This window comes from Babylonia areolata, chromosome 25 (assembly GCF_041734735.1).
Source record: "Babylonia areolata isolate BAREFJ2019XMU chromosome 25, ASM4173473v1, whole genome shotgun sequence".
NCBI lineage: Eukaryota > Metazoa > Mollusca > Gastropoda > Neogastropoda > Buccinidae > Babylonia > Babylonia areolata.
The window spans coordinates 6,925,295-7,069,473 of record NC_134900.1 but is presented as its reverse complement, the minus strand read 5'-3'; the positions used below and the strand labels follow the sequence as shown (position 1 = coordinate 7,069,473).

Sequence of the window (144,179 nt, the reverse complement as noted above, 5' to 3'; positions counted from 1 at the left end):
TGAAACATTAAAAAGGTATGTGAATCAGCAGCTCAGTTCAGCTTTTTGGTATCATGGCAAGTAAATACGTATATTTGTGGGGGAGGGGGGAAATTGTATGGTGTTTGCACAAAAATAGTTGAGGTCAGCTGTCAGTGTTCTGTGATTTAGTAAGCAGTGCATAAGTAAACAGGCCCTCTTTTTTTCCTTTTGTGATGTTCCCAGTTTTAAAGCTGAATCAGCTCAGCACATGTGAACTGCATTTCTCACACACAGTATATAACCATGTTGAAAGAATTCACATAGTTGGTGAAGTTGTAAGATAGACTGTCCGCACTGCTGTTTTGATTATTGTTGTGGTTTTTTTGAAGGCATTGAAGAGGGAGGGGAGGTAGAGCAGGTGGGCATGATACTTCTGTTGCTGGTTTTTAAGTCAGTTGATAAGACTGCTGTTTCATGTGTTTCTTTACAACCTGACTCTTGAACATTCCCATTTTTGTGTCTGTGAACAGTCTATTGATTTTCAAAAATATACAAATATAAGAAATAGAAAAAAGAAAAAAAAAGAGTACACAAAACTCATACAACACAAACAAATTCAATTTACAAAAACAAAAACAAAACAACAACAACAAAAACAACTACATTTGACTGACATGTCTTGTGTCCTCTGAAATAAGCAAACTGTGATCACCATCAGCAAAACACAGTTTGATGTGTAGAAATCAGATTTTCATTGCTGTTTGATTTTTGGGTTAAATTTCTGTTTGGAGTATTACTGCTCCTGTTTCTTAAACGAATTGATATTTTGTTCATAACTTTGATTTTCTTGGTTGAGCACTTAATGTATGCTGTTAGCATTAAGGCACCCCATTCCATATCTGTATTGTGTGGATCAGTGTCTTATTTCTTTCATGTGTGTGTGTGTGTGTGTGTGTGTCTGTCTGTCTGTCTGTGTCTGTCTGTGTGTGTGTGTCTGACTGAATGTGTTATTGTAAAGCAATTTGAGAGGTTTGAAAGCACAAAGGAAATGCACTATTGTTGTTATTATCATTGTTATCGTTTTGGTCTTGTTATTATTATTATTATTATTATTGTTGTTGTTGTTATTGTTGTTGTATTCTTATAATGTACCCCGCATCATTTAGAAATGTCTTCCGCTTTGGACAGCACACGGGAAAGTGAAACACGGCTGCTCCAGGAAGCCAAGGAGTTCACGCAGGAGCTTGAGCGGCAGAGGGTGGAGCTGGAAAGGGCAGACAACTTCCCTGAGGCCTACAACACAGAGACGGCCAAACTGCGGGAACAGCTGCTGAAGTACACCAACGAACTGGCCGAGACCCAGGAGCGGGAGTACCAACTGGAGTACAAGAAGGAGAGGTCAGTGTTCACACTGCCGGATTGGTACCAGCTGGGTTCTGGGACATGCAAGTCCAAATGTGCATGTGTGTGCGTGTGTGTGTGTGTGGAAGTGTGTGTGTGTGTGTGTGAATGCGTGTGTGTGTGTGTGTGTGTGTGGAAGTGTGTGTGTGTGTGTGTGAATGCGTGTGTGTGTGTGTGCATTTGTGAGTGTGTGCGCACCATTGTTGTGAGTGTGTGCATGTGTGTGTGTGTGTGTGTGTGTGTGTGTGTGTGTGTGTGTGTGTGTCTGTTTGTGTTGGATGGTGTGTGAATGTGTGCCATGATGTGGGTGTTTTGGTCGTGTTTTTTTCGTATGTTGAAATGTGTAAGTGCCTATAGGCTCGTGTTTTTTGTTTTTTGTTTTTGTTTTTTGGCCATATTGAAGAAGCATTTAGGCTTGTGTTGGTTGTGATCTAAACTGATCTGTGAATGAAGAAAAGAAGCCAGCAAACAACCACACAAAAGAAAAGGACATTTTGAATGACAATGATGTGCATTGTGTGGTCAGTGTTTATCAGTTGAACACATGTTTTCTGTGTTTTCATGTTTCAGTCTGACTGAGGAGAGGGATATTCTGCAGCGAGAATATGAGCGTCTTCCAAAACAAGGGGTAATCTGTTTCTCTGTTTGTTTATTCATTTCTTCTTTTTGTCTCTGAACTCAGTGTGATATGAAAGGAGGCTGGAATGTTGTGTAACTTGTTAAATGGAGAATGAATTGATAAATATTCGATACAGATAGATGATAAAATACTAAAATAGATAAATGGAGTGAATGAAAGAAGAACAATTTGTAAAGATTTCAGTTTCTGTTTCTCTCCAAAGAAATGATTATCATTATGTGGTATTGGATCACAGAAATTAAAGCTGGTATACACACAAGATATTTCAGAGAACTGTTAAATTTGCTAGCAAAATGTTTTTATTCATAATTATGTTGTTGATAAGCGTGAAAAACCAGGCTCATATCAGCATAAAATATAATTCATGACAATGTTATATTCCAAAACAAGTACATTTTAAAGATTTGTCAAAAGACTACAAAGCATCTTTAGATCTTAAAGGAAGATAAAATTATAAAGAGAACAACAATAAAACGAAGCAAACAAAAAGAAGAAGAAATAAAGAAGCAAAAACAGAATTGTGTGCCTCCTAATAATGCCTAATATTCACATCCTAAAAATGAAACTGCATATGATGATGTATTGCCTTTAACGGCTTTAATGAGGATGAGCAGAGAAAGAGGCCAGTGTCCTAATTGAAGCTTCAGTCCATTCCCCCTCTTGTCTGTCCACCCACAGCAAATCGAGAAGAAGATCAAGGAGCTGCAGGCAGCCACGGAAGAGATGCGCAAGGAGATCATCAACCGTCAGATGGAAGCCAAGAACCTGCGGGAAGACCTGGAGGCGGCCAGTCGCCAGTACGCCACTGACAGGAAGGAGTATGAAGACCTGGAGGACCAGCTGGACAGACTGAAGGTGTGTGTGTGTGTGTGTGTGTGTGTGTCTGTGTCTGTGTCTGTGTGTGTGTGTGTCTGTGTGCGTGTCTGTGTGTGTGTGGGTGTGTGTGTGTGTGTGTGACAGGCATGTGGAGTTCTGGCCTCCTGGTATGGTACCTGACTAGGAAACCGGTGTGCATAGGTTCCAGTCTCCATATAAGTATTGGACTTTTCATTCCCCGCTGCCCACACCCCCTTCCACTACACAAGTCACAGTCTTGAGTGCAAGTCATTCAGATGAGATGATAAACCAAGGTCCCATGTGCAGTATGCACATGTCAGCAATTGGGCTGTTCCTCGCAGAATGCTGTGGAAATATCCGCTTTGATAGTAAAACAAATGCAGTTGCATTCAGTAAAGAAGAGAAAATAAAAGGACGTCTCTGCACTGTGATGACACACTCTCCCGAGAGGAGAGCAGCCTGAATTTCACACAAGGCAATCTGTTGAGGTGACCAAAAGTTATGTAATTTACAATGATTTGATGTATAGTGAACCAAATGCGAGCCTTTCTTGGTGACAGAATTGGAAGTATGGCAGGTAAGTGGAGTCCAGCCACCTTTCATATTCCTTCATTTCAGGGTATAGTTCTTCATACTACACCTACTGAAGAAACCAAGGCAAGGGGATGGGTGCCATTGGTGTTAGTGCCTCACACATCTTGTTCATATCAGTTGCAGACGAATGTCTTTTTTTGTGTGTGTGATGGGTACCATTTGTGGTACTGTGGAGTGATGGCCTAGAGGTAACGTGTCCACCTAGGAAGCGAGAGAATCTGAGCGCGCTGGTTTGAATCACGGCTCAGCCGCTGATATTTTCTCCCCCTCCACTAGATCTTGAGTGGTGGTCTGGACACTAGTCATTCGGATGAGACGATAAACCGAGGTCGTGCAGCTTGCACTTAGCACACGTAAAAGAACCCACAGCAACAAAAGGATTGTTCCTGGCAAAATTCTGTAGAAAAATCTGCTTCGATAGGAAAAACAAATAAAACTGCACGCAGGAAAAAATACAAAAAAAAAAAAGGGGTGGCACTGTAGTATAGCGACACGCTCTCCCTGGGGAGTGCAGCCTGAATTTCACACAGAGAAATCTGTTGTGATAAAAAGAAATACAAATACAAATACAAATGTTGTTCATATCATTTGCAGACAAATGTCTTTTTTTGTGTGTGACAGTCATCATTGCAAAATCGTCCTATTAAACTTTTGAGGAGAATTTTGAAAACAAATGTGCACATTGATGCCAACAACCTTTTTGTATTTGACGCTGGATGGAGGGCATTGTGCATGTTGCAGGCGGACCTGGCGACACAGAATTCTCAGCCAGGTCAAATTGCTAAAGAGGCGGACAAGATTGCACGGAAGAAAAAGTGAGTGATGAAAATGATGTTCTTTCAGGAGCATTTTTGTCATAATGATAATATTTATTGCTGTAACCCTTTATTTTGTTTTTTTATGTGAATAAGGAGATCGGCTGATGTCAAACAAAGATGCCTTAAAGTAAAGCAAATTTTATCAGTGTGTGTGTGTGTGGTCATTGTAAATACATAGTCTGAATGGAATGTGCCTCAGAATAAGATGACTGTTTTGTCCCAAAATCACTATAAATGGCAGTATTCCCTTGAAGTAGTGTCAGAGGCCTATACCTTTATTGCATCAGTATTCTTAAACAGTAGACAGTCCCCAGAAGCAGCATTTAATTCCTCACTTCATTACTACTGTGCAGGCAGTAACATATTGACATACAGAAATTATTGAGGTTTTCCATGATTGGTTAGCTGTGCCAGAGAATGATACAGCTTGGATCTGTAATACCATTCCTGCACATGACAGATAAAGATTTTCACTCAAACAAGAAAGATGACTGTTATCCCCTAATGTCATGGATTCACAATCAAGTTAGAAGAAACATAGACTAAAACATGGCTAGTCAGATCATGTACATGTAAAGGTTAAATAGGTTAAAGGCCTCATAGCCTGTTACGGCCAGAGAGACAGTGAATTTACATCCACAGTGTCTAAGGCTCGCTGCAGGACTACAGGCTCCAAGGGCCTCCTGCCATTTTAATCTTCGCTGACCAACGTCAGGTATCCATTAACAGCTGTGTTAATGGAAAATGGGAGTGAAGTTCCTTTCCCCAAGACAGCACACCATACTGAAACTGGGCCTCCATCCCTCATCACTGGTGAACACTGGATCACAGTTCAAATACCTGACCCGTTCTGTGTGGCGCCTCCTAACACATGCTTTCTCATTCCTTTCTTTGCACAGTGAGGTGGACAACAAACTGACGCAGCAGGACACAGAGTACAAAGAACTGGCGGACGCCGCCAAACAGGTGGAGACTCGGCGCCGCACTCTGGAGGAGGAGAAGATGGAGGCTGACGGGGAGCTGGACAAGCAGCGCTCCCTGCTGGACCAGAGGACACGGGAACTGGACATGCTGACCAAGGACTACGAGCTGGCCAAAGAGAGAGAGGCTGTGCTGCTGGGAGACAGGTGGGTCTGTGGAGACATGTGCGTCAGTGTTGTGGCCTTCAAACATAAGTATGTGGGTGGCAAAGTTTGGCAGTTGTAGACTTTCCTGGCATCCCTGAAAAGAAGGTTATCACAGAAAAGAGCTCCAGATGCAAGCAGGCTTCCTCCCTCTTTCCGTGTTTCAGAGCTCTGACCAGTATTCTCTGTTTGATGTTGCCTCCGTAGAATATGATATCATGTGAACTAATTCTACAGGAGTTGAGTGTATATCAGTTTGAATGTGAACATACAGACATGACAGTGAGCGTGACTTGGGTGGAGTGTTGGTGAGATAGAGGGAGAGAGAGGGAGGTTCACTGGTTTTTGCACTGGAGAGGAATAGGGAGGTGTGAGTGAATTGATGTAATAGATGATGGGTGTGTGTGTGCTTGCTGTATAGTGTATGTAAATTACAGACCAATTTTGAGAAACTTCTATCAGAGTTTGAAAATGTTGATTTATAATTTTTACATCATGCCCTGTTTATCCCTTTGCCTGCCAAATGTTTTAACAATGCTGCATTCTTGTGTGCCAAAGAAAAACTTGGAGTTTCCACCTGAGTGCAAAAAAAAAAAGTCTGCTACTTCCTCAAATACAAAGATATGTCCTCGAAATATCGCGTGATTGCTCATACATTGTACGTTAAGTAGGTGATAAAGTTATTATTATTCTTTTATATTGAACGTTGTTATTGTTGCTTTAAATCTGAGTCGATTAAGTGGAAATTGAAATTAATTAAAAGGAGATTAAGTGGATAAAAATCATCTGCCTCACAATTAATTCCAGGATTACCAGTCAAATTTGTTTTTGTTGAAGCCTGAGGCCCAGTATTACAGCGGTGTTTGAAATAGCAGCCACCCAGCTGTGTGTTGGCACCCAGCCAACAGATAGCACCCGCCCTCCCTCCCTCCACTGCCTTCTCTCCCTCCACCCCCCGGTGGCCAGCTTGCCTCACCACCACTGTCCTCACACCCCTTCCCTTTCAAGCTACACGTGTAGAGTGACTGGCAACTGGTTCACGTTCACTGTTACTTTACTCCAGGCATGCTATACAGACTTTGACTGATCAGTCTGGGCACCAAACTGACGTCACTGTTACTTTCACTCAGTGTCACGGAGTGGATTGTGACTGTTGTCATCATACACCCGATGTGTACCTGAAACACCACCCTCACTGCTTTACGGGTTTTCTTCCCCAGTGTCCATGTCTTTTAGTATTTGCTGAGGCACTTTTAAGGCTGTAAACCTTCGAAAAATGAGCCATGATTGATCCTTTGTTAGACAGCACAATTTTGACCAACTGTGTCTGCAAGTGACTTTGGAATTTCCCGCTGCCTACGAGTCATACAGTACTTGCCACACAAGTCCAAGGGATATAAACAACCTTCTGGAAGACAGGGAGAAACAGAGTAGGTTGTTTCCCTTTAACTTTCAAGCGTGAATTGCTGATGCAACTTGGATGCGAGAGTTACGTCCTGTAGGCATACAACAGTACAACAAAAGGGACGTAAGTCTCATGACCCAAGGCAGGCAAGAGGTCAAGTGTTGATGTTGAAGACATCCATCAATACTTTTCCTTTTGTTTTGTTTGCCTATAACCATGGTGTAATGTGACATTTCCCACATATAGAAAACATTCTGTTCAAACCAATAATCAGCACTTTTTTTTTGTGCATGATGTGTTTACAGAGCCACTCTGGACATGAACCTGAGACACATCTACCTGGAGAAGAAAAACCAGCATGACTCGCACTCGAGAAAGAGCAGAGAGAAAGAGCGGGATACTCGCAACCTGAAGAAAGCTGAACTGCAGCTCAAAGTGGCTGAAGAGGGACTGAACCACACCAGGACTGTCTTTGAAAAACTGAAGGCTCAGGTAATGTAAAACTGGCCAGTGATTGGTTTGCTGTTGCTTGTGTTTCGCATATGCTCTCTGTATCTCATGAAGCAACAGCAACAGTATAAAACATATGCTTTCCATATCTCATGAAGCAACAGCAACAGTATAAAACATATGCTTTCCATATCTCATGAAGCAACAGTATAAAACACATGCTTTCCATATCTCATGAAGCAACAGCAACAGTATAAAACATATGCTTTCCATATCTCATGAAGCAACAGTATAAAACATATGCTTTCCATATCTCATGAAGCAACAGCAACAGTATAAAACATATGCTTTCCATATCTCATGAAGCAACAGTATAAAACACATGCTTTCCATATCTCATGAAGCAACAGCAACAGTATAAAACATATGCTTTCCATATCTCATGAAGCAACAGTATAAAACATATGCTTTCCATATCTCATGAAGCAACAGCAACAGTATAAAACATATGCTTTCCATATCTCATGAAGCAACAGTATAAAACATATGCTTTCCATATCTCATGAAGCAACAGCAACAGTATAAAACATATGCTTTCCATATCTCATGAAGCAACAGTATAAAACATATGCTTTCCATATCTCATGAAGCAACAGCAGCAGTATAAAACATATGCTTTCCATATTTCATGAAGCAACAGCAACAGTATAAAACATATGCTTTCCATATCTCATGAAGCAATAGCAACAGTATAAAACATATGCTTTCCATATTTCATGAAGCAACAGCAACAGTATAAAACATAATAGAAATTGAGTAACATAGCTTTGAACATACTGAGCATATAGTGATGATGTGTTAATCTGTTTGGAAATTATTTGACACTGTCAAGTCCTGAGGAGGATTGCAGGAAATAATGCAAATTATCAGACAAATACTGTTAATAATATTATTGACACAATGCTTCAGTATTAGTATATGAATTACAACATATGAACAAGCCCTAACACAAACACCAATGATGTCATTCCCACTTTCCCATGCAACGGAGATGAACTGACTCAGCACAGTACATAGAGAACACATTGCGCCATGATCAGCTTTGTCACACAAAAAGAACCACCACACTGCGTGATTCCAGGTGAACGCCTTACCACGGGATGACGAGTCTCAGCAGAAGAAGCGCGAGGAACTCCAGAAAGAGGTGGAGCAGACGAAGAGGGCTCTGGCTCAACAGGTTGGTTGTCACACCGGGTGTGGGTGTGGGGTGTGTGTGCGTGTGCATACCTGTGTCGTAAGGTTAGTTCATTGCATCCCAGAGAGAACACTGGCAGCACATCTGAAACAATTGATTCTGTTCTGCTGTAGGCTGCAGTACAGAGAGGTCTTTGTGTGAAGAGAGTCCAGGTGGAGGGGCCAGGAGAGGTCAGTGTGTGCAAGGAGGGGGCCAGGGAAGTAGAGACAGTGTGTGGAGCCTGTCAGCCTGGGAAGGGACAGGAGGGGTCAGTGTGTGCAAGGAGAGAGCCAGGGAAGTAGAGACAGTGTGTGGAGCCTGTCAGCCTGGGAAGGGACAGGAGGGGTCAGTGTGTGCAAGGAGAGAGCCAGGGAAGTAGAGACAGTGTGGAGCCTGTCAGCCTGGGAAGGGACAGGAGGGGTCAGTGTGTGCAAGGAGGGGGCCAGGGAAGTAGAGACAGAGTGTGGAGCCTGTCAGCCTGGGAAGGGACAGGAGGGGTCAGTGTGTGCAAGGAGAGAGCCAGGGAAGTAGAGACAGTGTGTGGAGCCTGTCAGCCTGGGAAGGGACAGGAGGGGTCAGTGTGTGCAAGGAGAGAGCCAGGGAAGTAGAGACAGAGTGTGGAGCCTGTCAGCATGGGAAGGGACAGGAGGGGTCAGTGTGTGCAAGGAGGGGGCCAGGGAAGTAGAGACAGTGTGGAGCCTGTCAGCCTGGGAAGGGACAGGAGGGGTCAGTGTGTGCAAGGAGAGAGCCAGGGAAGTAGAGACAGAGTGTGGAGCCTGTCAGCATGGGAAGGGATGGTTGTTTATATTCCTTGTCTGCAATGCCAGAGTTATTTTTTTTAGGGTTGCTGCGATCCCTTCTATTGGCCAAACTCCACAGTTAATTATAAGACACGTATGTCTTTGTGTCTGGGTCTCTGTGTGTCAGAGGCCTGTACCTTTATTGCAGCTTATTGCAGCCGTATTCCTGAAAGGTACATAGCCCTCTTAAGCAACTTCTAATTTCTCACTGTCTAATCTCTCACATGAGTGCCTGTATGTGTGTGTATGTGTGCATGTGTGTTCATGCACATGCATGCACATATCATGTCTGCATGTGAGTGCACTTGCATGAGTGTGTTTGCACTTTTCTGAGACTCTGTATTTATAAAACTCCGAAGCAGAGATAGTGTCGACTCAATGTATATATCCCATACAGTTGCTGCAGCCCAGGTGAAGTGTCTTTGGAATCACTGAACATATCCCATTCAGTTGAAACAAGCTCATGTGGTGTGTTTGATGGAATCACTGAACATATCCCATTCAGTTGAAACAAGCTCATGTGGTGTGTTTGATGGAATCACTGAACATATCCCATTCAGTTGAAACAAGCTCATGTGGTGTGTTTGATGGAATCACTGAACTTATCCCATTCAGTTGAAACAAGCTCATGTGGTGTGTTTGATGGAATCACTGAACATATCCCATTCAGTTGAAACAAGCTCATGTGGTGTGTTTGATGGAATCACTGAACATATCCCATTCAGTTGAAACAAGCTCATGTGGTGTGTTTGATGGAATCACTGAACATATCCCATTCAGTTGAAACAAGCTCATGTGGTGTGTTTGATGGAATCACTGAACATATCCCATTCAGTTGAAACAAGCTCATGTGGTGTGTTTGATGGAATCACTAAACACATCCCATACAGATGAAGCAAGCTCATGTGGTGTGTTTGATGGAATCACTGAACATATCCCATTCAGTTGAAACAAGCTCATGTGGTGTGTTTTATGGAATCACTAAACATATCCCATACAGATGAAGCAAGCTCATGTGTGTTTGATAGAATCACTGAACATATCCCATTCAGTTGAAACAAGCTCATGTGGTGTGTTTTATGGAATCACTAAACATATCCCATACAGATGAAGCAAGCTCATGTGGTGTGTTTGATGGAATCACTAAACATATCCCATACAGATGAAGCAAGCTCGGATGGTGTGTCTTGTCATGTTTTTGTGGCATCATTTACACAAAACCATACACAGACACAGTTCTGTTGCTTTTAGTTATATTTCCTAATTTCCATCCTAAAATCTGAGAGAGGTGTTGCTCGCATGAAAGGTGATGCCTAGATTGCCATGTTATGGGAAAACAGTGGCTAATAAAAGAAGGGGTTCATCCCTAAAGGATCAGAATGCTTCCTGTAGACTTGGCAGGCAGTTAGTTCTGGAACTACTTAGGCACATGAAAAAATTACATTGTTAAACTAGCAAAATTAGTAGCTAGTGATGACATGTCAGAAGGACGGCAAGTTGTAGAGTGTTGCTGAAAAAGAAAGGGTTTATCCATAAAGGGTCAGAACGCTTCCTGTAGACTTGGCAGGCAGTAAGTTATGGAACTCCATAGGCACATGAAAAAAACAGAGGGCGCTAGTCAGGGGTGCAAAGGGGATGTAACCTACTTTGGGAGGTTATCGGCCGTAGCTACTTTCGTTTTCTCTGCATAGGCAGGTAGTAGTTTGCACAGGACAGGAATCGGACCCCTGCCGGAGTCTGCACTAGTGAGTCACGGTAAGTATGTCACTTAAACGTAATTTTAGGAAGAAAATGTCCTTTTGGTGGCAAGTTGTGAAGTGTTGGTGTGTGGTGTGCTGACAGAACTCCCTGACAGCAGTGGAGCATGTCAAGCTGGAGGCCAGCGCCGCAGAGGAGCAGAACCTGCTGTACGAACAAAGCGACCTGCGGATTGAGGTCGTGGAGCTCACACGACTGGCCGCCATCAAGGTCAGACCACTCACTTTTTGGGGGGGTTTGTTTTGTTTTTGACTTTGTGTGTGTGTGTGTGATTTGGATGTAAGAGAGAAAAAGTTCTGTAAAAATGATGATATAGTGAAGGTCCTGACAAAATTGTGGTGAATGAAGCAAAGCATGAATACTGTTCATATTTGACTGTTTCCCTGTAGTAATGTAGACCTAATTATGATGATGACAATGATCCTAAAACAAAGGTGACTGGAGTACAGCAACAAGCACAAGCTCACAGACACAATCAGCTGTCTAACATTTCCAGCTGAACTGGCTGTAGTGACACAAAACAACGCTTGAAATGGAAGGGGAAGATAACAGGTGAAACAAATAGGGGGCAAAATGTAACGTACTCCAATTAGAAACAGAGATCATTACTGAACAGAGAGATTAATCCAGGCAGCAATACCTTAGTCACACAAAATAATGCTTGCAGTGGAACACAGACCGATAGAAAGCGAAACAAACAGGGGGCAAAATGAAACATGCACTGCATAAAGTAACTGATACGGAACAGAAGGAGAAAGCCCAGTTATAAATGATGACAATGACAATGCAGCACATCTATGGCATTGAGTCGTGTGGTTGAGAGCTGTGTGTGTTTCACAGAAACACTTATGTCAAGTGTTTCTTACATCGGACACTAAGCAGTGCTCTGAGGATGTGTTACCTACTGTCTCCAGTTGAAGCACTGCTTTGAGGATGTGGATTGTACGCCCTGGTACCAGCTATCTTCCTGCCATCAAACATTCAGGAAGACACTAAGTGCTTTCCCGTTAGCGTGAAGTATTGCCGCACAAGTGATTTTCGAAAATCTTTGTGTTGTGTTGGTAAATTGCCATCAACATTGTAGGCCAGGGTTGATGTGGAAGGTTTTAGCATTGTTCTTCTAAACTTACACACACATGCACACATGTATACACACACACACACTCACACATTTACACACACACACACATGTATATAAACACACATGTGCATGCATGCACATACGCACACTCACATACTTACACACACACACACACACACACACACACACACACACATGCACAACAGCACACACACATAAATACACACACACACACATATGCACACACACACACATGCACAACAGCACACACACACACACACACACACACACACACACACACACACACATGCACAACAGCACACACACACATGCACAACAGCACACACATGCACAACAGCACACACACATAAATACACACACACACACACACACACACACACACACACACACACACACACACACACACACATGCACAACAGCACACACACATGCACAATATCACACACACACACAGAGTAACACACACACACACACACACACACACACACACGCACACACTGAAACAAGAGTCATATCACACAGAGAACTGTCTTTCCTATCCATCAGCTTCTGTTGTGCAGGCTGACGAGCGTGAACAGAAAGCACGTGACTTCATGCGAGCGGAGATGCGCTATCACCGTGCAGTGGAAGACCTGAAGACTAAACAGCTGCAGATTCAGGATCACCAGAAGAAATTCCAGGAGATGCAGATCAAGTGAGGCCCGCTCTTGTCTGCTGCTACTTGTGTCAGTGGGTAGGGCCGCAGGGCCAGTGAACTGATGTCCACTGTGTCCAGGGCTCAGCATTGTCAGGTGGAGCTCACTCCTCCCCATCCCCCTCTTTGAACCTTTCCTGCTGAAGTCAGGTTCCTGTCCACACCCGGCTGGAGCGAGGAGAATCGGAGTAAAGTGGCGACGGGCGCAATAGCCGAGTGGTTAAAGCGTTGGACTGTCAATCTGAGGGTCCCGGGTTCGAATCACGGTGACGGCGCCTGGTGGGTAAAGGGTGGAGATTTTTACGATCTCCCAGGTCAACATATGTGCAGACCTGCTAGTGCCTGAACCCCCTTCAAATACGTACGTTAAAGATCCTGTAATCCATGTCAGCGTTCAGTGGGTTATGGAAACAAGAACATTCCCAGCATGCACACCCCCGAAAATGGAGTATGGCTGCCTGCATGGCGGGGTAAAAACGGTCATACACGTAAAAGCCCACTCATGTGCATACAAGTGAACGTGGGAGCCGCAGAAGAAGAAGAAGAAGGAGTAAAGTGGCTTTCCCCAGGACAAATCACCATGCTGAGATGGGGTCTTGAACTGGGATCACAGAGTTTATGAATGGCAACACAGTTGGTATCTGCACTTGCTGTAGTCCAAAATCATGATTATCGTGTTGTTCAGTATCAAAACAAGTGAACAGTATGAACAAGTAGAAGAATGAAATACTCAAAATTGTCTCAGTGACACAGGTTGAGTATCCATGGGTGGGGAAGTGTGTGATGAGACAAGGCCTTTCCTGCGTCATCAGGCTGTCAGGAGAGAGAGAGAGAGAGAGAGAGAGAGAGACATACAGCTTTTATTTGAAAATATACGTTTATTTCTCGTGTTTAATCAAATAATGTTTAATGTTTCCGTGCGGGCGCGTGTGAATGTATATGTGTACTGAGTGTCTGGTTGTGTTTTGCCAATTTATCTTTGTGAGATAATTAATTATTCTTATCTTGATCATAGTCAGTGTGCAATTCAGTATGCTATACTCACAATCATAATTATTCAAAATAATTTTTTTTTATTTTTTTATTTTTTTTTTTACATTTTGAAATATTGCTTGCAATGTGTGGAATGAATGTATGAAACAGTGCATGTGATATTTTTTTTATCTGTGTCTTCGTTATAATCTTAATAACTGTTGTTGTTGTTGTTGTTTTTACAGTGATGGATTCCATGTTGTTTACTTGTCTTTGTTGTGACAATGCACCTGACCAAATTTCTCTAATTGGAGATGATAAAGTTAATCTGATCTTATCTTATCTTTATTGTAACTTTATTTTAGAAATGAACTCATAAGACAGAGTTTGGGTCCTGTAATACTTTCAGCCACTTAAAAAAACAACAAAAAGAGCAATGTTTGTATATGCATGCAAACAAGCTTATGAGGATAGACATGGTTGTATTAACCTGTTTGTGTGTGTGTGTGTGTGTGTGTGTGTGTGTGTGTGATAGACTGAAGGATTTCGCCAAGCTGTACGACGTGATCAAGAACGAGCGTAACAAGTGTGTCAACCTGATTCAGACCAGCACCCAGAAGGCGGCAGAGATGAAGGAAAAGATCAAAATCCTGCAGAATGAAATTGAAATTCTACGCACTGCTGTCATGCAGAAAGACAGGTGGGTTTCATTTTCAGTGACGCTTCTGATAGCGTTAAGAAATCGATGAGAGACAGGGAAAAGAAATCAGACCAAAAAACCTGCCAGAATAAGAGGTTTTCAGCATGTAGACTGCTTATGTCAAACACACTGAATAAACTGTACATGTGTGTGTGTGTGTGTGTGTGTGTGTGTGTGTGTGTGTGTGTACTGTGTGTGTGTGTGTGTGAGAGAGAGAGAGATTCAGAAAAGAAAAATGCATAACAATATCCTAATATCAACTTTGTTCTTTTTTTATGATATTTAAACTCTTCCTCAGTTTTATAGTTTTGAAACTGCAAAACATGACCAGATATGACAATCTCAAGCAATCTCAGTACAAGTGATTACAGAACAAAAAGCAGAATGGTCAAGATCATGAACAGCTCTTTGTTTGCTGCTGTGGTTCTTGGTTTGCTGGCAACACTGACTGTCCCAAAGCCCTGTGGGTGGAGAGAGTGGGGAGGTAGTGGGCAAGACACATTCCACTCTCCAGCCCAGGTAGTTAGGACAGCAGGTGCCTCCTGTGCTGTTTGTCATGATCTTAGGACTGACCGTCATACACATACCTTTTAACACCTGGTATGTTCAGGTTAACATTTTGCCTTTTATTTCTGTGTTTTTTACGTAACTCTCAAGGCCGGACCAAGCACATTGGGTTATGCTGCTAGTCAAGCATCTGCTCAGCAGATGTGGTGTAGCTTGTATGGATTTGCCCCGAACGCAGTGACACCTCCTTGAGTAACTGAAGTGAACTGAACAAGTTACTCATACCATACATTGACACACTTGACACGGACACGAACGACAGTGATCAACACGGCAGACTTGGTTCACCTGGTTTGCAGACTGCTGCAGAAGCAGCGCCTGAAGCACATGAACAGCATCGTGATCCGCGACGGGCTGCGCAACGAGATGGCCAAGCAGCAGCGACTGGAGGAGGAGATGCGGGAGAAGCGGGAGCAGCAGAAGATGGACATGGCCAAGCTGAACCTCATGATCAACCAGGGCGAGGAGCAGATGGTCAAGCTGCGCAAGCGCTACGAGAAGAACGTGCAGCACCGCAACGACAGGTGGGTGGGTGGGACGGGCCGCCGCCGCTGCACAGCTGGGCGGATGTTTTGCATTCTGGAAACACATGTACATGCACAGGCATTGACACACGCATGCGCTCGTACACACACACACACACACACACACACATTACTCAAAGTGGAAAGATGTTAAATTTCACACACACACACACACACACACACACTCACATTCACACGCATATGCACACACACATGCATATGCACTTGCACACACACACTAATATCTCTCAGTGGAAAAGATAAGAAATTGAACACACACATACACATGCACACACACTCACACAGAACGCACACATGCATGCACACATGCATACACAGAACACACATGCTTGCTCACACGCATTCTGAAATACACACATACACACACACATAATCATTATCAATGCTATTGTTGTTGTTTGTGCTAGTGGTCCTTTTAAAAAAAAAAATTGATGTGTTTGCTGAAACAGCTTTTAAAGCAGAATGGCAAAGCAAGCTCAAATAATATTTCAGTCAATAGATCTTTTCCCCCCACCTTTCCTTCACTATTTGTGTGTGTGTGTCTGTGTGTGCATGCGTGCGCACATGTTTTATATATTTTATTCCTCTTCCTTATTCAGTTTAGAGCTGCTGGGTAACTGCTATATAAATGATGATGATGATGATGATGATTATGTTTTTTTCATGCATGAGCATTGAAACTCAGTAAGCCGCTTGAGATCTGATATGCTTAGTTAAGGTATGATGGGCACCATTTTAATAGCTGTTTACAACTGACTATAATTTATGAATACTTTAGTAGATGATGTTAATGCTTGTAAAGCACTTTTCTTAACTGACATGTCTGTAAACATTCAGCGTTTTACTTGCAGGGGCATTAAGCTGATTGAACGCAATGAGGAGGTGTGCGTCTTTTATGAAAAAGTGAACATCCAAGGTAATTTTGGGGGAAGCCTGTTTTCATGTTTTGTATGGTAACTTGGCAGATGTAGTGCTTATTATTTATAGGACTGCTGTATTTAGATGCTTTACCACATCATGTTTTCTGGGAATATAAAAAGAATTTATCACTATGTATTACAATAACGGTTGCTGACAATTGTTTTTGTCTTTTAACAAATTGAGGAGTAATTTTTTATTTTAAAATGACTCTTTCAAAGATATGTTCAGATATAAGTACACACACACACACACATTCACACACACACACTCACACACACACACACACACACACACACACACACACACACACACACACAAGCACACGTACATGCAGACACAAACACATGTGCAAATACTAACATATGTGCGAGCTGTCACATGAAAAATAAAAACTGAAACCAAGCTAAATAGACTTCTTTTTTTTTTTAAATCAAGAAGTCAAAGAAACAAACAGACCATCCCCGTCCCCCCCGCACCCCCACACCCCACCCTAAAAAAAAAGCAACATAATGAAGGATTATTGTAGACGGAGCAGACGGGCACAATAGCCGAGTGGTTAAAGCGTTGAACTTTCAATCTGAGGGTCCCGGGTTTGAATCACGGTGATGGCGCCTGGTGGGTAAAGGGTGGAGATTTTTCCGATCTCCCAGGTCAACATATGTGCAGACCTGCTAGTGCCTGAACCCCCTTCGTGTGTAAATGCATGCAGAAGATCAAATACGCACGTTAAAGATCCTGTAATCCATGTCAGCGTTCAGTGGGTTATGGAAACAAGAACATACCCAGCATGCACACCCCCGAAAGCGGAGTATGACTGCCTACATGGCGGGGTAAAAACGGTCATACACGTAAAAACCCACTTGTGTACATACGAGTGAACGTGGGAGTTGCAGCCCACGAACGCAGAAGAAGAAGAAGTAGACAGAGTTCAGAAAGTTATAAAACTAACATGACCATTGATAATCAGAAACAAATGGAGGAAACTTGATTACATATGGAACACAGAAAGTGACAAGGCCAACCCAGGGCCTCTGTTGCATAATGCATGAATAAGCATCCCTGATGTTTTGATGATGGAAATGCATGCTGATCAAGTGTGTCCCTGGGGCGTTGTAACCATGTCTGGAATGAACACAGTAAAAGAGTGAAAATTGTCTGTTGGAGCTTCAGTATGATGCCAGGATCATCAGCTGCAAAACAGAGTTGTATTCCTTTACCCGCTTCTTTCGCCAGAAACCTGGACGATTATGACGAAAAAGGCATTAGAATGTGAAGCATTAGAGTGAAATGTGAGTTCAGTCATGGATCCCCCACTGCCCCTTAAAAAACAAAACACAAAAACAACAGCGCTAGAACGGACGCCCCCAGAACCCAACAGAATTTCTAATAACTTACCATGCGGAAGCCCAGCATCCAGTCAGCAGATGACTGAACTCCATGCCCCCACCCCTCCCTACTCTCCATCTCTTCCTGTCGACAGACCAGATGATTCGCAATGGAGAGGTGGAGCTGAAGGCGCGCGAGGAGGAGATCCGCTTCTTGCAGATGCAGCTGCAGGAGGAGAAGCGCTCGCGAGAGCTGCTGCAGCGCTCCATGCCCAGCAAGCGCCACCTGGAGTCGGAGCTGGTGACGCTGCAGATCCAGCTGCAGCAGTGCCAGGACCGCATGCTGGAGCTGGAGAAGGAGCTGGAGAACCCCTACGACGAGAAGCGCGTCCGCTTCCTGGGGGGCGTCGACCCCAGCCCCGCCGAGATACAGACCAAAGTGGAGGATGTGAGTTTGTATGTGGGGGTGGGTGGTGAGGGGTGGGGGGGTGATAGTATGTGTGTGTTTGTGTGAGTAGGGTGGATGTGTGTGTGTGTGTGTGTGTGTGTGTGTGTGTGTGTGTGTGTGTGTGTGTGCACATCTGCTTCCTTCAGTGCATAGATCTCAGCCCTGCCAAAATCCAGACCAAAGAGGAAGATGTCAGTCTCTGTGTTGTGTGTGTGTGCAGGGGTGTGGGGTGGGGGTGAGTTTGGGTGGGGCATGGGTGTTTGTGTGTGTGTGTGGGGGGGGGGGGGGGGGGGGGTGGGGGGGGGGGTTGGGGGGGGGAGTGAGTTTGTGTGTGTGTGTGTGTGAGCACAATGGTTTGGTTGGTGTACTTATGGATTAGGTGTTGATAACAGAGTATGTGCACATTGTCACATTGCATATTTTGCATACATGTTTTGTGTTGTTGGGCTGTTCATTATATTTGTTTCTACTTTTACCTTTTTTTATTATCAGTTGCTGAGTTCGATTGATATCAGCTGTTACAATATTGCCTGTTTGTGTGTGTGATTGTTGGAAGCTTTGTATCGTTTGTGGATTCAAAATCTGGCTGTTGAAATGTTTGCTAATGGTTGGAAGTGTACTGTCGCAGCTTGCTGGCTCTAAAACATTCTGTCTTTGTGCTCCATGTTGGAGAACCAGTCAGGTCATCATCTCATCCAAAAGACTAGCACCCAGAGCACCACTCAGGGTCTGACTGAAGAGGGAACGAAAAAAGCAGTTCCTCTTGCAGGAATCGAACTCGGGACTGTCTTAACTGTTTGGGCTGCTTTATTCATTCGGCCATTGCTCAGTCATTGTTCACAAAGGCATGCTAGGAAGTGGTTGTAAGATTTTGATTTTAAGTATATATATATATATATATATTTTTTTACTTTTTCTGTTTTAGCTGGAAACCCGGCTGGCTGAAAAGGAGGAGCAGCTCCTGGAGAAGGATTTGATCTTTGAACAAGTGCAGCGTCTGGTGGAACGCATCCGGAACAAGGCCCAAGTGGGGAAGGACGACACCCTCACCTTGGCCAAGAAGGTAACGGGACAGAGAGCATACTGTCTACACTGAGACCTGATCAGTGTGTTGAAGTCATGCCAACATCAGGCATACTGTCTACACTGAGGCCTGATCAGTGTGTTGAGGTCATGCCAACACCAGGCATACTGTCTACACTGAGGCCTGATCAGTGTGTTGAGGTCATGCCAACATCAGGCATACTGTCTACACTAAGGCCTGATCAGTGTGTTGAGGTCATGCCAACATCAGGCATACTGTCTACACTGAGGCCTGATCAGTGTGTTGAGGTCATGCCAACATCAGGCATACTGTCTACACTGAGGCCTGATCAGTGTGTTGAGGTCATGCCAACATCAGGCATACTGTCTACACTGAGGCCTGATCAGTGTGTTGAGGTCATGCCAACATCAGGCATACTGTCTACACTGAGGCCTGATCAGTGTGTTGAGGTCATGCCAACATCAGGCATACTGTCTACACTGAGACCTGATCAGTGTGTTGAGGTCATGCCAACATCAGGCATACTGTCTACACTGAGACCTGATCAGTGTGTTGAGGTCATGCCAACATCAGGCATACTGTCTACACTGAGACCTGATCAGTGTGTTGAGGTCATGCCAACATCAGGCATTTGTCTCATTTTATTTGTTCTATTTATTCACTTATTTTCTTTTGGTGTTGTTGTTTTTGTTTTTTTACAGCAGATTTGGTGTAGCATGTGCCTATGTATGAGTCTGTATACTTCGACACCTTCAAAGTGTGAAAGGGGAAAACAGGTGGCTTCTAATCTGATGTTAAACATAGATGTGATAGATCTATTTTACATTCACGATTGATAGATTCTGATGCAAAATGATTTTTAGAAGTAAAGATGATAATTTCTTTTATTTCTTTCATTAAAAAGTTACACTGCTTGTATCTTGATCATATTAAATGGATTAAAAAAAAAATCTGGATAGGAATTTATCATTTTCATTTTTTGTTTCTTTTTTCATTCAGTTCTGCCATTTCAAGTATCTAGTTCTAGTCTCCTATTTTTCCATTCAGCCATTGTTGTGTTTACATATTTATGAATGGATTGACTGACTAGTTTTCAGTGTTGCAGTTTTGTGTCTTTCATGTCTCTCTCTGTGCCATCGTTCTGTTGAGACGTTGTAGAGCTTCATCACTAAGTGGCTTACACCCTTCAGTCATATTATTCAGTTCTGGAGTCTTGGGAGCATTTTCCTAACAAGGATGTCTTTGTAGAAAATGTACAGTGTTGAGATGTGGCATCCTGTCCATCTTTACAGGGATGTCTTGTAGAAAATGTACAGTGTTGAGATGTGGCGTCCTGTCCATCTTTACAGGGATGTCTTGTAGAAAGAGGTACAGTGTTGAGATGTGGCGTCCTGTCCATCTTTACAGGGATGTCTTGTAGAAAGAGGTACAGTGTTGAGATGTGGCGTCCTGTCCATCTTTACAGGGACGTCTTGTAGAAAGATACACAGTGTTGAGATGTGGCGTCCTGTCCATCTTTACAGGGATGTCTTGTAGAAAGAGGTACAGTGTTGAGATGTGGCGTCCTGTCCATCTTTACAGGGATGTCTTGTAGAAAGATACACAGTGTTGAGATGTGGCGTCCTGTCCATCTTTACAGGGATGTCTTATAGAAAGATACACAGTGTTGAGATGGGGCGTCCTGTCCATCTTTACAGGGATGTCTTTGTAGAAAATGTACAGTGTTGAGATGTGGCGTCCTGTCCATCTTTACAGGGATGTCTTGTAGAAAGAGGTACAGTGTTGAGATGTGGCGTCCTGTCCATCTTTACAGGGATGTCTTGTAGAAAGATACACAGTGTTGAGATGTGGCGTCCTGTCCATCTTTACAGGGATGTCTTGTAGAAAGATATGCAGTATTGAGATGTAGAAAATGTACAGTGTTGAGATGTGGTGTCCTGTCCATCTTTACAGGGATGTCTTTGTAGAAAATGTACAGTGTTGAGATGTGGCATCCTGCCCATGTCTGACTCCCAGTATCCTCATCTGCATCCTCCTTTGGGCAGGTGAATGAAACGCAGGGGAAGATCAAAGACGCGACACGTAAAATGATGGCGCTGGTGTCGGAGGTGTCCATGACTCAGGCTCAAGCCATGCAGCTGCAGCAACAGGTGAGGCACTCACAGGGCACCCGGAAAGACAGCAGAGAGGGAACACACTGACAGATACAGAGACAGGGAGAGAAAGACTGGGGGATGGAGGGGGAGAGAGAGAGGGGGATGGAGGGGGAGAGAGAGAGGGGGATGGAGGGGGAGAGAGAGAGGGTGAGAGAGAGAGGGGGATGGAGGGGGAGAGAGAGAGGGGGAGAGAGAGAGGGGGATGGAGAGGGAGAGAGAGAGGGTGAGAGAGAGAGGGGGATGGAGAGGGAGAGAGAGAGGGTGAGAGAGAGAGGGGGATGGAGAGGGAGAGAGAGAGGGTGAGAGAGAGAGGGGGATGGAGGGGGAGAGAGAGAGGGGGGGATGGAGGGGGAGAGAGAGAGGGGATGGAGGGGGAGAGAGAGGGGGGGATGGAGGGGGGATGGAGGGTGAGATAGAGGGGGGATGGAGGGGGAGAGAGAGAGGGTGAGATAGAGGGGGGATGGAGGGGGGGGAGAGAGGGGGATGGAGGGGGAGAGAGAGGGGGGGATGGAGGGGGAGAGAGAGAGGGGGATGGAGGGGGGGGAGAGAGGGGGATGGAGGGGGGGATGGAGGGGGAGAGAGAGGGGGGGATGGAGGGGGAGAGAGAGGGGATGGAGGGGGAGAGAGAGAGAGGGGGGAGAGAGAGGGGGATGGAGGGGGGGAGAGAGAGAGGGGGAGAGAGAGGGGGATGGAGGGGGAGAGAGAGAGAGGGTGAGAGAGAGAGAGAGAGATGAAGACAGATTTTTTTTTTTCACAGACAGATACCCTGGCTAAAATCTACAGAGAAGTTGTTTTTTTTTTTTCATTATACCTGTCTACAGGTGAAAGAGCAGGCATGGAGATCTGTCAGACATGCTGGTTAAATTCTACAGGGAAGATTTTTTTAAGTTTTAATTTTTTGGTACAGGTTAGTGAGAGGGTGAGGAGATCTGCCAGGCATGCTGGCTAAATTGTACAGAAAAGCTGGGTTTTTTTTTGTGCAGGTGAGAGAGAGAGGGAGATTTGCCAGACAGGCTGGTTGAATTCTGCAGAGAAGCTCTGTTTGTTTTTTTTTGTGCAGGTGAGAGAGAGAGAGGGAGATATGCCAGGCATGCTGGCTAAATTCTACAGAGAAGCTCTGGGGTTTTTTTGTGTGCAGGTGAGAGAGGGAGAGGGTGACCTGGAGCAGTGCTACCTGCGCATGGAGAAGGGAGAGCCGCCGTCCCTGACGATGGAGAAGGAGTGGGAGCGAATGTTGCGCGACGAGCGGCGCCGCCTGGAGGACAAGGAGGAGAAGAGACTGGTGGGTGGTGGTGGGGGAGGGGAGTTGGAAGGGTGGGGGTGGGGGGAGGGGTGTGCGTGTTTGTGGGCCAGGTGCATGGGTGACACAGGAGGTGCGGAACAGAAATAGAACAGAACAGGTCTTTTGTTCCCCAGTGTGCTGGGGTCACACACACAGTGTTGGTGGAGGGGGATAGTACTTTAATGTACAGTACAGACACGAATCAGAGATCTTACACAAACATGCATGTAGTAGGATTTTTGACACATGTACATAAACATGTAAGTGCAAGTACATGCCCACGCTCGCACACACACACACACACACACACACACACACACACACACCACACATTGTTTGTAGGTACTTTGCTCCATTGCAATACGGCTCACACTATATGTGAGACACTTATCTGTAATAGCATTTAGATGAAAGGTTCCATAGCCTATTCAGGCCATGGGAATAGTGAAATCATGACCACAGTGTCTAGGGATCAGCATAGGAAGGCGGGGCCCAATCCTGTCCTTCCGCTGTTTTAACCTTCCCCAGCTGACAGTCAGGTGCCCATTCACAACCTGAGTAGAGTGAGGACAGTCCGAGTAAAGTGCCTTTCCCAAGGACCTGACACCAAGCCAGAACAGGGTCTGGAACTCTGATTACTGGTGAGCACTGGATCTGAAGTCCAACACTTTTCCCAGTCTGCCATGGTGGCTCCTGATACACGCTATATCTTGTTACCAGCATGAGTGGAGTGATGGCCTAGAGGTAACGCGTCTGCCTAGGAAGCGAGAGAATCTGAGTGCGCTGGTTCGAATCACGGCTCAGCCGCCGAATTTTTCTCCCCCTCCACTAGACCTTGAGTGGTGGTCTGGGCGCTAGTCATTCGGATGAGACTGTAAACCGAGGTCCCATGTGCAGCATGCACTTAGCGCACGTAAAAGAACCCACGGCAACAAAAGGGTTGTTCCTGGCAAAATTCTGAAGGAAAATCCACCTCGATAGGAAAAACAAATAAAACTGCACGCGGGAAAAAATACAAAAAAAGGGTGGCGCTGTGGTATAGCGATGCGCTCTCCCTGGGGAGAGCATCCCGAATTTCACACAGAGAAATCTGTTGTGACAAAAAGAAATGCAAAAAAATCATGTTTTCAGGAGGAGGAAGAAGAGGAGCAGTACAAACTGGCTGGAGGTGTTTACACTTCGGCAGACCCGCGGCCCAACGCTTACATCCCTGACGATGACAGTGAACTGCCCATCCCACGGCCCTACGGGTCACATGCTCCTTTCAAGCCCACAGAGGCCGGGTCCACCATGAGACACATCCGCAAACCTGTGCCTAAACCCATTGAAATCTAATGTCAAGTGGACGTCTTTAACAACCGCTTTTAGATATAAAGTTTTGTATGTATTTCTTACCTCAGTTTCTTTTCTTTTTGTTGTTGTTGTTGAAAAAAAAAAAAAAAATTGCACAGTCTTATATGTTTACAACAGAAAACAGCAACAACCTCCTTTGCATCACTGTTTTTCATGCAGCAAACTTCTCACCACTTTTGCCTTTTTTCATTTTTGTGCTCACTGCTGTCATATTTGTTGACAAAAGTAAAGAGGAGTTTGCTCTATAGCCACTGTTTCATGGGGTATGGAAAAAGGTGGGGTAGGGGGTGAGGTGGGGGGGGGGATTGTGAGATTTGCACTGACAGCAAACTGGTGATTTTCTCCTTGGAGATGATAAAGTTGACATGACTTGAAACACTAGCCATCTAGTTCTATCCGCTCTCTCAGTAAATCTCATGTCTTACATGTCTTGCAGTGTTGTCCAGTTTTGTGGGAGTTGTCATGCATTTTTAATCTCTGTGGTTATGTGGTATTCAGCATTTAGTCTTTAACCCCTTCACTGCTGAACCTTGGTGAAAGGAGATCAGTGTGGCGTGAGTCTGAAGTGTGGTTACTACCTTTTATGTAGTTATCAGTGGTGTCATTGATTTGGTGATCAAAACTTATGCAGTCCCAAGAGGGAGAAATCCAAAAACAGCCCTTCACTGACATCCTGACCTGTAAGCTCTGTCTTTTCTCAGTGAGGCGACAGCCCTTCACTGACGTCCTGACCTGTAAGCTCTGTCTTTTCTCAGTGAGGCGACAGCCCTTCACTGACGTCCTGACCTGTAAGCTCTGTCTTTTCTCAGTGAGGCGACAGCCCTTCACTGATGATCTTATTGTCAGCAGCAGTTTGGGGGTTAAATCCTGAACAGATCAAGAATTATTCTCCTAATTTCACACACCCATGATTATAAAATTTCAAGTCAATAATAGACGGCAGAGAATCATACCACTGTCATTTGATGACTGCACACACACTTATATATGATATGCATGGACTGGAGTGGGAAGGGTTTATGGCTCCTCACCCAAAATCAGTCCTGGGGTCATTCATGAAATAGCAACATAACTAGTGTTTATAAAACGTAAAGTGAAATATAGGTATAAAGAAAATTGCTTCCATAAAAAACCAGCATTCATGGAGGACAGCATTTCAATTGTTTGGGGATCCATCTGCAGAATTTGTTGGATGCTTTCCAAATCATGTTTGGTATGTCAGAAATTCCAGATGACATGAAAACAGCTGAGTTTTGTTATCAACTTGGAACACTGGATTGTTCCTGTCTTATTTGGTGTCGCTTTTTGTGTCTACATGAATGTATGCTTAGTATCCTGTATGCGCTGCTACAGAATGCATGCCTGCATACCATATTATTGTTATTATGTGCAAGTGTTAAAATGCTGTGATAACTGACACTCAGTCATCTTTCTTCACCTTTGGCCGTGGACAACACTTGTTCATGGGAGTTGGCTGAGGGTGGGTGGGGGATGGAATGGGAAACTCTGTGTGTGTGTGCGTGTGTGTGTGTGTGTGTGTGTGTGCGTGTGCGTGTGTGTGTGTGTGTGCATGCATATGTGAATAATCTGTTCAGTTTCCATGTTTAGCTCTTCCTTTGATGTGTGATGGCGAGAGTCATGCTTTTATTCACATATAATAAGCACAAAAATATAACCTGCCCCTCACTCCTCCACTCCATAAACACCCACTGATTCAAAGCCAAAACCAATGGTATATAGAAGTTGAAGAGACAGTATTTTTGTTTTTGTTGTTTCTGTGCTGTGCATTGCTGTGTCTTGAGGTGATTGTGTCTGTGTGAGTTGGAAAGGAGCCTGTTGGTGTAAATGAAACTCTCACATCAGTCAGGTTATGTTTCATCCTGCTACAAAGTCACATACAGTTGCTTATTGTTGTAACAACTCAGAACTTTGTTATGAACATCGAAGGTAACAAGTAAACAAACATCTCACATGCATGGTAGTTTTGTTTATAATGGACAGAAGAACAATAATGTGAAAGTTTATTTATGGACTAAAACAAAATTATTTGTGGAATAATTGGTGCTAAGAAACTTTCAAAGGTTTTTGAAAAGAGCAGTAAGAACAGCCAGAGAACAAAAGAAAGAGTTTGTTCAGAAGTGGGCAATTGAAGATGAATAGAAGAAACATAGGAACTGATGCTTAACATGCTGTGTCTCATCTGTCTTTCTTGCAAAAGATCTGTCTTTCTTGTGCTCTTTTGTTTCCTGCAATGTTTGTATTGACTGCTAGAAGTGCAGGTTTGCTTTCACATAGAGGTCATGTCTGGTTAACAGATATTTATGGAACGTGCTTAAGAAAGAAAATCCATGCAGTTCGTATTTTGTGCATTTATGCTGGCTGTATCTTTTTTTTCTTTTTTGTTTTTCACTGAAGTGCTGATTTTAGTGGGTAAAAGGTGACTCTTCAGCAGACTGATTTGAAGAGGTGGAAGACAAACCATGTGTACAACCACTCCCCACATTGTTGCCACATGGCTGTCAGTGTGTGAAAAGAGCATTTCCCAACTTGTGTTTACAGTATGGTTATGGCAGAATGGATTATTAGTTTCCTTGAAAGGCATATTGTTAATGGGTCAGTTAGTCATGATGTCATGCATGTTTGTGAAAATAAATGTTTTCCCAACTTGACTCCTTTATTTATTTTTATCTTTATAGGAGAAATCAGAAGATACGTAGTAGTTCTGCACATGAGCAGGATAGTCTCAGCAAACTTGGAAGGCTCTTTCCCGCTTTTTTGCTTTTTTCTCCCCTCTTTTTTTTCGCTTTGTTTTTTGTTTTTCTTTTTTTGTTCCTTCCATCATCATTTTTCTCCTTTCTGTCGTCTTTTCTTACATCTTTTTTTTTTTTTGTCTCTATCCTTGTAATCTGTCTTCTTCCCATTGTATGCTCAAACATTTTCAAGGCCATGCAACATATAAACACATACATGGTGGTTTCATGCCCAATTGTTATGTGTGAAAGAGGTGAGGTAGACACAATCTCTCTCTCTCTCTGGACGCATTTGATTTATGCAAGTTTGGTAAGTATGTGTACATTTGATTTTGCCACTTGAGTTATACATGAATTTGGATCAGTGTTCAGGTATCTTGATATACATGGATCACAGTTTACGTATTTTGAGCTCAGTTTCAAAGATAAGATACAGATTCTTACACTTACCATATTTGAATTTAGAAATGGACAGTATTACATTTTGCTATCAACAGAATGGTATTGATTTTTGTCTTTTTTCCGTGATCCAGGATGTCCATATTCCTAGTACCAAACAGCGTCACTTTTCATTCATGGGAATCAGCATATTGTAACGGGAGAGAAAGAACTGTTTCGCATGTTTCCAAAAGTTGGAGAGTTTGGGGCAGGAGTAAAAGGCGTGTTCAATGGAATCAGTTTCTTGACATCAGTTGCATGTATTTGTGTTTTTTGCAAGCAGAATATTTGTTAGGTAAATATGAATAAATTTGAAATGGAGCGTTTTTAGACGATATTCTTTCATGAATTCATAAGCTTAGTTGATTTAATCTTTGACATTGATGTCTAGTTTTTGTTTCCAGAACTGTGCTGCACATATTTCATGATTTTGCTTGAGGGCAAAGTTTTTTTCGGATTTGTTTGTTTGATAACTCAGTTTATCTTGTTGCAATGTCTTTTGGGCTTTCCTCTTTGTGGGTGTCATTGGATAGATGCTGTTTCCATGGTTGTGTTTTTGAGTTTATTATGGCATTGTATTCAAAAAGAAAACCCGGTTCAGTGCCCAGTTTGTATTCTACTTCTTTTTATGTCTTCATATTTCCATGCTGCCAAAGATCCTGCACAAGATGCTTTGCTTTTTTTTTTTGTTTTTTTTTTTTTGCTCCATTCGGGAAAGTCTAACGCATTTTCTTTGTATTTTATATTTTTGTTGTTCCATAACAGTTTTGTTTTTATATTTTCCATCAGTCTGTCTTTGTTAAGGACAGCTACTGCTTTTATTTCCTCTCTCCAGAAATATGACTGAACTTTTTCCAGCTTTTTAACGTCTTTAGGTAAAATATTACAACTAGAACTGCAGTGACTGCCCTTGAAAGGTGACACGTTATGTCTTGCCAGAATGCTCCAATGCGCTTCTGTCTCTCTTAATAGTCTTGGTGCCCATTTGACCAGGAACATTTGCTGCTGGTGTTTGATGTTGATCATATTCAAGCCACCATCTTCTTTGTCTACTCCTTTAACATTTATGTTGTTGGTGGGGGTTACAGGTGGTACACAGTCAACAGCAGTAGCAGTCTGGATTACTTGTTTTCTCCTGTTTTTAGAGTTTATTACATGAGTAATTGGAATGATTACCCCATGTGACTCCTTGGTCTTCCTGACCCCCTCACAGTACCCCATGTGACTCCTTGGTCTTCCTGACCCCCTCACAGTACCCCATGTGACTCCTTGGTCTTCCTGACCCCCTCACAGTACCTCATGTGACTCCTTGGTCTTCCTGACCCCCTCACAGTACCCCATGTGACTCCTTGGTCTTCCTGACCCCTTCACAGTACCCCATGTGACTCCTTGGTCTTCCTGACCCCCTCACAGTACCCCATGTGACTCCTTGGTCTTCCTGACCCCCTCACAGTACCTCATGTGACTCCTTGGTCTTCCTGACCCCTTCACAGTACCCCATGTGACTCCTTGGTCTTCCTGACCCCTTCACAGTACCCCATGTGACTCCTTGGTCTTCCTGACCCCCTCACAGTACCTCATGTGACTCCTTGGTCTTCCTGACCCCCTCACAGTACCTCATGTGACTCCTTGGTCTTCCTGACCCCCTCACAGTACCCCATGTGACTCCTTGGTCTTCCTGACCCCTTCACAGTACCCCATGTGACTTCTTGGTCTTCCTGACCCTTCAGCGAACATTATGACCCAGGCTTTTAAGCCATATATGGTCACAACATACCCAAACACTATCCCTTGTGTACAACAAACCAGGCAAACACAACCGTAAGTGAAACAAGTGTTTACACAAGTGAGTCAACAAGAACAACATCTACGATGTCCACACGATCATGGCAATTTAATGGTGATTAAACAAATGTTACCATGTCCGCATGATCATGGTAAACCAATAGAAAAACAAGAACATCCACCATGTCCAAATGATCATGGCAAGTTAATGGTAATAATATTTGTTTAATGCTTTCAGGACAAAATTCACTAAACATAATCAAACACTGCATGTGTTGAAAGAAAGTACAAACATTCATCAATATTATCTTTTTCAATGTAAGAATGTAAAACAGTGTGAATATTTCCCCACATTATTCATAGACATCCATAGAAAATATTTCTACTTATGCCTTGCTATTGTTTGAAATAGCATTGTTTTGATGGAAACTGGTCCCTCAGTTGTTCCTTACAATAGACAAGGAAGTCTAGTTTCCTTGTTCATATTGTTTTTCATTGTTGCAGTGTTTATTTTTAATCCAATTGTTACACTTTTTAGTTTTATAATTATTGGTTTATGGTATAGTATATCATCCAATGTGGATAGATATTAAATTGAAGAACATGCGTGTGTGCGCGCGCGCGCGCACACACACACATACACGCTCACACACAAACGCACTCAAACATACATTCACACACACAACCACGCACATACACACATACACTCAAACACACACACACACGCACACGCACACACACACAAACACCTTGAGTCACGCATGCACGCGCGCACACATGCACGCATGCAGTGCTGGCTGGACAAACACACACACACACACACACAGATCCATACACACAACACAACACAATACACACGCAACGCCATGTGAAAAAATGGGGGATACAGCTACATGCTTTTATAGCTGCAGTTCTGTCATATTTCGCCTCTTTTGTCAAATTTTTTAACTCCGAGATATTCAGTAACAGTGCGCGTTCCCCAGAACTATGGGAGGCAACCACTATTCCCTTTTTAATCGAATGTATGAGTTATCTCCCGAAATTGTCGTCTGCTAAACAGACACACATAAAGAGAACGAATGCATGGGGGCACAAGAATCGCAAATACTTGGAAAGGAATGCGACATGGAATGTAGAAAGATGATGGTCTTCTTGCAGTTTTCAAGCCCTTTTGGAATCAACTGTTAGCTAAAAACGAATGAGTGACGGAGGCGGGTAAGAGTTTTTGCAGATCTAACAGGGCAGGCCGACGTTACAGGTCGCTATTGATGTTGGCATCTGCTGATTTTATTTGACGAAGAGAAGCTTTCTTTCTGTTCTTTTGGAACGTATCATGATATACTTTTTATTCATGAATAAGTAAATGTTAAAATTGACTCCATATTCGCAGATCTGGATAAACTGAAAGAGCAAAAGCCGGGTCTCACGAAGTGGTTCGCTATGGTGAGCTGTTGCTATCCCTTGATTCAAACAAGATACACTTTACCTGTCAGTGGTAGGCAAAACAATTGGTGCTTATTTGAGTTGAGTTCCTTATTATTTTTGCAAATGTAATACAACCGAAAGGCGGCGAACTGTGACTACTGTAAAATCGCTACCTGCCACGCTCTACGAAGAACACTGGAGAGTTCCGTGCTCACATGACTAAAAGAAGTGCGTCACGTGATCTGCACTCTCGAAGTTGATTGGTTCTTCGAAATTGCAAGCAACAAAGGCGATCGAGAGGGGCAGAACGTGCGAAACAGCAGGCTTCTTTTTTTCGACTTAAAAAACAAAACAACACTTATTATTATTTCGCACTTTACTGTTGTACAGAGTTTGTTTGAAGCAATGGAAGCTATCAACTGAAGAAAGGGAGGAAAGCGTATGGTTGCTGCTTTTGCCTACGTCTGTCTTTGGCATTGCTCGCGATTTCGAGTAAAAGTTCGATGTGCATGCTCAAGATCCAAGATGGTCGCGGAACTCGCTATCGGTCTGATCTTCTCTCTCTCTCTCTCTCTCTCTCTCTATCTCTCTCTCTAATGCACACACGCACACACACACACACACACACACACACACAGTTTAAGCGGAAGGCCACTATGTTCCGTAATTTCCATAGTGGTGCAGTAATCATAGGATCGATACTGCCGGGCAAATGTAAAATATACCCAACTTCAATTTCAGTAGTACAATCCACTATTGCGGGTCAGCACAGGCCTTGGAGAAATAGCAGCTACATATTGTTAACGCTGTTGCTGCTATTTTCCCCTGACAAAGCGGCATGTGATAAAAACTCAGAGCCAAAATGCACGACAATATATTTTCGGTCACGACAGGAAAACGACTTTGAAGTTAAATATTACCCAGTGCAACAAGTAGGTCCGTTTGCCGCAACTCTCAGTTCCTCATGTCAGATTTGCAAACTGACTGAATTTGTGTGTGTGTGTGTGTGTGTGTGTGACAGTATTTTATTATTTTTAACTCGTCAAGCTTTTGTTCTGTGACTCCCGAGTCCGTGGAGACACCGATCGAGTTCAATGGAAAGCAGTCCATGAGCACCAGTCCTCATCCGTGGGGAATTTAAAATGCAAGTCTTCCTTCTGGGGAAACCAAGAACAAAAACGCTGATGCTTGTTTGCGGTTATGACCAGCAAGACCGGTAGAGTATTTCTCTGTCTGTCTGTTTGCATCTCGCTTTTTAGATAACCCCCATTCAGTCAGTGCGTTTAACTTTGTGCTGAAAAAGTGTGGATGTCCGTCTCTTGAGCGTACACATGCGTTTTTCTATGAAAAAACATGCATGAAAGACTTCCGATATTGTAATGGGTCAGAAGGCCTTCCAAAATAAAACATTTCTGGGTTCTGTTTGTCTTTCGCACTGAAACTGACCCCCAACCCCGCTGCCATTCAGCGCGTCAGTTCTATTTATGCTAATTGTGCTGGGGAAAAAAGCGGGTGTCTATATGCGAACTGTAAGTGTAACTTCATTATTTTATTTACGGCAAAGTAGGCAGATCTATTACTGGCTCAGTGAAGTTAGTAGGCATGGAAGAAGAGAAAAACTATTCATAGCATATGAAACGTCGAATTTGGTTGATAGAAGGAAAATAAACTGTGATAGAAGGAAAATAAACTGGGCTTCTAACATCCGTGATTTATTCATTCTTTTCGTTTTCTTTTCTTTTTTTTCTTTTTTTGCGTGTGTCTTCCAACCTCCACTTTTCCCCAAAAGGTCCTCAATCCTACGGTTTCTTCCCATTTCCAATCCCCCACCCCTACAAAAAAAACAAACAAACAAATCTCCGTAGAATACCAAATATAGCACAGAATGATAAGATTAATATCCGTACACAATATTTTTTTTCCATAAATAAAAATACAACCATCTTTTTACCCTCACGAAGTAGAAACCTAACCACTGCTGACACCGTTGGTGCAATTGAAGGAGAGGGGATCACGCTGTTAATCTGAGGATTCACCGCGGAAATAGTGTTAAAAAGAATTGTAATCATTATTTGTTTGTTTGTTTTTATAATAGTTTTAATATGTCTCTTTTACTTACTCCCACTCTTAAACATTGTAAAATTGGTGATATGATCAGTATGTCTGATGTTTAGTATATTGCGATAATACCTCATATCCATGGCTTGGATTCTTCTTTCTGAATTCGTTGTGGTGGTCCACGTCTCGCAACCATACAGGAAGATGGAATATACCAGCACACACGGGAGCCTGATCTCGTTTTTTTGGGGGGATGTTGTTCTTCCATGCATATTTTAGTCGGAGATTTCTGATACTGCCTTTGCTTCCCTTGAGAGGATTTCTAGTTTGGATCCTTCATTGCTAAAGATGGATCCCAGGTGAGTGAACTCTTGAACAGTTCCATCAGTCCGTGGACAATTGATCTATAATAGCAGTAATGGTGGCGTTGTGGCTGGCCATCATAGTCTTTTCGGTGCTGATTTCCGTGCCATATCTTATCGATGCTTCATCCAGTCTTTTAATAAGCTTGTCGAGTTCTTGCTCACTGCTTGCAGACCATCCATGTCATCCACGGAGGGATGGTTTGTGATGGTTCTTCCTCCATTGCTAACTATGCTTACATGATCTTAGCGTGCGCCAGTCATGATGCATTCCAGAAATATGTTGAATAGTGTGGGAGACAAAAGGCAGCCTCGACAAAATCTGACCAAAGTATGGAACTACTCTCCAATAGCACCTTGCGTGCGTACCGTAGTGGCCGCTTTGGTGTGCAGTTTCTGGATGGTGTTGATAAGCTTTTGCTTGATATATATATATATATATATTTATATATATATATATAATTTTTTTTTTTTTTTTTTTTTTTTTGCATTGTGGCCCACAGTGCCTTTTTCAATTCAAACACCTTCAAGTCTGTGAAGCCTCCCTGTTGTGATTGAGGTATTTTTTCGCAAAGGGTACACAGGTTGAAGACTGTGTCAGGTCAGAAGATCACTTCTGCTACTGGTAACCATGTAACCCAGTACTACCTGCCTCATGTGTAAACCGCGCAACAAGCAAAATCACATCTGGAAATGGATGGGCTCCGCCAGATTTGACTTGCCAAAGACACACCACGTGAAAGAAAGATATTGTACAATAGAAAATTTTTAATGACTTGTGACGGGGTGGTAAGGTGGTGTTGGAGAAGGTGAAGACAGGTAGAAGGTGTTAGCAGAAGAGAGCCGCAGCCAGGCAAGGTAGACTCGGGAAGGCAGTGCGCTGGTTTTCTTCTTTTATTCTTTCATTCTTCCAGACCAGGAGAGTTCTCTCCATGTCTGGCACTCGCTCACTCCTTATATTCTGTTCCGCCGAACCGCAAAGCCAGCGCCGCGAAGCGACTCACGAAACCGGCCCTCCGCGAGCCTTGAGGGGCCAAGCTTGTGTTTGTTTGACCAAATTTAGCGGCTTCTGACTTTCGGCTCGGGGAACTAACATAGACATATTATATATCACACAAAACTACAAGAGACGAGCATTTTCTTAAGCTAAACCATTTTCTACAAAAATAATGTAGTTAAAAACTGTAAATAAAAAGAGTCACTGAATGAACGAGCTTTTAACGAGTTCATGTATCATTTTTGTACATTACAACAATTAATACGTCGCGATATGTAATATAATTGTAACAATTAAGTAACTGAACATCCTGAATTTCCAACTATATAAAAATCATCTATAAAATCTGCTTCTAGAGTAAAGATTTTTTATGTAAAAATTCAAGAGAAAACTCAGCGGATAGCTCCCGTGTCGGCACCGCTTGGCGGTGCTTTTGGCACTTGTGATCGACGATGAAATACTTCGTTTAAACCAACTACAACACAATTATACATGCACGATACTAATCAGATTGATAACAGAAATGCAAACATCTGCAAGACACGATATAAAAATGTGTAGGTATTGTAAAAACGTATTTTGCTCAAATCGGCACTGACGAATTCCAATGGCTTGAAGAAGAGATAGTTTTGTGGCGCCGAAATGCCGTCAGACATTTCGTACCATCGCATGCCTATAACTTAGGTGTACACGGAAAGCAGTACACGAGAAGAAGGCTTAATCATTTACATTTTAATGCACATTCTAAATTCCACGGTAACTATATCGATTTATAGAAAACGAAGGTATTTTGTATGTTTCAACTGAGTGGATTTCGAAGATCGCGCCAAAACTCATTCACATAAATATTAGTTTTAAAAAGTTATAGGCTTTCTGGCCAAATGATATCATTACAGTTGAGAAGTATGATCGTTCTGAAGTTCCATAACACAAAACTATAATCTCATCTATAAGGAAGTGTTTATAATTTAACAAATTGATGAAAATCATCATACGGTTCCCTGTAAAGGGAGATAACTTGTGACCGATTTACAACTTCCTTGGTAACCTTCGGCGAGTCACAAAAATCGTCTGCTAAGCTGGCCCAACGAAGATCGTAGCCAACCCGGCTACATCCCCCCCTACTCTGTTACAACCAGCGTCCTCGCTGGCACTTTTCATGACTACATAAAAGGGGGCCTAAATCATGCACTAATACATCCATTCAAACCAACGAACACACAAAACATTATCTTAAGTGCAAATCCCAAGACACTGAGTTCCAAAAATCGGAAAAATGCAAAATCCATTAAAATCTCAAACAATAATCAGTAACCCTCGAGGAACGTTATCTTGAGCGTGAACCCTCAGAGTCAGATTTTCACAAAATGTATAACCCACGTCAGGGCAAAACGGTTTGCCCACACTGAATTCTTAAAGGGGCATCATTTTAAATGTAGCCCTTAAAGTTCAGTATGTGTTTAAAATGCACACGGCAATCCAGTGGGTAGACTCTAGTCAAATGCTCTTGAGGGGCGTTATTTAAAATGCAAACCCCCAAAGCCAAAACCAGTACAGGTTATAAGGGGAGCTGTTGTATTAACAGTGTTCCCAATATAACAAAATAAGCCCCAACAATGTTAATTGTCTGAAATGTATATCGGCATGTTATACACTGACTGTGGGAAAATAGTTGTATAAACATATAATTCCTTTTCATCAGCTTCACATCCGTATTGACTAGAGAGAACCTGAAACAAAATTCCTCAGGATGAAGTACCTGAAGCGCGGGCCCAACGAAGACTAGAAAGGAGTTGTCATTTTTTAACAAACGTTTCCTTTGAGTCATTTTTTCTCTGTCTGTCTCTTCTTTTTGACCAACTCATTAGCACCAATAAAACATATTTGCAATTCAGTGGACAATTTCAACAATACAATTTGATGCAATTATCAACCAAAAATGAGTGAGCATTCAACAGCTTTGCTTGGGGGAAAAATCAATCTTTGATCAAACAAAATGAGTGAGCATTCAACAGCTTTGCTTGGGGGAAAAAGTCAATCTTTGAAAAATTTCAACTGCTCAATGACAAAAAACAAACAAACAAAAAAACAAGAGAACAATCAGTCCCACACATTGTCCATCATTAACCTATCTTGTCTCCTCAAATTTCAAGTGAGACAGCAACTAAGCAAAGTCACTGACCAACGTAAGGAACACCAGATGTGTACCATGTTACTGGCTTCGTCGTCAGGCGTAGAGATCGCCTAGGGGTGGGAGCTGGTGGTAGTGGAGGCGGCTCTGGTGCTGCCTGCAGGGCTGATGTCCTGGGCCCTGGCATGGGACTGAACAGGCACACCCCACTGTCAGTGTCAGTGTCAGTATCAGAGTCTGACACTTTGTTGACATGGCAGGACCGTTGGGACAGGTCAGTCGGCGTGACAGCAGGTGGTGGTCGTTGGCTGCCTCTCAGCTGTGTGAGGTTGAGTACAGGTGAAGGTGACACCTGTGGGATCACAGCATCAGGTGTGGTGCTGTGGCGCTTCCGTCTGCGTCGGCGTCTCCTGCGTCGCTGGTTTGGAGCTGGAGCAGCTGGCAATGACCCAGATTGCCCAGTGTGTTTGGTGACAACACACTGGTTGTTGACTGCCATTGGAGTCTGGTGGTCAGCTTTCTGTCGCCTGGCATTCTTCATATAGCGCTGCTTGTGCCGACACTGGTCTTCAGTGTGGCCAGACCGCTGACACCAGACACAGTGTGGAGGGTCTGGGGCCCGGTCAGCAGCACAGCGGCGAGGATGATGTGCTGGTCCTGGAGGATGTGGGCGGTGTGCTGGCATGGGGAACTGCTGCTGCTGTTGTCGCAAACTGTTGACTTCAGCCGTCAATGTAGCCAGCTGGGCCTGTAGGCAGGCAACAGTGGCGTTGTGACTGTCGTCAGCGTCGCTGTCCTCCCTCAGCCATCGCTGGGCCTCCTTCTTCGCCGCCTCGAAGGTGGTGTCAGGGTGGTCTCTGATGAAGCGCCTGACATCGCGCCTGAGTGCAGCTGGCTGAAGACCTCTGGCGAAGGCGTCGCGGAGAATGGTCGCTGGCACCTGCATCATCCCATCTTCAGCCTTGTTGACCTTGGTCCAGAGGTACCGAAGATGGGACGCGTACACTGCAATCGTCTCCTTGGACTGCTGCTGCCTAGTGAAGAAGGCAGTGGCAAGGTCTGTGGTGTCACGCTGCTCTCCCCAGTTCTCCTCGAGTAGTGTTAGGATTTTGGCTGGCGTGTCCACTTCTGTCGCCGGCAGCCTGACAATCTGCTGGCGAGCTCTGCCTGCAAGGGCTGAGATCAGCCAGAGAGAGGCTGTCGCGTCATCCAGGGGCTGCAGATGGAGGATCATACGGGCCTCCCAGATGAAGTCATCAACTTCCCTGCCGGTTTCCTCACCGGAGAATGTCGGGAGTTTGGGCAGGAAGTCGGATTGGGCCATGTTGATGGGCGACGTTACTCAGTCTGCGTGGACTTGAAGTACCTGCTGCACTCTCTTCTCTCTGTCTTCTCCTAATCCTGCTCGCAAGCGCCAGTTGTGACGGGGTGGTAAGGTGGTGTTGGAGAAGGTGAAGACAGGTAGAAGGTGTTAGCAGAAGAGAGCCGCAGCCAGGCAAGGTAGACTCGGGAAGGCAGTGCGCTGGTTTTCTTCTTTTATTCTTTCATTCTTCCAGACCAGGAGAGTTCTCTCTTTGTCTGGCACTCGCTCACTCCTTATATTCTGTTCCGCCGAACCGCAAAGCCAGCGCCGCGAAGCAACTCACGAAACCGGCCCTCCGCGAGCCTTGAGGGGCCAAGCTTGTGTTTGTTTGACCAAATTTAGCGGCTTCTGACTTTCGGCTCGGGGAACTAACATAGACATATTATATATCACACAAAACTACAAGAGACGAGCATTTTCTTAAGCTAAACCATTTTCTACAAAAATAATGTAGTTAAAAACTGTAAATAAAAAGAGTCACTGAATGAACGAGCTTTTAACGAGTTCATGTATCATTTTTGTACATTACAACAATTAATACGTCGCGATATGTAATATAATTGTAACAATTAAGTAACTGAACATCCTGAATTTCCAACTATATAAAAATCATCTATAAAATCTGCTTCTAGAGTAAAGATTTTTTATGTAAAAATTCAAGAGAAAACTCAGCGGATAGCTCCCGTGTCGGCACCGCTTGGCGGTGCTTTTGGCACTTGTGATCGACGATGAAATACTTCGTTTAAACCAACTACAACACAATTATACATGCACGATACTAATCAGATTGATAACAGAAATGCAAACATCTGCAAGACACGATATAAAAATGTGTAGGTATTGTAAAAACGTATTTTGCTCAAATCGGCACTGACGAATTCCAATGGCTTGAAGAAGAGATAGTTTTGTGGCGCCGAAATGCCGTCAGACATTTCGTACCATCGCATGCCTATAACTTAGGTGTACACGGAAAGCAGTACACGAGAAGAAGGCTTAATCATTTACATTTTAATGCACATTCTAAATTCCACGGTAACTATATCGATTTATAGAAAACGAAGGTATTTTGTATGTTTCAACTGAGTGGATTTCGAAGATCGCGCCAAAACTCATTCACATAAATATTAGTTTTAAAAAGTTATAGGCTTTCTGGCCAAATGATATCATTACAGTTGAGAAGTATGATCGTTCTGAAGTTCCATAACACAAAACTATAATCTCATCTATAAGGAAGTGTTTATAATTTAACAAATTGATGAAAATCATCATACGGTTCCCTGTAAAGGGAGATAACTTGTGACCGATTTACAACTTCCTTGGTAACCTTCGGCGAGTCACAAAAATCGTCTGCTAAGCTGGCCCAACGAAGATCGTAGCCAACCCGGCTACATCCCCCCCTACTCTGTTACAACCAGCGTCCTCGCTGGCACTTTTCATGACTACATAAAAGGGGGCCTAAATCATGCACTAATACATCCATTCAAACCAACGAACACACAAAACATTATCTTAAGTGCAAATCCCAAGACACTGAGTTCCAAAAATCGGAAAAATGCAAAATCCATTAAAATCTCAAACAATAATCAGTAACCCTCGAGGAACGTTATCTTGAGCGTGAACCCTCAGAGTCAGATTTTCACAAAATGTATAACCCACGTCAGGGCAAAACGGTTTGCCCACACTGAATTCTTAAAGGGGCATCATTTTAAATGTAGCCCTTAAAGTTCAGTATGTGTTTAAAATGCACACGGCAATCCAGTGGGTAGACTCTAGTCAAATGCTCTTGAGGGGCGTTATTTAAAATGCAAACCCCCAAAGCCAAAACCAGTACAGGTTATAAGGGGAGCTGTTGTATTAACAGTGTTCCCAATATAACAAAATAAGCCCCAACAATGTTAATTGTCTGAAATGTATATCGGCATGTTATACACTGACTGTGGGAAAATAGTTGTATAAACATATAATTCCTTTTCATCAGCTTCACATCCGTATTGACTAGAGAGAACCTGAAACAAAATTCCTCAGGATGAAGTACCTGAAGCGCGGGCCCAACGAAGACTAGAAAGGAGTTGTCATTTTTTAACAAACGTTTCCTTTGAGTCATTTTTTCTCTGTCTCTCTCTTCTTTTTGACCAACTCATTAGCACCAATAAAACATATTTGCAATTCAGTGGACAATTTCAACAATACAATTTGATGCAATTATCAACCAAAAATGAGTGAGCATTCAACAGCTTTGCTTGGGGGAAAAATCAATCTTTGATCAAACAAAATGAGTGAGCATTCAACAGCTTTGCTTGGGGGAAAAAGTCAATCTTTGAAAAATTTCAACTGCTCAATGACAAAAAACAAACAAACAAAAAAACAAGAGAACAATCAGTCCCACACATTGTCCATCATTAACCTATCTTGTCTCTTCAAATTTCAAGTGAGACAGCAACTAAGCAAAGTCACTGACCAACGTAAGGAACACCAGATGTGTACCATGTTACTGGCTTCGTCGTCAGGCGTAGAGATCGCCTAGGGGTGGGAGCTGGTGGTAGTGGAGGCGGCTCTGGTGCTGCCTGCAGGGCTGATGTCCTGGGCCCTGGCATGGGACTGAACAGGCACACCCCACTGTCAGTGTCAGTGTCAGTATCAGAGTCTGACACTTTGTTGACATGGCAGGACCGTTGGGACAGGTCAGTCGGCGTGACAGCAGGTGGTGGTCGTTGGCTGCCTCTCAGCTGTGTGAGGTTGAGTACAGGTGAAGGTGACACCTGTGGGATCACAGCATCAGGTGTGGTGCTGTGGCGCTTCCGTCTGCGTCGGCGTCTCCTGCGTCGCTGGTTTGGAGCTGGAGCAGCTGGCAATGACCCAGATTGCCCAGTGTGTTTGGTGACAACACACTGGTTGTTGACTGCCATTGGAGTCTGGTGGTCAGCTTTCTGTCGCCTGGCATTCTTCATATAGCGCTGCTTGTGCCGACACTGGTCTTCAGTGTGGCCAGACCGCTGACACCAGACACAGTGTGGAGGGTCTGGGGCCCGGTCAGCAGCACAGCGGCGAGGATGATGTGCTGGTCCTGGAGGATGTGGGCGGTGTGCTGGCATGGGGAACTGCTGCTGCTGTTGTCGCAAACTGTTGACTTCAGCCGTCAATGTAGCCAGCTGGGCCTGTAGGCAGGCAACAGTGGCGTTGTGACTGTCGTCAGCGTCGCTGTCCTCCCTCAGCCATCGCTGGGCCTCCTTCTTCGCCGCCTCGAAGGTGGTGTCAGGGTGGTCTCTGATGAAGCGCCTGACATCGCGCCTGAGTGCAGCAGGCTGAAGACCTCTGGCGAAGGCGTCGCGGAGAATGGTCGCTGGCACCTGCATCATCCCATCTTCAGCCTTGTTGACCTTGGTCCAGAGGTACCGAAGATGGGACGCGTACACTGCAATCGTCTCCTTGGACTGCTGCTGCCTAGTGAAGAAGGCAGTGGCAAGGTCTGTGGTGTCACGCTGCTCTCCCCAGTTCTCCTCGAGTAGTGTTAGGATTTTGGCTGGCGTGTCCACTTCTGTCGCCGGCAGCCTGACAATCTGCTGGCGAGCTCTGCCTGCAAGGGCTGAGATCAGCCAGAGAGAGGCTGTCGCGTCATCCAGGGGCTGCAGATGGAGGATCATACGGGCCTCCCAGATGAAGTCATCAACTTCCCTGCCGGTTTCCTCACCGGAGAATGTCGGGAGTTTGGGCAGGAAGTCGGATTGGGCCATGTTGATGGGCGACGTTACTCAGTCTGCGTGGACTTGAAGTACCTGCTGCACTCTCTTCTCTCTGTCTTCTCCTAATCCTGCTCGCAAGCGCCAGTTGTGACGGGGTGGTAAGGTGGTGTTGGAGAAGGTGAAGACAGGTAGAAGGTGTTAGCAGAAGAGAGCCGCAGCCAGGCAAGGTAGACTCGGGAAGGCAGTGCGCTGGTTTTCTTCTTTTATTCTTTCATTCTTCCAGACCAGGAGAGTTCTCTCCATGTCTGGCACTCGCTCACTCCTTATATTCTGTTCCGCCGAACCGCAAAGCCAGCGCCGCGAAGCGACTCACGAAACCGGCCCTCCGCGAGCCTTGAGGGGCCAAGCTTGTGTTTGTTTGACCAAATTTAGCGGCTTCTGACTTTCGGCTCGGGGAACTAACATAGACATATTATATATCACACAAAACTACAAGAGACGAGCATTTTCTTAAGCTAAACCATTTTCTACAAAAATAATGTAGTTAAAAACTGTAAATAAAAAGAGTCACTGAATGAACGAGCTTTTAACGAGTTCATGTATCATTTTTGTACATTACAACAATTAATACGTCGCGATATGTAATATAATTGTAACAATTAAGTAACTGAACATCCTGAATTTCCAACTATATAAAAATCATCTATAAAATCTGCTTCTAGAGTAAAGATTTTTTATGTAAAAATTCAAGAGAAAACTCAGCGGATAGCTCCCGTGTCGGCACCGCTTGGCGGTGCTTTTGGCACTTGTGATCGACGATGAAATACTTCGTTTAAACCAACTACAACACAATTATACATGCACGATACTAATCAGATTGATAACAGAAATGCAAACATCTGCAAGACACGATATAAAAATGTGTAGGTATTGTAAAAACGTATTTTGCTCAAATCGGCACTGACGAATTCCAATGGCTTGAAGAAGAGATAGTTTTGTGGCGCCGAAATGCCGTCAGACATTTCGTACCATCGCATGCCTATAACTTAGGTGTACACGGAAAGCAGTACACGAGAAGAAGGCTTAATCATTTACATTTTATTGCACATTCTAAATTCCACGGTAACTATATCGATTTATAGAAAACGAAGGTATTTTGTATGTTTCAACTGAGTGGATTTCGAAGATCGCGCCAAAACTCATTCACATAAATATTAGTTTTAAAAAGTTATAGGCTTTCTGGCCAAATGATATCATTACAGTTGAGAAGTATGATCGTTCTGAAGTTCCATAACACAAAACTATAATCTCATCTATAAGGAAGTGTTTATAATTTAACAAATTGATGAAAATCATCATACGGTTCCCTGTAAAGGGAGATAACTTGTGACCGATTTACAACTTCCTTGGTAACCTTCGGCGAGTCACAAAAATCGTCTGCTAAGCTGGCCCAACGAAGATCGTAGCCAACCCGGCTACAGACTTATGACATGGGGTCACATGGGAATGTTTGATTTAAACAGGTATGTTACACCCTATTCACTAACACTATTTCGATTTGGTTTGCTATGAAGTTTCAAACATGTTGTCAATAATCGTGATAAAGTTGATACTACAGATATCCATTTTGATTTGAAGCTTAATTGCAAAGCTATGTACACAACACATTTCCTTTCATTATAATTATACAGGCCCAGGCATCAGCCGGATCTGGTAAATACTTCAGTACAGCATAATCAGCAAGTTTGAACTACACCCACAAAGACATAGGTATACCTGTGAAGTGAGAGATGCATACAACTGAGCGCTACACTGTTTCAAGTCTGGGTATATAGGAGCCATTTATGACCCATAATCCCACAATGATAGATACAGGTTTCTGACTGGTTCAAATGTACAAACTGAGCTATCGGTCATAATGTGTTGCACAAACCACTGTGTTGTGGCTTGTTCGGTTTTTTTGGCATGGTAACTTACCAGCACAATATATACAGTACTGTTCGCTACAGTACTCCGCCCCGAGCTGTTTTACCCGAACCTCCCGCTAGTAATTGGAGAAGTATAAACAGTATTCAAGTTACGTCGTTTCATAGATAATTTTACACATAGCACCTGAGATTTTAGTACGCCGTAATTAATTATTCAGCTGAACACAATCTGATTAAAAGACACTTTGTTTTGGGTGTTGTTAATTGTGGCAAATGCAGTCACAACCTTGATTGCTTCAGTTCCCCTCCCACAACCCCCCCCCCCTCCCCCCCCCCGCAGATATACCATTTGTTTCAGACAATCCACACCCTGTTTCTTTGAGTCAGTGTTTCAGTCAGTCTACGCACCACGTGTCCTTGCCAACTATTTGAATCTGGATGTGAGACAACCAATTCGTGTTCTCGGCAGTCTGTAATCTTTTCTCACTGTAAGGTCTGTCTCCTACTTTCCTTCCACCCATTCTCTCTCTCTCATGACATGTCCATGTGTCGTCCCCAATCCTCTCTCTCTCTCTCTCTCTCTCTCTCTCTCTGTGTGTGTGTGTGTGTGTGTGTGCGCGCGCGCGTGCGATTCCTATCAACCTGAACCATCCCATTTGTTGCAGAAGTGCTGAAGGAAAGAAAGAAAGGATGCTCAACATCGCATGTGTACGCATCAGACTACATGCCTACACACTAACTGCGTCTCATATCAAAGTCTCGATCTGGGCTCAGCCACCACAAGCATCAGGTCCAGAGCGCGCGAGATGCTTGACGTCACCTCCGCCGGAGTTTGTTACGGAAACTTCCCAAGTGGGTTTGCGACCAAGCCTGTGAGAGTTGATGATTATAGACCCTGTAATGCCTTTGTGTGGCGTCTGTACTCCTGTGAAAACATGGAGATGATATTGGGTTTCGTTCATTTGATATAGGAAACCTGTTTTAATTTCATGCCGGCTTGTATCGTAACGTAATTAAATCGTCATTTCCCTTTTTTTTCCCCATTCAGTTCTTCCCTTTTCGTTTTTCACCTTTCTTTAGTCTTAGCATCACGATATCAGAATGAGAAACATTTTTTTTTTAGTGTTCTTATGTTAGACAGCTTTCAGAGTTGTTAGAAATAACAAACAGCAAAAATATAACCCGTAACCGGTGTGATTTTCTGCATTCAAATAAATAAGAAAAATGAGTGGTTTAAAGCGCTCGGAAAGCAGTTGATAAAGTTAAAACAGACAAGTATTCATGTAAAATAATCTTTGTTTAGTCCATATATGTTTGCCCGAGAAAGTTTTGCCGAAATATTTGCGCTTGTCTTTGTTTTAGCTAACGTAATTTAACGTTCGGAACCATCCTCTGTTGTTTCCAGTCGTACGGTATTTTCAGGAACACCGCAGATCCTGTCTCGAGATTACCGAAAGTAGTGGAAGTAAGTTAATCATAGCTTGAACACCTTTTAAAATGCATGTAAATAGGAGAATGTAAACAGATAAATAATTAAGATAAATATCGACAGGCAGGCATATATATATATATTTTTTTTTCTTTCTTTCACAAAACATAGTGATGGCGTTTTCTGATTTTTCTGTGACCATCAATTTCTTGTAACTGTCTCAGATATTCTGACTTCGTGTCAGACATATTCTACCCTTCTGCAGCCTCCCCTTCACCCCCGCCCACCCCTTCCCCTCTCTCTTATTCATTTCATGCTGATGCATTTTTTCTTTTTGTTGTTGTTGTCATTCTTGAGAACCCGGTTTCATGTTTCTCTCGACCATTTCTGATGCTTTGATTTTCACACATGCACATGCGGGCGTGGCAGGCTCGTGCACTCACACACGCAACATGCGCACACTTACGCATACATACAGCACATACACTCACACACAACACACACACACACACACACACACACTCTCTCTCTCTCTCTCTCTCTCTCATGCATATGCGGGTGCGCGGGCTCTTACACTCACACACGCAACATACACGCACTTACGCACAATATAGCACACACACTCACGCACAATACACACACACACACACACACACACACACACAATACACACACTCACACACAATACACACACTCACATACACGCGCGCGCACACACACACACGCACACGCACACACACACACACTGTCAGATAGTCTTTGTGTGTCCTGACTCTTTCTTCCCAGTCTCCCACTCTATCTGTGTGTCTGTTGTCTCTGTGTCTGTCGTGTGCCGCTGTGTCTCTTTGTCTCGCTCTCCCTGTCTCTGTCTGTCTGTCTGTCTGTCTGTCTCACTGTCCGCCCCATTTCTCTCCCTCACCGAGTGTTCGAACTCAACAATACACATTAATGTATAAAGAGCCATAATGGCTTCCTGGTTAGGACATGTAAGTGGCATTTTCGTGTTCTTGCAATGATACGGTTCCACGTGAACTGCTGGAACTTTAACAGAAAAGCACTTGATGCGGCTGATTGAAGGAAATCCGGAATGTTAGATGACGAATGATAACGACATTGGAATGTGAGGAATGGGGCGGGAGCGAGAGCATTAGGAAGAGGTAAGAGAGTGGATATGGGGAAGGACCAAGGAAAAAATACAGAAAGGATTGATTTGTTTTCTTCATTAAACACACACAGCCACACACACACACAAGAAAAAAAGGAAAAGCAAAATCGATACGGACACTATAGACAGTAACAAAAAATAAACAAACAAAAAAACACAACAAAAAACAAAACAAAAACAAAAGCAAGCAAACAAACAAAAAACAACCGAAAGTTAAACGCAAAACATCAAAAATAACATGGCATATAACTCAGTCACACACACACACACACACACACGCACGCGTGCGCGCGCGCGTGCACACACATACGCACCAGCTTTACGCACGCATGCATGCACGCGCTAATATACACTAATACTTCCGAGATCTTTTCCGAGAGAGAGAGAGAGAGACAGACCGACTGACTGACTGAATGAATAACTTGCTGGCTGATCGACTGATTGACAAAGAAACACAGATGCACTACTCTTGTCGTCTGCACTGTCGCACATGTTTCTCAGTGCAGAAAACGAACCGTGTCAGAATCTCAGTGGGTGCGGAGAGAGAGAGAGAGAGAGAGAGAGAATGACAGTGAAACAAAGTTGCCTCCTACATGCTGCTCTGTTGTCAGTGCAGAAAAAAAGAGCTGTATCAGAATTTCATTGGGTAACAGACCGATGTGTGTTGAAGTCCCAGTACAAGCACGCGCCAGCAACTTCCAATTGAAAGCTCGGACAATGATTGCATTGTTTGTTAGTAAGAGTTTCTGTCATGTCGGTGATCTGTCTAACAAAGTGACTCTGCCATCTAAGTGTGATACCGAGTCCAAGTGAACAATTTTCTGAGCAACATGAATGTGGCGTGGCATAAAGGTAGATGGTGACTGCTCAGAAAGCGAATGCGTTTATCTTTAACGAATACCTCTGAAGATTAGATGTGCACACTGTGGACCTAACCATCTGATCCATTCTTTGATCCTCGCCAAAAGGATGTGGTATGCGAAGTTTTGTTTGTTTGTTAGAGTGTCCGTGTGTTAACGTGTCAGTATATATCAGTTGGGTTGGTTATGAATCACTCATCGCACACATATTTTTACAGGGATGTATAACGGAGTTCAGTGAGGGCATTCGTGTATAAAATGTTTAGGGTAAATCAATAAAGTTATTATTTTTGACTCGGTTGTGTGTGTGTGTGTGTGTGTGTGTGTGTGTGTGTGTGTGGTAAACTTTAACATTGACATTTTCTCTGCAAATACTTTGTCAGTTGACACCAAATTAGGCATAAAAATAGGAAAAATTCAGTTCTTTCCAGTCATCTTGTTTAAAACAATATTGCACCTCTGGGGTGGGCACAAAAAAAGAAAAGAAAAAAAAGAAGCCTAATTATATGCAAACTGCATTTACTGTTATATTTATATTTTTTGTATTCTCTAAACTTGGCACTTTGGTCTGATATTCTGACCCAACAACAAGAGCAGTCATTATTATCATTTTTTGTTCAAACAGGAACTTCTTTTGCTAAGCATGGAAGTTTTATTTATTTTGCAAACGTTTTGGTGCTGATAGTAAAAAAGGGAAATTACTCTGTAATTAATGCTAGGGGACTTAATTCGAATCTGGTTAGGACTTCTTTTTTTTTTTTTTTTAACGCGAAGCTTTATGATAACAAATACAGAACACATTTTAACGATTAGATGGGGTTTTTTCAGTGTATCACAAGTGAGTCTTGAAGGTCTTGCCTCTCTTGTTAATGCTTGTCGTGATGGTGAGGGGTGGGTGTCAGAGAAAGGAGGTATCTGTCAAACTTTCGTGCATTCGTCTCACGAATACAGTTTGCTGATGGAGTGATTGGCAGACTTTTGAATCCGTCGGGCAATAATGTGCGTTTTTCAGGATTACAGTGTCACTCCCACAACTGATGCAAGAAGTGGGTTTTCCACCATCATAATGTTTTCATTCCCATTCCTTCTTTCCGTTGTTTTGTTTTCTTTTTACCTTGTTTTTTGTCACTGCAAATAATACAACGATGTAGACAGATAAAAGTGACGACAAACACGAAGAGGTGAAAATGGTGCAACATAGGAAATGAAACGAAAATAATTTATTCAGATGTTCATGAAGGGATCTGGGCGTGAGACAAACAGACAGGCGGAGAATCTCTCTCTCTCTCTCTCTCTCTCTCTATATATATATATATATATATATATCTGGACCCAATCTTCTGATTCAAAACAAATTGTTTAGAAACAATGGTAAATTTAATGTTCACATTTGTCACAGGGCCCTCGGTATGCATGTCATGGAAGATGTCGACACTTGGTTTCCTTGGTTAGACGGAGAGAATCCTTTGTATTATAGCATTGGGAGGAAAGGTTTCTTTATATTATTGCTTTAGGAGATGTTTCTGGTAGAAAGAGGGGGTGTCTTTATATTACTGCATTAAAAGAAGAAGTTTTCAAATATTGCTTTAATAGACGTTTATTTATATTATTGCATTAAAATGAAATATTTCCTGATACTAGTTATGGTATTGCTTTAGAAGGAGATGTTTCTTTTTATTATTGCCTTGTTAGGAAAGGTTTCCACATTATTATTGTATGAGAAAGAGAAGTTTCCTCATATAATTGCATTTGCGTGTAAAATACAGATGTAATAGAGAGATCAGTTAAAAGTTTCAGATTCAATCAGAATGAAACAGCACCAAGCTGCTGTGGACTTGATGAAGTGCTGTTTTGTCTTTTGTCCGGCGAGTGCAGAGAAACGGTTCATGTATTTTATTTCCTGGTTTGTTTGTTTGTTTTGTATTAGGTTGTCATTTTGCGCTGAAGACCAGTTTGATCAAGGTCAGAGTGACTTCAGTTCAAGAAAATATACTGAACTATAATATTGGTGGATAAAATGTTTGTCGTGCATAGAATTAGAAGGGGGAAGAGAAGAGGGAAAATTTGAGGAGCCGAAGAGGGAGTGGAGTAGGAGTGGTGTGACATTGCTAGTGGACGTTGAGACCAGCTGGAGTTGTGGTTCCCAGCTTGGAAATTAGAAGAGATTCCGTCTCTTTTTTCTTTTTTTTCCTGGTCACGGAAGTAACTGCAATTTCTTCACGAGAGAAATATTGAACAGCCTACATATCTGAGATTTGTTGTGAATAGTTCGATGAAGCATATTTAAAGAAACGTTAACTTAATGTTCTGTTTACTTCGCCTGAGCACAACTAGTGATAATGTCGTTTTCGATCAAGTAATGATACAAATGACACTTTTACGGCTAGCAGTTCAGTGATTTTACCCCTTTTTTGTGACTGATTCTGTTTTCGCATTATATCATGTACTGTGATGTAGTCAGATGGGTCGTACCGAATATGTAAGTCGTTCAAGTGGCACACTACCTGCTTCTTATGAAGGTCAGAACTGATCGAAACCGGCACACATTGTGACTTTCCTTCAATTGTTAGTATATTGTGCAGTGCTTCTGAAGTGTAGTCCTGTGATTTGTTGTTCTCTGTTGTGTTGTGTTGTGTTGTGTTGTGTTGTGTTCTTTCGAGCAGTTTAGCCACAGAAGGTTTTGGCACAAGAAATTTAGGTTGTTCAGTCCGGAAAGAGCACGTTGTATTGATGCTGCTTTTAGCACTTCACCTCTTGTTGGTGTCACTTTATTTTCCTCTTATGTTACCTTGTTTTCAGTCTGTGTGCCTGTATTATTTTTGTTTCACTTCTTGTCGGTGTTACTTTGTTTTCCTCCTGTGTTACGCAGTGTCCATTCTGCCTGTTTTCTTTCACTTCTTGTTGGTGTTATTATGTTTTCCTCCTGTGTTACTTTGTTTCCATTCTGCCTTTTTTGTTTCACTTCATGTTACTTTATTTCCTCATGTTTTACTTTGTTTCCACCCTATCCTGCTGTTACTTGTTTCCCTGCTGTCTCTTTGTACTTTGTTTCCCCCCTGTCTCTTCTGTGTTGATTATTTTGCTTCTGTCTGCACGTGTCTTGCTTTCCAGCCATTGTGAGTGTTTCAACTTTTTGCTTTCCTGTCAAAGTTGATTGCCATATGTGTAGTTTGTTTTCCCATCACAACGGAAATTATAGACATGTTATGATGTATACGTGTTTTTTTTTTCCTCTGTGACGTTGGTATTCTACATGTTGATACTTGTTTTTATCAGATGTTCTGTATATATGTTCTACATGTGTGTACTTTGTTTACATCTCTCTCTCTCTCTGTATATATATATATATATATATATATATATATATATATATATATATATATATATATGTGTGTGTGTGTGTGTGTGTGTGTGTGTGTGTGTGTGTGTTATTTTTCCTGTCCGTGTGTTTTTTCTCTGTGTGTATTTTGTTTTCCTATCAATGTTAGTTTGTTTTCCTATCAGTGTAAATGTTCTACACGTCCTTTCCACCTTGTCTTTTCTGTTAGATTTGATTTTTTTCTTACGAATTATTCTGTTGTTATCTACAGAATTAGTCCTCTGTGCGATGAATGCAGATTATATTGGGCACCTTGATCCTTTATCATCTCACCGAAAGACTATCATCCAGAACATTATCAAAAAACTATTGGATCTCTGGCCTTCTTGGAGCACTTAGCCAGCAGTCCACACCATGGTTATATATTTCATGACAGCAGCAGTGTGTTCACTAACCTGTGGCGGCTCAGACACTGTAACAGAGTAGCGTGTAATCGTCATCCTGTTGGTGGTTTATTCGTCTTGTGTTAAAAAAAAAAATCAGCGCTAGTGGCTATATGTTGACTTGGTGTATGAATTAGGAAGTGTGAAAGATGTGTTCCCGTGGATATTTACAGCGACGGCTGTGTGAACTTAATGTGCATGTGGATAGGAGTGAATATGTGTACACTTTTAGGAACTCAGGGAACTGTTGTCTGTGTGATGATAGTAGGAAATAGTTTTGCCTGTGTTGATGCGATATGAATCCATTGTGCATTGTGGAAATGTGGTAGGGTGTGACTTCACTTTGCTTGAAGATGTAACGTGGTTACGTGTTCAGACGTCGTTTGTGGCTGAACATAGTCTGCTTCCTATTTTTTCCGTTGGGTTAATTAGCGATAACAGGCAAGGCACACCAGCCGGATCGTTAGAGCATTGGACTTTTAATCTGAGGATTTTGGATTCGATCCATGTATCGCCGTCTGGTGGGTTAAGGGTGCAAAAAAAAAATTCCGATCTCGAAGGTTAACATGTGCAGACCTGCTAGTGCCTTAACCCCTTTCATATCTATGTGCATACACACACACAGAACATCACATGGGATCCCACGATTCAGATCGGTGTTCTGTTGATTATGGATACTCGAACATACACTGCATGCATCCCACATCTCCCGAAAACAGAACATGGCTGAGTAAAAAACGACGATACATGTGAAAAGCCCATTCGTAGACAGGAGTGAACGTGGTGGTTATCTTTACTTGTTCCTGTCCGCGTGTATATATTTGCCTATGAAAGTGATTTCTTCTTTATCATTCAGCGAGGAGAGTTATTTTTGTTTGTCAATGTACATTAGATGCACATACGCGCGCATGGGATCTTGGTTTATCGTCTCATCTGGCATTCAGACCACCGCTCAAGGTCGAGCAGAGGGGGAAGAAAAAACAAAACAAACAAACAAAAAAACCCAGCTCGTGTGTGACCCAAATCACGAACAGAGAATCTTGTCGCTCCCTTGGCGGGCGCTTTATACACTTGGCTACTACTCAGCAAAGTACTTGAGACTACGTGACGTAGTGACAGAACATGAACTCGGTGTACTGGTGACGGATTTGTATTAACTGAGGGTGATATTGGCTACAGAGTGAAAAAACGTGAATTCAGTGTACAGTTAGAAAAACCTTATAGAGCGTGCAGTCTCAATCCATAGTATTTGTGGCTGGACTTGACAGAATAGTTTTTGGCTAATATTAATAGAATGTTAACACAGTATAGTAGTGGATTTGTAGTTACAAAACTTGTGGATTCATTGTACTTATGGCTGTAAAAGGACACTGTTTGAAATCACCATGGTGTGTAGGTCACACTGTCTGTGATCTGTTTCATTCTTTGGTTTTTCATTAATTCTTTCGTTCTTTCATGCATAACTTATTATTCTTTTTACTTTCTTTATTATCTTCTGTATCTTGAGTACAATATTTTGCAGAGTTTTATTCTTAAAGCCTCTCCTCGGCAGTCCTGAATCCCTCTCCAGAGACAGTTTCACCGGCTTCCAGTGTCAGACATAACTTAAACTACAACAACAACAAAACAAATTACACCCCCCCCCCACCTCCCCCCCAACGCTTTTCCGTGTTTTGGTTGTATCGCAGATGTTGCTCCGCTATGTTTATCTATTTTTTTTTTAAACAAATATACGACCATTTCCGTGCGTTCCGTTTACGACTCATTTGATGACTCAAGCGTTTGGAAAACATTGCCATTTAAGCTCAGAACTAATGGTTCTTTCATCTTCTTGCAAAACGATTGCAGACAGTGTCAGTATGATTCTTGGTGGGTTTTTTGTTGTTGTTTGTTTGTTTTTGTTTTTTTTATATACGATACGGTGTCAGATACTTTATTCTTCTCTTGTATAACTTCATGTACTGTTGTTTGCTATTATGTATGTTGTATATGTTTTGTTTCATGTAAGGCGCTTGCAGCCCATTATATGGGGAGTTTTCACCATAGAAGTATTATATTATTATCATTATTGTTATTGTTTATCATTATCATCATTCTTCTAATTGTTATTATCATTATTGTTATTGAATGTAAATAATTCGTGATAGGTTTGGTGATGGCATTGTGCCGTTAAACATGTATGATCTGATCAAGGAAGTTAATGCAAGCACTTGAAGCGGTTGTGGGTGTTTCGCCGTTCATTAGAACATGTGTATAGGTAGCCAAGGATACCTTCTGTAGTTAAAATGCAAACTGTTTATGTTAGAGTTGCATTTATTGTGTTTATGGGTGATTCAGGGTACGTTAGACGCAAAGTTTCTCTTCGATACAACTAGTTACCGATGCGATAAAGTGTGATTGTATTGTGGATGTTTCAGTGTACGGTAGGACACTCATCTCATCATGGAGTTCTTCATGATTCTATGCGTCACTCTGCCAATGCTGGGAGCTAGCACCAGTGAGCATGACCATTACCAGTTCCCCACAGAGGTGTTTCAAGTAGCCCTCGATCCTAGGACACAGTCTGTGTACGTGGGTGGGATGAACACAGTGTACAGACTGACCACCAACCTCACCCTCGTTGACAATACAACCCTGACCCAGTGTGACCAAGACGTGTGTGGCAATGCTGTACGTGTCCTTGAAGTGGACAATACTCTGAATCGCCTGTTGGCGTGCGGAGCTGACGGCCAGTGCTGGTTGCTGGGTCTCAGTAACTTCGCCAACAAACAGCCCCTGTCTTCAGAAGAAGAAGGAGAGTTCCTGCCCCATGGAGTCGAAAGTCTTCAGTTGAGAAAGGTCATTCATACTGGAAATAGCGGGGTCAGCAAGTGGATGATTGCTTCGCACACCAGTACGGTGAAAATACCAATTTTGTCGGTCAGGGAGATCATGAAAAGTGATGGAGCAGGCTTTGAATGGAAATACGGACAGACCAACCAGTCAAAGAGCTTGATCACTAAAAACACAAGCAGGTTCTCCTTTGACTTGCTGGATGGATTCTGCTTGGAACAGGGATGTTTTTACCTCACTCGTCAGGGCAACTTCTCCATGCCGATTAATCGTCTGGCTAATGTGTGCGCCTCTTCTCTCTTCCCCTACGTGGAGAAAGCCTTAAAATGCTCTGATAAAACGCACTGTAGCAACTTAGTGGCCATGACGCAGGGCAGGATGGGAGAGAAGGTCTACGTCATCACTGTGGCCAGTACCGACATTGACCGCACCACGGTCTTCGGACTGAACGGGATAAAACTGGACGATGTGAACAAAGAATTGAAAAAGGCACGGAGGATATGCAGTGATTACAAGGCCGTGAGGGAGAGCGTGGCTTCACGGCCTTCTTGGTACTATGGAAGTTCTGCTCCCTGTATTAAGCAGGTGGCCCAGGTCAGTGCAACGTGCTATTTCTGTCCTTACCTACATGCTCCTGTCCCGATTTTCCTTCTGCTTCCCTTCCACCTCACTCCTCTTCTACTCGTCCCTTTTCTCCCCCATTACAAGCATGTTCAAGAAAACCTTTTCTCCACCTTCATTCCTCTCTCTGTCACTGCTTCTGTGTGTCTGTCTTTCTGTCTGTCTTTCCACGCCCCCCCCCCCCCCCACCCCCCCACCACCCTCTCTCTCCACCGCAACCCGGAATAGTACTCCAGTCTTCTGGAACTTCAGTGCTTGAAAATGTGCCTTTCCCGCTGGCCACTTTGTTGTCTGCCTTTTCGTTCTATTCTTTCCTCAGATTACTCTTTTGCAGCCCATGATATACAATTTTTGCTCACCACTAATTTTCAACACGGGGTTTGAAGACAAGGTCCTTCTGTGAAACATTTTTTATGGGTGTAGGGGAAAGGAAGGAGTGTAGGAAGGGGAGTAAGAAGGAGGAGACGAGACGTAGGAAAAAGTTATAGCCAAAAGCACTGAAATAGTTTCTTATCTAAAGTTAAAATGATAAAAAAGAAAATAGGGAAAAAGCACAATGGAAAAATCGGGGAATGGATAAGAATGAGGCCGACTGAAAAGATGTTCGAGGATTTTAGGAACAGGAAAGGGGATTCTAATAATAATAATGGTATTTATATAGCGCTGAATCTTGTGCAGAGACAAATCAAAGCGCTTTCGCACCAGTCATTCACACGCATGCATAAATCTAAAACTGTAGAAATTAAGGACAAGGAAGGGCAGGCAAGGGAGGCTATTTTGGGAAGAGGTGGGTTTTAAGGCCAGACTTGAAAGAGCTGAGTGTGGAGACTTGACGAAGCGAAAGAGGAAGTTCATTCCAATCGCAAGGTCCGCAGACAGAGAAAGAACGGCGGCCAACAGTCGAGTGTTTGAATATGGGTATGCGTAAACAGAGTGGATCAGAAGCCGATCGTAGTGAGCGAGATGGAGTGTAGAGGTGAAGGCAGCCGCAGAGATAGGAAGGGGCAGTTTTGTGAATGCATCTATAACATAGAGTGCTGATCTTGTACTTTATTCGGTGTGAGACAGGGAGCCGGTGGAGATGTTGCAAAAGAGGAGTGATGTGCTCAGATATTTTCTTTTTGAGGACGAGTCGGGCAGCAGAGTTTTGTATGCGCTGAAGGGACTGAATGCATGAAGCAGGCAAACCAGACAATAGAGAGTTACAGTAAAGGCGAGAGAGAATGAGAGAAACAAGTCTAGATGTTGCGTCAGTGGACAGATATTTCCGGACGGCACTGATGCGCCGCAGTTGACAGTAGCAGGACTGACATGTCTGACTGATAAATTTTTGCATGGACAGTGTATTGTCAAGGACAACATCGAGGTTCCTGACTGACGTGGAAAGAGGGATGGATGTACTGCCAAGTTTGATTGTGTCAGTTGTGATGGAAGACAGTTTTTGTTTAGTTCCTATGATCATTGCTTCAGTTTTGTCCGCGTTCAATTGTAACTTATTTTGAGTCATCCAGTTTTGAATGTCCAGGAAGCAGTTGGATGTTTCTTGCAATAGCGACAACAATTTTTCAGGGGTATCACTCTTCTGGAGTTGAGTGTCATCAGTATAAGAATGATGACTGATATTATGGCGGTTGATAATTTCAGCGAGAGGAGCAGTGTACGGTGTGAAGAGCACTGGGCCTAAAACAGATCCCTGTGGGACTCCATGCTCGATTTTAACGGGTTCAGATTGGAAATGATCAGCAATGACAGACTGGAATCGATCAGTGAGATAAGATTTGAACCAGTTTAGAACAGTGCCGTTGATACCAAATGTAAAACGAAGACGGGATTCTGGAAGGCAAAGACACAGACAGAAATGGCTTGTTCACAAGAAAAAGACAAAATGCCAAATCCAACAACCTCGTGTACTTCCACTGAGAACGAACGGCTAGCAAAGCGAAGCAAAGAGGCAGGTAGGGTCTCTCTCTCTCTCTCTCTCTCTCTCTCTCACACACACACACACACAAGCACGCACGCACGCGCCCACGCACGCACGCACGCAAATAAATTGGAGTGAAGATGATAACTACAATTTATTGGAGTGAAGCTGATAACTACAATTTTAAGAAACGGCCAAATCTACAGAAGGGAGAACAAAGTAGGGAGGCACATACTTCACATACTGAAGATTATAGTATGGACACAAACATTAAGAAGGTGTATAGGAATTTTATTAGGTTGAGTCAACACTGATTTAAACACACACACACACACACACACACACACACACACACACACACACACACACACACACACACACACACACACAGTTTGAAAATGATTTGAAGTGAAGATGATAACTAGAATTTTAAGAAACGGACAAATCATAGCATGGACATAAACATTAAGAAGTGGTGCATAGGAATTTTATTAAGTTGAGTCAACACTGATTTAAAACACACACACACACACTCTGTCTCTCTCTCTGTGTCTCTCTCTCTCTTTGAAAATGATTTGAAGTGCAGATGATGACCAGAATTCACACACACACACACACACACACACACACACACACACACACTCTCTCTCTCTCTCTGTGTCTGTCTCTCTCTCTTTGAAAATGATTTGAAGTGCAGATGATGACTAGAATTCACACACACACACACACACACACACACACACACACACACACACACACACACACACACATATATATATATATATATATATATATATATATAGACACACACACTCTCTCTCTGTCTGTCTCTTTCTCTTTGAAAATGATTTGAAGTGAAGATGATGACTAGAATTCACACACACACACACACACACACACACACACACACACACATATATATATATATATATATATGTATATATATATATATAAACACACACACACTTACGTTCAAAATCACTTTGGTGAACAGACGTTTAATTAGTGACCAACAACAACAAGAATAACACACACACACACACACACACACACACACACACACACACCCTGCTAGTATAGCAGTATAGCTCAGTGTGAGATCTACAATTTAGAACATTTGTTTTTAGAGAACTCTTTGTGCCACCAGTTGACAGCGAACTTTCACAACGCTCACAACAGGTTGATTGACAGTTTGTGAAATGACATGGCGATTTTCATGTCGATTTGAATAGCTTCAGTTGAAATGCAGACATGCATAAGTTGTGTTTGACCAAGGCCGTTCAGACATCTATAGTTTCATTTGAAATGCAGACATGCGTAGGTGGTGTTTGACCATAGCCGTTCAGACACCTATAGCTTCATTTGAAATGCAGACATGCGTAAGTGGTATTTGACCAAGGCCGTTCCAGACATATGTAGCTTCAGTTGAAATGCAGACATGCGTAAGTTGTGTTTGACCATGGCCGTTCAGATATCTATATCGTCAGTTGAAATGCAGACATGCGTAAGTTGTGTTTGACCATGGCCGTTCCAGACATCTGTAGCTTCAGTTGAAATGCAGACATGCGTAAGTTGTGTTTGACCAAGGCCGTTCCAGACATCTATCTTTGCTTTCACAAGAACTTAGCTTGTGCTGGCTTGGAAGAAATTACTCTGCTTTTTACACAAGTATCATGTGGATTATAATTTTCTTTACTGTTTAGCCCTGCTGATTTTAGGTCTTTATCAGTTGTCAGTGCTTCTTGTACTTCAGCGGAATACATTTTCGCAGACGGAACTCATATTTGCGATAACAAAAAATCTGAATATGGGACTGGCTGATAAATGGGGAGAATAAACGTAGAGGGGAACTCTTTTTCAAGTATCACTGTCAAACCTCATTACCACCGATTACCGAAGCCGGGCTTCTGACATACTCTTTGTGAGTTTCATGATCAGTTCTCAATACTGGTCCCACTTACCACCAGCTGGTACGATAGGTGTGTGCGGTATTGAAATTATTTATTTTCTTTGTCACTTTGTCCGTGTTGTGCGAGTGTGCGTCTGTGCGCGCGCGCGTGTGTTTTCTTCAGTTTGATGAGTTTTCATTGAAAGGGATATCAGATAAGTGGGGATATGAAAGAAGAGTCACACACACACACACACACACACACACACACACACACACACACACACACACACACACACACACACACACACACACACAGAGAGAGAGAGAGAGAGAGAGAGAGAGAGAGAGAGAGAGGAAAATGTGATCAAAACATGTTACTAACGTATTAGTTTAATATACCAACCATAGATAGAACGAATCACAAAGCAACAACGATACAAACATTAATTCACAAACTGCGTTCTTGTTGATTCCAAAGTTTCAATTTATAAAACCGTACTGTGAATACTTCCAGAAATTGTAAATCAGAAAAGAAATAAGCCCATTACATCATCCTGGCGTCAACCAGACCCGAGAAGTACAGACACTGTCAGTGTTGGGCAGGATCTTCAAACAGCGCTCTTGGTGCCGGTCTTTCCATTTGAACACACATCACACTCAAACACGTGTTAGGAGGTGACCATGACTGAAAATTTCCTTGCCGTGTTAGAATACAATGTAAGCTTCGTTCATCATCATATCTCCCACCACCAGGTACACCAATGATCCGTCATCTGTTAGCCTTCTGTCATTCATTTTCATGGTTTATATCTTCATCATCGTTACTATTATGATTCCAGTAGTGTTTTGTTAACTGTTATTGTTATGATACAGGAAGGAGAACAGTGTCCCAGCGGTGAGATAGTGAACCCAGTGCTCCGAAGCGACTACCCACGAATTAAAATCAGTAAAAAGTGGACGGAGGAGAAAGCAGACGGTAACGTGACGTCAGTTTTCACTCACACGGAACCATTGAAAGGGCCTAACGGCCAGACCAGGCTGGATGACCAAATGACCATTTACGTCGTCACTTCCACTGGCCGAATAGTCATGGTTGGTTCACTTGTCTATGTGTGTGTGTGTGTGTGTGTGTGTGTGGGTGGGTGGGTAATTTCTGTTGAGGTATTTTATTCTTGAATTACTTCTGTCTTCGTTTACATTTTACATTTATTTGCCGATGATAATGTTGATGTAGGATATTTTTTTGGGGGGAGGGTGGGGGTAGGAGGGTTATTCGGGAAACACAAAAGGAGTAGAAAGCAGATCAAAGTTTGTAACCAGAAGTTTACCATACTGCAATAGTTATGGTTATTGTTTGATCTGCTGTTTGTACGGAACAACAGAGGAGTGAAAAAATGCGTGTGGGACACAGTCTCCCACGTGCTGTGAAAACCACTGAAGATAAAGTTTGCAAGAGAAGAGGGGAGGTGGAAGGGGCAGATAACACAAATTTACTTTAAGATGGTATTAAAACAGGTCAAAACTATCGCCAGGAAGGCTAACATCGCGATGGGTCTCGCCACAGGCTGGGACGAAAATAAAAAGTAGCTGGACTCAAATGTACGTAAATCGGTTTGGAGATAACAGTCTAAATAATGGTGTACTTTCATGGTTTTGTGTGGTGTTAACAGTTTTTCTGTAAGTTTTTTCATTTCAGTCACAGGAATTCTGATGGCTTCGTGCAGCTGTCGACTGACATTAACAGTGTTAACAACAAAAACAAAACGCTTATTTCAGTTCAAAATAAGCGATTTTATTCATGAAAACTGCTCACAATGAAACCCTGTATATATATATATATATGTGTGTGTGTCACGGCTCGTGGGCGATCTGCGTGCATGCCTGTCTACATTTTTTTCCCCTTCTCTTTTCCCCCTTTCTCTCTCCCTTCTTTCCCCCCCCCCCCCCCTCTCTCTCTCCCTTCTCCTCCTCTCTCCCCCTTCTTCTCCTCTTTCTCCCTTCTCCCCCCTCTTTCCATCCCTCTCCTTCACCTCCCTCTCTCCTTCGTGCTTTTGCACGTGTGGCATGTCCCTTCTCCTGAACGGTTTTTTTTTTCGAACTCTGAGCGAGTTCAGGAGTCAATCTGGTTAGGAGAGAGAGATTGCTCTGGGCTGTTGAGGCCAAGCTTCGCAGAGAGACGGGTCGCCGTTCCAGCGTGCGTGCTGTAGGGCGCCGTCAATGAAGTAGTGGGGCGTTTCCCTTTGTCACCCCTTCTTCTGTATTTGTCTGTTTCACTCTGGGCCAGTGACGTGCCTGGTGACAGGTTTTTCCGGTGTTTCTTCCCCTTCGTGCCGCTGCCTTCGACGGGCCCCCAGAACACAAGCCTGGAAACTCCCTCACTCCCGTTCCCACTCCCGCTCCCACTCCATACTTCCATCTACCCCTTTCCCACCTTCCCACTGTCCCTCTTGCCAACCAGCTGTCAGCACGAGTTTTGTACTCTGGCAGCAGGGTTGATCAGTACTGTTGCAGGTTGACTGTAAATGGCATAAATTGTGCGGTGTTTAGACAAAGGTTATTTTTTGGGATTCTAATGTCTTGTTTTGTGGCGGGTATTTATTTATGTATTTTTTGCATCACCACAGTAAAGCAACGAGCTGAACTCTTCTGTGTCTCTGTGTTTGTGTTGTCGGGACGTTAGCTAGTCTGGGAAGGGGTGGGGGTTCATGGGCAACCCCTTACGGGTTGTGACAATGGTGGAGATGCGGGGTAACTGATAGGTTAGTTAGGAAGGTAAGGTGGGGAGGGTGTCTTTGTCCTGTTTGTCCCATCATTTGGTTCGTTGAAAACACTTCATATTTGGTTGTGGTGCCGTAAAGATTGTGTTTGGACAAGATAGACTGGGTGTTTGTAACTCACTTGTTGTTGCTGAAGGTCGTGGTGTCCGCAGACTATTTTACGTAGGAAGAGTAGTCACTGTCGTGTGGCGGAAGTGTATTCAGACTGTATCCCTTGAAGAAACGTGGCACTATGTTGACACGGAGGCAAGCCGCTAACGCTGCCACACCAGGGCATAAGACACCAGCACCCAAACGGGATGATACGAGCCGTTCTCCAGGGACCCTTGAGAAAACAGAATTGTCTGGTTGGGTCAAAGAGCAGTTAGGCAAACAGCTTCATGGCTCGCCAGGTTCAGCAGGTAAGGGTGAGGCCAAGTCAGAGACTGCTTCCGCTCAAGACCCTTATTTTAAGTTCCGGACCTTGGGCTCTGATCTAGGACTATCTGGTGAGGCTTTGGCTCGGTTCGTGATAGATGCTATCAAAGAAGAGAAAGAGGAGGCTAGACGAATCAGAGAAGAAGAGAAAGAGGAGGCTAGGCGCCTCAGAGAAGAAGAGAAAGAGGAGGCTAGGCAAATCAGAGAGGAAAGGCGTATCCAAGAAGATAGGGAGGAGGCTAGACGTGCAAGGGAGGAAGACAGGTTGTTCAGAGAGAGACGGTTGGAAGAGGAGAGGCAGAGGTTTGAGAGGAAGCTCGAGCTTAAGCAAGAAGAGATAGAGGCCAGGTCGGTACAGCAGCTCACCCTCACACCCTTCGACGGGAAGGACGACCTGGACTCGTTCTTAAGCCATTTTGAGAGGGTAGCTCTCCTTAACAGATGGAAACGCGAGTCTTGGGCAGCCCGTCTAGTTACCTTGCTTCAAGGCCGAGCTAGAGATGCCTGTCTACGACTCTCTGAAACTGAAATTAGGGATTACGATTCGCTGAAGGCCGCACTGTTGCGCGTCTTCCTGTTGGATGCTGACTCATACAGGAAGAAGTTTCGTTCCATGCGGAAGCAGGCCGAGGAAACTTTTGAGCAGTTCCTTGATCGCCTTAAGACGTGCCTATCTCGTTGGTGCACTGCGAGTGGACGGGACGAAAATCAAGTGGAGGACATCAAGGATCTCTTCCTCCAAGAGCAGTTCTTTGCAATCTTGACTCCCGAATTGGTTACGGAAATTCGCAAAGAAGAACCACGTAGAGTAGAAAATGTGGCCCGTATCGCAACGAAGGTCGCTCGTGCTAGGAAGGCAGGGCGTTCAGCCGAAGCAGATTTCAGGGCCTCCAAGAGGATGGAAAGAGAACAGGACATAGTTTCCAGGCCAGTTCAGGCCAATGAGAACCTTTCCAATCAATCTGGCACCGGACAGCCAGGGGCTCAGGGAACCCACAACCCCAAGCCACCAACCTGTTTCAGGTGTGGCAACATCGGACACTTCGCTCGGGAGTGTAATCCTCCTAAGCGAGTTTCTATGGTAGTCACTCGCTTGCCTTCAAAGGAAAAATATCTTCCTCCACCCCCTACACTGTGCGTCCCTTGCGCTTCACAAACATACTCCCCCCGTTGTGAGGTCGTAGTCAATGGAGAGACTGTCCGAGGTTTGCGCGACACTGGGGCTCACATGATTGTCGTGGCCCGTCACCTGGTTCCTCCCAGTTCGTTCACGGGATCTACTGTCCGAGTCATCTTGGCAGAATCCAGATGTTCATCTTTGCTGCCGATAGCTTTGGTGAATCTGCAGTCGCCTTTCGTTTGCGGCAGGTTTCATGTGGCCGTAATGGAGGCACCAGTTGAGGACGTCCTTATTGGGAACACGGCATGGAATGCTGATGGCACGTCCGTGGACGTTCCCGTCTACGCTGACTCCAAGATCGTGGGTACTGTGAGGAGTAGAGCCCAGCCCAAGCGTAGTTCCAAGTCTGTCCTTCCACTTCCCCCAGATAGTGTAGATGGTCACATGACTCGAGAGGAGCTCATAAAGCAGCAGGATCAAGACCCAGACCTGCTGAAAGCAAGAGAGTCAGCCAAAAGTAAACTGGTTCAGAAGGCAGGGTCTGGAGAAGTAACTTACCGCCGTAAACGGGGTGTGCTCTTCCGATGTTTCAGGAACCACTGTGGAGAAGTCACACAAGTTTGCGTTCCAAAGACTCTGCGAACTTCCGTGTTGAGTCTAGGTCATGACGCCGCCATGTCTGGGCATCTCGGCATGCAACGTACTCGGGACAGAGTTTTTCCCCATTTTTATTGGCCCGGCATGTGTGCCGACATCAGGCGTTATGTCCAGTCATGCGAGAGGTGCCAGAAGGCAGTCGCTACACGAAGAGTCCCCAGAGTCCCTTTTGGGGGGATGCCTAGAGAGCTTGTAAAGGGCGGCAAGGTGTTGCTCCGTCCCAACATGCAGAACAAGCTAGAGATTATAAAACGTGCACACCGCTAAAAAGTAAAGTCTGTATTTGGCCTTTTCATTTTTGCTTTGTTTGCCACGTGTACATATTCAAGTTTTAGAAAATGTGGGGGGGGTACTATCTAAACAGTTTCTACAATTTCTTTTCTTGTCCTTTTCCTCTTATTTTCAAAATGTGTATGACCTGATTGATGGAATTGTTGTGCTGGGTACACGTTGAGACAAGTTCCTTTCTGTTGAACATGTGTGTGTGTGTTTCTGGCCACAGGCGAACTATTTTTAGAATGGGGAAATTCGGGGAAAATCTGTCACTGGGGTTGGTTGAACGTTTTTGTGTGTACTCGCCGCGACATGTGGTCAAGGGTTCAAACCATGTGGTTTGAATTTAAGAAGGGGGGTATTGTCACGGCTCGTGGGCGATCTGCGTGCATGCCTGTCTACATTTTTTTCCCCTTCTCTTTTCCCCCTTTCTCTCTCCCTTCTTTCCCCCCCCCCCCCCCCTCTCTCTCTCCCTTCTCCTCCTCTCTCCCCCTTCTTCTCCTCTTTCTCCCTTCTCCCCCCTCTTTCCATCCCTCTCCTTCACCTCCCTCTCTCCTTCGTGCTTTTGCACGTGTGGCATGTCCCTTCTCCTGAACGGTTTTTTTTTTCGAACTCTGAGCGAGTTCAGGAGTCAATCTGGTTAGGAGAGAGAGATTGCTCTGGGCTGTTGAGGCCAAGCTTCGCAGAGAGACGGGTCGCCGTTCCAGCGTGCGTGCTGTAGGGCGCCGTCGATGAAGTAGTGGGGCGTTTCCCTTTGTCACCCCTTCTTCTGTATTTGTCTGTTTCACTCTGGGCCAGTGACGTGCCTGGTGACAGGTTTTTCCGGTGTTTCTTCCCCTTCGTGCCGCTGCCTTCGACGGGCCCCCAGAACACAAGCCTGGAAACTCCCTCACTCCCGTTCCCACTCCCGCTCCCACTCCATACTTCCATCTACCCCTTTCCCACCTTCCCACTGTCCCTCTTGCCAACCAGCTGTCAGCACGAGTTTTGTACTCTGGCAGCAGGGTTGATCAGTACTGTTGCAGGTTGACTGTAAATGGCATAAATTGTGCGGTGTTTAGACAAAGGTTATTTTTTGGGATTCTAATGTCTTGTTTTGTGGCGGGTATTTATTTATGTATTTTTTGCATCACCACAGTAAAGCAACGAGCTGAACTCTTCTGTGTCTCTGTGTTTGTGTTGTCGGGACGTTAGCTAGTCTGGGAAGGGGTGGGGGTTCATGGGCAACCCCTTACGGGTTGTGACAGTGTGTGTGTGTGTGTGTGTGTGTGTGTGTGTGTGTGTGTGTGTGTGCGTGCGTGCGTACACGCATGTGTGTATGTATGTGTGTGTTTGTGTTGCTAGTTTAACGCCATGCCCTCTCTGGAAGGATTGTCCATAACTCTGGTGGGCTCACAGCATATCAGGCAAGATTCACAGCTGTCCGCACCTCTGGATCTTAGAAGAGATGTGGCTGCCAGTGGTCAACATTTCTATCTTCTGTTGGGAACCGAGGTTGGTATATGTGTGTGTGTGTGTGTGCGCGCGCGCGCGCGCGTGTGTGTGTGTGTGTTTTCGCGTGCCTCAGTGTTCGTTGTTGTTTTCACTGATTAAATTTGGTAGTTGAGTTCGTTGGGCCAACGTTTGAACACCTGACACAGAATGCTGATATCTTTACCATCCATTTACAGTTGATTTGAAAACCCATGTTTAATCAGTATGACATAATGTATTTGAATAATAGTTATCTTGGCAGAATAATTTCGACAGTTGATAGACGTTACTAGACCCTTGTCTGAATTTGAAAAAAAAAGTTGATTGTAAGCGACTGATGTTGACAGTTGATTTTCAGGCCGGTAGGCGTACTGGACGTCTTTCCGAACATCTGTCAAAGTTATCGCAGATGATTTGCAAAGCTGGTACTTTTCTATCCGCCATGATGTCAACATTTCGGACTATAACAAACATTTTCGGATCATGAATTCGGTTTTGGCATCTCTTCTGAAAGCCGTTGTCACTCTTATTAATTATCTAATTGATTCTTGTGGTTGATTGATTTTGATAGTTGATGAAGATTCCGTTCTTCACTGAATCAGTCGGACGTCTTTTCAAGCACCAGAATCATTAGTTAAAGCCAAATGTCGTCGGCAGTTGGCTCAAAGCATTATGAACCACGTTTGAGCATCTATTTGACATTTTAAAATTTTGGACGTTCATGGTCCAGTAAAACCGGCGCGATCGGTTAGTGTCGGGGGTTCAATCTGATGGTCTTGGACTCGAATCAGGGCAGCGGCGCGTGGTGGATTAAGGGTGGGGATAAGTTTTTTCTTCCGATATCCTAAGACAACATTATATGCAGACCTGCTAGTGTCCCTTTCATATGTAACGAAACACAGAAGAATAAATACGCACGTTAGTGGTCTGGTCTTGGTTAACAAGAGAGACTTCAAGACTCACTTGTGATATGCACTTTATCCAATAGAGAATTCATGAGAGAAAAAAGAGAAAAATTCATGAAAAGTGTGTCTCTATTAAATCTGATTAAATTTGGGGACGGTGATGGGCTGGTGGGTGGATGGGAGGGGGAGGTGGGGGGTTGGGGGGTTAACGGAGCGGGATAGAACCAAGCCAAGCATGTTAATTTCGGCAGCAAGAAGACTTGCTCACAGCGCCAAAACATATCTACCTTGTAACAACCAAAATTTTTTTAGGGTGATAAATCAGTTACCGAATTCGAGGTGATAACACCGTTCAAATGATGTTATATTGATGTATATCAATTATTTAAGTTTTTTTTCGCGGCAAAGAAGACGTTGCCATCACTTCAGGCACACCGTAACGTGTTGCCGTTTTCTTCAGATCTGCTGAGATCGGTGTACTCTACCGAAGCTGAGAGATGCCGCCGATTCAGTTTTTAAAATGTTCATTCTAGTTAATTAAATATCCACTTTACAATACTCAAATGCAGTAAACACGTCAACGGCACAGTTAGTATCACTGTATGTGTTCTGTCCAGAAACTGTTTTTCTTTTCTTTTCATTACGAGAAAAAAAAAAAGCAAAACAACAAAAACCGAACAAAGGTGCCTACGTTTAGGCAACAGGAAGAAGCCCAACGCAAAAATTCTGGATCCGGAGCCTCGACGAAATAAACCTTCCATGAACCGGAAACACGGCAAAATCCGGAAGACTTTCAACATATTATTGGTATAACTGTAATGATTTTTTCCGCAATGTTTAATCGAGATTTGGTATTGGCAGACAAAGTATTTCCAGAGAAAATGAATTTGTTAAAGTTTACCGCAACACACAAACAGACACACACAAAGACACACAGACAACGGAACACTGGGTTATTACATAGACACATATTGTTTACACACGTGAGTCAAAAAGTAACCTCTGCACACTCTCCTGATGAGACCATGGTGTTACTGAGTTGTGTCAGTCACTGGGTTATGTGGGATATAAGATCACTTTTGAGAGGAATGGTGTCCTTTGTGATGATGGCGATCTGACCTTATCAAACTATGACCCCTGTCCACTCTCCTCATTCGGGTCATGGGTCACTGGTACACAGTCACGGAGTTAACGGAAAAAACGACCACACACGTTAAAGTGATCCATCAACGTTTTGTGGTTATGATCACTTCAACATACATAGCATTGCACACCCGAAATCGGAATATGGACATCTAAGCACACGTAAAGCCTTTGCGCACACACGAGTAAACGTGCGAGTTGCAGCCCACGAAAGTAAAAAAAAAAAAGGACTTCTCTGTGTGTGTCCATGCAAAAAAATACGTCCTCCAAGGAGATTGTTTCCACTCCTGTTTGTTTGTTGATTTGCAAACCACAAATTGTGGATAAAATTTTGTGAAAATTTGTGAAGTGTCGGCTATTGACCAAAGACTAATTGGAAAATGAACTAGATGAATAACTTAGTCTTTGGCGTAGGTGCCCCTAAGTTATCTACGTGTCTGGTTTTGACAGCTGATCCGGAGGCCGCTGGACCCCTGTTTGGACATCACTGACTGCGCAGTGTGCAAATACACGAAGGGGTGTGGATGGTGCATTCAGGAATCTCGCTGTCGCTTTGAGGCCCAGTGTCACACTGAACGTTGTCCGCCTCAAGTTAAAAAGGTATGTGCGTGATTTCATTTTTCCCCATACTGTTAAAGTCATAACAACGAAACATACATGAAGTGTGTGTGTGTGTGTGTGTGTGTGTGTGTGTGTGTGTGTGTGTGTGTGTGTGTGTGTGTGTATTTGAGTCCAAATATCGGTGTCAACACATTGCATTTGACGTGTTTTATTCCGTTGGAGAACTGTTGCCAGGATCCACAAAGGGCAAATATTTGTTGTTATTTAGCTGTCGGGTGTAGAACGGAACCTCTTATGGGATTACAGTTTGAAGAAGCAGTTCTGGTTGTACGCCTTCCCTGTGTGTGTGTGTGTGTGTGTGTGTGTGTGTGTGTGTGTGTGTGTGTGTGGACATATGGACAATTAAAAAAGAGTGACAGTCCACTCATTATTGCCTCTCGGGCCAAAGAACTAATTAATACACATTTCAAATATTACCTCCGTGTTTTCACAGATGGATCAATCAGTAGTAACTCTGAAGTTGGAGCCGCTTTTGTAGTCCCCGAGCTTAACATTAAAAAGAGATTCCACTTAACTAAAGGTTGTTCAATTTTTACTGCTGAATTGTTTGCAGTTCTGATGGCTTTCACCTTTTTTAGTGATATGCCTCTTGTGCCTGCAAAAATCTTTATACTATCTGATTCAAAATCAGCATTGATGGCTTTAAATAATCAATCTTCATCTGAACGAGCAGATATTATGTACGAAATTTTTATTTAATCCACTAGTTAATTATGCGAGGCTCCGACATTTCACTCTTGTGGGTTCCTGGACATTCTAATCTTCGTGGCAACGAAATGGCCGATTTTTGTGCCAAGGAAGCGGCATCGAACAATACAGTTTCAATCAATCACAACATTCCTATTTCTGTTTCTGAAGCCTGTACTATTCTTTCAACATATATCTGGAATTTCAGACAGAGACAGTTCTTAGAAAACTCAAAAAAGAAGCTCTGGTGGGATCTCTCTCTTCCAGCAAGAAAAGCCACTAACCCCTCAGGATCAATTTCCACAAGAAACTTGACACACAGGCAAAGAACTAATGCATGGTTACGCAGATCTTTGAAACCGTCACCACTATGTATTTGTGGTAAGACCCTTGACATCCCACATTTTTTGCTCGAATGTCCAGATACACATTTACATTTCAAACCCCTTCATGATATGATTACATCCTTTAATCTTCCATTCGCCATGTCCAGTGTTTTTCACCCTAGCAAAGAAAATGGTTGGTCTCTGACAAAAACCGCAGTTGACCTAATTAAAGGCCATCCAATTGGTCGGTTTTTCTAATTTGTTTCATCCCCCTTCTGCTGCAGAGGTTCCCCTCTGTTTTATTTAATCCAAAGTAGTGTTTCGTTTTGGGTGATAGCGTCAGATTTACTTGTAGAGCAAAGTTCCCATTATTCTAATTAGTGGAACTGTTCGACCCTAACATGTAATATGTCGTCTTGATTACATTACGAAACCTTAATTTGATGAGAAAGAGTGAGAGACATTGTGAGTGTGAGTGTGTGTGTGTGAGTGAGTGGGCAGGGGAATGAGGTGGGGGAATTATAATGGGCGTTTGTGTGCATGCATGGATGTATGTAGGGAGAGGGTGGGGGAGACACGTATGTGAGTATGTGTGTGCGTTAGAATATTTTTTGGAGATAATGGTATTAATGAAATTTGGTAACTTGATTTGTTAAATATGTTTTTATTTTATTTTATTTTTTATTAATTTTTTTTTAATACCTTCCCTCAAATCAGAATTTCCTTGTGTTGCTCAGTTAATATTTTATTCAAATGGTTGCGAAAATGTCAGTACAACAAAGTTAATCTGACAGTAAATGGTTTCAGTCAGTCAGTGTGTGTGTGTGTGTGTGTGTGTGTGTGTGACAGATAAAACCCTCTTCAGGGCCTGTGACAGGGGGCACAACTATGACATTGACAGTGAACACCAACAACGAGAACAAGATCCTGATTTGCCAGCAGCCCTGTCCTGTGGTGAAAACGGACGAGAATGGACCGTAAGTGCCTGAATCATGTCATTTTGCTTGTGATTTTGATGGGTCACGTTAAGCGGTGGTTTGCTGTGATGTGGTGGCATATTGACGGAGTGAGAGGTGGCAGTGGTTTGTTTTACGTCAGTGTTGTTTGGTGGGCACTTCAGTTCTGTTGTCATTTATATTTTATTGTGTTCTTTGCAGCATTTCACAGGTACGGTATTTTCATAGCACAAGAGAAAGTTCCTTTCATGCGGCAACAGAACGAAGATAATTGTTATGTTTTCTTGTTTGTATTACTAATTAGACGTACATGTATATCGCAATAATCATGCCTTGCATAAACTAAAGCGGCCCATATGAACTGTTTGTATGCATGGGGAAGAACAGCGAGGTGACAAGAGTTAAGTGTTGATGCTACAACAGTTTCATTTTTTATGGATTGCTTCGTGTTTTTCCCCCAACAGATATTTTGATGTGAAATGCCGAGTTCCTGAGAGTGCCATCGGCCCCCAAAAAAGGTGTGATGTGACGATCACGTTCCCAGCCACAGACCAAGACATATCCAGGAATATCACTGTCACGGCTCCCGTCCCGTTTGTCTACACGGTGAGACCTGTGTACAGGCCTGTACACACACACATTGTCTACTCGGTACAACTCGTGTACTGGACTCGACACACGCAGCTGTCCTTTTGTCTATGCGGTACATCTGTACTGGACTTCACAAACACACACACACACACACACACACACACACACACACCTCTGCCCTTGTCCGAGGTACCGCGTCTGTAAGATAAGACAAGCACAACTTTAGTATCTCATGTATACGTTTTTCATAATGAAGGCATTTCACATATTGGCTTTATGAAAGTATTTCACATATTCGCTTTAAAGCATTGTAAATTTTTATTATTACTTTGTAATTATAAATATAAATATGTTGAAAGACATGAGTGTTAACATTGCAAATGTCGCATTGCACTTTCATCCTGCACATTGCAAATTCGCACTGCACATTGTCATATATTTTCGTCTAAATAGATTCTTTTCAAAACTTATTAAACAAAACACAACTAATTTAAAGTATTATCACTTTCACACGTAGTCACATGGAAGCACACATACGCGTGCGAACACACACGCAAGTACATGGTTCTCAAGAATTTAGATGTGAATTGAGTGTGGAATAAAGTCTTCCGAACTCTGGATTTCACTTTAAAAGTTCTGTAGCATCGTCCTGATTGTATCAGCTCATAGTACTTTGCTAAAATGTGGGTGTTGCCAGCTGATATCTGCCTGACTTTCTGAATCATTCGCCTCTCATATAGCTCTTGCATACTTGCTTGTTTCTTTCCCACAACTTTACTGCACACATTCATTCGAAACTCGCTTACTCGTGGTGGAGTGATGGCCTAAAGGTAAAGCGTCCGCCACCTTGAGTGGTGGTCTGGACGCTAGTCATTCGGATGAGACGATAAACCGAAGTCCAGTGTGCAGCATACCTTTAGCGCACGTAGAAGAACCCACGGCAACAAAAGGGTTGTCCCTGGAAAAATTATGTAGAAAAATCCACTTCCATAGGAAAAAAACATATAAACAACAACTGCAGGTACAGTATGGCTTGGTACGCTGTCACTTGGTTCAGTATGGCTTGCATGGTACACTATCGCTTGGTACAGTATTGCATGCTGCACACAGGACCTTGGCTTATCGTCTCATCCGAATGACTAGCGTCCAAACCACCACTTGAGGTCTAGTGGAGGGGGAGAAAATATTGGCAACTGTGCCGGGATTCGAACCAGTGCGCTCAGATTCTCTTCCAAGGTGGACACGTTACCTCTAGGCCATCACTCCACTGAACTAAATGCACTGAAAAATGTTATCCTAATGGGATTTCCAGAAAAGTGTTCTGAGCTACCAGATTCAGTGAAACCATACTGGTCCTTCAGAGATGAACTCGCACACACCGATGGTCTGATATTTAGAGGTTTCAGACTTGTCGTTCCAAAATGACTTCAGGCAGAAATGCTTCAGAGTTCATGCATCACATCTTGGAATTGTCAAATGCAAAAACCTTGCAAGAGAATGTATTTTCTGGATAGGGATGTTATCACAGATTGAAGACAAAGTAGCACCATGCAGACTATGTGCTGAGAATGCCAAAGCAAATCCCAAAGAACCGACGATTCCAGTAAACATTCCAGATAGATCATGGGCAAACATCTCAGCTGATATCTTTGAACACCAGAAAACACAATACTTTCTTGTCGCAGACTACTATTCAAAATGGCCTGAAGTCATGAAGCTTGATAACCTCCGCACAAAATGTGTGATAGGCAACATTAAACGTCTGATAGCAAGGTATGACATACCTGATCAATTGATCACAGACAATGGGCCTCAGTTTTCAAGTGCAGAATTTGCGGATTTCATGAAAGAGTATGAAATCAAACACATCACCACAAACCCATACCATGCACAGGCAAATGGTCAGGTCGAAAGAATGGTTCAAACAGTCAAACACCTTCTGGCCAAATTCAAAGGCCCATTCACAGCACTCCTGACATACAGAAACACTGCACTAGACACTGGACAATCACCTGCAGAAACGTTCTTGGGTAGAAAACTCAAATCAACACAACCAACAAGAACTTCTCAAAACCAAGAAATCAAACAGAACTCATAAACAACTTGTTACACAACAACAAAAGCAAAAGGAATACTTTGACAAGAAAACGGGCACAAACTTGTTAGTTTTTAAACCGGTGATCCAGCCATGACGCAGTTTGGTAATCTTATCATGTGTCAAGGACGAACAAAATGTCATGTACGGCAGAAATACGAAAATGCTCAAACCTACTCTTGGTACCAGCACTCAGAGTGATGTCAGACCAATGTCAGATAGTAATGATAAAGGTGACACGAAGAGAGAAAACGGTGGAAAAATGACAAATGCCAGAAAAATGCCAGAGAGAGAAAGGCGATAGAGAGGAAGTGACAGCGAAAAGTGTAAATGAAGGCAGCAGGAATATGAAAGAAGCAAGCAAGAAAGCAGAAAACAGAGTGAAACAGAAAATGGTGACAGACAAAGGAGGAACACCAAGACAATCTATGGACAACGAAAACAGTGACAGTGGTGTGAAAACAAGATATGGACGTGTTGTGAAACCTCCAAGAAAATATGACGATGAGTGAAAAGTGTTGGGACTTATAAAAAAAAAAAAAAATAAACAACTGGACATTTACCCAGTGTTTGCAGTGAACATTCTATTGATGTGTGAGAAATAAACAGGGACTGTTGAACTTTAACATTTAAGATAATTTGATGTGTTTTGTCAGATTAAGCCTTTATGAGAAACAAAGGGAACACTGAGTGAAATAGAACTTCATTTATATACAAATACTACCCCCCAAAAATTGCAGAAGAAAGACCATTACACTGTATCAGTGAATATTTAGTGGGTTTTCTTTGTTTTAAAGTATTTTGTTTAAAAAATGATTAATTTATTGTGTTAAATGCTATGATTGTATGTTAACAGCAAAAATAAGACATCTGTTGTTGTATTAGAAGAAAGCCTGATATGAATTTAGATATTTGAAAAAAATTGAATTTCTGAGACAAAGTTCCAAATATACAGAAATGAAACATTTAATTAGGTATATATGTTAAGACAGCCCACTCAGATAAGGTCAGAAAGTTGTTGGTACAATATGTTGTTTATTTTAATGTGATTGGATTGATTTCATGTGTCACGCTAAGGAACACTGAAAGTATTATCAATGTTTATTTTGTTTGGGGAAAAAAGGAGGATGTCATGTTTTACACCTATTAACGGGAAACAACCCAGGACAATAAGAATGTATGAGGGGTCGGGGTGATGGCCCTTGGAGGGAGAAAGATGGCGAAGGAAAAAAAAAGTTGACACTAAAACTCCAAACAAACTTCATGTTGCTGTTGAATACATGGTCTACACAACCCTCTCACTGAAGACATATCACACTTGACCTTTTTGTCTACACATTACAGCCTCTGTGCAGGCCTTTACATACAGCGCTCATTTGTCGTCACTTTGTGTATCCTGTATAGACCATTATGGTTCCTTTTACTTACTTTCCTTTGCTATATTACCGTAGAATCTAATGTTGAGATTTGTGATGATTTGTGTAATACTAAAATGATAATAACAACGCTGATGATAGTGATTATACTATTGATAATAGTACACAACAACGTTCAACACACTGGACAGAACAAGCGCAACACTGCACCACTTAGCAGAGAACGACAATGGGCAGCGCAACACCACATAACGCTGCAAAACATTCGATTATAATGTCTAGCATGGACGTTCACATAGTGCATGATATGCCATCCCTACCTACGCTGATGTGGATTCAAAACAACAAAACAACGAATCAACCCTAGTTATCCTACACGCATACTGATGCAGAATTTTCAACACTGAAACAGGTGTGAATTCACCCGCATCGACCAATGTGATTCCAGACACCCGAAGTGTACGATTTCACCCCTGTCCGAATGCTTTGGCAAGAGCGAGGTGTACTGTCATTCCGTGGGAGGCAGCTGGACTCCGGTTCTGATGTCACAGTGTCTGGAGATGACGTAAAAATATGTGACGTCATCAGCAGAAAGTAAGTTCCACTCTGCGCGCGTGTGTGTTTGTATGCGTGTGTATGTATGTGTGGCATCGTAAGAACACACACACACACACACACAGAGTTACACAGTCTTTCCTTTCTATCAGACGTACCTCACCTTTTCTTATGTAGGCCGATGTATGCTTCACGCAAAGTAGGCATATCTTCCAAAAGTTAACGGCTTCACTGGTTCATAGCTGATTCCTTTTTATAGACGCACTATTTTGGTGGTTACCTAATGTTTGACAACAGGTGAACGTTGCCAAATGTTGACAACAGAAATGAGACACAATACACTGAAGCTTTCTGCACACGCTACAAGTAAATCATAATGATAATGAGAAGTCAGATTGACGCTCACACCTTATAGGCAAGGAGCTCGTAGGGTTTGCAATAAGAATTTACACATGCATACATAAACACACAGACGTCAAGTACACCATGCACGAACAAGCATGTGCATATATACCTACAGACACGCAAACAAACACACGCACACACACGACCACCAGACGTTCAAGAAGCACATCGGTGCTGGTCCTGGCGGAATTGCAATCAAATTACTCCATTCGGCTCTTAAGTTGCATACCTGTTCCGGCAAACGTGACGAACTAAATATTCTTAACTTAAAAACTTAAAAGAGACTGGCATTTCGGTGGCTGAAGATCTAACTGCGACAAATTATAAACTACTTCCCAGAGCAAAGCATCATTCTGCTGTACTGGCAGCGTGGTCCTCCAACGGCAAAATTCTAACAAAAATTTAAAAAAAACCGGCAAAACTGTGAAACTGGATTCACTTGCAGATGCTGATGAAACACTTAACAGAGCAATGACGGGATGAACATTACTAGTAAGTGATGTAATGCACGCATGGATGTGTAGGCCTATGTGTGTACACGCGCGCGTGTTGGTGTATCTGTACATGTGTGTATTAGTCTTCAGTTTAACGTCTTCCACTTCAAGTGATATTAGACGGAGTGATATTAGATGGTGGTGGGAACAGTATTGGGCTGAGGGTGAAGAATGGTGTGTGTATGTGTGTGTGCGCGTGTGTGCGCATGTGTGTGTGTGGTGGGGAAAGATATAGAGCATTGAAAAAAATAAAACATTAAAAAGGGAGACATAGGCATAATATAGAAGGAAACGCTAACATCAAATACATAATGATTTAAGTATGATTGTACCATAAATCTTTTTGTGTCTAAAACGACACAATTATAATGAGGCTTTGTTCTGACATGGAGAAAGTTAGCTGAGAGAAATGTTTGAAACCAGATGTAGTTTTACTTTAGTTTGTGCTAATCTCCATAGTGCTAGTGTTGTCATTAATGGTACTGTGCAAGCTTCCACAGGCTGTAACATGGTTTCAGCAACCTGTTTTTTTGTTATTTTAATTTAAAATTGGACATTAATTACCTGTTGACTGTATGTATGTATGTATGTATGTATATATGTATAGATCATGTGCGTGTATATATGTAGCTATGTGTAATGTGTATGTATATGAAAGTATGCATGTATATGTGTATGTAGTTATATGTGCATGTATGTATATGTGTGTATGTATATGTTTGTGTATGTATGTGCACATGTGTGTGTGTGTGTGTGTGTGTGTGTGTGTGTGTGTGTGTGTGTGAATTGATATGCGAGTAAAATTATATATATGTATATATATATATATATATATATATATATATATATATATATATATGTGTGTGTGTGTGTGTGTGTGTGTGTGTGTGTACCAGCTTATGTAAGTTTACAATGTGACTTTCTCATGTCCATTCAAGGTGATTGGTAGTTTTGAGTCCCCCCCCCCCCCTTTTTTTTTTCTAAATAATAAAATACATAATGATTTAAGTATGATTGTACCATAAATCTTTTTGTGTCTAAAACGACACAATTATAATGAGGCTTTGTTCTGACATGGAGAAACTTAGCTGAGAGAAATGTTTGAAACCAGATGTAGTTTTACTTTAGTTTGTGTTAATCTGCATAGTGCTAGTGTTGTCATTAATGGTACTGTGCAAGCTTCCACAGGCTGTAACATGGTTTCAGCAACATGTTTTTTTTTAATTTTTAATGTTTTTTTTATTTTGTGATTTAGAATTGGACATTAATTACCTGTTGATTGTATGTATGTATATATAGATCATGTGTGTGTATATATATGTAGCTCTGTGTAATGTATATGTATATGAAAATATGCATGTTTATGTGTATGTAGTTATATGTGTGTGTATGCATATGTGTGTATGTATACGTATGTGTATGTATGCGCACATAAGTGTGTGTGTGTGTGCGTGTGTGTGTGAATTGATATGTGAGTAAAATTATATATATATGTGTATATATATATGTGTGTGTATATATACGAGTATATATGTATGTATATATATATATATATATATATATATATATGTGTGTGTGTGTGTGTGTGTGTGTACAGGTTTATGTAAGTTTACAATGTGACTTTCCCATGTCCATTCAAGGTGATTGGTGGTTTTGACCCCCTTTTTAAAAATTTTTTAAAAATTTATTTATTTTATTTTTATTTTTTCTTCTAAAAATGACACAATTATAACGAGGCTTTATTCTGACATGGAGAAAGTTAGCTGAGAGAAATGTTTGAAACCAGATGTAGTTTTACTTTAGTTTGTGTTAATCTGCATAGTGCTAGTGTTGCCATTTAATGGTACTGTGCAAGTTTCCACAGGCTGTAACATGGTTTCAGCAACCTGTTTTTTGGTTTTTGTGATTTAAAATTGGACATCAATTACCTGTTGATTGTATGTATGTATGTAAGTATCATGTGTGTGTATATATGTAGCTATGTGTAATGTCTATGTATATGAAAGTATGCATGTATATGTGTATGTAGTTATATGTGTGTGTATGTATATGTATGTGTATGCATGTGCACATGTGTGTGTGTGTGTGTGTGTGTGTGTGTGTGTGTGTGTGTGAATTGATATGTGAGTAAAAATGTGTGTGTGTGTGTGAATTGATATGTGAGTAAAATTGTAAAATTATATATATGTATGTATGTGTGTGTATATATGTATGTATATGCATATGTGGGTATATATATGTGTATATATGTGTGTATATATGTATGTATATATATATATATATATGTATATATATTATGTATATATATATATATATATATGTGTGTGTGTGTGTGTGTGTGTGTGTGTGTGTGTGTGTGTAGACAGGTTTATGTAAGTTAACAATGTGACTTTCCCATGTCCCCAGTGTGTGGGTGGGTGAATGTATGAGTTGGTATGAATGTGGGTTTGTGAAGAGTTCTTTAGCTAGTTTGATAGTATACGAAGCATTAATCTTGTTACATCGTACAAAAAAAAGAAAAAGAAAAAAGTTCACAATCAATTACTGACTTTGCAGTAGGAGTGCAAAATGCATTGCTATGTCAGTTTCACTCCTTTGGTCACTTCTTGTTTTTATGTCATTATTTATGGGAAATACGTTTCCTTGTAAATATTCATTTTTGCCTTTTCCTTACTCATGTTGTAAACTGTCTTTTTTGATTGATCATTTTACATGTTTTTGTGGTGGTTATTTAAGTTACCTTCTGTTTACAGAGAGGGGGGAGTTTTCAAATAACCCATGCCTACCGACCCTAGTCACATTCATGTTTTCTGTTTTACAGAATTCGATTACATAAATGCCTGTAGATTTGAACATATACCGTGCTAGGGTTGGTTTGTATTTTACAACAGCTTTGGTCAAAACTAAACATTTATCTTTTGTAAACAAGTCAGTCATCTTACAATTCTTCATAATGTCTTTTCTGGAGTACCCACACAGTATAACTCTTTCTGTTTTTTCTCATTTTCTTATTTCAGAATGCAATATAAGCGAGTATAGCAATCTTTTAAAGAAAAACTTTGCTTCTTCTTGTGGCATGAGCCAGCCAAGAAGTAATGACAGTATGTTTAAATGTTTTACTCTGGTCCAACAGTTGCTACTGATTTTGTCTGATGACATAGAAACCAATCCAGGCCCAAACAATAACACGGACCTCAGTATCATGCATGTAAATACCCGCAGTATGAGAAATAAAATTGATTTATTAGAAGCTGAGTATGGTAACTTTGATATTATCACAGTATCTGAAACATGGCTTTCAGATTTAGACAGCAATAGTTCCATCCATATTACAAACTTCCATCCACCTGTTAGATGTGACAGAACAAACGATCCACATGGCGGTGTTGCTATTTATGTGAAAAATAATTTATATTGTAAACCTCGCAATGACCTTCATGTAAACGGTTTAGAAGCTGTATGGGTTGAGACAAAATTAGATCAAATAAGTTTATTAGTTGGATCTTTTTATCGTCCACCTAACTCCAATGCTAATTACTGGAATTTGATCGAAGAAAGCATACGTAGAGCCAATGACACACAAACAAATTCTTGATTCTTGGTGATTTTAATACTGATTTCCTAACAATACCATCACCCCACTTAGAAGATATTTTGAATCGCTACCATATTAAGCAGTTAATAAATGAACCAACGAGGATTACCGAAGTAACAAGTTCATGCTTAGATCTTATACTTACTCAAAGCCCCAGTATGATCAAATCAACGGATGTCCTGCCTGGTATCTGCAGTGACCATAGTGTACCTTATGTGGTTGTCAAGAATACAGTAGTTAGAGAACAGTCATTTAAAAGAACAATTTTTAATTACAATAAGTTAGATACATATAAATTTTGCAATCTCCTACACCAGGTTAATTGGGATGAAGTGACCAATAATAAAACAATTGACGAAAGTGCGGAAACGTTTTCAAATATTATAATGGATAAAGCAAAGCAAAGTATGCCAACGAAGACTATCACTATACGTCCAAATGATGTCCCTTGGATGACAGATGAAATTAGGCTGCTAATAGAGGAACGTAAAATAATTCATAAATTAGCTAAACAAACTAACAAACCAGAAGACTGGCAACAATTTCGGCGTTTTAGGAACTATGTTACATATAGAGAAAAACAAAGACAAATTGAGTATATCACCAATTTAGAAAATAAGATAACAACTTCATCCAATTTTGGAACAAAAGAATGGTGGAAACTTGCTAAGTCATTTTTGAGAAAGAAAGGTGTTGGGTCAGATGAAATTCCCCCTATTATATCTAATGGTATTGTCTATTATAAAAACAAAGATAAAGCTGATGCTTTTAAACAACTTTTTCATTTCACAATCCACTCTTGAAGACAGCGAAAAAGATTTACCTGATATTCCATTCCTCGACTTAGAACTTACAGACATAGCGCTTACTACTTCTGATGTTGAAGGTGTTATTCTAAATCTAAATAAAAATAAAGCGGTAGGGCCAGATCTTGTCCATAACAGATTGTTAATTGCCTCATTGCCAGCCATTCTAGACCCACTAACTAGGATTTTCAACAAAAGCCTTCATGAATCAAAATTTCCTCTGATATGGAAAACAGCACATGTAAATCCTCTGCATAAAAAAGCTTCGAAGGAACTTTGTAGTAATTACCGCCCAATCTCTTTACTTAGCTGTGTTGGTAAAGTCCTTGAGAGATGCATCCATAAGCAAGTTTACAAGTTTTTTTCATCAAATCATATTTTATCTCCTTCCCAGTCAGGTTTTATTCCTGGTGATTCGACAGTAAATCAGTTGCTCTGTATTTATAATGACTTATGCTCATCTTTTGATAATGGAGTCACAACCCAGGCTGTGTACTTTGATATATCTAAAGCTTTTGATCGAGTTTGGCATAAGGGACTTCTTCTGAAGTTAAGAGCGAATGGCATACGAGGCAAATTACTTGACTGGTTTTCCGATTACCTCTCTAACCGTATCCAAGCAGTTGTTATAAAGAGTGATAAGTCTGATTGCAAAGGAATACCCGCAAGTGTTCCTCAAGGCTCTGTACTTGGTCAACTATTATTCCTTATCTATATCAACGATATTGCATACGACATCCATTCAAACATTAAGCTATTTGCAGATGATACAAGTATGTCCTTAGCACTAAACAACCCAAACATCCGTGCACAAACACTCAATTCTGACTTAGAAAAGATAGATTCTTGGGCTAAGCGATGGAAAGTAAAATTTAATGAGGGGAAAACAGAGTTATTAAATTTTTCTCGAACCACTGACACAATTTTACCTCTTACTTTTGGATCACACCATTACAAAGTACAGACACACATCAACATCTAGGCGTCATACTCCAAAACAACTGTATATGGGGGGAACATATTAAAAGTATAATCAATGCTGTAACTATGTTGGTTTCTTGTCTTAAGACGTATAAGTACAAATTAAATAGGAGAGCATTAGAAATCATGTACAAATCATTCATATTACCACATTTTGACTATGCTGATATTGTTTGGGATAATTGCACAGATGCACAATCAGATTCTCTGGAAAATTTACAGCTTGAAGCATTAAGAACCATAACTGGAGCTGTTCGTGGGACAAGCCACCAAAAAATATACCAAGAATCAGGGTTCTGTACACTTAAGGAAAGAAGGAAAAGACACAAACTTGTGCATTATTTCAAGATGATTAACGGTCTATGCCCTAACTACCTAAATGATCTTGTTCCTGGTCTTGTTTCAGACAATAACCCTTACCATAGACGCAGGTCATTGGAACGCACCGTACCAAGATTTCGCACCGAACTCTATCGGAAATCATTCATACCATCTACTACTTATCTCTGGAATTCTCTACCTGATTATGTTAAAACCAGCAATTCCTTAAGCCAGCTTAAACATTACCTGTGTGCTAACGATGCTGTAGTGCCTAGCTGTTATTACTTTGGTAAACGGAAGGAACAAATCATTCACTGTCGACTTCGTCTAGGGATTAGTGACTTAAGAGAAGATATGTTCAACAGACATTTAATAAACGACCCACTTTGTGCTTGTGGCACTGCAAGCAAAACTGCTGAACATTATTTATTATTTTGTCAAGACTTTCATATGGCTCGGGCAAACACAATCTTAAATTTATCTCCAAACTACATTCATGTTAAAACTCTGTTGCATGGAGATCCTGTTCTCCAAAATCATACAAATATATTCATATTTCAAACTGTCCACCAGTTTATCTCCGATTCAAATAGATTTTAGCTTAGAAAGTATTGTGAAGAAAGGGTACAACATGATTCTATTCGTAAAATATATGTTGAATTTATCTGACTGACCAAATATTCAAAGTGAATGGATTGGCCAATGATCTGTTAGAATTTCTCCTCTCCCCTCTGTTCCCCCTCCTCCACCACCTTACCCTCCATTCTTCTAAATTTTCTTCTTCTTCTTCGTGTTTTTCTTCTATTAGGCCAATTACTTTGGTGATAATAAATTTAATCTCATGTTAATATTGATATTAGCATTATTTTACTATATTATGTACTGTTTGTTTATTTGTTTTATTTCATTATTTCATTACTTACTGTTTATGAATGTTATTTGATACAAGTCATAATATGGTTCATCAGCCGTCATGATGAAATTGAAGTGCAACGTTGTGAGCACAGTATAAGCTTTAAGCTTGTTGATGTTCTTTTGTCATTCATTGCATTGTAATCATGTGTATTGTTGAATAATTAAAGATTATTTAAACCAACATCAAACAACTGTAACAACTATTTTACAAATGTCGAATTGGACCATGCAGCAAACCTTCTACAGTTAGCGTTATACAACGTTAATATATAAAATGTTGAATACATTGTTGATCTATTCATGATGCATATTTTCTTGTTATGTAAATGTCTTCTGTTATTTATGTGAAAAATGTAAACGCAAAAATGAATTTTAAAAAGTTAAAAAAAAAAGAAAAAAAAAAGAAGTTAACTTAGCATATGTGGCGACATGTTTGCCCGATGTTAGAATAAGTCAATGATTGCCTGCAACTTCAGAGTCTCCTGAAAATGAGGATCTAAGGGCAATACGTTTTGTCACATGTAATTGCAGCTCGTCCCGGCTTCAGTGCAGATTCACAGCGGAAAGCAGCGATATAGGGGACCCGCGGTGTTACAATCTGACGGTGACCATTGACCGCTATAACCAGACTTGGAACTGGACCGAGGCAGCGTCTGCCCACAACACTAAACCACCAGTCCAGTTTTGCCGCATGCCCAACCCTGAGATCAGCTCCGTGGCTTCCAGCTGGACTTTCCGTGGGTGAGTGTTTTTCGTTGTTTTTTTGTTTTTTTTTAGGGGAGGCGGCTCGTGTGTGGAAACAGATTTGAGTCTGTTTTAACACTGTTTCGGTGTTCGTGTTTATGTCTTCGTTTGTGTGTGCGTGTGTGTGTGTGTCTGTGTGTGTGTGTGTCTGTGTGTGTGCGTGTTAGGTAAACTTTAGCAAAATCATTTTCTCTGGAAATCTTTTTTTCCTTTCCATCATATGCCTCGTGGCTACCACCCCGCTCAGTCAGAGTTCCCCATTGCCCACACACAGCTCGGCACGGGTCTGCCACAGTCTGAGCGTCAGTATTTCTGCAGCAGCGCAGAATCTTTTCTATAGTGTGGACCGATGATCTAAATTTGATGGTGCCCTCCTGTCCACCAGCGCTGAAATTGCGACTTAACGAAGCCATGTGTGGTCGTTTGGTGAACACACACACACACACACACACACACACACAGAGGGGCCCTCAGATATCACTTAAAACGGAAAGACGTTTAAGTGACGGCACAGAGACCGGAGCGTAGGATTTTACTGACTCGCGCATTGCGTCTTTGTGTGTATGCAATTTGACAGTACCCTCTCTGGGATGCTGAGCCATTTTGCGGTCATAATGCGGTATTTGCAGGCATTTTTCCACAGGATCACATTCATCAAGATATTTAACAGAGAGATGGAGACAGACAGAGAAATCTATGCGATGTGTATTGATGATGTTATTTTTAAAAGTTTTTTCTTTCTTGTAGTTTTAAGCCCTGAATATTTGGCATTAAAGTGTCCATTCAGGGAATCACCCGACAAAGCAGCCCATTTTCAGCAAACGGAGGGTATTCATATTTTTCGGAGACAATTTTTTTTTTTAATGAAGTGTTCGGCGACTATTTCAGTAATAAACACTAGGATGATTGTAAGTGGGATGATGAGTGGGTGGTGGATGAAACGGTTAGGTGGATGCGGGTTGACGCTCCATGAAGTCGCAGGTGTGCGTAATGGAGGCTTTGACTAGTCTGAGAACTGTCAGCTGTGTTGGGGATTGTCATGGTTGGGGACTATCACCTGTGTGTGGGACAGTCAGCTGTGTTGGGGACTGTCAACTGTCACCTGTGTGTGGGACTGTCAACTGTATGGGGGACTGTCACCTGTCAACTGTGTGGGGGACTGTCAACTGTCAACTGTGTGGGGGACTGTTAACTGTCACCTGTGTGGGGGACTGTCAACTGTGTGGGGGACTGTCACCTGTCAACTGTGTGGGGGACTGTCAACTGTCACCTGTGTGGGGGACTGTCAACTGTGTGGGGGACTGTCAACTGTGTGTGGGACTGTCACCTGTGTGGGGGACTGTCACCTGTGTTGGGGACTGTCAACTGTCACCTGTGTGGGGGACTGTCAACTGTGTGGGGAACTGTCACCTGTCAACTGTGTGGGGGACTGTCAACTGTGTGTGGGACTGTCAACTGTGTGTGGGACTGTCACCTGTGTGGGGGACTGTCACCTGTGTTGGGTACTGTCAACTGTCAACTGTCACCTGTGTGTGGGACTGTCAACTGTGTGGGGGACTGTCACCTGTCAACTGTGTGGGGGACTGTCAACTGTCAACTGTGTGGGGGACTGTCAACTGTCACCTGTGTGGGGGACTGTCAACTGTGTGGGGGACTGTCACCTGTCAACTGTGTGGGGGACTGTCAACTGTCACCTGTGTGGGGGACTGTCAACTGTGTGGGGGACTGTCAACTGTGTGTGGGACTGTCACCTGTGTTGGGGACTGTCAACTGTCACCTGTGTGGGGGACTGTCAACTGTGTGGGGGACTGTCACCTGTCACCTGTGTGGGGGACTGTCAACTGTGTGGGGGACTGTCAACTGTGTGGGGGACTGTCAACTGTGTGTGGGACTGTCACCTGTGTGGGGGACTGTCAACTGTCAACTGTGTGGGGGACTGTCACCTGTGTGGGGAACTGTCAACTGTGTGAGACTATCACCTGTGTGTGGGACTGTCACCTGTGTGTGGGATTGTCACCTGTGTGTGGGACTGTCACCTGTGTTTGGGACTGTCATCTGTGTGTGGGACTGTCAACTGTGTGTGGTACTGTCACCTGTGTGTGGGACTGTCACCTGTGTGTGGGACTGTCACCTGTGTGGGGAACTGTCAACTGTGTGGGACTGTCACCTGTGTGTGGGACTGTCACCTGTGTTTGGGACTGTCATCTGTGTGTGGGACTGTCACCTGTGTGGAACTATCACCTGTGTGTGGGACTGTCACCTGTGTGTGGGACTGTCACCTGTGTGTGGGACTGTCATCTGTGTGTGGGACTATCACCTGTGTGTGGGACTGTCACCTGTGTGGAGGATTGTCAACTGTGTGTTGGACTGTCACCTGTGTGTGGGACTGTCACCTGTGTTGTGGACTGTCACCTGTGTGTGGGACTATCACCTGTGTGTGGGACTGTCAACTGTGTGTGGGACTGTCACCTGTGTGTGGGACTGTCAACTGTGTTGGGATCTGTCACCTGTGTTGTGGACTGTCACCTGTGTTGTGGACTGTCACCTGTGTGTGGGACTGTCACCTGTGTTGTGGACTGTCACCTGTGTGTGGGACTATCACCTGTGTGTGGGACTGTCAACTGTGTGTGGGACTGTCACCTGTGTGTGGGACTGTCACCTGTGTGGGGGACTGTCAAGTGTGTGGGGGACTATCACCTGTGTGGGGGACTGTCAACTGTGTTGGGGACTGTCAACTGTCACCTGTGTGTGGGGCACTGTCACCTGTGTGTTGGACTGTCACCTGTGTGTGGCACTGTCACCTGTGTGTGAGACTCTCACCTGTGTGTGGGACTGTCAACTGTGTTGGGGACTGTCACCTGTGTGTGGGACTGTCACCTGTGTTGGGATCTGTCACCTGTGTGTGGGACTGTCACCTGTGTTGGGGACTGTCATCTGTGTGGGGGACTGTCCACTGTCACTTGTGTGTGGGACTCTCACTTGTGTGTGGGACTGTCAACTGTGTTGGGGACTGTCATCTTTGTGTGGGACTGTCACCTGTGTGTGGGACTGTCACCTGTGTGGGGGACTGTCACCTGTGTGTGGGACTGTCACCTATGTTGGGGACTGTCCACTGTCACTTGTGTTGGGGACTGTCACCTGTGTGGGGGACTGTCACCTGTGTGGGGAACTGTCAGCTGTGTTGGGGACTGTCCACTGTCACCTGTGTGTGGGACTGTCACCTGTGTGTGGGACTGTCACCTGTGTGGGGGACTATCACCTGTGTCGGGGACTGTCACCTGTGTGTGGGACTGTCACCTGTGTGGGGGACTATCACCTGTGTGGGGGACTATAACCTGTGTCGGGGACTGTCACCTGTGTGTGGGGCACTGTCACCTGTGTGGGGGACTGTCACCTGTGTGTGTCACTTTCACCTGTGTTGTGGACTGTCACCTGTGTGTGGGACTGTCACCTGCGTTGGGGACTGTCACCTGTGTGTGGGACTATCACCTCTGTGGGGGACTGTCACCTGTGTTAGGGACTGTCAACTATCACTTGTTTTGGGGACTGTCAGCTATCACCTGTGTCGGGGATTATCACCTGTGTCGATAACAGTCAGATGTATTGGGGACTGTCACTTGTGCGGTGTCTGTGGCAGGGGCAACACAACGCTGCAAGTGACTGGACAACGTCTGGACCTGGCATACGTCGCTGTCCACCTCACAGTCAACGGTCAGAAGGTAGGTCGACACCACTGTACGATGGAACACAATCCGGCTACACGATAGATTGGTGCACTCTGGCATGGTACACCATCACTTGGTGCAGTCTGGCATGGCACACTATCACCCACACAAAACAAAAAGTATGGCATTGACATCCAGACAGAAACACCAATGTAAACCTCTCATTTTAAAGCTCGAGGTAAACAAGAACTCAGCTGAACAAGTTTGTGAGCACCGCGTTCTTGGGGTAATTATTGATAAAGAACTGAACTGGCAAGCTCATATCAACCATGTATGCAAACAGTTAGCCCGCAATTTGTTCTTACTCAATAAACTTAGATATTACGTCGATGCTCCAACCAGAAAATTATTCTTCGGGACACACTGTCTCTCTCATTTCAATTATGCATCTACAGTCTGGAGCAATGCCAGTCACAACCAGCTAAAAAAAAAAAAAATTAACTCATTGCATAGACGAGCAGCTAAACTTATTTTTTACCAGACGACTCCCTATCAACAAATGAAAAATTAAGAAAACTGGAAATATTACCACTATACAAGCAATTTGGTTACAATAAAATGGTCCTCGTGTTCAAAGTACACAGAAACATGTCACCACCATATCTCAGTGACCTTGTTCAATGGGCATCAGAGCGTTACGATTCAGATAATTATATTCTGCCTCGTGTGCGCATCGATTTGTACAAATCTAGCTTTGCATTTTTTGGACAATCTGTATGAAACTTTCTTCCTTCGTTCATTAAGACTTTACATTCATTACGTTCCTTCAAATCAAGCATACGAAAACTTACGCTCCACAAACAATAGGCCCACAAAGCAAATTTTTTTTTTACGAGTTAAAAAAGACCGAAAATCATGCTTTTTGTGAAATGTGTACCTATACCTTTACATGCAGACATGCAGTGAATTTATTTTATTTCTACCTTTGTGCTTTAATGTTTTTACTTTTTCGCCTGTTAATTGGATGTTATTACCTGTAACATCTGCATCAGCAAATTAATCACTTTTGCATATAACAATGATAAGGTTGTGTTTCTCTGTTCTCTTTATGTCCGCTATATGTTTCTCACTTCGGTCATGTCTCTGTTCGTGCATAAGAGTGTGTGTGTGTGTGTGTGTGTGTGTGTGTGTGTGTGTGTTGGGTGGAGAGAGTGTGTGCATGTGTATGGATATGAATGTGTGAATGCGTTCGTTTTATTACTTTTACAATGTTAAGTGATGATTATGGTGATTATTCTTCGTTATAGTAGCAGTAGATGTAGCAGTGTTAACAAAATTATTATTGTTGTGTCGTTATCGTTAATGTTGTTACTGTTATTGTTGTCACAAGGACTGATTGGAAGACTGGGCGATGCGTAAAATCTTTATCCTTGCGTAATAAAGTTTTTGAATCTGGAATTTCTTGAATCTTGAATCACTTGGTTCAGTATGGCTTGGTACACAATCACTTGGTACAGTATGACTTGGAACACAATCACTTGGTACAGTATGGCTTGGAACACAATCACTTGGTACAGTATGACTTGGAACACAATCACTTGGTACAGTATGGCTTGGTACGCTGTCACTTGGTTCAGTACGGCTTGTATGGTACACTATCGCTTGGTACAGCATTGCTTGGTACACTATCACTTGGTACAGAACGGCTTGGTACACTATCACTTGGTACAATATTATTTGGTACAGTATGGCTTGTATGATACACTAGTACAGTATGGCTTGGTACACTATCACTTGGTACAATATGATTTGGTACAGTATAGCTTGTATGGTACACTAGTACAGTATGGCTTGGTACACTATCACTTGGCACAATATGATTTGGTACAGTATGGCTTGTATGGTACACTAGTACAGTATGGCTTGGTACACTATCACTTGGTACAATATGATTTGGTACAGTATGGCTTGTATGGTACACTAGTACAGTATGGCTTGGTACATTATCACTTGGCACAATATGATTTGGTACAGGATGGCTTGTATGGTACACTATCACTTGGCACAATATGATTTGGTACAGGATGGCTTGTATGGTACACTATCACTTGGCACAATATGATTTGGTACAGTATGGCTTGTATGGTACACTATCGCTTGGTACAGTATCACATGGTACACTAGCGCTTGGCAATATGACTCGGTGCAGTATTGCTTGGTACACTATCACTTTGTACAGTATGGCTTGGTGCTCTATCACTTGGTACATCATAGCTTGATGTACCATCATTTGTACAATATAATGTCATGCTGTATTTCTTGGTACACAGCATGGTATACTGTGGCTTGGTACAGTAGATTGGCACACTATAGCTGGGGATACAATGTAAACAGTGTCGTCGTCAAGGTTATCGTTTCACCAGAATGATCAATAGTTTTTTATTCTTAGGTTATCGTTCCACCAGAATGATGAATCATTTTATTCTTGTGTATGTATGGATTTCAAGATCCTTATGCCAGGAATTTTGGATATGTGGTAGTTTTTTTTTTCTTGGACGACAAAAACGGACAAATGATAGTGTGTGTGTGTGTGTGTGAAGAAGGCCAAGAGATATAATTCTTACTGTTATTTTTAGGTCAGGTTTGTTTTTCATGCATATGTTTTGGTTGTCAGTCTGGACAACCTCTTTAATGCCTGTCATGTTAGGCATTATTTCACTCAAGCGTGCAGACTGGTGGGTAAGATCGAAGAGCAAACACACATTAATAGCGCAGCCAACACAGGCACACCTGCTGAAATCAGCCTGCATGTGCAGTGTTTATTATTCATTGAGACTGACCCGTCATTCACTGTTCCCTTGTGCAGTCAACCAACGGAAACTGCACAGTTTGTCGCAATGACACGGACGGGACATGCTTGGATTGCCGCACTCCTAACATCACTCACCTGACGGAACCGGACATTGAGGCGGTGGTGGGGTTCGAGATGAGAGGGCTTCAGTCATTGGAGGAAGTCAGTCCCACCAGCAGCACTCGGCAAATCGTCGTCCGCGTTCTGGCCGATCCTCGGTTCAGTCTGATGAAGGCTGAGCACGCTTGTCTTCGAGTGAGCGAAAGCGGCGAGCTGAAAATACAGGTGTGTGTGTGTGTGCGGGAGGAGGGGTGGGGTAGTTTATGGAAGGGGACACGTACTTGTTTTTTCGCATGAAGACAAACAGGTACATAATTTAACTATGGCATGTTGTACCCGTGGTGTTTGTAAACGAAGACAGACTGTTGTCATCTCAGGGCTGGGCTGTACCCCGGGGCGTGCGGTACGCCGTTAGCGTTGGGGACTGTCCCTGTGGGCCAGAAAGTGACTTCCCTTCCACCTCCACCACTGTGTCGTGCGGACTGCAGTCTGTGTGGTCATGCCTCAGCTTCCCCGGCAGCACCAGCTGTGACTGGCGTGGCAGTGGGAGAGGCTCTGTGTGTGCGCGCAACGTGCAGGTCAGTATAGCATGCGCATATACGTGCACATGTACGCGAAATCGCATGTGCGGACGCATAATCCCTGCCTCTTTTCTCGCTCGCTCTCTTTCGCGTTTTCGACTGACGACTGCTGCCACCTCTAAAATCTTTTCCAGTTGAAATGTCTGTTTTGCGGTTTGATAAGACATGAAAGTCATATGTGTGTTTTAATTTGAAAAACTTATCATGCAACAAATCACTTCATAGCACAGCCACACACACACGCTCGCACACGCACCCACCCACCCACATACATACGACAGACAGACAGACAGACAGACAGACACACACACACACACACACACACACACACACACACACACACACACTTATTTTATTAATTGTGAAATGTTTTGTATATCCTTGTGTTGGCAAGAATTTTGTAGTATATGAGGGAATATGTGCACGTGAATGAGACGGGCATGGTGTATTTATGTCCGAGCATTTGTGTTCAAGTGTGTGTGTGTGTGTGTGTGTGTGTGTGTGTGTGTGTGTGTGTGTGAAATAGAAATGCAATTACGTATTTCATTATCACAATGTTCTTGTATATATATTCATTTTGTTTGTTGTTGCTTTTATTTTGCTTGTCCTCTCGCTCTCTGTCTCTGTCTCTCTCTCTCTCTCCTGTATTTTTTTCCTTTTTTTCTTTTTCATTGATGGCTTGATGTAAAAAAAAGCAATTGTTGCTTATTCAATTTACCATCATGAAATAAAATCTTGACTTGACACACACACACTTCTCCATTCCCGCCCCCAGTTTTTCCACTCCCACAAACCATCCTTGAATGAATGATAGAACGGTAACCGAAAACTTCACTCGGCCATGCATGTTGGTGGGCAGGTTGTCATTGAAGGTCGCCGCTTTGTAGCGGGTTGTGTGTACGAAGCCTCGCAGCCTCCCAGCCCCGATAGTAAGCTGTTGGTGGTGATACTGGGAGTCGTCGGCAGCGTGGTCCTCTTCGTGCTGCTCATCGTCGCTTGTTGCTGCTACGTGCGCTACAGGAAAAACAAGTTCTACAAGAGGCGCTACGAACACCGCCACAGTGCCATATCGGACGGAACTCTGCTTTCGAGTCCGTCCGAGTCTGGGGGTAAGGCAGCAGGGATAGGACTGAGGAGGACTGTGTGGTGAGAGGAGGTGGTGATGATGAGCGCTCAGCGAGACGTAGTGTATTAAGAAAGACTCGGAGTCTTGAGGAGCTCTGAACGAAATCAAGTCTTGAGGAAGGGATACAAGCCGCTGATAAATTATTAGTGTTGGGTGGGTGTGGGGAGGGGCGATTCAGGGACAAACATTTCATGGAAATTTGGGGTAAAAGATATATTGTTAACGGGTAGTTTGATCAACAACTGGTTATTTCATGCCAGCATGATCAAATAGTATTCAGAGGAGAGGGGTGAGATTGGGGGAGAATTGCGGCTGGATATGATGTATGTATCAGGATGTCAAGAACTTTCTCTCTCTCTCTTTCTCTCTTTCTCTCTCTGTCTCTCTCTGTGCGTGCGTGTGTTTGTGTGTGTGTGTTTGCGTCAGCTTGTGTACTCATGCCCAGCTTCTTTCATTTCCCTTCTTTTATTGTAAGGCAGTGTGTGTTTCATTAGACAGTATGATAACTAATTATTATTACGTACAATAATACACACTCGTTAACCGAGCCAGTGATGATTGACACAGCAGGTATTTATTTATGACTGCTGTTTCACAGATCAGAGTAGCTTCTTTGTATGGTGAACAGTACTGCTTCAAAGGAAACATGTTCATTCCTGTGGATTTTACAAAAGAAACAGATGGATAATATGAAAGACTAAAAAAAACAAACATGGTACAGCTTTGTTATGGAGCCCCCAGGAGTTTCAAATGAAATGTTCACTGTATACCTACCGTCATTTCAAAATGTAACCCAGATTTTTGTCGTTTTTTCTTCCCCGAAAGCGCCGACAGCAGTGTCATGTGTAGTACGTTGACTGAACTGATAACGCTGAGGGTAAACGCCATCAGTGGCCATTGCCTGTACTCATAACGTTGAGGGTAAACGCCGTCAGTGGCCATTGCCTGTATCATAACCTTGAGGGTAAACGTCATCAGTGGTTATTGCCTGTATCATTCATTGGTCATTGCCTGTATCATAACGTTGAGGGTAAACGCCATCAGTGGCCATTGCCTGTACTCATAACGTTGAGGGTAAACGCCATCAGTGGCCATTGCCTGTACTCATAACGTTGAGGGTAAACGCCATCAGTGGCCATTGCCTGTACTCATAACGTTGAGGGTAAACGTCATCAGTGGCCATTGCCTGTACTCATAACGTTGAGGGTAAATGTCACCAGTGGCCATTGCTGCTGACAGAAGAAACGGTCAGCATTCTCACCCGAGGACTGGACACATTACTTGGCCTGATAGATTACAGTGTATATGCAGGTGATTTGCTGATGCTTTTGTTCCTGTTGGCTTGTGTATATTGCTTGTCAAAAAATAAAGGAGGAGAAAAGCTGTTGTAATGGAGGATGGTGACTGCACGTGCAGGCAGCGCGGAAGCACGCTTCGTGTCACTCGATCGTCTACTGAACCCTGACGGCGACCCGAAGAAGCAGAGAGAGATCGAGGCCTCCGGCATCATCATCCACCGCCGGAACCTCGACCTGGGCAACGTTGTTGGACATGGTACTTTGTGTGTGTTTGGGTCTCTGTGTGTGAATGTGTGTTTCTGCCTCTCGCTCCCTCCTTTTCCCCGCCCATTTCTCGTATTAAACAGCTAGTTTCATACCTCTCTTCCCCTCTCTCTGCGCCCCACCGAACTTAATGCATGGGACTGACTTGTTATACTAGCATCGTGGTATGTTATCACTGCCGCTATCATACATAACCAGAAAGGGATCTGAACTATTCACATTTGTAGGAGTAGAACGGCGGGTGTTATACCCCAGTGAAAACACAACCAACGGGCGCGTCATATGCGTACACTGTGAGCATCGGATGTCAAATTAAAGAGTGTGTGTTTCGAAATCCCATCAGCACCTGGTGCATGAAGGTTGAAGATTTTTCACATCTGGCAGGTAAACGCTAGTGTCTTGTAAACATCTGTCGTGTGTATGCGGACACATGTGATAACACACGCATGATTCATGTCAAGAGGCTTATGATAACATGAAATACTCAGCATGAATAGAATCCCTAGCCAACCGACGATGGTCGTGTGGCATGAAGGTGAGTGATTCGCACTTCTTGATCTGAGCTACATTGGGTATGATGCCGTGTCTGTGACATCATGGCAGGTTGAAACGACTCTGTGTAGAGTTCCGTTGTGTTAACCTAACATTGCTGACCTTCAACTCTTCACACCTTGGCGATGGGTAGACACGGACTAGGCAGCGCACAAAGCTAGCCAACCTACAACCTTCCTTCACCCAAGCCCTTACCCATCAACCCATCGACACACACGTCTGCATTTTGCCTTCGTGCGAATTACCGCTCACGGATTACTCTCTCTCAGCTCTCCTTACCTCGTTCGGAGAGTGTTGGCCTAGTGGTAGGACGCGAGAGAATCTCAGCGCACTGGTTCGATCCCACAGTCACCAGTATTTTCTCCCCTTCCACTAGACCTAAAGTGGTGTCCACTAGACCTTGAGTGGTGGTCTGGACACTAGTCATTCGGATGAGACGATAAACCGAGATCTTATGTTAGCATGCACTTAATGCACTTAAAAGAACCCACGGCAACAAAAGGATTGTCCACGGCAAAGTTCTGTAGAATAATCCACATCGATAGGAAAACAAATAACATTGCATGCAGAATTAAATACAGAAAAATGGGTGGCGCTCTCAGTGCAACGACGCGCTGTCCCTGGGGAGAGCAGCCCAAATTTCACACAGAGAAATCTGTTGTGACAAAAGAGTAATACGTAATCATACAATACAACACACAGCTGGTGCTGGTCCACTCATGCGTGCATCGTATTGTCTGTGTGGTTGGAATCACAGTATGATTTTATCTCTGCCAGGATACAGCTAAAACCCAGAATGCTGTTCTGCAGAAAATCCATCATCTGATATGTTCGCGCGAATCTTTGAACTCGTCTGACAACAAGGAAGCTTTGATGGGTGCTTGCTGATCGAACTTTTCCTATTTTTCAGGTAGCTTTGACACATTTTGTTTTCAGATCACGTTATCGTTGAACAAGTGAATTTTACAATGATAACATTTTTTCACTTAACTGTATTTTTTAACTGAATTACGGGTAAACTTAAACGAGTCATTATTTTGTTGCCATTCAAGTTACTTTCTTATGACCGTCACCCAAACATGCAATATTGAACGCGTAAATATCTCACGCCTCCGCCATTCAACTGTAACATTTATTGCTGTTTTTAGTTTGGTTTTTTTTACACCGTTAATGCCATTTTAATTGTCATAGACTTTGCTGTATGTTCCATTCACTGGACTATCACCTCACGACTCTGTATGGGTGCAGGGAACTTCGGCTGTGTGTTTGAGGGCCACTACCAGAGAGAGGAAGGCAACGAAGACAGCTGGGAGAAAGTGGCTGTCAAAACTCTGATCAATCCTGCTACACACGCCATTGACCTGAAGGTAGGATTTTGTTTTTCGCCTTTAAATAATTCTTTCTTCATGACCTTAAGGTGCACATTTTTTTTCTTTCTTTTGCCTTTCATTGTCTTCGTGCTACTCGTGATTTTTAAATCTTTATTTAATGATTTGTAAAAGAGAACATTAGTGTTACATATAAAGATATAGAGAGACACACACAGACAGAATCAAAGATAAAGGGAGAGGCATTCAAGCATAATTCTTTACGTTTTCGATACCTGGAAAGCTTGTTTTGTATTTTCATGATATTGAACAATTGCCTTGGGTTTGTTCGTGTGTGTTTCTCCCCTTGCTACCTTCGCTCCCTCTCCCAGGGTTTGGTCAGTCCCGGATCCAACTCAGCCCACCCCTTTCCCAACTTTTGATCACACACACACACACACACACACACACACACTAAAAAAAAACATCCAGAAATAACTAAGTTCCCATGTGTATGCCTTATGCTGATCCCCAGACGTTCATCGACGAAGCGATGCTGATGAAGAATTTTGAGCACGATCACGTGCTGGGTCTGCTGGGCCTGTCCACTGGTGACCATGGCCCTCTGGTGGTCCTGCCCTTCATGGATAGGGGAGACATCCTCACCTACGTCAAGAACGAGGACACGGTATTGCTCTGTGTGTGTGTGTGTGTGTGTGTGTGTGTGTGTGTGTGTGTGTGTGTGTGTGTGTGTGTGTGTGTGTGACCATGGCCCTCTGGTGGTATGACCGTCATGGATAGGGGAGACATCCTCACCTATGTCAAGAATGAGGACACGGTTTTGCTGTGTGTGTGTGTGTGTGTGTGTGTGTGTGTGTGTGTGTGTGTGCGTGCGTGCGTGCGTGTGTGCTTACCTGTGCGTCGGTTTCACTTGGTGGGATGGATGTATGAGGGGGCTATGTACGTCAAAACTATTCGGTATGCATCATATCTTTATAGGAAAGAAAAGAGGAGAAATTAAATATCCCACAGCTATGTACGGCCATCTGGGCAGTGAATTCATATAACTGTGTCGGGCTCGGCACAGGCTAACTCATTCGGTTTCGGCGCTTCCTTAAACCTTTTCGCAGAATGCCATTTTTGTAATGACGTGAGAGATACTTAACTGCACTTGTCTTCCCACACTATTACGACTGTATACACGCACAACCCCCTCTCCCACGCCCGGAAATATCTGGATTCACACGTTTCCCAATGGTGATGTCCTCCACATGTTCATTTTTGAGCGATATTGTGGCAAGGCACTTTTTCATTTTATGTTTCACCCGTTACTGATATTACCCTTCATGCGCAGCTTTGGGAAGTCACTGGATTGTGATTTGTCTTCCGTGAAGATCGCGAAATCACAGACCGGTAAATGATATCCCTGGAGGATATACCTAGAGTAATTGTCCCCAGCCAGTGCCGATCGACACATGACGAGTCCACAAGAGACAAAAGTCGAGTTACAGTAGACATAACAAATGGCTTGTCTCTCCCTTAGAAATGAAACTGGCCGTCAGTTGCTGTCTTTGAAAGGCTCAGACCCTGTGTTGAGCCGCTTTCTGTTAGTTTGTAGTGCATTGCTTTACACTGCATTGCGCTGCATTTCATCGCACCACTTTCTTTTAAGTATCATGCTGTTTTGACTTGATATGCCACGTGTCTCATGTCCTTGCCCTATTTTGCCTCTGATTGCCCTGTTTTGACTTTCCTTGCCCATTTATGCTGTTCATGACCCTGTTTTGCTTCCTCCTTTTTGCCCTGCTCTGCTTCGCCTTGGCCAACTGGTCTGCCTGGCGCTGCTCCGCTTCCTCTTTCCCAGTGCTTTGTTGCTGTGCTTTACCCTGTTCTGGTGTCCTACCTGTTTTGTTGTCCCTCAACTGTTTGCTATCCCATACATGTTTTGCTTTACCTTACTTGTTTCCTCGTGCCTTATTTGTTGTGTCATGCTTCAGCCTGCTTTGGGATTCCTTGCACAGTTTTGCCGTACCCTGCCATCCCTTGCTCCCAGTTTTACCCTGATTTGCCCTGTTTTTTCTTGTTTTGCCCTGCCTTTTCTTGTTTTGCCCTGTCTTTTCTTGATTTGTCCTGTCTTTTCTTGTTTTCTCTTGCTTTTTCTTGTTCTGATTTTGTTTTTACTGCTTTGGACTTGTATAATTTGTTTTTCATCTCTTTTGTTTTATTTACTCGGTGGTGCCATGACATGTATGTCTTTGTGTATTTGACAGGAGCTGACACTGGGAGACATTCTGGTGTTCTCCAAAGACATCGCTAACGGCATGGACTACCTGGCCAGCTCCAAGTTCGTTCACAGAGACCTGGCAGCAAGGAACTGCATGTAAGTCTTGTCTTAACGTGTGTGTTGGGGGTTTGGGGTGGTGGGGTGGGGGGTGGGGGTTAGTGCGTGCGTGTGTAAAGCGTAAAAGAATAAGATTGAATACATGTTTTCTTTGTGACAGAATGATTCTCTCAGTGTATCAGTTGACAAATGTATTAACCTCACAGAATTCTTTACTTTAACACTTGGATAAGAAATACAGTCATTGACGTTCAACCTTACAGCCAATTAGTGTGAAAAACGGTAGTCTTCAGCTTAACGTCTGCCACTGTAAGTGATATTAGGTGAAAAAGGGAGAATGACGTTTGCAGCAGTGCATGGAACTTGTTAATGGTGTGGATCTTCTTGTCGACATCAGGTTGATGTGCCGTGGACAGAATTTGCTGTTTGAATAAATGTATTATTGACAAGTCTTTTTGTGAGCGAACGCTTTATTACATTCCACAGTGCAGTGCCCCAGCTGGAATTCCCAGTACTCCGTATTGATAAACAGGTTTGGGACATTACGTTGTGAGAGCAGAGTGATGCAGGGCTGCACATATGGAAGCAAAGGGGTTGGGGAAATGCTCATTTCGTAGAGAAGCAAAGATGATATTCAGCATTTGGTGTGATGTTGAGCGGTTCTATGTGCTGTTGTTTGGGAAACGATTTTGTTGGGCTAGTCATACCAGTTCCACATAACAGCGGAAGGAGTGAAAATTGAGATATGTATTTTATATAGAGAATTTTTTTTTATCATATTTACCAGACATATATTTTATATATTTGATAGAAAAATGTGAAATACAGTGCTGTGGATGAGACATTTTAACATTCATTATTATATGGGCAATGCAGGCTGGACGATAAAATGCGGGTGAAGGTGGCAGACTTCGGGCTTTGCCGGGACGTGTATGAGAAAGGCTACTACCACAGCGACAACAAGAAAAAGCTGCCCATCCGCTGGATGCCACCCGAGTCCATTGAGAAGGGCACCTACACTTCCAAGTCTGACGTGGTGAGCTGCTGCCTGTTTTCCTTGTATTGACTGACTGGTTGGTTGGTTCTTCTTTTGTTGAATGCCTGTATCGCTCCCCCTCCCCTGTGTCCATAGAGGGGAGGAGGGGCAGGCCTGTCTCTATCTTTAGAGTCTGAGGTTGTGAGATTGATTTTATTTACTCTGGAAGCTCCCCATATTTTTTTTAACGGGGCTCCTGCTTGTAATGAACTCTCATTCCATTAACTGATTGACAAGTGTATTGATTGAATAATGTAAAGGTGCAAGCTGGTCATGAAAGCTTTTCACTATGGATTATGCATTTTCTGATTATATTGATTAGTCTTCGTCAAGTCCAGTTTCTTAATTTTGTTCTGTTTTTCTACATCCTGACTGTTTGTGCAAAACTGTTCCTGGAATAAATCTGATGTAATTCTTTGGCTTCAGTAGTGTTTACAGCTGACTCCATTGAAAGGCCGTCTCTGAACATCAAGCATGAATAGTAAAGCACAAAACCGAATTCTGTGTTTATATACAGCAGTGAAAATGTATAATGATTTTATTCGTGATTCATTTTTATCGAATTTGCCAACCCACAACAGTATCTTTTTGAAGTTGGTATGTTCCTGAAGTCTTTACGGGAATGCTTTGTTGAATGAATAATGTGGTTTGAACACAACAGCTTGTTAAAGATGTCACTGACAGATTTCTTATGGATTCTGATGATGACGGTTAGGCCTGTAGCTGACTACACGATGCGAAGAGATGGGATGGACAAATTTAATGGAAACTAGTTTTAAGGGATGTGCTGGAATATGAAAACGTGTTTCATCCACGTGGAGCATGTGTTTAAATAACGCATGCAACAAGAGATCAGCTGTATTGTGAAACTCCAGTGCAATCGATTGAGCTCCCAGCCAAACTGAACTGACTTGAAATGCTCTGTGCTAAGAAATGTTACTACCCTGCAAAAGCATGCATGTGGAGTATAGAGAGTGCTGTGTGGTGGCAGTGGTCGATGGGGGTGGTGATGTGGGAGATGCTGACCCGGGGAATCATGCCGTACCCCGGGGTGGAGGGGTGGGACATTCTGCGATACCTGCTGGCTGGACGACGCCTGGACCAGCCTGCCCTCTGCCCTGATGCCGTGTAAGTCCCCCGCCTTGTGTCGTGGTGTACTGTGCTGCTGTGAACGAGGATACAAACTAGATATGGGATATTGTTGGTGTGAAGTGAAGTGATAATCTGGTTCAGTCTCCTTGGCGACAAGGTATTATTCACCAGAGGGAATTCCTTGGGTTGCATGATGAAGGCTGCCTCGAGTATATGCACAGTGTCTTTTTCAGAAACAGCTGATCTTGTGTCTCATGTGCAAGCACATCCGGCGACATACTGCAGCATTATTTATGACTTGATCGAATGTATGTGTTTTCTGTCAGCAATGAGGAAAACTGATAAACGGAGTTAGGCATATTGACCTGTTCATTGCGAGGCTTTGTTAAGTGTAGAGATACGAAAATAACAATGTGTTTCTGGACAGTGACCTGTTCTACACACACACACACACACACACTGTTTTCATGTTTTCATGGAATGTCATGTTATATTTACATCAAGTGCTGGATTAATTCTGATCTTTGTGCTTTCATAGGCTACACAACTCCCACGTTCACTCGAATCAAAGAATGGACTTTTACTTTGTGACCGTTTTTACCCCGCCACAGAGTTAGCTCTACTGTGTTTTCAGGAGTGTATACACAGCGTATGTTCGAAATAACAACCGATCACTGACAAAGATCATGGGATCTTTAACGTATTCATTAGATCTTCGGCATGTCTGGTCACGCAGAGACTGGGAGTTAATGCAGTAGTAGGTCGACACATATAAGTTAACCAAGGGGATCGGAAAATTTCCACCCTTTCAAGCGCTTGTACTGGGATCGAACCCATGGTTCTGATTATCCACCGCTCTGTTGCGCCCGTCGTAGTGACTGACGAAAGAACCTTTTGATATCTGTATCGGGCAAGTCGTTCAGATGGTGTGAAAATGCGTTTGTCAATGTCAGGGGACAATTTTCGCTTTTGTTGCTGTCCTGTCTGTCGCTCTGCGCTTTTATGTCAGAGCATGGGGTTGTTCAGTAATTATCATAAAATCAAACCGCAAATGTTGTTAGCATGTCTGGCTGAGAACTCAAGTCATTGGCTTTCACAATGCCCTCCCTGTGACTGCATGCTACAGATACGCCCTTCTGGAGCGCTGCTGGCGCTTAGAGCCTTTGGAGCGGCCTGCTTTCCGGGATATAGAGCACGACCTTTGCTGCCTGACCTCTGCCCTCCAGGACCCCTCTGCCCCCTACGCCACCATCCACGTGCTCACCCCCATCACCTTCCCTGCCTGTCGTCACTTCAAGGACGACGACGCCATCGTGGCCAAGGTAAAGCAGGCCATGACTCAAGGGGCCAACGCCTACAGTCTCGAAAAAATGTCCCCGGGCTCGGCTGAGAATAAAGGCGCATGCGCTGCTGAATTGCCTGCCCCTGTGTGTGCCGAGGGTCCCCCCCTGACTCCAGACCCTAGTGCTGAAGACGTTCCCAGTGATGACATCTGTGTCAACCAGAGAACCGAAGCCGTGGAATACATCGCCCGTTCACATTCCGTGCAATCAGGACCAGTCATCGCCTGTGCCCAACCCCCGGACGTGAGGGACGACGGCTATTTCCTTTTGGAACGGGACGCCGCAACGCCCGATTCATCCGTTGGAAAGGATCCTGCCGTGTTGCTTTCTCCTCCTCCTCGTGGCCCGGGTGGGAGCGGGGAAGGGCTGGATGACAGTTCGGATCCCGTCGTCTCCTGGCAACGACTCACGGAGCTGAGGACGACGACAGGCAAAGATGACGGCTACTTCGAACTGGAACGGGAGGAGTCCAGACTGTGACATGTGAACCACACACTGTGACACAAGTGAATCACAGGTTGTAACACCTGTTAACCACAAATTGTGACACCTTTAAACCACATGTCATGACAGCTACTAACCACATATTGTGACGCCTGTGAACCACAGACTGACCTCTGTGTGCCACATATTGTGACACAGTGAATCACAGATTGTAACACCCGTAAACCACAAATTGTGATACCTGTAAATCATACGTCATTACAGCTACTAACCACATATTGTGACGCCTGTGAACCACAGAGTGTGACACCTGTGAACCACACACTGTGTGGACCACATACTGTGACGCATATAAACAACAGACTGACAATTGTGAACCACATATTGTTGAACCAGAAACTGACTCTTGTGAACACACACTGTATAAACCACATATTGTGACACCTGTGAACCACAGAATATGACACCTGTGAACCAGACTGACCTGTAAACCACAGAATGACATGTAAACCACTGAGCAGACTGAACCACATATTGTGACACCTGTGAACCACAGACTGTGACACATGTGAACCACAGACCAGACTGAACCACAGATTGTGACACATGTGAACCACATATTTTGACACCTGTGAACCACACGTTGTGACACATGTGAACCACACGCTGTGACACCTGTGAACCACAGATTGTGACATATGTGAACCACATATCTTGACACATGTGAACCACATATCTTGACACATGTGAACCACATATTGTGACACATGTGAACCAGATTGTGACACATGTGAACCACAGACTGTCACATGTGAACCACACCCTGTGACACCTATGAACCACAGACTAACACCTGTGAACCTTTTTCTTTTTTAAACTGGGAACGTGTTTATAATTTTCTTTCTGTGCTTGAATTGATACAATGTATTTTTGTTTAATTATGTTTTAAAGTAAACAGTCAAAGCCATCGATCGTTAGACTTCCCGTTAGTTTAACCACAGGTACATTAAAAGGTGCAGAGATTGTTTTTAATGTACCCAGAATGTACCGTAAGTTTTTCATGTACTCCAAAATGTAAATGTACCTTAACATAATAATGAAAGTGAGTCATGAAACTTCATCTGTGAACGACCTGATTTGCTTTACTTCGCCTGTTTTGCCTGTGCTTTCATATTCTGCCATACAACAGTCGGTCAACAATCAGTTGAACTGTCGCTTCAAACTTTGTTAGCCCCTTGTTTGTTGATCTTGATTCAGACATGAACAATGTAAGCATGCCACAGCTCGGTCATTCAAGAGCCCGCCTATTAGCGAATTGATATCTCCCGCCAGGCAAGCGAGGAAATACGTATGTTACCGTGATTTCCAGTTTCGGTTCACTGTCGTGTACAAAGTAAGCACTGTTGAAATACGGGTTATGGTAAAGGAGATTCCATGGGATTGCCAGAAATGGACCGTGTATCAGCTGGTGGGCTGCTTGTGCGAGGTGGCTTCCTGTGCACGAGTTGAAATGAAATAAGAAGAAAAACCCAATAGCAACAACAACGACACAGATGCCGCTCCTAGCATTGTATTTTGAAGTACTCTCACACACACATAAATACAACGAAATGTACAATCACAAATTTTTATACGGACCTTTTTTTTTCCACCAGAGACTAATGAAACGAAACCTTTTCCGTCAATAGGCCTACGCCTTCCTTTGCCCAATCTATGCACGAGAGCTAATTTCCATTAAGCATTGATACTCATCAGTGTAAACAGAGGAATCCCAAACGTTGCAGAATTCCAAAAGTATGCAAAGTTCGTAGATTTTTCAAAAACTAAATCTGCATTGTGACTTAAAACATTGCCAGGGCATTATGAGGGCAGAAAATGGAATAGTATTTTCACAGAAAGAACAAGTTTGATATTCTAAAACACTTTTTGTACCAATTGCATGACATTAATATACAAAACGCAAGTCAGTCTGAGGTTATCATACATACAATTACTCTGTATTGTACTATTTCGACTCGGTAGTCACAAAGTATTTATATGCGGAGACGTATTTCAATGTTTATATTAAATTTATAAACTTTGACAAATCTAAAATTGATTTTGATCCTTCTCTGCATTATTAACATTCGCCTGACTTACGGTGTTTATGGTACTGTCTCCCAGTTCGATTCATGGAACAAGAAGAGACACTGCGGAAGATAAATCGTTTAGTTGACATCAGTGATAGCAGTTCTTCTCTTGCATGTCTGCCCCATACACTCACCTGATATGTTATGGACGTGTGGCTAAAGTATAAATATATAATCAACATCTGATCCTTTCATATCTGGCCATTACGGTCACTTTAATTAGCAGGGAGGGTCACACGACTTTGTTGACAAGCTGTTGAACACCGTAAAGGCACAGTTACATATCTTAAATGTCCCAGCGCGATTTTATGCAGACATCTCAGTCAGTCACATATTGCAGGAGCTGAATTGTCAGATCAGTGGTGAAGAGCTGTTCTTCGTGATCTTGATTTGCATGCACATCAGTAATCAATCTGATGAAGAGAATCATGTTAGTTCTTTAAAGTGAGTTAAAGTACAGTGTATATTTCAACATTTGCTGAGCACTTACATGGAATAATTCATTTTTCCAAGATCCAAACATAATTTCGGGATGGATGATGAAACATTAGGGCTGGCGGTGTCCAGGTTGTTTTTTTTAACATTATTTCCTCACCTGATATCCAGTCCTGGTTTGTATTTTTATTAACATTTTTGTGTATAGTCATGCCAAAACCTGTAACTCATTTGAACATGAATAGCCATTTTTCGTGCGTCCTGGGAGTTCTCAGCATAAAATTGCTGGGTCTTCAGACGATACATTAAAGAAACGTCCACGTAAATCGTGTTGACAGCCATCAAAACCTAACCAGTACTCGGTCAATTACAAATTGTAGGAATTGATTTGTTAGATCAGTGGTGAAAAGCTGAAATACGTGTTCTTCATGATCTTGATTTGCATGCACACTTGTAATCATGCCGATGATGAGAAACTTGGTAGCGTTTTGGTGGTGGCTGTCAACACGATTTACACTGCCGTTCAGTCATGAGAGGAGCCAAGTCTAGGGGAAATAGGCCGGCAAGCTTTTTCGCCAAATGTGGCAGCTCAGATGGGCAAATGAAAACGGCTTTAGCTGTGAAACGTTTCAGCATGTGTAACGGAAAAAAACTCCCTTGAGCAGATGAAGTTTGTTTTTCTCCGTTTTGTATTCCACATGACGCTAACGACATGTTCCCAAAAGACACGTACATTGCTTTGAGGTGTAGAACGTGGTGTTATGAAACAGGGAACTGCTTGTGTTCGTCCTTTCAGATGACGAATGCTTTTCGGTGAGCGTGTGCTTTCTTTACATAGAACGTCTATGTCATGATGTTCCTGTATTGGAAGATTTGAAGATGTACCATCATGAGTGGTGTGACATTTTTTATATTGTTTCAGTGTTGGTGGATTGTCGCATAACTGTGACTGTTGCACATCTCATGTACCAATGAATTAACTATCATTATATAAGCAATTCTTGTGAAGGCATTTTTTCAGTGATTTGATCGGTCGTCTTTCCCTATTTTTCCTTATTTAATATGGAATTTATGATTTTTGTTTCCTCCCGGGTTTGATAACTGGGTACTTCTGTGATGTATTGTAGAGCCAAGAACTCAATCCAGCACATACTCTGCAGGGTGGGGGAAAGTTTGTTTCCTTGTATCGTAAGGACAGAGTGAGAACAAAGTTATTACAGTATTATTTATTGTGCAATGTTTAGCAGCCACTGCTGACTGTTGTTCGGAATGGATCATCCACTGACTGACTGTTGAATTTCGGTTCTACCTGAGACACTCAACAGTGCAAAATGTGTCCAAGTTCTGGAGAGAGATTCCAGTTCAGATTTCAAGTACAGAACTTTATTTTGCTCCTGGATAAAGGATAGGACAATCGTTATTTGATTGTCTGGACTCAACCAGAGATTGCCATCTTAGAAGGTGATTGATTTGTCTTGTTCAGTTTGTTGATAAGAAATCCACAGCAGTTTGCAACAGTTGCTGTAATAATTGAATGTAGCCCTTTGGAGAATGACTGTGTATATACTTGTGACCCTGACTCTTGTTCATTGCAGAGGAAATCACACTTCACAAGCCCCGTGTGGTCAGCTGGAATACAAGCAGAAATAATAATGATGATGCCCTGCACGACAGCTTACCACTCTGGTGACCTCTGCTGTTCTGTTGGTCTGTGTCTTGGCATACAGCTTGTCCATTCTGGTTACCTCTGCTGTTATGCTGGTCTGTGTCTTGGCATACAGCTTGTCCATTCTGGTGACCTCTGCTGTTATGCTGTTCTGTGCCTTGCAGGGTATACAGCTTGCCCACTCTGGTTACCTCTGCTGTTATGCTGTTCTGTGCCTTGCAGGGTATACACCTTGCCCACTCTGGTTACCTCTGCTGTTATGCTGTTCTGTGCCTTGCAGGGTATACACCTTGCCCACTCTGGTTACCTCTGCTGTTCTGTGCCTTGCAGGGTGTACACCTTGCCGACTCTGGTTACCTCTGCTGTTCTGTGCCTTGCAGGGTATACACCTTGCCGACTCTGGTTACCTCTGCTGTTCTGTGCCTTGCAGGGTATACACCTTGCCCACTCTGGTTACCTCTGCTGTTATGCTGTTCTGTGCCTTGCAGGGTATACACCTTGCCCACTCTGGTTACCTCTGCTGTTATGCTGTTCTGTGCCTTGCAGGGTATACACCTTGCCAACTCTGGTTACCTCTGCTGTTCTGTGCCTTGCAGGGTGTACACCTTGCCGACTCTGGTTACCTCTGCTGTTCTGTGCCTTGCAGGGTATACACCTTGCCGACTCTGGTTACCTCTGCTGTTCTGTGCCTTGCAGGGTATACACCTTGCCGACTCTGGTTACCTCTGCTGTTCTGTGCCTTGCAGGGTGTACACCTTGCCGACTCTGGTTACCTCTGCTGTTCTGTGCCTTGCAGGGTATACACCTTGCCGACTCTGGTTACCTCTGCTGTTCTGTGCCTTGCAGGGTATACACCTTGCCGACTCTGGTTACCTCTGCTGTTCTGTGCCTTGCAGGGTATACACCTTGCCCGCTCTGGTTACTTCTGCTGTTCTGTGCCTGGCAGGGTATACACCTTGTCCGCTCTGGTTACCTCTGCTGTTCTGTGCCTGGCAGGGTATACACCTTGCCCGCTCTGGTTACTTCTGCTGTTCTGTGCCTTGCAGGGTATACACCTTGTCCGCTCTGGTTACCTCTGCTGTTCTGTGCCTTGCAGGGTATACACCTTGTCCGCTCTGGTTACCTCTGCTGTTCTGTGCCTTGCAGGGTATACACCTTGTCCGCTCTGGTTACCTCTGCTGTTCTGTGCCTTGCAGGGTATACACCTTGCCCGCTCTGGTTACCTCTGCTGTTCTGTGCCTTGCAGGGTATACACCTTGCCCGCTCTGGTTACCTCTGCTGTTCTGTGCCTTGCAGGGTATACACCTTGCCCGCTCTGGTCTGTGCCTTGCAGGGTATACACCTTGCCCACTCTGGTTACCTCTGCTGTTCTGCTGGGAGAAGAGGTGACCATAGTTTCCCATCCACTCTGGTTGTTATTTGTTGTTGTATGAAAACATTGTGCAGAAAAGAAGAAAGGCGAAGATCCTATTATACACACTTGGAGAAGCGACCAAATCCGTATCACGTTTGAGTTGCTTCCCTTTCAGCTTGTGTACTGTGACGACTGTGCTTCAGTTCAGTTGATGTTTTTTGTTGGCTGAAGGGACACAGGGTACAGTGCTGTGGTATGGATTTCGGGAAATGCCATGGTCTGACAAGTAGGGACAACAATTTGAATGGGGAAGGGGGGAGGAGGTAAAAATGTCTAATGTGCTATTTTTGCTGCATTTCCGAAGTGTGTGTGGTTTGCTTAGAGCAGTATATGTCTGAAAATACAAGAGATAAAGGCTTAAAAAAAAATTCCTATTATGTCATCAAAACATGCTAACAGAAATTTAACAACCCCTTTCCACTTTAGGCCCATTAAAAAAATGTTACTGTTTGAGAAAAACAGGAGACTATTATTTGAACAGACAGCATAACACATATATAGGAATGGAGTGTTATGCATTGGATTAAGACAGAAACAAACCAGTTCAGTTAAGTCGGAAGTATTTAGTCAGCTGATACGTCTTCCCGTCAAAGTGAAAACAGTATTTCAAAAGGCTTTTGTCATATTCTTCAAATCATTTTGTGTGTATATATTTATATTATCTAAAATAATTGAATACTGTTTTGTTTTGCTTTGATCTACAGACTTCAACAGAAATACTTTCATTGCTTCATTTCCTGTATAAAAAAATTCTTACTTATGTGTTCATATTTCCGTGTGTGTGTGTGTGTGTGTGTGTGAGTGTGTGTGTGTGTGTGTGTGTGTGTAGGGGCACGGATGGCGCTTTGCCATACACTAAACATCGATATCTAAAAAAAACCCAAAATAAATTGATTAAAAAAACAACAACAACAACAAAAAAAAAAAACACACAAAAAAAACGTCGCTGCCAATTTTGAAGAAAAAACCCCAACAACAACAGCAACACAAAAAACAACAAAATAACAGAAATGGAAAGAATGTGTGTGATGAAAGTTTTGCATATCCTCAAAATTACCAGTGAGAGCATGATTCTAACGTGCGGCTGTGATTGATATGGATGCTTATTTAGCGCTTATCCTCGGTCGGACACAAAGCTCTAAGTGCTCTACAAAGGCACAACAGGGTGCCCACCTGGGTAGAGCCGACTGAGATATGCATTTTGACGTCCATCATTCGTTTCAGTTAGGTTTCAGTTAGGTTTCAGTCACGAACACACACAATTTAGCAGCGAAATTTTGCCAAGGACTATTAACACTCTTCTTGCCGTTGGTTCTTTTACGTGTGCTGAGTCAGCCGCAAGTGTCAGGCACCTGGACAGCTCACCTCACAGTGTCACACACAGCACAGCTCTAAGCGCCACGTGCGAACCGTGACGGGCCATGTCATCTCTGTGTGACACAGGTCCCATGATGCACTGCATTTGTGGCCAAGAGTGTGACGACAACGAGACGCCATGTCTAAGTCTGCCAGGTTTTCGACGACACGGATTAACGCTTGTGAGATCCAGTTGGCTTATTTCTTTGTTCATTTATTTATTTATCTAATACAGTATGGATATTCCATGTGGTACGACATAATGTTCATTTATAACCACATCGTTTCTTTGGAAAGAATGGTAAAATTGTCTGACGGATACGTCCATCTGAAATAACCACCAGATTGTTCTTATGTGTAGTCGTCAACAATGATTAGATAATATGGAGTGGCAATTTTATGTTTTTCTAAGTTCTGTAGCCGGACAGGGTATTTTATGAGCTATGTTCAGGTACTCCGCTATGCAGGTACAAAGTTGTATTGGTTTTTTTTTTTATAAGGGAGGAAAAAGGGTACGTGGGCGAGACTCGATTACATCCCCGCCTTCACAATCCCTTCTCCCCCTTCAACCATCCACCCCCCTCCCCCCAACTCTCTGCACCAGCCACCCGCCTGCCCCTCCCCAACGTTTTCCACGTGCACGGGCGATTTGAGCCCGTCACTTGTCACGTACACTGGCCCATAATGCATTGCACCAGTGAAGAGGAGCGTCGAGGGCGGAATCGGTACGTCTCCATTTTGAGGTGACACTGGCTTTCTGCTGTGAATTCAGTTTTTGGAGACCCAGCCGACAGTTCTCTGTGCAGAATATGGACGTTCTGTGTGTTAAGTACCACAAAACTGTTAACACATTTTTTTAAACAAAAATTAGTTTGTGACAAACTCCTGTTAGTACGACACGAACTCGGTCTGTCAGAGACGTTGACCTATACCAGAGAAGCGCGGCAATAATCACGTTTCTTCCCCTCTGTTCTTTCCATTCAGTTTAGTTCATTAGACGGAAAAATCGTAAATTTGTTTGAATAACATTGTAATACATACTCTACATTTCTTCCCCTGTTAAGAGACGTAAAGGCCAGTCAAAGAGGGGAGGGGGGGCGGGGCAGAAATGTGGAGTATGTATCACAATGTCATTAACCAATTTACAAGGTTTTCCGTCTTAATAAACGGAAAAATACAGGGTGGGAAATGTGGATAAAATTGTCAGAAGCACGTGGTTTTGATTTTCTGTTCGGCAGATACCGAGTCACGTCAAATATAATTTAATTGTAACAATGGAATAGTTGTGGTCGTTTTATTTTTTGGGGGTAGGGGTGGGGTGGAGGGGGTTCAAAATTCTGGCGACTGTACATATTTTACAGACGCTTAATACGTTTTGCGAAGCTTGCGTGAAGCAATGAAATGGGTTCTTCGACAAGACTTATCACACCCTTTTTCATAGGCGCTTCTTTCCATCAGACATTATTGTGATTAAAATAACCTATTTGGCATTTAAAAGCATTCTCTATATTTTATAAAGATTAGATTGACAATTATCTCGATGAAAAACCGCTCAAGTGGGAGGGGATGGGAGAGAGAAAACTCAAAACAGTGTTTGCACGCGCGCTCCGACCTTTAATTAAACACAGCATACGAAATTAGCATACACCATTCCTTGCCTTTTCGAAAATGCTGAATGTTCGATTGTAACAACCTTTTTCCATTAAGTTTGCTTAAAAATACCATTTTAGCCGAAGCATTCGGGCATATTATAGGTAAGTTCAGCCCATGTGACGAGCAGTGTGACTGGAAAAAAGTCCATATTTTACCCTGCACTCTTCTGTTTTGAAGTCAGAATAAGAATGTATTGGCTATTTTAATATTTTTACCCGTCCACTCTTCGATGTTGAAGTCAGAAATAAAATCTACCCAAATGGGTATACCTGTTTCTGACGAACTTGTTCACCATCTCTGGTTCGACATTCTTATAATTAACATTTTCGCCCGTCGGCAGTACAAAACATACGTGTAAAAGTCCAGTCCGTCGAGAGTGAAAGGTTGAATGTAATATTAGGTGGCGACAGTGAAAATTTAAATATTCATTACAATGAAATGTGATTTTTCGCAAACATGACAATATAAGAGGAAAAAAAAGAAAAAAAAGAGTAAGTGAATATCTTAATTGGTTCTGAAGATATTCCATTTTAAAGATGTGACGATGCGTACATGCTGTTAGTACTTAATATTTTCACATTTTCAGTCATACTGTACTGTCCATGAGGGTACTGTAATTAAAACTCATATACTTCTAAAAAAAAAATATGATAATGGCATATTGCACAAGAAAAAAATTACACTTCAGCAGCAAAGAAATTGGAAAATATGCCTGTCAAAGTAGGGGGAAATAGAAAATAAAGTCGTGTCAATCTGCACAGAATAGCAACTTTGAAGGTCTACAGCACTGAAAAGAATAGACAGTTGCATTTCATAATAAAATATCTTGCAGAATACATCACAAAAACGAAAAAGTGCACTGATTTTTTTTCACGCAGGATAATTAACTGAATTTTAAGTATCAGAGTCTCAAACTTTGAAAAATCTTCAATTTGACCATCGGAAAAAAAGACTGTTTATTGGGGTAGCATGCTGCAAAGATGAATATTTCAGTAACTGTAACAAGTAGGACCAGGAAGTTTTGTGTGTGTATTAAGTGAAATGTCAGCTTTCAAAATAAATTAAAATCAACCTTAAAACTTCCATCTAAAGTTGGCAGAAAAGGAATGATACCCGATTTTCTGATAAATAAGGGTGCACGTTGTGGATGAGACTTCTTCAAAATTTTTGTTTTTGAAAAAATATTGAAGTTACAGCCACAGTAAGTTACCAGTGGTCTTGGCTGATCAGCAAAATTACTGCAAATTTTTAAACAAATGCAACTTGAGAGCATTGTACAGAACGGGTAGGTTGATGGGGCATTCCATGACAAAGGTTCCCAGGAGGGAGAAAATATTAAGTTGCTAGCAAAAATGACATATGAATCTATTTTCTTTCAGCTCTCTAGCTTTTTCTTCCATCCATGAACCCAGTCATGCATTTCATTGTAGAAGAACCACAATAAATGAGAAATAAAAGGTGGATGATGCATCTTTATTTCTTCACAAAATGACACAAGATCCACAAGAGAGAAAATGCACACCAAAAAATCTCTTTTTTGACACTCACAGGTTTCCTGGCATCAGCAATAACATGCTGCTCGCTACCCGAGCTGTTCATACTGGCCTTTTTGGATCATTGAATAGGTCTTGCATGCCCTGCCATGAGCAGCCCTTTCTGCAACATGTTAGATACATAGATCAGCTCATAAGAAAGAACAAATGTTATATTCAATTTAAAACATACAGCCAAAAACAGAGCTCTCAGTTTAATATATGTTAAGGATTTTGTCAATTTCAGTGTTTTGAGTGGGAGGAAAACACTGTGAAAACAGAATTATAAAATGGCATACTAACAGGTAAGTATTCATTCAACAGCAACACAAAATTCACTGCACTGAACTATTTGGCTGCATTTACCTTTCACACAATAACTCAAATTGCATCAACAGCTTATGCTTTGACAGCTGAGGCTGAAGTTTTGGGGGTCTGTCCTTTCCAGTTGCTGACAAGAGCTTTGCCATCTACATGTACTTTTCAACTTATGTGTCTTTGTTGCATGCGATTATTTACTCAAATATTTCCACTTCAGGGTACTGCATTTCATGATTGAGATGAATGTATTACTAAATGTCTTAGGTATATATGATTACTAAATATTGAATATTTTATTGTTAATATGCACATCATACGTAGTATCTTATTCTTTGATATATATTTTGTGTACTCACCTTGATTTGTGTGTGTATGTGAGAATGCATGTCATATATATATATATATCAAAGTGAATATTTCATTCACAATATGTGCATAGTATTTTGCATTTGATCATTTCATGAATTATCCCTTTGTTTCCTGTTTCATGCAGTCGAGATGCACAGCATATCATGGGTTACATGAACACACACACATTATACTCTTAATTGCTGGATCCCAGATAGTGTTATATAGTTTGACTGAACCTGATGTGCAGCTTAGGCTATGGGTATTATTGTACTGTTTTTTTTTATGTTTTTTTTTTAATACTAATTTTAGTTAAAAATTGGTGTTAATTTTTTTATAAGAAACAGGATGTTGACTGCACTGTTCAAATTAATCATATCTCTTCACATTACACTTTTTTCATACTCAAGACATACATACACATACTCACAAGCATACATGTGCAAATGCAAACTTTCTCTCTCTCTCTCTCTAACACACACAAACACACACCTACTCCACTGACAGGAAAGAAATGGGGAAGGGGATGACTGGAGGGAGGAGGTGGTGGGTTATATCACTGTCAGCAGTCAGGGATTCTAAGCTGGAGCAAGTGGTCAGTGATTTGGCTCAGTGCCAAGTTTGCCACAACCATTGACAACCCCCTCCCCTCTCCTTACCATTGGTGGAAGATACTCAAGAGACAAGTGAGGGGAATGATTATACAACTCACAGCAAATTATTAAAGTGAAGTTTGCAGATGAGAGGGGGGGGGGGGAGCAGGGGGTTAGTATGAATTGTTCTTGTTCTTTTTGGAATGCGAGAGCATAGTATCTGTCTGTATATATTAATATAAGGTTTCACAGCTATCGAAGCAGAATGCAACTAGAATATCGGACTTTTGTGTGATGTTGAATGAAATGCTCATTTTATGGAAAAAGAAACCACATTACAATTTTTTACTCACTTATTTAACACTCACCGAGTCTGTAGCAGACGACGCTAATGCTGTCCCGAGCACTTCCGGTTTTAGACCCAGGTAATATTTTGCTTACTAAAGCAAAAATCAATCAAATATTAGTAATTGGAATTCATGGGCTCCCTTTTAACATGTCCATTTTCATTCTGTATCAATAGATTTTGTGTGTTTTACTCAGAAAAAAATAAATCGTGTTCCGATTGAAACACGGTGTCACGTTACGAAAACACTGATGAAATAGATCCAAGCTGCTCAGTTACTGACATCGATCAAAATCCTGATTCAAAGAATTTCAGCTCAATATTGTGCATGAAAGTGCTAAAGACATTCGTTTTCAAAAATAATATAAAACTTACCGATGAAACTTAAGATTTTCTGGAGAAACAATGCCATTTTTGTGTTTGATGAAGTGCCGCTCTCCTGTGTCGAATGTTGATTGGGCCTACGCAACCGACGAAGAGGGGTACCTGCTTTTGAATCGCTCGAGAAAATTGCTCATGGATAAAAAATATTAGTTTCGGATACCACTGAAATCAGCAAAAAATGCTCTTTACCGCTCATACAGTATCACGTAGGGTCAGATTTCTTTTTCGAACTGCGCGAGGCGTTGAAAGATAGCCGAAAAATTCCCGTAACTTTGCGCTCAGATCTAACTACCCTACTTCGCCCAAGGCTTGGAAAAAAACACACCTAAGTTATTGAACTTTCGCCTTTCACGGCTCCCATTTTTTCGAACAGTAACCAATGAATGGAAAACAACGGATGCGATTTTTTCCACTATGTGGTTGAAACTGTGTCGCGCTCAGAAAGACACCGGCCGCCATTGAACAAGGATCGCTATTTCGCGTTACAGTACACTTCTTTTTCTTCCATCCGCGAACTCATTCACGCATTGCATAAAGCAAACACAATAAAAATTAAAAATATGGATGATAAATAATTATTTCAGTTGGATAGTTTTTCACAAAATGAAATCAAATTTGAGAAAATGCATTTCAAAATTAGTCAATTTTTTAGGCGTTCATAGGTTTCCCGGCATCGGCCATGGGGGCTGCCGCTACCTAGTAATATATGAAGATAACGTCTCTTCACACGGTCACGTGACCGAGGAGGATCTCTAAGTGTTTTTGACCTTTTTTGGCTTTCATGTAAGTGTTCAGCTTTCAAACTGCTGTTCAAGAGAGAACACAAAAGTTTAAAAAGACGACTTGCACAACTTCCTTGCAGATGTAAGATAAAGCATGCATGTGCGCCGGGTCTTTGTTTCCACATTGTGTGTGTGTGTGTGTGTGTGTGTGTGAATGCATAATACTTTCATGTAACTCGCTCATTCACTGACATTGCCAATCACTATCATGAAGGTCATCACTGGTCCAAGCAAATAAATTTATTTCCTTCAGTCTGAAAAAACCTGGGATATCGATTCCAACAATCATAAGCAAGCATTGCAAACAAGAAAAATATTCAAACAAGAAAATGCAGAAATGAATTATTAGAACAAAGAAAGAAGTTCAATTCAAGAACGATTACGTGAAGTGTTTTCTTTTATCATCGACTTCGTTTCAATCACAGAAAAAGATCTTTTATTGTTTCAATTATTAAAACTTGTTTTTTACGAGTGTTAAAATATGTAAAAGGTACTGCCATTGAAAAAATATTCCCTTATTGCACTTGGCTCACACGTCGCCTCGGGTTTCTTCAGTCCTGTCCGCAGCTGTTCTTCCCCCCCACCCCCACTCCTTTCTCTACAGTCGTCAGTCTTCTGTGCAACTGGCTTCATAGTCATAAACTTCTCGTCACCAAATTTATTAACATGGAGGTTTCTACAGTCTTCGGTGCACCTGCCTCCTCGTATGTACGAGTGGACTTTAACGTGCATGACCGTTTTCATCCAAGTCATATTCTGTTTACAAGTGTGTGCATGTTGATTATGTTCTCAATTCCATAAAGCACCGAACGCTCACATGGATTATGAGATCTTTAACGCGCACATTTGATCAACATCCATGTTAACACAAAGTTCGGGTACTAGCAGGTCTGCATATCAACTGACCTGGGAGACCTGCAAAATCTCCATCCTTAAACCACCAGGCACCTTGACCGGGATTCGACCGAACTGAAAGTGCAGTGCTACCACTGTTCTACTGAGCCCGCCCTAAAGTTCTGTCTGCATCTGTCTTTTAAGTTTCTAAAGTCCTGTCTGCACATGTCTTTTCATTCTAAGGTCCTGTCTCTGAACGTTTCTAAAGTCCGTCTGCACATGTCTTTTCATTCTAAGGTCCTGTCTGCACATGTCTTTTCATTCTAAGTTCCTGTCTGCACCTGTCTCTGAAGTGTCTGAACTTCTGTCTGCGCCAGCCTCTTAAATTTCTTAAGTCCTGTCTGCATCAACTTCTGAAGTTTCTCAAGTTCTGTCTGTATCTGCCTCTGTAGTTTCTAAAGTTCTGTCTGCAGGTGTCTCGATAGTCATCTGTCCACCCGCCACAAAATTCTCTGAACCAGTCATAGAAGTCTTCCCAACACCTGTCTCGTGAGCGTTCTAAGAACCGGTCCATTGAGCCTCCTGTGCATCTGTCTCTCAAGTCTTAGAATTCAAACCCCTGTATTTAAAGGTCCGAAAAACAGTTTTAAACTTTGCAGAATGATGCAAAATCGTCCTGAATTGAGAAATCAAACGTTATTTACAATCATAATGCACGACATGAATGCTGATCCAGTCAAGCGAAAAGGAAAAAAGCACACGCAGTCCGATTGTGTATACGTAAAGGAAGGGACCTGGGTATGTCCGTGCGTGGGTAGAGAGCATCCAGGAGAGAGAAAACTGGTGCACGTGCACAACGTATCTGTGCGTGGGTATGTGTGCGTTCGCGCTCGTGTGTGTGTATGCGAGTGAGTACGCGTGTGTGAGTGCGCATCATTCGCTGTACGTGGCCCCATTTTCATTCTTAGTTCATATCAATTGCCATCCTTCTGCTTCTTTTGTCAAAATAGTATTTTCATTTACCTGTTTCTGCATTTAGTTAAGAACAATTAAACCTGTTTTTTTGGGGGGGAGGGAGGAGAGGGCTTCAGTTTTCACAAACATACACACACATTCATAAACGTGTCTGCATCTTAACGGATTTTTATGGTGAAGCACCCTAACGCGTGGAGGCCCAATTAGATAACACACGTATCCTTACATTCACGCTTGTGTGCGTGCACGCGTGCGAGCATGCAAGCGATCGCGATTCCGTGTGTGTGCCTGGGCGTGCTTAATTCTTAACACGCACGCGCGCACGCACACACATCCGCGAGTCGGTCTTAACGGAGTCTGTTAGTGTAATTTCTCTTTTTTTTTCCCTTCTCGACAGGAGCCAATCAGATATACACGTATGCTTGCATCGATGTCTGTGTACGGCACGCGTGCATGCATGAAACCGATGGCGTGCATATGCATGAATGTACTTCCTTCTTCACACACAGACACACGATGAGTTCTCTTATCAAATCCACACCAGTGGATTGTCGAACAACTGCAAACATCACGGGAAGGTGAGGCCGGAAAAAGCTCGCACGATGCAATACCCAATGGCGGCTAAACTAAAACTCGGAAATTTGCCTCTTCGTGTGTTTTCAAATGTGTCTGCTCAGGTTACTTCACAGAAATTCACTTTGTCAAGTTATACAGTTCGCTTTCGTTACCAACATGTCCTATGAGATTGCCTTGGCGAATTTCAAAGTGTTTTTGCACCAGAAAACCGTGTTTTGGGGACCTTTAAACCCGTCTGTGCACCGGGTTATAAAGTGTTTAAGGCCTCGTTTGCATGTCTCTGAAGTCGTCACTGTACCTACCTCTCAATTGCCCATCACCAATGGAAACTAACGAACTGAGTGTTGGTTAATAAATACCCGCCCACCATCAACACCTAACAACATAAAAAAAAAAAAAAAATATGTGCCTCGAATTCAACTGTTTCAACACTGTATGTGCCCAGAAACATAACCATCGGATAGACCCTACAATCATACCGGACAATGCGCTTGCCTCCTACAGATGGGGTGCATCAAAAGCTCTACACTGTTTTGATTTCAGATGTCAACACCGATGTCCCAGCTGACCACACCATCAGATCAGTGCTCTGTCCTTCCCCTTTCAGCCAGTGTGTTGTCTGCTCTCCCGTGCCCTGAAGCATAATTGGTGCTGTTGACTGCAGTGTGTTTAACGCTGCCCCAGCTTCAGGAATGATTAACATTTCCTACACACACTGCTCTGTGGACGTACAGTGAAGTCGGCAGTCGCCTTGCTAATCACTTACCATGGGAAGCAAAATCATCTTCATGGTAGACAGCAATTTTGTTCACAAAAACTGAGCAAGGATAAGCGAACTGATTTAATAAAGTTATGTAAGAACCTTAGGAATGGCCACTAAAACATGTCATGCTTCTTCCTGTCCTGGGCCCTGTCATCACACAAAGCGTCATGTCTTTTTTGTATTTATACTGATTGTTTGATTACACCCATCTCTAAAGTTTCTTGTCATGTCTGCAGCTGCCTCTTTAATTTCTTCAGTTCCGTCTTCTCCATGCCTGTAAGGTTTTGACATTTACATCTGCAGATGTCTCAAAAGTCCTTTGTCCACCTGCCTCAGAGCTCTGTACCTGGAGTCCTCGAAACACCTGCACCCGCACCTGTCTCTGAAGTCTTCAAAGACGTCTCGATATTTTGAAGTTTTCTAACTCCACCTGTCTGTAATTTTTTTCCCTGCTCCTGAAGTCTTCTGTACCTGTCTTAAAAACATCTAGTGTTAAGTCTTCTCTACACCTGACCAAGATCATTCGGATGAAACGATAAACAGGTCCCGTGTGCAGCATGCACTTAGCACACGTTAAAAAAAGAACCCACGGCAACAAAGGGGTTGTCCCTGGGAAAAAAAAGTATGTTGAAAAATCTACTTCAATAGGAAAACAAATAAAATTGTAGGCAGTAAAATAAAATTACAGAAAAATGGGTGACGCTGTCAGTGTAGCGAGGCACTCTCCCTGGTAAGAGCAGCCCGAAATCCAATACAATGTGCGGATCAGAGTGAGTCCCACTGTACCCCACACTGCGCGTGTTCTTTATACACACGTCACTGCCTCTCGCTGTCTTCTGCACCTGCATCTAGTGTCTACAGTCTTTACAACACGTCACAGCCTCTCGCTTTCTGCACCTGCATCTAATGTCTACAGTCTTTACACACACGTCACAGCCTCTCGCTGTCTTCTACACCTGCATCCAATGTCTACAGTCTCCAGACATCCACTTCTAAAGTCTTTATCTTCACATGCCACTAAATTCTTCTTGTCTGTCTCAAAAGTATGCCCGCAGTTCTTATTGCACTTTGTCTTTAAAGTGATCTCTGCACATGCATGTAAAGCCCTCTCTGTCCCGGAAGTCTCCTGAGAACCTGTGTCAAATGTCCTCTCTGCAAAGTCCCCTGAAGTCTTCGCCTAACCCTGAAAACTTTTCTGCATTTGTCTTTGTCTTTTTTAGCTCCTGTAGCTCAAAACCATCAACGATTTCTCTTTCTGTCTCTACAGTTTTTTTGTATCTGTGAAGTGTCATTCGGCCCTATATTTTAAGCCTTCTGTGCATCGGATTATAAAGTTTTTGTCTCGTCAGCATATGTCTCTAAAATCGATTCTACACCCGCCTCTGATATGTACACAAACAATGGACAACTAACGAACTGAGTGTTTGATGCATAATATTAATAAATACTCGCCCAACATCAACACCCACCCTGCTCAACTTGATACCTATGAACGGTTTCTAACTCATCACAACACTGGTCACTGTATACGTCCTAGAACCCTAAGCATCAGGCTAAACCATATAATCATACTGGGCAATACAAACATTATGCTAACCTCCCAGGGATGGGGGTACATCAAAACCTGTACACTGTTTCAACTTCCGATGTTCCAGCTGACCACACCATCAGATCAGTCGCTCTCTCCTTCCCCTTCCAGCCAGCTTCTTGTCTGCTCTCCTTTGTCCTGAAACAAACAATTGGTACTTTGACTAAAAAGAGTGTAATACTACTACAGCAGGAATACTATTCCCTGCACACATTAGTGAGAAAATGAAATGAAACTAGCTGTCACGTATGGATGGTTTGGTTGTGATCCATGAATATAGTTCAAGAGAAGAAAAGGGACGAGTAGACAAAAGATTTTATTTCGAGTGATTATAATTACGGAAGAAGGGAAAGTGCAGGACGAGGAAAAGGGATTAGAAAACCCCGAAAGATGGTGAAATAAAAACAAACAAAAGACAACCACCAGTATCCATAAATTTTGCAGAGTTTCAGAAATGTCATTCGTACTCCCTGAAGCTACGACAAATTCAACACTTGTAGAAATAATGATGCCCGACCTTCGACAATATACCTTTTCAAGATCAAGACAGAGCAAGGGCTCGTCATCATGCACGTACTATGTATGGGCAGGGCCAGCAACACCAGCGGACACCTGTCTCACGCACTTCAAACATCAGATCAGACTTCTGTCTTGTCCGGCTCTTCTTCTTTCCTCCATAACCAAATTCAAATGAAGTGTGTGTGTGTGTCTGTCTCTCTGTGTGCGTGTGTGTGTGTTTTCAATTTTACGTCTTTCCACTCAGTGTTGTTAGGGGGAAAATATATATAAGGGGTGGGGGAAGGGGGAAGAGGAGCTGGTAGAAAGCTGAGGGGAGGAGGAAGTAGTGATGGTGTATGCGTTGTCTGTGTATGCGCATGCATGTGTGTGCACGTTTGTGTGGAGAATGAGTCTTAAGAATAAAAATGAACAATATTAAATGCGCAGTACCCGAGTGGTGAAAGTGTTGCACTTTCAATCTGAGGGTCCCGGGTTCAAATCTCCGTTACGGCGCCTGGTGGAGATTTTTCCGATCTCCCAGGTCAACATATGTGCAGACCTGCTTGTGCCTGAACCCCCTTCGTGTGTATACGCCCACAGAAGATACGCACGTTAAAAATCATGTCAGAGTTCGGTGGATTATGGAAACAAGAAGATACCTAGCATACACCCCCCCCCCCCGAAAACGGAGTACGGCTGCCTACACGCTGGGGTAAATAAACGAAACGGTCATACACATAAAAAGTTACAAGTCTGCATGAGTGTGTACGTGTGCGTGGCTGAAACCTGATTGACAGGTAACGAATGATAAGCGCCCAATGGCAGCCGTCAGTCGGCTCTAACCAGGTAGGCAGCCTGTTGTGCAAATGACTCCATGTTTGTAAAGCGCTTAGAGCTTGGTCTCTGACCGAGATTAGGCGCTATATTAGCATCCATATCATTCATTCATTCAAATGTAAGGAAAGTGAAGTACAAGAAAAGTCAAACTAACCTTTCATAAAAAAAAATTATGATTTTCGCGCGTGTATGTGCATGCGTGCGCATTCAAACACCTAAACAATTATACACTCTGAACGAATAAGCGAGAGAGAGATAGAGGTGTGTGTGTGTGTGTGACAGTGAAGTGGGGTCTGGCAAAAGAAAGGGGCAATACCAGTTGCAGAGACTGAGACAAACACAGTGAGTGAAAGAAACACAGAGAAACAAGACATAACGAGAAGGGAAGACTAGCACAAAATGAACTACAACACAACACACAGCGTTGCCAAAGTCAGAGAAAGAACACACCTTGCACACCACACACCTTACCTTCAACGTGTGGAACGTGCATTGCTGCCACTGTCAGCCACCGCTCCTTCACTTCATCCACTCTACAATAAAGTCTTTCAGCATCTTTGATCCTCTTGACAGTATTCCAGTCATTTTGACAGCACACTCCACAGTGTTGAACGGCTCTTTTTCCACCTTGTTGCACCTCGAGTTGTAAGCTGTTTTGTGATTTCCCTGCCGCCATTCAAGTTGACCTTTGTTGAGTTGACCGTACTTTCGAATCCCTTCAAGCGAAGCAGCGCTTATAGCTTTTTTTCAATTCTGTATGATTTCAGTAAGCTTGTGTTTATCACATCAGTTGTCTTACTGTTTACCAATGGGACATGAATCTTCGGTTGTGATTGTTAAAAGAAAGAAGAAAAAAAAAAGAATGAGAAAACCAACACCACGTTTTATAACGATGGAAGTTGCCGGGATCACGCCCCGAGTCGACTCGTGCACATATGACGTCAGATCTGGGGTGTGTGTGCTCAGAGAAACATTACGTACTGTTTCCTTCATAAGTGGTTCAGCATGCGTACGCTGCAATCTTCAGCACTACTTATTTTTTACACACTGGAGTTGATCCAGCAACAGCACAGTAAAAACATTTTCTACGACCCCCACTCCCCACCCCCTCATAAAACGTTTGCTTCACAAAAATCACACATTTATTTTTTTGCACTATTTTTAAGCGCGATTTCAGTGTAGCGCATGCAGCATCACAAAACACCGGAAGTTGGAACCTATACGTGTTGTCATATCACCGTATTGTTCGTGTCCTCAGGGCTAGCTTCAGTGACCATCATGTATTTTCTGACGTGCTTTATTGTCAGTGCTCTTCGACAGGAACTGTGTACCAAGTAGATGGTTGCTGTTATTTCATGCTGCACAATATTCAACAAGAAGTCGAATTATCTGCTGACATGGATTCATCGTCCGCAGCTGCCTGATTTCAACCAATACGCAACCAAAGCTGCCCTCTTTTTCACTCAGCCACCCATGCTGCGAGGTAAAAAAAAAAAAAAAAAAGAAGAAAAAGAAAAGTGCTGGTTGAACGCGCCCCAGTCAGACTACAGATGAGTACAAGAGACCCGTTGTGCACGTACTTTGTACACTTGTTTGTCCTACTGTGACGCGGATGACATCCAGGTCCAGATGCTGCACATATACATACAACTGGATTTCCGTAAATGTCTTCTTTCTCAAGCATGAGGCGTGCCAGAATCAGTCATAACGTCCCCCTCTTTCCCTCCTCCCGACCACAAAGCAGGAACCTGGTTTCGTCAAACGGACACAGACTCACGGCCACTCCTACATAGGTTGGGGAGGTGGATGGCGGACACCACCACACACGCTTCATTGTTTTTCGGCTTATTTTCTGCGCTTTCCCTCTCCAGCACGTGTTTTACCATAAAACCACCTTTCAAAACTATAGGCCTACATCCACAACGCACAATTAGACACAAAATGTTTTTTTTATAATCAAACAAGTTCATTTGTTGGAAATGAAGGTTTCATCAATACAATTAAATCTCAGTTTATACAAAAAACAAACAAACAAAAATCACAACAGTGATCAAAATCCCAGCATAAACAAGCATAAAGTCAACCCCAACTGCTCCTGTGCGGGTGAAAAGGCTTGTAAAATCATGGTGACTTCCGTTCCCGGCACAACACACACACACACAGGCAACAACAAAGAAGCATAAGCAGTGCAGAAACAAGTGGAGAAGGGACAAATCTAGTTGAGGGCGATTGTCAGTAGCGAGGGAATGGTCAATAATGGATAATTGTTTATATGCATTAATTTACACTTTTTAACATCAATTTCTTAATATAAAATTGTTTATGTGTCGGAATGCGCACGCATGCACAGACACGCGCAAAAATAAAAAAAGAACTTGTATCACCTTTGTCAATTACAGTCCATGTGAACGTTGATGTTTTTGACTTATGTTCACCATCAACTATTTCTCTTGTTAAATTAACGACTTCCCTTTTCCATAAATGCTGGGGTCATTTTGCAGGTAATTTCTTTACTGCCAATCTTTTCCCCATAAAATGCCGGGGGTCATTTTGTTGATAACTTGTTTTTTTTCTTATACGAAAGAAGTGGAGTGGTCTCGCATTATTAATATTGCATGCTTTAGTCACACTTTGCATTGATAAATAGTACCAAACCCCCCCCCCCCCACAGGATTCCCTCTTCGGACCTAGTTTCATGTCAAGTTGGTGATACAGCCACCTTCCCGTAGAAGTATAACAACACTCGCCCGATATTGCGCAGAAAATTCACTCCACGAATCCAGGTACCATTTTGGCCGAAAATGCCAGAGTGCATCAAGTACAAGTATGTCTGTCCTTCCTGATTTGGGCGTGGGGATCTGTCTCACTGAACAGACCAGGTTCTCTGTTCACAGTTTGTTCTGGTGACGTGTCTCCTGTCCACTAACAATAGTTTTCTTTCACACGGTGCTGCTGACAGAGTGACCAACAGAACCAGAGAGCATCACAGAAATATCGACATCATATCATAAATGACGAACACACAGGACTGGCCACTAAAACTCCGCTATTAACTTTAAACGGGATGATTATGTACCCCCTTCAACGGGATCACATGTGTTGTGCACAGCTTGTCAGTGGGAGCGTTTCATGCACGATTTATCGCCAGATGAACACGTTCCATTGACGCACAGTTACTCAGAACTATAGCGTAAACACAAGCATCTCCTCTTCTAGCAGCGGCCAAGTAAAACAGATTAACACGCAAACTTGTAACTCACATGAAGTTTAAGTATTAAAATCCCAAGAAAGTCCATGGAACGTAAAGTGAAGCTGATAACTGTTGACAGATGTCACTTGTTTTATGGTGAGGGCAATAGCTGACTGGTTGTGTGATTTAAGGGCTGCACATCTACAACAAGAAGAGCACTGAAGCTGTCCCAAGTCTTCACATGCTGGCTGTGGTTTGGAGCAACGTGGGTACTGCAGTCATTCCACGCTGGACGGTGGGAGATCAGAGCCCGAGTCAATGGTTTTTGTGGCAAGGGCCATTACATTGTGGTTCGGAATAAAATGGTGACTGACAGCGATGTATATTCAATAGAACAGAGATCGTTTCCCCTGATTGTGTCAGTGACAGCAATGTGAATTCAATAGAACAGATGTTGTCTCCCCTGATTGTGTCAGTGACAGCGATGTGTATTCAATAGAACAGATGTTGTCTACCCTGATTGTGTCGGTGACAGCGATGTGTATTCAATAGAACAGATGTTGTCTCCCCTGATTGTGACGGCGATGTGTGTTCAATAGAACAGATGTTGTCTCCCCTAATTGTCAGTGACAGCAATGTGTATTTTAATAGAACAGAGACTGTCTACCCTGACTGTCAGTGTCAGCAATGTGTATTTTGTAGAACAGAGATTGTCTGCCCTGACTGCCAGTAATGTATATTCAATAGAACAGATGTTGTCTACCCTGATTGTGTCAGTGTCAGCGATGTGTATTCAATAGAACAGATTGTCTACCCTGACTGTGTCAGTGACAGCGATGTGTATTCAATAGAACAGATGTCTCCCCTGATTGTGTCAGTGACAGCGATGTGTATTCCATAGAACAGAAATTGTCTACGCTGATTGTGTCAGTGTCAGCAATGCGTATTCCATATAACAGATTGTCTACGCTGATTGTGTCAGTGTCAGCGATGTGTATTGAATAGGACAGAGGGTGTCTACTCTGTGTCAGTGTCGTTGGGGGTGTTCATTGCAGCCTAGAATACGGGTGTTAAAAGGGGGACAGCAGGGGGTCTCAGCACATAGTCTTTCGGAAAAAGACGATGTCCCGTGTACAACATGCAATAAGCGCAAGTAAAAGAACCTACGGCAAGTAAGGGAGATATCCCTGGTAACATTCTGCAGATTTAAAACAAAATCGATTTGACTGATATACGAGGTGTATACATGCATATGAAAAAAAAATGTGCATAAAATTGCTGGGTCTTCAGACGATACATTAAAGAAACGTCCACGTAAATCGTGTTGACAGCCATCAAAACCTAACCAGTACTCGGTCAATTACAAATTGCAGGAATTGATTTGTTAGATCAGTGGTGAAAAGCTGAAATACGTGTTCTTCATGATCGTGATTTGCATGCACACTTGTAATCATGCCGATGATGAGAAACTTGGTAGCGTTTTGGTGGTGGCTGTCAACACGATTTACACTGCCGTTCAGTCATGAGAGGAGCCAAGTCTAGGGGAAATAGGCCGGCAAGCTTTTTCGCCAAATGTGGCAGCTCAGATGGGCAAATGAAAACGGCTTTAGCTGTGAAACGTTTCAGCATGTGTAACGGAAAAAAACTCCCTTGAGCAGATGAAGTTTGTTTTTCTCCGTTTTGTATTCCACATGACGCTAACGATATGTTCCCAAAAGACACGTACATTGCTTTGAGGTGTAGAACGTGGTGTTATGAAACAGGGAACTGCTTGTGTTCGTCCTTTCAGATGACGAATGCTTTTCGGTGAGCGTGTGCTTTCTTTACATAGAACGTCTATGTCATGATGTTCCTGTATTGGAAGATTTGAAGATGTACCATCATGAGTGGTGTGACATTTTTTATATTGTTTCAGTGTTGGTGGATTGTCGCATAACTGTGACTGTTGCACATCTCATGTACCAATGAATTAACTATCATTATATAAGCAATTCTTGTGAAGGCATTTTTTCAGTGATTTGATCGGTCGTCTTTCCCTATTTTTCCTTATTTAATATGGAATTTATGATTTTTGTTTCCTCCCGGGTTTGATAACTGGGTACTTCTGTGATGTATTGTAGAGCCAAGAACTCAATCCAGCACATACTCTGCAGGGTGGGGGAAAGTTTGTTTCCTTGTATCGTAAGGACAGAGTGAGAACAAAGTTATTACAGTATTATTTATTGTGCAATGTTTAGCAGCCACTGCTGACTGTTGTTCGGAATGGATCATCCACTGACTGACTGTTGAATTTCGGTTCTACCTGAGACACTCAACAGTGCAAAATGTGTCCAAGTTCTGGAGAGAGATTCCAGTTCAGATTTCAAGTACAGAACTTTATTTTGCTCCTGGATAAAGGATAGGACAATCGTTATTTGATTGTCTGGACTCAACCAGAGATTGCCATCTTAGAAGGTGATTGATTTGTCTTGTTCAGTTTGTTGATAAGAAATCCACAGCAGTTTGCAACAGTTGCTGTAATAATTGAATGTAGCCCTTTGGAGAATGACTGTGTATATACTTGTGACCCTGACTCTTGTTCATTGCAGAGGAAATCACGCTTCACAAGCCCCGTGTGGTCAGCTGGAATACAAGCAGAAATAATAATGATGATGCCCTGCACGACAGCTTACCACTCTGGTGACCTCTGCTGTTCTGTTGGTCTGTGTCTTGGCATACACCTTGCCCACTCTGGTTACCTCTGCTGTTATGCTGTTCTGTGCCTTGCAGGGTATACACCTTGTCCGCTCTGGTTACCTCTGCTGTTATGCTGTTCTGTGCCTTGCAGGGTATACACCTTGCCCACTCTGGTTACCTCTGCTGTTCTGTGCCTTGCAGGGTATACACCTTGCCCGCTCTGGTTACCTCTGCTGTTCTGTGCCTTGCAGGGTATACACCTTGCCCGCTCTGGTTACCTCTGCTGTTCTGTGCCTTGCAGGGTATACACCTTGCCCGCTCTGGTTACTTCTGCTGTTCTGTGCCTTGCAGGGTATACACCTTGCCCGCTCTGGTTACCTCTGCTGTTATGCTGTTCTGTGCCTTGCAGGGTATACACCTTGCCCGCTCTGGTTACCTCTGCTGTTCTGTGCCTTGCAGGGTATACACCTTGCCCGCTCTGGTTACCTCTGCTGTTCTGTGCCTTGCAGGGTATACACCTTGCCCGCTCTGGTCTGTGCCTTGCAGGGTATACACCTTGCCCACTCTGGTTACCTCTGCTGTTCTGCTGGGAGAAGAGGTGACCATAGTTTCCCATCCACTCTGGTTGTTATTTGTTGTTGTATGAAAACATTGTGCAGAAAAGAAGAAAGGCGAAGATCCTATTATACACACTTGGAGAAGCGACCAAATCCGTATCACGTTTGAGTTGCTTCCCTTTCAGCTTGTGTACTGTGACGACTGTGCTTCAGTTCAGTTGATGTTTTTTGTTGGCTGAAGGGACACAGGGTACAGTGCTGTGGTGTGGATTTCGGGAAATGCCATGGTCTGACAAGTAGGGACAACAATTTGAATGGGGAAGGGGGGAGGAGGTAAAAATGTCTAATGTGCTATTTTTGCTGCATTTCCGAAGTGTGTGTGGTTTGCTTAGAGCAGTATATGTCTGAAAATACAAGAGATAAAGGCTTAAAAAAAAATCCTATTATGTCATCAAAACATGCTAACAGAAATTTAACAACCCCTTTCCACTTTAGGCCCATTAAAAAAATGTTACTGTTTGAGAAGAACAGGAGACTATTATTTGAACAGACAGCATAACACATATATAGGAATGGAGTGTTATGCATTGCATTAAGACAGAAACAAACCAGTTCAGTTAAGTCGGAAGTATTTAGTCAGCTGATACGTCTTCCCGTCAAAGTGAAAACAGTATTTCAAAAGGCTTTTGTCATATTCTTCAAATCATTTTGTGTGTATATATTTATATTATCTAAAATAATTGAATACTGTTTTGTTTTGCTTTGATCTACAGACTTCAACAGAAATACTTTCATTGCTTCATTTCCTGTATAAAAAAATTCTTACTTATGTGTTCATATTTCCGTGTGTGTGTGTGTGTGTGTGTAGGGGCACGGATGGCGCTTTGCCATACACTAAACATCGATATCTAAAAAAACCCAAAATAAATTGATTAAAAAAACAACAACAACAACAACAAAAAAACACACAAAAAAAACGTCGCTGCCAATGTGTCAATTTTGAAGAAAAAACCCCAACAACAACAGCAACACAAAAAACAACAAAATAACAGAAATGGAAAGAATGTGTGTGATGAAAGTTTTGCATATCCTCAAAATTACCAGTGAGAGCATGATTCTAACGTGCGGCTGTGATTGATATGGATGCTTATTTAGCGCTTATCCTCGGTCGGACACAAAGCTCTAAGTGCTCTACAAAGGCACAACAGGGTGCCCACCTGGGTAGAGCCGACTGAGATATGCATTTTGACGTCCATCATTCGTTTCAGTTAGGTTTCAGTCACGAACACACACAATTTAGCAGCGAAATTTTGCCAAGGACTATTAACACTCTTCTTGCCGTTGGTTCTTTTACGTGTGCTGAGTCAGCCGCAAGTGTCAGGCACCTGGACAGCTCACCTCACAGTGTCACACACAGCACAGCTCTAAGCGCCACGTGCGAACCGTGACGGGCCATGTCATCTCTGTGTGACACAGGTCCCATGATGCACTGCATTTGTGGCCAAGAGTGTGACGACAACGAGACGCCATGTCTAAGTCTGCCAGGTTTTCGACGACACGGATTAACGCTTGTGAGATCCAGTTGGCTTATTTCTTTGTTCATTTATTTATTTATCTAATACAGTATGGATATTCCATGTGGTACGACATAATGTTCATTTATAACCACATCGTTTCTTTGGAAAGAATGGTAAAATTGTCTGACGGATGCGTCCATCTGAAATAACAACCAGATTGTTCTTATGTGTAGTCGTCAACAATGATTAGATAATATGGAGTGGCAATTTTATGTTTTTCTAAGTTCTGTAGCCGGACAGGGTATTTTATGAGCTATGTTCAGGTACTCCGCTATGCAGGTACAAAGTTGTATTGTTGTTTTTTTTATAAGGGAGGAAAAAGGGTACGTGGGCGAGACTCGATTACATCCCCGCCTTCACAATCCCTTCTCCCCCTTCAATCATCCACCCCGCACCCCCCCCTCCCCCCAACCCTCTGCACCAGCCACCCGCCTGCCCCTCCCCAACGTTTTCCACGTGCACGGGCGATTTGAGCCTGTCACTTGTCACGTACACTGGCCCATGATGCATTGCACCAGTGAAGAGGAGCGTCGAGGGCGGAATCGGTACGTCTCCATTTTGAGGTGACACTGGCTTTCTGCCGTGAATTCAGTTTTTGGAGACCCAGCCGACAGTTCTCTGTGCAGAATATGGACGTTCTGTGTGGTAAGTACCACAAAACTGTTTAGTTAACACATATTTTTTTAAACAAAATTAGTTTGTGACAAACTCCTGTCAGTACGACACGAACTCGGTCGGTCAGAGACGTTTACCTATACCAGAGAAGCGCGGCAATAATCACGTTTCTTCCCCTCTGTTCTTTCCATTCAGTTTAGTTCATTAGACGGAAAAATCGTAAATTTGTTTGAATAACATTGTAATACATACTCTACATTTCTTCCCCCGTTAAGAGACGTAAAGGCCAGTCAAAGAGGGGAGGGGGGGCGGGGCAGAAATGTAGAGTATGTATCACAATGTCATTAACCAATTTACAAGGTTTTCCGTCTTAATAAACGGAAAAATACAGGGTGGGAAATGTGGATAAAATTGTCAGAAGCACGTGGTTTTGATTTTCTGTTCGGCAGACACCGAGTCACGTCAAATATAATTTAATTGTAACAATGGAATAGTTGTGGTCGTTTTATTTTTTGGGGGTAGGGGTGGGGTGGAGGGGGTTCAAAATTCTGGCGACTGTACATATTTTACAGACGCTTAATACGTTTTGCGAAGCTTGCGTGAAGCAATGAAATGGGTTCTTCGACAAGACTTATCACACCCTTTTTCATAGGCGCTTCTTTCCATCAGACATTATTGTGATTAAAATAACCTATTTGGCATTTAAAAGCATTCTCTATATTTTATAAAGATCAGATTGACAATTATCTCGATGAAAAACCGCTCAAGTGGGAGGGGATGGGAGAGAGAAAACTCAAAACAGTGTTTGCACGCGCGCTCCGACCTTTAATTAAACACAGCATACGAAATTAGCATACACCATTCCTTGCCTTTTCGAAAATGCTGAATGTTCGATTGTAACAACCTTTTTCCATTAAGTTTGCTTAAAAATACCATTTTAGCCGAAGCATTCGGGCATATTATAGGTAAGTTCAGCCCATGTGACGAGCAGTGTGACTGGAAAAAAGTCCATATTTTACCCTGCACTCTTCTGTTTTGAAGTCAGAATAAGAATGTATTGGCTATTTTAATATTTTTACCCGTCCACTCTTCGATGTTGAAGTCAGAAATAAAATCTACCCAAATGGGTATACCTGTTTCTGACGAACTTGTTCACCATCTCTGGTTCGACATTCTTATAATTAACATTTTCGCCCGTCGGCAGTACAAAACATACGTGTAAAAGTCCAGTCCGTCGAGAGTGAAAGGTTGAATGTAATATTAGGTGGCGACAGTGAAAATTTAAATATTCATTACAATGAAATGTGATTTTTCGCAAACATGACAATATAAGAAAAAAAAGAAGAAAAAAAAGAGTAAGTGAATATCTTAATTGGTTCTGAAGATATTCCATTTTAAAGATGTGACGATGCGTACATGCTGTTAGTACTTAATATTTTCACATTTTCAGTCATACTGTACTGTCCATGAGGGTACTGTAATTAAAACTCATATACTTCTAAAAAAAAAAAAAAAATGATAATGGCATATTGCACAAGAAAAAAATTACACTTCAGCAGCAAAGAAATTGGAAAATATGCCTGTCAAAGTAGGGGGAAATAGAAAATCAAGTCGTGTCAATCTGCACAGAATAGCAACTTTGAAGGTCTACAGCACTGAAAAGAATAGACAGTTGCATTTCATAATAAAATATCTTGCAGAATACATCACAAAAACGAAAAAGTGCACAGATTTTTTTTTTCAGGCAGGATAATTAACTGAATTTTAAGTATCAGAGTCTCAAACTTTGAAAAATCTTCAATTTGACCAGCGGAAAAAAAGACTGTTTATTGGGGTAGCATGCTGCAAAGATGAATATTTCAGTAACTGTAACAAGTAGGACCAGGAAGTTTTGTGTGTGTATTAAGTGAAATGTCAGCTTTCAAAATAAATTAAAATCAACCTTAAAACTTCCATCTAAAGTTGGCAGAAAAGGAATGATACCCGATTTTCTGATAAATAAGGGTGCACGTTGTGGATGAGACTTCTTCAAAATTTTTGTTTTTGAAAAAATATTGAAGTTACAGCCACAGTAAGTTACCAGTGGCCTTGGCTGATCAGCTTCCGCAAAATTACTGCAAATTTTTAAACAAATGCAACTTGAGAGCATTGTACAGAACGGGTAGGTTGATGGGGCATTCCACGACAAAGGTTCCCAGGAGGGAGAAAATATTAAGTTGCTAGCAAAAATGACATATATGAATCTATTTTCTTTCAGCTCTCTAGCTTTTTCTTCCATCCATGAACCCAGTCATGCATTTCATTGTAGAAGAACCACAATGAATAAGAAATAAAAGGTGGATGATGCATCTTTATTTCTTCACAAAATGGCATTCGATTCACAAGAGAGAAAATGCACACCAAAAAATCTCTTTTTTGGCACTCACAGGTTTCCTGGCATCAGCAATAACATGCTGCTCGCTACCCGAGCTGTTCATACTGGCCTTTTTGGATCATTGAATAGGTCTTGCATGCCCTGCCATGAGCAGCCCTTTCTGCAACATGTTAGATACATAGATCAGCTCATAAGAAAGAACAAATGTTATATTCAATTTAAAACATAGCCAAAAACAGAGCTCTCAGTTTAATATATGTTTAGGATTTTGTCAATTTCGGTGTGTTTTGAGTGGGAGGAAAACACTGTGAAAACAGAATTATAAAATGGCATACTAACAGGTAAGTATTCATTCAACAGCAACACAAAATTCACTGCACTGAACTATTTGGCTGCATTTACCTTTCACACAATAACTCAAATTGCAGCGACAGCTTATGCTTTGACAGCTGAGGCTGAAGTTTTGGGGGTCTGTCCTTTCCAGTTGCTGACAAGAGCTTTGCCATCTACATGTACTGTTCAACTTATGTGTCTTTGTTGCATGCGATTATTTACTCAAATATTTCCACTTCAGGGTACTACATTTCATGATTGAGATGAATGTATTACTAAATGTCTTAGGTATATATGATTACTAAATATTGAATATTTTATTGTTAATATGCACATCATACTTAGTATCTTATTCTTTGATATATATTTTGTGTACTCACCTTGATTTGTGTGTGTATGTGAGAATGCATGTCATATATATATATATATATCAAAGTGAATATTTCATTCACAATATGTGCATAGTATTTTGCATTTGATCATTTCATGAATTATCCCTTTGTTTCCTGTTTCATGCAGTCGAGATGCACAGCATATCATGGGTTACATGAACACACACACACACACACACACACACATTATACTCTTAATTGCTGGATCCCAGATAGTGTTATATAGTTTGACTGAACCTGATGTGCAGCTTAGGCTATGGGTATTATTGTACTGGTTTTTTTTTTAATTTTTTTTTTTTTTTTTTTACTAATTTTAGTTTGTTAAAAATTGGTGTTAATTTTTTTTTATAAGAAACAGGATGTTGACTGCACTGTTCAAATTAATCATATCTCTTCACATTACACTTTCTTCATACTCAAGACATACATACACATACTCACAAGCATACATGTGCAAATATAAACTTTCTCTCTCTCTAACACACACAAACACACACCTACTCCACTGACAGGAAAGAAATGGGGAAGGGGATGACTGGAGGGAGGAGGTGGTGGGTTATATCACTGTCAGCACTCAGGGATTCTAAGCTGGAGCAAGTGGTCAGTGATTTGGCTCAGTGCCAAGTTTGCCACAACCATTGACAACCCCCTCCCCTCTCCTTACCATTGGTGGAAGATACTCAAGAGACAAGTGAGGGGAATGATTATACAACCCTCAGCAAATTATTAAAGTGAAGTTTGCAGATGAGAGGGAGGGGGGGGGGGGAGCAGGGGGTTAGTATGAATTGTTCTTGTTCTTTTTGGAATGCGAGAGCATAGTATCTATCTGTCTGTATATATTAATATAAAGTTTCACAGCTATCGAAGCAGAATGCAACTAGAATATCGGACTTTTGTGTGATGTTGAATGAAATGCTCATTTTATGGAAAAAGAAACCACATTACAATTTTTTACTCACTTATTTAACACTCACCGAGTCTGTAGCAGACGACGCTAATGCTGTCCCGAGCACTTCCGGTTTTAGACCCAGGTAATATTTTGCTTACTAAAGCAAAAATCAATCAAATATTAGTAATTGGAATTCATGGGCTCCCTTTTAACATGTCCATTTTCATTCTGTATCAATAGATTTTGTGTGTTTTACTCAGAAAAAAATAAATCGTGTTCCGATTGAAACACGGTGTCACGTTACGAAAACACTGATGAAATAGATCCAAGCTGCTCAGTTACTGACATCGATCAAAATCCTGATTCAAAGAATTTCAGCTCAATATTGTGCATGAAAGTGCTAAAGACATTCGTTTTCAAAAATAATATAAAACTTACCGATGAAACTTAAGATTTTCTGGAGAAACATGCCATTTTTGTGTTAGATGAAGAGCCGCTCTCCTGTGTCGAATGTTGATTGGGCCGACGCAACCGACGAAGAGGGGTACCTGCTTTTGAATCGCTCGAGAAAATTGCTCATGGATAAAAAAATATTAGTTTCGGATACCATTGAAATCAGCAGAAAATGCTCTTTACCGCTCATACAGTATCACGTAGGGTCAGATTTCTTTTTTGAACTGCGCGAGGCGTTGAAAGATAGCCGAAAAATTCCCGTAACTTTGCGCTCAGATCTAACTACCCTACTTCGCCCAAGGCTTGGAAAAAAACACACGAAAGTTATTGAACTTTCGCCTTTCACGGCTCCCATTTTTTCGAACAGTAACCAATGAATGGAAAACAACGGATGCGATTTTTCCACTATGTGGTTGAAACTGTGTCGCGCTCAGAAAGACACCGGCCGCCATTGAACAAGGATCGCTATTTCGCGTTACAGTACACTTCTTTTTCTTCCATCCGCGAACTCATTCACGCATTGCATAAAGCAAACACAATAAAAATTAAAAACATGGATGATAAATAATTATTTCAGTTGGATAGTTTTTCACAAAATGAAATCAAATTTGAGAAAATGCATTTCAAAATTAGTCAATTTTTTAGGCGTTCATAGGTTTCCCGGCATCGGCCATGGGGGCCTGCCGCTACTTAGTAATATATGAAGATAACGTCTCTTCACACGGTCACGTGACCGAGGAGGATCTCTAAGTGTTTTTGACCTTTTTTGGCTTTCATGCAAGTGTTCAGCTTTCAAACTGCTATTCAAGAGAGAACACAAAAGTTTAAAAAGACGACTTGCACAACTTCCTTGCAGATGTAAGATAAAGCATGCATGTGCGCCGGGTCTTTGTTTCCACATTGTGTGTGTGTGTGTGTGTGAGTGAATGCATAATACTTTCATGTAACTCGCTCATTCACTGACATTGCCAATCACTATCATGAAGGTCATCACTGGTCCAAGCAAATAAATTTATTTCCTTCAGTCTGAAAAAACCTGGGATATCGATTCCAACAATCATAAGCAAGCATTGCAAACAAGAAAAATATTCAAACAAGAAAATGCAGAAATGAATTATTAGAACAAAGAAAGAACAAGTTCAATTCAAGAACGATTACGTGAAGTGTTTTCTTTTATCATCGACTTCGTTTCAATCACAGAAAAAGATCTTTTATTGTTTCAATTATATTATTAAAACTGTTGTTTTTTACGAGTGTTAAAATATGTAAAAGGTACTGCCATTGAAAAAATATTCCCTTATTGCACTTGGCTCACACGTCGCCTCGGGTTTCTTCAGTCCTGTCCGCAGCTGTTCTTCCCCCCACCCATCATTCCTTTCTTTACAGTCGTCAGTCTTCTGTGCAACTGGCTTCATAGTCATAAACTTCTCGTCACCAAATTTATTAACATGGAGGTTTCTACAGTCTTCGGTGCACCTGCCTCCTCGTATGTACGAGTGGACTTTAACGTGCATGACCGTTTTCATCCAAGTCATATTCTGTTTACAAGTGTGTGCATGTTGAGTATGTTCTCAATTCCATAAAGCACCGAACGCTCACATGGATTATGAGATCTTTAACGCGCACATTTGATCAACATCCATGTTAACACGAAGTTCGGGTACTAGCAGGTCTGCATATCAACTGACCTGGGAGACCTGCAAAATCTCCATCCTTAAACTACCAGGCACCTTGACCGGGATTCGACCGAACTGAAAGTGCAGTGCTACCACTGTTCTACTGAGCCCGCCCTAAAGTTCTGTCTGCATCTGTCTTTTAAGTTTCTAAAGTCCTGTCTGCACATGTCTTTTCATTCTAAGGTCCTGTCTCTGAACGTTTCTAAAGTCCGTCTGCACATGTCTTTTCATTCTAAGGTCCTGTCTGCACCTGTCTCTGAACGTTTCTAAAGTCCGTCTGCACATGTCTTTTCATTCTAAGGTCCTGTCTGCACATGTCTTTTCATTCTAAGTTCCTGTCTGCACCTGTCTCTGAAGTGTCTGAACTTCTGTCTGCGCCAGCCTCTTAAATTTCTTAAGTCCTGTCTGCATCAACTTCTGAAGTTTCTCAAGTTCTGTCTGTATCTGCCTCTGTAGTTTCTAAAGTTCTGTCTGCAGGTGTCTCGATAGTCATCTGTCCACCCGCCACAAAATTCTCTGAACCAGTCATAGAAGTCTTCCCAACACCTGTCTCGTGAGCGTTCTAAGAACCGGTCCATTGAGCCTGCTGTGCATCTGTCTCTCAAGTCTTAGAATTCAAACCCCTGTATTTAAAGGTCCGAAAAACAGTTTTAAACTTTGCAGAATGATGCAAAATCGTCCTGAATTGAGAAATCAAACGTTATTTACAATCATAATGCACGACATGAATGCTGATCCAGTCAAACGAAAAGGAAAAAAGCACACGCAGTCCGATTGTGTATACGTAAAGGAAGGGACCTGGGTATGTCCGTGCGTGGGTAGAGAGCATCCAGGAGAGAGAAAACTGGTGCACGTGCATAACGTATCTGTGCGTGGGTATGTGTGCGTTCGCGCTCGTGTGTGTGTATGCGAGTGAGTACGCGTGTGTGAGTGCGCATCATTCGCTGTACGTGGCCCCATTTTCATTCTTAGTTCATATCAATTGCCATCCTTCTGCTTCTTTTGTCAAAATAGTATTTTCATTTACCTGTTTCTGCATTTAGTTAAGAACAATTAAACCTGTTTTTTTGGGGGGTGGGGGGAGGGAGGAGAGGGCTTCAGTTTTCACAAACATACACACACATTCATAAACGTGTCTGCATCTTAACGGATTTTTATGGTGAAGCACCCTAACGCGTGGAGGCCCAATTAGATAACACACGTATCCTTACATTCACGCTTGTGTGCGTGCACGCGTGCGAGCATGCAAGCGATCGCGATTCCGTGTGTGTGCCTGGGCGTGCTTAATTCTTAACACGCACGCACACACATCCGCGAGTCGGTCTTAACGGAGTCTGTTAGTGTAATTTCTCTTTTTTTTTCCCTTCTCGACAGGAGCCAATCAGATATACACGTATGCTTGCATCGATGTCTGTGTACGGCACGCGTGCATGCATGAAACCGATGGCGTGCATATGCATGAATGTACTTCCTTCTTCACACACAGACACACGATGAGTTCTCTTATCAAATCCACACCAGTGGATTGTCGAACAACTGCAAACATCACGGGAAGGTGAGGCCGGAAAAAGCTCGCACGATGTAATACTCAATGGCGGCTAAACTCAGAAATTTGCCTCTTCGTGTGTTTTCAAAATGTGTCTGCTCAGGTTACTTCACAGAAATTCACTTTAAGTCAAGTTATACAGTTCGCTTTCGTTACCAACATGTCCTATGAGATTGCCTTGGCGAATTTCAAAGTGTTTTTGCACCAGAAAACCGTGTTTTGGGGACCTTTAAACCCGTCTATGCACCGTGTTTAAAAAGGCCTCGTTTGCACGTCTCTGAAGTCGTCACTGTACCTACCTCTCAATTGCCCATCACCAATGGAAACTAACGAACTGAGTGTTGGTTAATAAATACCCGCCCACCATCAACACCTAACACATCATAACATAAAAAAAAGTGCCTCGAATTCAACTGTTTCAACACTGTATGTGCCCAGAAACATAACCATCGGATAGACCCTACAATCATACCGGACAATACAAACAATGCGCTTGCCTCCTACAGATGGGGTGCATCAAAAGCTCTACACTGTTTTGATTTCAGATGTCAACACCGATGTCCCAGCTGACCACACCATCAGATCAGTGCTCTGTCCTTCCCCTTTCAGCCAGTGTGTTGTCTGCTCTCCCGTGCCCTGAAGCATAATTGGTGCTGTTGACTGCAGTGTGTTTAACGCTGCCCCAGCTTCAGGAATGATTAACATTTCCTACACACACTGCTCTGTGGACGTACAGTGAAGTCGGCAGTCGCCTTGCTAATCACTTACCATGGGAAGCAAAATCATCTTCATGGTAGACAGCAATTTTGTTCACAAAAACTGAGCAAGGATAAGCGAACTGATTTAATAAAGTTATGTAAGAACCTTAGGAATGGCCACTAAAACATGTCATGCTCCTTCCTGTCCTGGGCCCTGTCATCACACAAAGCGTCATGTCTTTTTTGTATTTATACTGATTGTACCCATCTCTAAAGTTTCTTGTCATGTCTGCAGCTGCCTCTTTAATTTCTTCAGTTCCGTCTTCTCCATGCCTGTAAGGTTTTGACATTTACATCTGCAGATGTCTCAAAAGTCCTTTGTCCACCTGCCTCAGAGCTCTGTACCTGGAGTCCTCGAAACACCTGCACCCGCACCTGTCTCTGAAGTCTTCAAAGACGTCTCGATATTTTGAAGTTTTGTAACTCCACCTGTCTGTAATTTTTTTCCCCTGCTCCTGAAGTCTTCTGTACCTATCTTAAAAACATCTAGTGTTAAGTCTTCTCTACACCTGACCAAGATCATTCGGATGAAACGATAAACAGGTCCCGTGTGCAGCATGCACTTAGCACACGTTAAAAAAAGAACCCACGGCAACAAAGGGGTTGTCCCTGGGAAAAAAAAGTATGTTGAAAAATCTACTTCAATAGGAAAACAAATAAAATTGTAGGCAGTAAAATAAAATTACAGAAAAATGGGTGACGCTGTCAGTGTAGCGAGGCACTCTCCCTGGTAAGAGCAGCCCGAAATCCAATACAATGTGCGGATCAGAGTGAGTCCCACTGTACCCCACACTGCGCGTGTTCTTTATACACACGTCACTGCCTCTCGCTGTCTTCTGCACCTGCATCTAGTGTCTACAGTCTTTACACACACGTCACAGCCTCTCGCTGTCTTCTGCACCTGCATCTAATGTCTACAGTCTTTACACACACGTCACAGCCTCTCGCCGTCTTCTGCACCTGCATCTAATGTCTACAGTCTTTACACACACGTCACAGCCTCTCGCTGTCTTCTGCACCTGCATCTAATGTCTACAGTCTTTACACACACGTCACACAGCCTCTTGCTGTCTTCTGCACCTGCATCTAATGTCTACAGTCTTTACACACACGTCACAGCCTCTCGCTGTCTTCTGCACCTGCATCTAATGTCTACAGTCTTTACACACACGTCACTGCCTCTCGCTGTCTTCTGCACCTGCATCTAATGTCTACAGTCTTTACACACACGTCACAGCCTCTCGCTGTCTTCTACACCTGCATCCAATGTCTACAGTCTCCAGACATCCACTTCTAAAGTCTTTATCTTCACATGCCACTAAATTCTTCTTGTCTGTCTCAAAAGTATGCCCGCAGTTCTTATTGCACTTTGTCTTTAAAGTGATCTCTGCACGTGCATGTAAAGCCCTCTCTGTCCCTTAAGTCTCCTGAGAACCTGTGTCAAATGTCCTCTCTGCAAAGTCCCCTGAAGTCTTCGCCTAACCCTGAAAACTTTTCTGCATTTGTCTTTGTCCTTTAAGCTCCTGCAGCTCAAAACCATCAACGATTTCTCTTTCTGTCTCTACAGTTTCTTTGTATCTGTCTGTGAAGTCTCATTCGGCCCTATATTTTAAGCCTTCTGTGCATTGGGTTAGTAAGTTTTTGTCTCGTCAGCATATGTCTCTAAAATCGATTCTACACCCGCCTCTGATATGTACACCAACCATGGACAACAAACGAAGTGAGTGTTTGATGCATAATATTAATAAATACTCGCCCAACATCAACACTCACCCTGCTCAACTTGATACCTATGTACTGTTTCTAACTCATCACAACACTGGTCACTGTATACGTCCTAGAACCCTAAGCATCAGGCTAAACCATATAATCATACTGGGCAATACAAACATTATGCTAACCTCCCAGGGATGGGGGTACATCAAAACCTGTACACTGTTTCAACTTCCGATGTTCCAGCTGACCACACCATCAGATCAGTCGCTCTCTCCTTCCCCTTCCAGCCAGCTTGTCTGCTCTCCTTTGTCCTGAAACAAACAATTGGTACTTTGACTAAAAAGAGTGTAATACTACTACAGCAGGAATACTAAATATTCCCTGCACACATTAGTGAGAAAATGCAATGAAACTAGCTGTCACGTATGGATGGTTTGGTTGTGATCCATGAATATAGTTCAAGAGAAGAAAAGGGACGAGTAGACAAAAGATTTTATTTCGAGTGATTATAATTACGGAAGAAGGGAAAGTGCAGGACGAGGAAAAGGGATTAGAAAACCCCTAAAGATGGTGAAATAAAAACAAACAAAAGACAACCACCAGTATCCATAAGTTTTGCAGAGTTTCAGAAATGTCATTCGTACTCCCTGAAGCTACGACAAATTCAACACTTGTAGAAATAATGATGCCCGACCTTCGACAATATACCTTTTCAAGATCAAGACAAAAGAGCAAGGGCTCGTCATCATGCACGTACTATGTATGGGCAGGGCCAGCAACACCAGCGGACACCTGTCTCACGCACTTCAAACATCAGATCAGACTTCTGTCTTGTCCGGCTCTTCTTTCCTCCATAACCAAATTCAAATGAAGTGTGTGTGTGTGTGTCTGTCTCTCTGTGTGCGTGTGTGTGTGTTTTCAATTTTACGTCTTTCCACTCAGTGTTGTTAGGGGGAAAATATATATGGGGGAAGAGGGAAGAGGAGCTGGTAGAAAGCTGAGGGGAGGAGGAAGTAGTGATGGTGTATGCGTTGTCTGTGTATGCGCATGCATGTGTGTGCGTGTGCACGTTTGTGTGGAGAATGAGTCTTAAGAATAAAAATGAACAATATTAAATGCGCAGTACCCGAGTGGTGAAAGTGTTGCACTTTCAATCTGAGGGTCCCGGGTTCAAATCTCCGTTACGGCGCCTGGTGGGTAAAAGGTGGAGATTTTTCCGATCTCCCAGGTCAACATATGTGCAGACCTGCTTGTGCCTGAACCCCCTTCGTGTGTATACGCCCACAGAAGATACGCACGTTAAAAATCATGTAACCCATGTCAGAGTTCGGTGGATTATGGAAACAAGAAGATACCTAGCATACACCCCCCCGAAAACGGAGTACGGCTGCCTACACGCTGGGGTAAATAAACGAAACGGTCATACACATAAAAAGTTACAAGTCTGCATGAGTGTGTACGTGTGCGTGGCTGAAACCTGATTGAATGACAGGCAACGAATGATAAGCGCCCAATGGCAGCCGTCAGTCGGCTCTAACCAGGTAGGCAGCCTGTTGTGCAAATGACTCAGTGTTTGTAAAGCGCTTAGAGCTTGGTCTCTGACCGAGATTAGGCGCTATATTAGCATCCATATCATTCATTCATTCAAATGTAAGGAAAGTGAAGTACAAGAAAAGTCAAACTAACCTTTCATAAAAAAAAAAAAAAAAAAGATTTTCGCGCGTGTATGTGCATGCGTGCGCATTCAAACACCAAAACAATTATACACTCTGAACGAATAAGCGAGATAGAGGTGTGTGTGACAGTGAAGTGGGGTCTGGCAAAAGAAAGGGGCAATACCAGTGGCAGAGACTGAGACAAGCACAGTGAGTGAAAGAAACATAGAGAAACAAGACATAACGAGAAGGGAAGACTAGCACAAAATGAACTACAACACAACACACAGCGTTGCCAAAGTCAGAGAAAGAACACACCTTGCACACCACACACCTTACCTTCAACGTGTGGAACGTGCATTGCTGCCACTGTCAGCCACCGCTCCTTCACTTCATCCACTCTACAATAAAGTCTTTCAGCATCTTTGATCCTCTTGACAGTATTCCAGTCATTTTGACAGCACACTCCACAGTGTTGAACGGCTCTTTTTCCACCTTGTTGCACCTCGAGTTGTAAGCTGTTTTGTGATTTCCCTGCCGCCATTCAATTTGACCTTTGTTGAGTTGACCGTACTTTCGAATCCCTTCAAGCGAAGCAGCGCTTATAGCTTTTTTTTAATTCTGTATGATTTCAGTAAGCTTGTGTTTATCACATCAGTTGTCTTACTAATGTTTACCAATGGCACATGAATCTTCGGTTGTGATTGTTAAAAGAAAGAAGAAAAATAAAAGAATGAGAAAACCAACACCACGTTTTATAACGATGGAAGTTGCCGGGATCACGCCCCGAGTCGAATCGTGCACATGTGACGTCAGATCTGGGATGTGTGTGCTCAGAGAAACATTACGTACTGTTTCCTTCATAAGTGGTTCAGCATGCGTACGCTGCAATCTTCAGCACTACTTATTTTTTACACACTGGAGTTGATCCAGCAACAGCACAGTAAAAACATTTTCTACGACCCCCACTCCCCACCCCCTCATAAAACGTTTGCTTCACAAAAATCACACATTTATTTTTTGCAGTATTTTTAAGCGCGATTTCAGTGTAGCGCATGCAGCATCACAAAACACCGGAAGTTGGAACCTATACATGTTGTCATATCACCGTATTGTTCGTGTCCTCAGGGCTAGCTTCAGTGACCATCATGTATTTTCTGACGTGCTTTATTGTCAGTGCTCTTCGACAGGAACTGTGTACCAAGTAGATGGCTGTCTGCAATATTCAACAAGAAGTCGAATTATCTGCTGACATGGATTCATCGTCCGCAGCTGCCTGATTTCAACCAATACGCAACCAAAGCTGCCCTCCTTTTTACTCAGCCACCCATGCTGCGAGGTAAAAAAAAAAAAAAAAAGAAGAAGAAAAAGAAAAGTGCTGGTTGAACGCGCCCCAGTCAGACTACAGATGAGTACAAGAGACCCGTTGTGCACGTACTTTGTACACTTGTTTGTCCTACTGTGACGCTGACGACATCCAGGTCCAGATGCTGCACATATACATACAACTGGATTTCCGTAAGTGTCTTCTTTCTCAAGCATGAGGCGTGCCAGAATCAGTCATAACGTCCCCCTCTTTCCCTCCTCCCGACCACAAAGCAGGAACCTGGTTTCGTCAAACGGACACAGACTCACGGCCACTCCTACATAGGTTGGGGAGGTGGATGGCGGACACCACCACACACGCTTCACTGTTTTTCGGCTTATTTTCTGCGCTTTCCCTCTCCAACACGTGTTTTTCCATAAAACCACCTTTCAAAACTATAGGCCTACATCCACAACGCACAATTAGACACAAAATGTTTTTTATAATCAAACAAGTTCATTTGTTGGAAATGAAGGTTTCATCAATACAATTAAATCTCAGCTTATACAAAAAACAAACAAACAAAAATCACAACAGTGATCAAAATCCCAGCATAAACAAGCATAAAGTCAACCCCAACTGCTCCTGTGCGGGTGAAAAGGCTTGTAAAATCATCGTGACTTCCGTTCCCGGCACAACACACACACAGGCAACAACGAAGAAGCAAAAGCAGGGCAGAAACAAGTTGAGAAGGGACAAATCTAGAACAATTGTTGAGGGCGATTGTCAGTAGCGAGGGAATGGTCAATAATGGATAATTGTTTATAGACATTATTTTACACTTTTTAACATCAATTTCTTAATATATATTAATTGTTTATGTGTCGGAATGCGCACGCATGCACAGACGCGCAAAAAACAAACAAACAAAAAAACACACAAAAAAACCCCCAAACTTGTATCACCTTTGTCAATTACAGTCCATGTGAACTATTTCTCTTGTTAAATTAACGACTTCCCTTTTCCATAAATGCTGGGGTCATTTTGCAGATAATTTCTTTACTGCCAATCTTTTCCCCATAAAATGCTGGGGTCATTTTGCAGATAATTTCTTTACTGCCAATCTTTTCCCCATAAAATGCTGGGGTCATTTTGCAGATAATTTCTTTACTGCCAATCTTTTCCCCATAAAATGCCGGGGGTCATTTTGTTAACTTCTTTGTTTTGTTCTTATACGAAAGAAGTGGAGTGGTCTCGCATTATTAATATTGCATGCTTTAGTCACACTTTGCATTGATAAATAGTACCAAAAAACCCCCCCCCACAGGATTCCCTCTTCGGACCTAGTTTCATGTCAAGTTGGTGATACAGACACCTTCCCGTAGAAGTAGTCTAACAACAACACTCGCCCGATATAGCGCAGAAAATTCACTCCACGAATCCAGGTACCATTTTGGCCGAAAATGCCAGAGTGCATCAAGTACAAGTATGTCCTTCCTGATTTGGGCGTGGGGATCTGTCTCACTGAACAGTCCAGGTTCTCTGTTCACAGTTTGTTCTGGTGACGTGTCTCCTGTCCACTAACAATAGTTCTTTTGTTTCACACAGTGCTGCTGACAGAGTGACCAACAGAACCAGAGAGCATCACAGAAATATCGACATCATATCTTAAATGACGAACACACAGGACTGGCCACTAAAACTCCACTATTAACTTTAAACGGGATGATTATGTACCCCCTTCAACGGGATCACATGTGTTGTGCACAGCTTGTCAGTGGGAGCGTTTCATGCACGATTTATCGCCAGATGAACACGTTCCATTGACGCACAGTTACTCAGAACTATAGCGTAAACACAAGCATCTCCTCTTCTAGCAGCGGCCAAGTAAAACAGATTAACACGCAAACTTGTAACTCACATGAAGTTTAAGTATTAAAATCCCAAGAAAGTCAATGGAACGTAAAGTGAAGCTGATAACTGTTGACAGATGTCACTTGTTTTATGGTGAGGGCAATAGCTGACTGGTTGTGTGATTTAAGGGCTGCACATCTACAACAAGAAGAGCACTGAAGCTGTCCCAAGTCTTCACATGCTGGCTGTGGTTTGGAGCAACGTGGGTACTGCAGTCATTCCACGCTGGACGGTGGGAGATCAGAGCCCGAGTCAATGGTTTTTGTGGCAAGGGCCATTACATTGTGGTTCGGAATAAAATGGTGACTGACAGCGATGTATATTCAATAGAACAGATTGTTTCCCCTGATTGTGTCAGTGACAGCAATGTGAATTCAATAGAACAGATGTTGTCTCCCCTGATTGTGTCAGTGACAGCGATGCGTATTCAATAGAACAGATGTTGTCTCCCCTGATTGTCAATGACAGCGATGTGTATTCAATAGAACAGATGTTGTCTACCCTGATTGTGTCAGTGACAGCAATGTGTATTTTAATAGAACAGAGACTGTCTACCCTGACTGTCAGTGTCAGCAATGTGTATTTTATAGAACAGAGATTGTCTGCCCTGACTGCCAGTAATGTATATTCAATAGAACAGATGTTGTCTACCCTGATTGTGTCAGTGTCAGCGATGTGTATTCAATAGAACAGATTGTCTACCCTGTGTCAGTGACAGCGATGTGTATTCAATAGAACAGATTGTCTACCCTGTGTCAGTGTCAGCGATGTGTATTCAATAGAACAGATTGTCTACCCTGTGTCAGTGACAGCGATGTGTATTCAATAGAACAGATGTCTCCCCTGATTGTGTCAGTGTCAGCGATGTGTATTCAATGGAACAGATTGTCTACGCTGATTGTGTCAGTGACAGCGATGTGTATTCCATAGAACAGAAATTGTCTACTCTGTGTCCGTGTCGTTGGGGGTGTTCACAGCAGCCTAGAATACGGGTGTTAAAAGGGGGACAGCAGGGGGTCTCAGCACATAGTCTTTCGGAAAAAGACGATGTCCCGTGTACAACATGCAATAAGCGCACGTAAAAGAACCTACGGCAAGTAAGGGAGATATCCCTGGTAACATTCTGCAGATTTTAAAAAAAAATCGATTTGACTGATATACGAGGTGTATACATGCATATGAAAAAAAAAAATGTGATTTGGACAACGCGATCCTCCGACAAGAGACAGACATCTGGATTTCACAGGAGATAACTATTGGGACAGTCACCACAGGTAATGTTAAAACGTGCAGGATACCTGGATAAAAGTGATCAAGTGCTCCTCCCTACCCCCCATCTTCCTTAATTTTTCTCATCTTTCTCTGGGCCGTGTGTGGTGGAATGGCGCTGCCCGAAAAAGGAGTGTTTTCTCACCGTGTAGCACGTGCTGCTGGATAGGCCTGTCTTGTGTTTGAAATGTGTCGAGTACATACGTGTTGGTCTATACATGCTCGTGCAGAATGTTAATACAAATGCAAGTGTAAACAATACGTGTAAGACAGAGTCGGAAGTGTGCGGAAGCGCCGTTGTTGTCCTATGATAGTTTCGCCCTGCTGCGAAAGAGAAAGGCAACTTTCATTTTATGACAATGTTCTGTGGCGGAGAGCACTGTCGCGTGAAAAGAAGAGGAACAAAGCGATCCTGTGTCGCTGAGAGTGGGAGGATAATTTGGAGTTTTAGTGCTCTTTGCACTGGATAATATTATTTAAGAACTGCACTGTGATCATGTGTCACTGAGAATGGGGGAATCATTTTGTGA

General features: G+C 42.7%; 3 protein-coding genes across 6 annotated transcripts in view; 2 read left to right on the top strand and 1 right to left on the bottom strand.

The window, feature by feature from the left end:
* LOC143299432 (coiled-coil domain-containing protein 146-like) overlaps positions 1 to 24,232 on the top strand; it is a 26,709-nt gene extending 2,477 nt beyond the window's left edge. The window contains exons 3-20 of the mRNA XM_076612628.1: positions 1 to 15; positions 1,150 to 1,359; positions 1,933 to 1,990; positions 2,681 to 2,857; positions 4,175 to 4,248; positions 5,151 to 5,378; positions 7,086 to 7,272; positions 8,372 to 8,467; positions 11,107 to 11,232; positions 12,685 to 12,818; positions 14,326 to 14,490; positions 15,357 to 15,581; positions 16,454 to 16,518; positions 18,004 to 18,296; positions 19,222 to 19,359; positions 21,387 to 21,491; positions 22,636 to 22,779; positions 23,911 to 24,232. The exon at positions 1 to 15 is cut by the window's left edge and continues 68 nt beyond it. Of these exons, the coding sequence (XP_076468743.1) occupies positions 1 to 15; positions 1,150 to 1,359; positions 1,933 to 1,990; positions 2,681 to 2,857; positions 4,175 to 4,248; positions 5,151 to 5,378; positions 7,086 to 7,272; positions 8,372 to 8,467; positions 11,107 to 11,232; positions 12,685 to 12,818; positions 14,326 to 14,490; positions 15,357 to 15,581; positions 16,454 to 16,518; positions 18,004 to 18,296; positions 19,222 to 19,359; positions 21,387 to 21,491; positions 22,636 to 22,779; positions 23,911 to 24,114 (2,644 nt within the window). The 3' untranslated portion in view covers positions 24,115 to 24,232. The remainder of the gene's footprint in view (positions 16 to 1,149; positions 1,360 to 1,932; positions 1,991 to 2,680; positions 2,858 to 4,174; positions 4,249 to 5,150; positions 5,379 to 7,085; positions 7,273 to 8,371; positions 8,468 to 11,106; positions 11,233 to 12,684; positions 12,819 to 14,325; positions 14,491 to 15,356; positions 15,582 to 16,453; positions 16,519 to 18,003; positions 18,297 to 19,221; positions 19,360 to 21,386; positions 21,492 to 22,635; positions 22,780 to 23,910) is intronic.
* A 19,597-nt stretch (positions 24,233 to 43,829) lies between these two features.
* Positions 43,830 to 104,312, top strand: LOC143299353 (hepatocyte growth factor receptor-like). 4 transcript variants are annotated; one of them, XM_076612490.1, is made up of 20 exons: positions 43,830 to 43,901; positions 52,683 to 53,691; positions 58,404 to 58,622; positions 64,119 to 64,268; positions 66,746 to 66,895; positions 68,779 to 68,906; positions 69,350 to 69,491; positions 73,396 to 73,541; positions 81,551 to 81,760; positions 85,401 to 85,482; positions 88,295 to 88,564; positions 88,717 to 88,917; positions 89,780 to 90,029; positions 91,463 to 91,600; positions 93,409 to 93,527; positions 94,003 to 94,155; positions 95,738 to 95,847; positions 96,685 to 96,844; positions 97,836 to 97,972; positions 99,063 to 104,312. In XM_076612490.1, the coding sequence occupies exons 2-20, from the start codon at positions 52,708 to 52,710 to the stop codon at positions 99,757 to 99,759; spliced, it is 4,446 nt and encodes a 1,481-aa protein (XP_076468605.1). In that variant the 5' UTR covers positions 43,830 to 43,901; positions 52,683 to 52,707; the 3' UTR covers positions 99,760 to 104,312. The 4 variants fall into 4 exon arrangements, with proteins under 4 accessions (XP_076468605.1, XP_076468603.1, XP_076468606.1 ...); XM_076612488.1 differs by lacking the exon at positions 43,830 to 43,901 and adding an exon at positions 46,388 to 46,617; XM_076612491.1 differs by lacking the exon at positions 43,830 to 43,901 and adding an exon at positions 50,546 to 50,590.
* A 39,038-nt stretch (positions 104,313 to 143,350) lies between these two features.
* Positions 143,351 to 144,179, bottom strand: part of LOC143299884 (uncharacterized) — an 88,661-nt gene continuing 87,832 nt past the window's right edge. The window contains exon 7 of the mRNA XM_076613377.1: positions 143,351 to 144,179. This exon is cut by the window's right edge and continues 416 nt beyond it. The gene's annotated coding sequence lies outside the window, so the exon portion shown is untranslated.

Excerpts from the sequence above, each read along its gene's own strand:
- LOC143299353 (XM_076612490.1), top strand. The coding sequence starts at position 52,708 with ATGGAGTTCTTCATGATTCTATGCGTCACTCTGCCAATGCTGGGAGCT. Across the intron at positions 64,269-66,745 it reads ATCTTCTGTTGGGAACCGAG|CTGATCCGGAGGCCGCTGGA; the intron begins GTTGGTATATGT and ends TGGTTTTGACAG. Across the intron at positions 97,973-99,062 it reads GCCCTCTGCCCTGATGCCGT|ATACGCCCTTCTGGAGCGCT; the intron begins GTAAGTCCCCCG and ends TGCATGCTACAG.